A 144,179-nucleotide genomic window follows, 5' to 3' on the forward strand; every position below is an offset into this window, starting at 1 on the left:
AGCGTATTCGGCACACGGTGTGCCAAATACAGTTGGTATTCGGCACACCGTGTGCCGAAATACACTTTTGTCACGTCAAGTCACGTCGTTCTTTTTACTTTTCTTTTTTCTGTTCTTTTTACTTTTGTCCTTTTGTCCCTCACGATTTTTGGCCGGCTGCATGGTGCATGGTGCTCTCCCACGTGATGTTGTCTGCTCGGTGAGGCTTTAAATGGCAGCGCAGCGAGCAACGAAGAGGCATCAGCGAGCAGAGGAGAGCAAGAAGGAGAGCAAGGAGGAGAGCAGGGAGGAGAGGAGAGCAGAGAGGAGAGAAGAGCAGAGCAACAAATTAGTGTGAGCAGTCGAGCCCGAAGAGCTGCGGTGCAGCAGGACATCCTTCCTTAGTAGTAAGTACTTATATTTATTTGAATCATAGATTATGTATGTACTTATATTTAGATTAGAAAATATAGTTATAGCATGTAGATATTAAGTTGCTAAAATAGATTAGGTGTAAGATTTGCATATTCTATGATTTTGTAATAGATGGTACTATAGTGTAATAGTAATCGTAATATTTAGATTAGAAAATGTAATTAGAGCAAGTGGACAGTTCGAATAAATTGGATAAACGATATTAAGTTGGTAAAGTAGAGTAGGTATACTATTTGTATATTCTATTATCTCGCAACAGAAGCAACTATAGTGTAATATTAACTGTAATACTTAGAATAAAAAATGTAAGTAGAGCAAATATAGTATTTATTCTGTTCGAATACATTGGATAAGTAATATTAAGTTGGAAAAACAGAGTAGGTACAATATTTGCATATTTTATGATCGCACAACAAAAGCAACTATAGTGTAATATTAATCGTAATATTTAGATTACAAAATGTAATTAGAGCAAGTAGATCGTTCAAATCATTTAGATAAATGATATTAAGTTGGTAAAATAGAGTAGGTATACTATTTGTATATTCTATTATCTCGCAACATAAGCAACTATAGTGTAACATTAACTGTAATACTTAGAATAAAAAAAGGAATTACAGCAAATATAGTATTTATTCCGTGCTAATGCATTAGCTAAAATAGAGTACGTATGTAACATACATCTAATTAGTTATTTGGTCATTTATGTTTGTTTAGCAGAGACGCTATGATTATCCATATTTATTATGGAGAACGTCCCGCTGTTTTGCATGGGAGACTCGTGTCCATTCAGAACTGCCAGCACGTAGAGAGTACTGTTGAGCTAACAATTGATCTAAAAGGCTTACAAACACATGTTATGAGCCTTTTACGTCTAAACCAGCAGTCCTACAATGTTATCCTAGAGGGTGTTAGGCCACGGCCTGTACCAAACAGCTCACTCATTGTCCATACGTTGTTCGATTTGAGAACGAACAACGCTTGGGCCTTGTACTCACGTAAGGCATTAGAGAAGAACTTTGAAATGGGAGTGTACGTAACCATAGTATCACGACCGGTGCATGGTGAAGAGGTGGCTACTGTGGAAGGATTAGACCATAATGTGATGCATGATGAGGCGGGAGGGAATGTCAGGGAGGGCACTTCGGGTACGGATGGACCCGAAGTGGACCATGATGAGGTAGATGCACAATGCATGGAGGATGAAGCCGGTGGTAGTGGCGACGAAGAAGGTGCTGACAATGATGACCCGGTGCCGGCGATCCAGTACTTTCATGGTGCTGGGCTGCTAAATTGTACCATCAGTGAGTATAACACCCTATCTAATTGGGGATATCAGAATAGCAACATCCAGGTGGGGCAACGGTTTCGGAACAGGGAAGAGGTCATCCACTTTATCAGCAACTATGCTGTAATCACAAGAAGGGACCACAAGTATGCCCGATCTAACCATACAGAGTATGAGGTTAGGTGTACGAAGCATCCGACTTGTCCTTACTTCGTACGAGCCCATAAGCCAAAGCACGAGAACTATTTTGTGCTGAGTAGACACACCCCACATACATGCAGCGAAGAGGCTATTAGGAATGTGAGCCACGCGGTTGATGCGAGGTTCATAGCCCAACTACTCATCACCCTTGTTAGCACAAACATATGTTTGTCGCCAAAATCCATTATGTAGGAGGTGCAGACTAAGACGGGTATGCTGATCAATTACCACACCGCGTGGCGCGCAAAGCAGAAGGCATTGAAGATGTTGTTTGGAAGTTTCGAAGATTCGTACCACTACGCACCGAGGCTGATGCAGAAGATTGCTATGACCAACCCCGGGACCCAGTGGGCCATGTCGGATGAGCCGATCAGGCTGGATGATGGGTCATACAGCAACACTGATCGGTACCTCATTAGGTTTTTCTGGTCCTTTGGCCAATGCATCGAAGCTTTCAGGCATTGCAAACCGGTGGTATGTGTGGATGCCACATTTCTTAGTGGCAAGTACCATGGTAACCTAATGACAGCGATGGCGGCGGATGCAAACAATCAGATAATTCCTCTCGCTTATGCATTGGTTGAGAGTGAGAACAATGATAGTTGGTTGTGGTTCCTTACCTTAGTGAGGACACGTGTGGTCGGTAATAGGGAACGAGTCTGCATCATATCAGACCGCAATAAGGGCCTCTTGCATGCATTGGATGTGCTGCATGCCAGCACAAACCCCTCCATTGCGTGGCCTGATGTGGAGAGAAGGTGGTGCATGCGACAGTTAGGTGCGAACCTTTACTCAAGGTATCACAACAAGGGTCTTGTGAAGAGGTTCAAAGGGTTATATCTTCAGAACCAGCAGGCGAAATTCAACGAGATATGGCGAGAGTTAAATGAGACCACTCGTAAGATGATGGCACAGCAAGAAGCACAGGAGGACCATCTACGGACGTGAATTTCATTTGCTCTAATACCTTGGTATTTACTCTAAAAATGTATTGCATACATTTGCAGTTGCTCCCATTGCGTTCCAGGAGTGTGCGCAAGCTTAAGGAGTTAGACCCTCGATTCCACGAGCCCCTCGCACAGGCCGGACTCCTACCGTTTGCACTTATGATGGCAGGAGCTCCCATGGAGGGTGGTGGCAGGACTCCACTGCCGCCGATCGAGGTCTCACTGCTCACAGGCCTGGTCGACCGCTGGCGTCCTGAGACGCACACATTCCACTTTCCTTGTGGAGAGATGACCGTTACTTTAAGGGATGTTGCCATGCTGACCGGGCTCCCGATAAGGGGCACCCCGTTAGTACTTCCACGACCAGGAAAGGAGCAGTGGACGAGTTATATTTACGGCAGGTAATTATTTGTTACATAAAGCATTTTATACGTTGGAGTGTTGTCCGTGGTTCATTGATTCTCTGTATCTTGTAGGTTTAACATGCATTATGACATGAAGGATGTAGGGCTCTCCATGTCATGGATTCATGGCCTACCACAGTTCAGCCCTTGCCCATCGGATGCGGACGAGGCAACAGTTATGCAGCATTATGAGGTGTACTTGTATATCTTGCTTAGAGGCATAATGTTTTGCAACACGGCAGGTGATTATGTACTTCTGCATATTTTATGGTTAGCGCGTGAGCTCACATCACGTCCGTACGAGCCGACACATTACAGTTGGGGATCTGCTGTGTTGGCTGCTACATACAAAGGATTGTGTGCCGCAACCCAACGGTCAACAAAGATGGGATCTATTTCTGGTTGCCTACACTTTCTACAGCTCTGGAGCTGGGATTATCTCCCGGTGTGTCGACCGTGGGTGAGCAAGACCTACTATCCAGTTCCCATCTCTGACGGCGTCGCCGACGACATGAGGCCAACGATGGGTTATAGGTGGCTTCATGCCAGGCTGCGATGGAGTCACCACCAAGACCATGGAAACTACTCCCGGGTGATCAGTGACCTTCCCCGAAGATCGTGCCCAGCTTCTACATGTGGTGGTAAGTGATGTTGTACTTATAACGATTTTCATTAGTTTGTCATCCGTATTACTGACATAACCCTCAACAACAACAGACCGAAGCGGGGATCGAAATGCATAGGCATGCGGAGCATGACCGTTGGGAAGCGAGTGAGTCAGCCACGCGAAGGGATAGGCACCCTCTCCGAGACTACATGAGGACGAGAGGGTCTCGCCTTTGGTCCGCGATACGTGGACTAGGTGGTTGCGCCCCGCGTTATAGGGCATACGACGTACCCGCCATGGACCCGTCCCGTGCCTCCCACAGCAGGCGCTCATCCAGTGCTCATGAGGCACATTCACGGGAGGCCCCTTCGTCTGCGGCACATCATGGGACACGTTCTTCTGCTGGAGCCGAGGAGGTGATACCTGAAGCTCCCGCTCCTGAGGAGTGCATACTGGGTTCCCAGCCCCCTCCGTTCACACAACCTACTCAAGCTACGCAGACAACTCCACCAGGATTATCAACTCACAACGAGGATGTCATTGACTACACACAGCAGACGCCCACCTGGAGTGGCACTCAAGATTTTGACTGGGCTGGTGCATTGCAATCGAGCAGCTTCACCGAGCTACTGAGCGGCCAATACCCCCAATATCCCGATGCACCAGGGGGTTCACACTGGTACCAGGAAGCTGGGACTTCATCATTTCAGACTCCCACCGAGCACGTACTACCAGCGGTCACACTCCCGCATGACGATCCTACAGCGTGGTATATGCAGAGCCGAGTTAGCGGTTCTGGATACACATTCGGTGGAGTTGGAACACATCATGAAGACGAAGATGAGGACCAAGGGCACACATGGCAGGGGCCAGCTCAGGCGGCTGGGATGAGGGCAACACACCCGCCAGACGCTTACACTCCTGAGGATTTCTTGCGGCGTAGGCATCGTTAAAGAGCCATTTGTACTATGCCATACACTATATTATGTACTCATTTGTACTATGCCATACACTTCAGTGTTCAAGTAATTATATTTAGTTTACATAATCTTTTTTAACTAATTATAACACATAACTTATTTATCAGTAACTTATTAAGTATTTGTATATATCATTTTTGACATTTCATACATGTTTATTGTTTATTAAATAACCAGCGAATCGTGCTTTGGTGCAGACCAAAAAAGTTGCAGGGAAATCTCAATATGGCGAGAAATTCTACTACTGTATTCCCATGGACATATACAATGATCGATATAGCATTAACTGCCTGCTTGCAGGTTGTGCGTGGAGGGAAGGATGATCCCTTCAAAGAGAGCAACCTAATCCAAGCTGTGTCTAAATTAAATACAAGACCACCATGTTCTGCGTTCACCGTTCCACTTCTACATGTAACAACCGACGACCTTAGGACCCTATTACATGAGCACCGCCGAATATACCTCAGGGTTTGCGAACTAGCCAATCATCCTTCTTTACTGGGTTTCTGTATGAGGCAACGAAGGATGGCGATGTTGCCTGACCAGTATGCATCCCACATACAGGTTCGTCATTTTCTATTTCATCACCATAGTTGTCTTATTGTTTTTGATTCGAATACCCCTCTTCTGCTTTAGGCATTCCCAGAAGACGCGGAGTTAATCAACAAAGAAATACCACACCTCTTGGCAATGCAAATGCTCTTCGGCGGGGGTGTGCTGCCTGGTTCGCGTCGAAGACGACGAAGATCAGCGAACCCAAGGGGTACAAGAGCTGATGAAAATTTGATGCCACTAATGCCTCGGCGTTCCACCAGCCACACAGGAGAAGGTTCAACTCTTACTACAAGAGCACATCCTACTACCGCGATACCTGAAGACGACGATGACGATTTCATGCCACCAATGCCTCGGCGTTCCATCAGCCACACAGGAGAAGGTTCAACGAACAATACAAGAGCACGTGCTCGAACCGTGATACCTCCGGGCGACGATGATGACGACGATTTCATGCCATCAATACCTCGACGTTCCACCAGCCACAGCCACACGGTACAAGGTTCAACGAACCATACAAGACCACGTGCTCCAATCGTGATACCTCCAGACGATGACGACGATGATTTCATGCCACCAATGCCTCGGCATTCCACCAGCCACACAGGAGAAGATTCAACGCACAATACAAGAGCACGTGCTCGAACCGTGATACCTCCGGACGACGACGATGACGACGATTTCATGCCATCTATGCCTCGACGTTCCACCAGCCACAGCCACACGGTACAAGGTTCAACGAACCATACAAGAGCACGTGCTCCAATCGTGATACCTCCAGATGACGACGACGACGATTTCATACCACCAATGCCTCGACGATTTCGTTAATCTACATCATCACTTTCTATTGCCATTTTAAGATGATCAGTGATACCTTATTAATCTTGCGCATGTTCGAATATACCCTGTTAAGACTATTGGTCGCCTTAAAGACTGTTTTTTTACTCATGCATTTTAAAATATTTTAGATTAGCAAATTTTTAATTTTGTTACATAAATTACACAGTCAAATCACATAAATGGGAGGAGTACGAAAAAAAACGTATTTCGGCACACGGTGTGCCGAATACCAACTGTATTCGGCACACCTTTTTGGTTGTATTCGGCACACGGTGTGCCGAATACAGTGTTTTCGGCACACCGTGTGCCGAAAATGCCTTTTTCGATACACCGTGTACCGAAAAATCGTTTTCGGTACATCGTGTGCCGAATACATGTGCTAAAATTGTAAATACGAAAAATAGTTGTCCATTTAAATAGTGTACCGAAAAAGGCATTTTCGGCACACGGTGTGCCGAATACATGTGCTAAAATTGTAAATACGAAAAATAGTTATCCATTTAAATAAATACGGTCATATATGTTGTACAAAATCGAATTTTTGCCAAGCCTGCAATCTGTCTTGGACAGGCGAGATTTGAACGAGTAGAGCGTGGTGGTTTGTTGGACGGCCGCTGAGACGAGGGGTGCTTCCGCGTTGCGTACTGATTGTTCTGAGTTCGGACGGCCGACGGCGGCTGAGCGATGTGTAGCGTAGGGATCGGCGCGTCGAGACGTGGGGCTGCGCGCTGGCGCTGCAATCCAGGCGACAGGCGTGCCGCAAACCGCCTGTAAATTCGCCTGTGCCGCCGTGCGCGCCTCAGATCTCAACTCTCGAGTCTAACCAGGTCGCGTTGCGGCTGGATTTGGAGGCCTCGCAGTTGCGGGGCAGGCAAACGTAAGTGGCCCAAGCTCCCAGAAGGTCAGCACGATGGCGTTTGAGATTTCGCTCGAATTTTTCCAGTTTTGTGGCATGACCGCGGCCCGTTGAAATAGCGGTGCACGATTGGGCTGTAGCTTGCGATAATGTGCGGCCGGTCGCCATGCCAGCTGTACGCACAATTCTTCCTCGCATGTTTCTACGATACGGCTCACAAGGCAGTCTCGGCAGTCGCCAGTCGCCCGACTACCATGCAATTGTGTAGGGCCTGCCATCGCTGACATGCAACACGCTCCGTTGCTCTCGGAGCCCTATCTATTTTTTTCAGTAGTCCGTAGAAGTTCCAACTTAAATAATTAATTTTAAGGAACGACGGTAAGAGAGTTATCATGTTTTATTAAAAAAAGTCTAACAACTCACAAACCCTACCAACTTGCAGGGAAAAAAACATAACACAAAAACTTTAATAAATAAAAGAAAAACCCGCCAACTAAAATTGAGTAACAACAAAATCAAGAAACCATCATAACAGTGATAGCAAGATTTACCAAACTACAAATCTATAGCAGATAGCATATTATATAGAAGACCACTTAGACCAAACGCATTTTCTCGGTTCTAAGTTTGTTTTCACCCACATTAGCCAGAAAAACCACCGGCGGTTGAGCTCTAAATGCAAGGGGGATACAAGAGTCCCACAGATCACAGCACCACAATCCTCTCCGAGCAGAGCACTACTTTACCTGATGCCTATCGCCTCAATCCTCTAAAAACATACCACGTCTCATTCGGTTGATGTCTTCTTGGTGAGTGATGCCACAGCACTTTGTTGTTTTTGCCGAGTTTTGGAAGATGCGCCTATTGCTTCCTTCAACACTTTGTATCTCACTCGTTCGTTCTCACGCAACGGCACCGCGGCCAGGAGGGGCGCAACTTGGCCGTTGACCTCAGGCTCAACTTGTGCACGGGTCCAGCCGCCAGCGCGGCAGCGCAGCCAAGGATACGAACACCTGCCGCTGTCCCCTCAATTATACACGCCATTTGCTCCGCTCCCCTTCCTTAGAGGCAGATATGATTAACAAAATCTCAGTGCGCGGGTCAAAATCTCTCGCCGCTCGGTTGAGTTGAGCGGTTGAGAATTGACTTGAGATAATGCTGCAACACTAACTGAGGGAAAAAGAACTGTGTGCGCAGCCTCCTCTCCCGGCGAAGCTTCCGTTCTGATTCATGTGGCCTTTCTACCGTCGACTGCGTTATCAGGATATGCTTTACCCATCCGCGAGGAAGCATCCGACGATATTGGAGCGCCCAAGAAGTTTCAAGAAGATTTCGTTTTTAAATCCCACCAGATAGGCTCTAGGATTTTCTGATATGCATCGATGCATTTTTACATGACGCGATCATCCAAGGTTTGTTGGCAAAGTGCCAAGATCAGTGTGCAAAGCTTGCAAACAATTGGGCTTCAGCCAGCCGCTCAACAACAGCCCCACTATGGTCAGTGCACTGCAATCCACGAAATTGCAGGGGAGAAAACACAAAATTTATTATCTTTTGCACTAAACTAGGCCGCTGATTTCACTTGCCAGCGTACACAGGTGCCGAGTTTTTTATTTATTATCATTATTTATTTATTTAGAGATGGAGATGCCCACTGCCCAGGTATTGGTTGACCCAACTACTACTGGCAACTAGCCGGAGTGTTTGTGTTATTGTGTGGTCCTTTTCGGTTGCTTGCTACACACTTTGTTCTTCCAACTGCAAAACTAGTGACATGTGCACATGTGTGCATTGGGTTTGCATCGTGCATTTGCTTAGGTCGCGGAGCCACTTCAACGGATGGTGGTTCATGGAAGAGAGGCTGCGACTTGCGAGTGTGGTTGACTCCTTTGGACCCGAGAGGTCGCAGTCGGATACAGATTTCGCAGGATTCGGCATCCTTCAGCGAAGATTCTAACTGCAGCAGTCAGCAGCGCACACAAATTTAAGTACAGACAAACGCTTCGTGCAACTCGGGTCAATGCTCCTGACATTTTCCAAGGAGCAAGCAGACAGAGCTTCGTCTATCTCAACCTGCACAAGGGAATGGCATGCAAAGCAACAAGCGGTTTGCCTTCAGTCTTCTGGATTCTGATCATTCTAGAAACTGAGAAATGATGAGATGACCCAATACTTCAAACAACTGTTGCTCTTTGTACAAAAGGTAATACACCTTAGCGATGAGCAGTTGATTTAAAATCTTGCAATACAGATTCCGATTGTTGTCTCTCTCTCCAACGTTGGCCTAATTCAAATTCAAACGAGCACTCCTGATGAACATCTAAATTATACGAAGCACTACCACAGAAACCTTGATCGGCGACCACCTATTTATCAGGATTCTGACATCGGGTTCTTCTATGTCTCTTATATCTGTCTCTAGATTAAATAGTTGATACGTACATAATTTAACAGAATAGTATTAAATATACACTTCGAGTAAAATAATTATTTGAACAAAGTAAACGATAATCTTGTGGACTAGGATCCACGATAGACCAGCCAAGCAGAAGAGCCTACAACAGATCAAAGCGGCACAAAACAGAACAACCCAATGCTATAAGCAACTCAGGTGCGGATGCGATCTTAGACTTTTTCTTTTTAACTTTATCTAGGTCGAGTCGAGGTTGATCTTCATCTCGACAATCTGAAAGCAATAAAATTGAGTATGGAAGATACTCAACAAATCTTATACTGCTTTAAGATGTTGATAGATGCATAAAAGATATCTCAAGAACAAGACTTTACAGTTTAGTTTTAAGCGTAAAACAGTTTTATACAGATATTTAGTTGTATTCTTTATTGTTAACTTTGAAAAAGTTCAAACAAGGTATATCTAGGTGTGTTCAATCTTATGATGTGCTATACTTCACTCTGTAGTCTCTATCATTGTATCTGATGTACCTCTAGTACCACACAGCTCCTAGTGGATTGAGTCAGCAATCTCATCACACGGACATCTAGTCCACACATTGACTCATCAAAGATACACATCTCAAGTCTAACCAAGTGATATCATTGCTTCGCATGTCTATGACTATGGATACGACTATTCGGATAGATTTACACTCTGCATTAGTTGTACACTATATCCATGCGATATGCTTAGCCTCCAACTGCTGCAAGCGGAGGAGCGAATCATACCGAGATATTTTAATCACCTTTCCCTGTCGGACTATACTACGAGATATCCCAAGTGCTTCAGGTCTCGCACTGGGTGACAGACTACCACTGGGACCTTTGTAAAGAGTCTGGTTCAATAACACCCCCACGATGCACCTGCCAGATGCTTGGGTTTTCGTTGCTCACCCGACCGTCCTAGTAAAAGTCCAGCTTGGTTGGGAGATAGAAAACTCAAGTCCTGCTCATACAAGACGCAAGGTTGTACTGGGGTGGCTTAGCATGACAGCGCAATGATTCGGTACTTATACAGTCAGGGCATGCATCTTCAGCTGACAATGAATACCACAAAGGTAACTCAAGCCCCCAAGAGCATCCTTTGCCAGAGGACTACTTTACTTGTCAAACAGTTCTCACCAATTTTTACAGACCACCCATCATATCACACGTCACATCAAGGATTCCATGATCATCAAATATTCATAGCATATGAGTTGAATTGATTAAACAGTGAAGCGCCAGCTCCGAAGAGATGTATTCTATAATGACATCTCCAAAGAGATGTATTCCATCCTAAGCATACTAGATATCAATGCATCGTTCGATGTTAATATAGATAACGACAGGTAAATCTTAGGATGATATATATTCTGGATAAGACATTTAAGACATGACAATTGTTTGATAGGATTTAACTACTGCAAGCAATTAGAATAGCACAATATATAGCGTATGCGATAATAAGTCAAGCTTTAAGTTGATCAATTAGATTATTGAAAACATGGGTTCAAAATGATCAAGGAAATATGATTTGCCTTGATGAAGGTTAAATCTTGATTGGTATTGTCATTTGAGTCCCCCATGTTCTTCATCATCGGGCCTCATCTTCAGTTCCTTTATCATGTCCTTACTTAGATTCTTGGCTTCGAGCCTACGCAGAGTAATGATGAAAAGCACACATCGACTAATCAATGAAACACCAAAACTAAACCAAATGAACAACAAAGCAAAAGAAGAACGACGAGGAAATAATGAAAGCTAATCTAACGGAAAGATGATCGGCAACTCTTAGCTAAGCGAAAATGATGTATGGAGCCTAGCAGGATTATCTAGTGAAGCTAGGTCAAGTTGTTAATCCATTTGTTTTGTTGACTTAAGAGAAAGCTGAAACAAGTCATGATTAACTAGATGAGCGTCTAATAGCTTAACCGCCATAAGTGACAATTAGAGCTTCCACGTGTAGGTGAGCTCGGCCTGACGGTGCATGTTGGCAGCGTGGTGGAGGCTAGACTGGCATTGAAAGAGGAGAAAAGGGAGATGGGTGCAGCGTTCACCAAGGGTGGTCGGTGCTCATGGCGATGGCATGGTGAGGTGGGGAGAGCAGAGCGTGGCGGTGGTGGTCAGGATGGCATGCACATGATGTCGTAGGCTGAGCCAATTGACTTAGGAAGGGTGCGGCAATGGGGCTCGACTGAGCAGGTGCAGCCGAGGTGCAACCAGCAATTCCGAGCAGCCAAGGCACGTTGCTGCATTGCTGCTGCTACAAGGTGTTGCACTTGTGTGTGGCATGGGTGTATGCTTGTGTGTGTGCAGGTGAAGGGAGAGGAGCATAGGAAGGTTGTGGCTCTATGTCCGGTGATGTGCTTGTGTATGGCGTGGGGGAGCCGTTTTGTAGGTGGAGGAAGAGAGAGGAGCATGTGTTGCTGCTGCTACGGTGTGAACGCAGTCGGCGATGGTGGTGGCATGATCAGTTTTTGCTGCTCTGGTGAGAAAGATCAGGGAGAGGAGCATGGCACGAGGAGGAGGAGCACATGGCATGGATGGTGGCTTTTGACTGTGAGGGAGAGAGTTGTGAGAGAGTGGGAGAGAGAACAAAGAGTGAGAGAGAATGAAAGACCTTAGGAAAAAGATTTGAGGAGAGAGAGAGAAATATTTTGGTCATAATTCAAATGAATGTATTTGAATTTGAACCTAATTTATAATTATTCAATATAAATAACTTGAATTTGAATTGAGTTGGGGTAATTTAAATTGAATTCAAATTAGAATTGATATGACTTTGGACGAGGAGTAGAAATATGTTATTTGAACTTGAAACGAGATTTGAATCAAACTGAAATGAATTTGTGAAACGATTAAACTGGAATGTATTTGATTGCATCTTGGATGATTCGAATTTGCATTCGAATACAAAACTGATGATGATTCGAATGAGTCTAGATTTGAGGTAGGATTTGAGATAAAGGAAAAGTTGGGAGATTATTCCCGTGTTTGATATAAATTCAAATAGAAATATTTGAATTTGAAACCGATTTAAAATGATCCAGGATATCGAACTAAGATTTGAGTTTATCAGAGACTGAAATTTGATTTGAATTTGGATTTGGCATCAATTCAAATAAGAGTATGTGAATTAGGATTTGAATTTGAATTTGAAACCCTGACTTTAGGAGAGGATTTGAATTCATTTTTTTCTAATTTGGATTTTAGCTAAAATGTATCTAAGGAATATATTTGAATTTGAGAGACAATCAAATTCAAATCTCCACTCAAAGAACCATAAAAGCAAATAAACCAAAATGCATATGATCATTTTATTGGAATGATTAATTTCGAAATTATTTTGGTGCACTTTGGAATACTTAGCTAAGATAATATATTTGAATGTATACATATAAGTATGTGTGTGTATATATATATATATATTCAAATATATATATTTTGTTAATTTTTTATTGTTTTAAATAATTAGAAATTTTAAAAGTGTGAATTTTGACTATTTTCTAAATGCTAAAACTCGGGATGTTACGCTATTAATGCCGGTCTTGATAGCACCGGCAATGATAAGATATCACTGCCGGTTCATAACCACCAACAGCAAAACAATGATGATTTCCTTGGAACTAGCAGTGATACTGCCAACCATTGTCGTTTCATAACACGACCCTACGGTGTTACATCACTGCCAGTTGATGCCACGAGCCGGCAATGCAAAATAAGACATTACGTTTGGAACTTGCAAAATTCAAACTAAGAAGGTAATTACAAAATAAATTCCTGATTGCTCGAATAAATATATTATTACATCCAAAGCCTATGCCATAACTAGCCTACTCCTATACTAGCTTAGGCTTCTTCTCTGATTGGCCATCATCGTTTGACGACAATGACTGGAGCTCCTTCTCGTCTTCCTCCTCCTCCTCCTTGGCAATTTCGTTATCCTTCTCCTCGATAGGGGAGGAGTCCTCTGAGCTGACCACATCCTCCTCCGAGTTTATCACTGGGCAGCGCTGGGGTGTAGTGCCCTCCATGAAGTGCTTTTAGTCCTCATCGTGCGAGGAGGAGGAGAATGAGAGGTCATCATCGGAGGAGGCAGCCATTACCTCGTCCTTCGAAGATGACGGTGGTGGCAATGGAGGAGAGGCTAACGACAGTGGACTAGGAAGGATGGGCAACTGTGGTGGAGGAGGAGAGGCCATGACGATGATAGTGTAGCTAGCTACAAAATTTGCGAGGTGAAGGAGGGGGAGTGATGGTAGGTGGATGGAACAAGGAGGCTAGGGAGGGCGAGCAGCTGTAATAGCTATTCGCGAAAGATGAAGCTAAGGGCACCGCACAATTTTAATGGCATGAAAAACACAAAGGGACGCATGGGGGACATGAAGGGGGCAGTGAATTTATCATTGCTGGTTGGAGTTACCAACCGACAATGATGCTAGTTGTTAATTACAACTGGCAGTGATATCCTTATGCGGGTGGCGCACGAATCAATACATTGTTTTATCACTGCCGATTAGGAACTACAACTGGCACAACTACAACCTATATTTAATCTTCATGCCTCTATTATTTCTCTATGCCACAAGTGAGAATTCACTATGATACATGTGAGAGTATAGATCTTTGTTCTTCTTGTCTTAAGTTATAGTTCTCTATTTTATGTTTGTGTTATTTTTTACAGATCTTTTCTTCTATGTTGTCTTAATGGATTATTCTGGAAAGAGGGTTAAAGTTAGCCAAATGGTGGCTCATTACTTAGATCTCGTTCTAGGCCCTTAGGAATGATTGCTCCTTGTCTCGAGACACCAACTTCATGCAACCTAAAGCCGATGGATGATTATTATTGCTGCTATCTAGTTCGCCCTTGAACCCAACAACACCTTCTGTATTGCCTTTAACCTTTCAATAACTAGTGCTGCATTCTATGCTCGAGACCCGAAGAGGCAGCATATCTGCATCGTTGTGTGTACACTATTAATGAAGACAAAGACTTCTTCTATCGAGTGATCCACATTGGGTTGCACGATGAGGTTGAGGATCATGGGCATAGTTTTTACATCCAGAGGATTATTCCAGATGCTTAAACTATGTTGTAATAACTTTCTATATATTAATATTATTAATATTAAGTTACATACATTATAGTTACTTATATTCACAATTTTTAATATTAAGTTATTCTTTACACTATGGTTACCAATTTATATTTTTAATTAAATTTTATGTTGGTAGTATTATTGCCGGTTCTAGTTACCAACTAGCAATGACAGACTTTCACTGATGCCTCGGTTACTGCACCTCTGGTAGCAATACTATCACTGCTGGTTGGTTACTTGATCCGACAATGATAGTGTCACTGTCATATATAACTATCCTTCTATTCCCATCTTCAATACTTAGCTTATCCACCCTTCTTTTACTACATCGATATTGCCGCACCCTCCCAGCCTCCTTTGTCCTAAAGGCTTGGTACCTGCCTTGCATTGTTGTGGTCCTCCATGACACCGACGCCACCACGTCCTCCCTGGCCTCTTCCATCCTAAAGCCTTGGCAAACGCCCTGCGGTACTATGGGCCTCCATGACCCTAACGCCACCGTGCCCTCCCTAGACTCCTCTGTTCTGAAGCCTCAACTTCTGCCCCATGCTGCTCTAGGCTTCCGCAACACCGATGCTGCAGTGCCCTCCGACCTCCTCCACCCTGATGCTAGCGTTCTCCTCCACAATGAGGTAATTTTAATCAAATTTTAAAGGATTTTAGGTGCATAGTACATTATTTAGATCAATTCTAGATGATTTTATGCCAATTATATATTAATTTTATGTGCATTCTAGGATTTTCATGGGTTAGTTTTTTTCATAGAAATTTATTTGAATTTTAGCTATGTTTATCCTCTCAATGATGAAATAGGCCAATGATATGAGGCTATATATTGTAAAATTAATGATAGTGTTGGATACCTAGATACAATTTGCTAATGATGATATCGTGTCAAATTAAGTTTGTCGAATATCTAACTATAGGGTATAGACACATAAGAAGTATACCATATAGGAACGGGGTATGTTTTGTGCATACTTGATAACTCCGAATATTACATAATCGAATCTGCGGTACCTGATACTCCCAGAATCTAGAAGGTGAATACTAAGAAGGTCTCAATTGCTTACCCAACTTGAGAAGATAAGTATGCAGAACAAATTATCTAATTAGACGACAAGGACTCTCTATCGACTACAGATGGATAGGAGACGGTGCATCACCCTTATATAAGGCAGGGACCCAGATCCCCTATGAGAGGCTCTTTTTTCCAGCTACTCGAGGCAAGTATCGGGACCTTGACATAAAAGGAACTCGATAACTTTAGCCCTAGTTTAGACTAGATCCGATCTACTCTTTGTAATAGGTTAGACACATTGCATGTACTCGAGTGAATACATATATAGAATCATCCACACAGGATGTAGGGTATTACTCCAACTTGGGGCCCGAACTTGTATACATCATGACTGCCTCACTTCAATTTTGATCTCTGATTCACGAAGGTAACCCTATTATTTTTCGAACACATTGATAGGAACAAATCCTCAACAGTTGGCGCACCAAGTAGGGGTTTTCTGCTTTTTAGGATCGACTATGTCTTGAGTGCACATCTGCACCGGATTCTCCGGCGACGGCTTCTACGACCACTTCAGGCCAACAACGATCACTCTTGAATCACCCTAGCCAGATTGGAGATCACATTTGGAACTATGATCTTCCGCTGGACCATCAAGGTGAACTGATCCACACTGGTATTATCAAGTCCAGACCATTGGATGCATACCACGAGATAGAACATCTCGAGTGGGATCCTAGGGAGCCCAATGTTCTCGAATGCATAGACACCGACAGCGATAAGGGTGGTGACGACGACTCCACCGCTAGCCAGAGCAGCCGAACAGATTGATTCATGTTCATGGCCAGGGAAGATTGTATCCTACCTGACCCAATGAAGGTAGATACAAATGCCATGGTGAACAATGGCATGGAGATTCCCAAGAATTCAGCAGTAGTAGCCGCCTCTCATGGTACCAGTGTTGCTGGTGATATGCTATAAGAGATATCTGCAGCTGGAGCCTTACGTGTCCTTGACACAACTCTTCATTGATGGACCGCAGGAGGTCAGGTACCTCTTGGTCTTCAACGATGACTTCCGGTGGACACGCCTCCACCACCAGTGACTCAAACATCGAGGGACGAGCTCCCTCAGAACAACGACCACAGAGCAGCATCGTCTCAACCACAACCAAGTCTAGGCATCGATGTTTTCAGCACTCCAGATGCTAATTTATGGGGATCTCATCTGATTATGAGATCTCTTCCAGAGTTGGATCCAGTGAATCCTTTAACCCCTATGGTTAACCAGGTCAAGATCCTATTCGATGCAGCTCAGATCCATGGTGCTCGAGGGCAAAATCCTAGCAACTCTAGGCACCCCAGCCAGCAATACGCTGGCTCAAGGAGCCACAGACGTGAGTATCCCCAAGTCGAGAGATCTCAGGCAGAAAGCTCATGTGATCGAGCCGAGGGCCACTTTGAGGGCTCAACTACAATTACCCAATCCATAGACGCAGTAACTAGGGAGACCTAAGGAATCACATTCCCCACAATCGGTATGATCTACGTACAATGATAGAACACCATCGTGAGAAGCGTTGTGAGGACAATCACCGTCATTACGATCATAGATCTCTAGGACGAGATGGTCGACGTGACTCCCATGCTCGAAGGAACAGACGCGATAGTCCTCTCCCACCTCCTCCTGAAGAATTCGATGGAGGTTGCAAACCTTTTGTACACGAGCTTAGATCGATACGATGGCCTAAGAAGTTCAAGGAGAGCCCAATCCATAAGTATGTTGAGAAGATCAACCTCAACGAGTGGTTACAGATCTATACCATGATTATTCGAGCAACGGGCGGTGATAACAAGGTAATGTCTAATTATCTGCTTACCACGCTCGATGGACCTGCCAGGTCCTGGTTGTTGAACCTACCTCCTAACTCAATCTGATCGTGGGCTAAGTTGAAGAGTTAGTCCATAGCCAACTTCTAAGGTACATTCGAGCGACCAAGAATGGAGAACGATCTCCATCAGCTGAACCAAGGTGAGGACAAATCACTTCAAGATTTCATTCATTGTTTCAGTGACAAGGGTAATACGATCCTAGACATCTCCGACGAGTTAGTCATCATCGCCTTCAAGCAAGGCGTCCGGGACACGGATTTGCTCGGGAATATGACTACTCAAAAGATTCACATAGTTAAAGAGCTCTTTGAGTTGGCCGACAAGTTTTTAAGTGAGCAGAAGCCCAGGTACGTACCAAAAATCATCGATCTGGCAAGGACAAGTCTGAGTCCTTGAAGAACGAGGGAAAGAAGAACAAACCCAACAACAAGCAAAAGGGTCCCAATACGACCATAGCTGCGGTCGACAGGAGCAAGTCGCACAACACTGAGGACAACAAAGGCCTGAGTCGAGGTGGTGGGAAGTGGTGTCCTATCCATCAGACCAGCCAACATCACTTCGACGAATGCCATATCATCCAAAACAAGGTCGACAAAAAGTTCAAGACCGTTGTTGCTGAGCATAATAGCAAATAGGCCAAGCCGAATGTTAACGGTGACAAGCCCAAATTCCCCGAGGCCAACCAAAGTCTAGTACACATCTTTGGAGGATCTGCCATATATGAATCTAAAAGGTAGTACAAGGCAGTCGAACGAGAGGTCAATTCAGCTCTGACTGGTCCTATTTGATACCTCAAGTGGTCAGAGGTTCCGATCACCTTGAATCAAGTTGACCACCCAGCTGCGGTTCCACACCCTGGTCGATACCCGGTTGTGGTCCAACCGACTATCCTCAATATCAAAGTCGTCCGAACATTAGTCAACAGGGGTATTTGCTAAACCTCATCTTCTCTAAGACCTTAGACAAGATGGGAGTTCAGAGGTCATAGCTTAAGGCGAGAGTCAAGCCTGTCCATGGCATAACCCCCAACTCATCGACCATGCCCCTAGACCAGATCAAGTTGTCGGTTACGTTTGGCACACCCGACAACTTCCAGATAGAGAAGCTTACCTTCGATGTTGTGGCCTTCGAGACGACGTACAACGAAATCATGGGCCACCCAATGCAGGGCAAGTTCATGGTCGTGGTGCACTATGCATACTAGATACTCAAGATCCCGAGTCCCAAAAGGGTCATAACTGTTAGGGGAGACCAACGTGCGATGATCAAGTGTGACAAGCAAAGTCTGGATGTGGTCGGACTCGCGGGGCTTCTTCGTCCAAGATTGAATTTGTTGGGGAAAAGGTCTCTATAGACTAAGGGACAACGAAATGGATAGGGGTTGGAAACATAAAACCAATGTTTTTTTCCACTCTCTCAGCCAAGAGGAGATCAAGAGGTTAGAGATATAGGAATTTTTCATTCCGTTCCTTAGTTAGAAATCACATCACCCAACACACTTGTTCTCCTTAATCCTTTTCATCCGGTAAAAGTACTAAAACATATTCAAACTCGGCTCAATACCGAGAAAAGCTTCAAAAAGGTGGATAAAAACACTTAGCATGGTGATAGAGTTTGGGTTCAAGTAGTGAAGTTTGATTTGGTACCAATCAATCACATTGAGGAAGAACTTGGAAGGAGGAACCTTGAATCCGCAACAGAAGAATGATTCAAAAACCACAAACTCACGCTCGATTTTGCAGGAGGGGAATTCCTCACCAGATGCAGGCCTCCATTCGATTAAACCACGTGGAGGCACTATTCCTTCAGGTTCAAGCTCTTTTAGCCTTGATTCTTTCATTGACGAGGTTGTCCATGCTTCAATCAGAAACCTTGCTTTGTCCAGCTGTGGCGAGACTCTGACTGTCTTTGGATCAAATTGTTTCTCTGGCGAAGAAGGAGCAGAAGTGTTTAGGGAAGAGCCGGAATCCATGGATGTGAGTTCTTCTAGAGAAGGCGTGTGTTTGGGCGGAGAGAAACGAAGGTTTGTCCAAGAAGATTGGCAGCGATGGCGAGGAATGACTATTACAGTCCGGTTAGTATAGGTAAATAGCCAAACAAAAAAACTTAACTTATAGTCTTTTTGACAACCACTCTCGTCTTTGCGCTCGATTGACGTGAAAAGCGGCATGATGGTGACGTGCGAATCTCTGCACACCCATTTGTATTGTGCGAGCATTAAATACTTCTATACCCGTTGTTTCAAATTTCAAAAGGTTTTTTAACTCTACTTAGAGACGGATGTTGAGAAGTCAATATTACTGGCACTTATCGAGTCTCGAGTGCAGATAACAACAAGACGCTCGACCCAAAAGTGTTTCCACTCGACACTCGGAACAGAGTATCTTCTTCTTCGATTCTTTCGACTGCAAGTTCGATTTGCTTTACTCGACCAGGTTTGGACTTGGCGGTACTCAAGTGGGCACTTGCAGAAATCCTCCCTACTGAGTAGAGTTAGGGAGCTACTATCGAATATCTAACTATAGGTATATACGTATAAGAAGTATACCATATAGGGATAGAGTAGGTCGTGTGCATACTTGACAACTCCGAATATTACAGAATCTAGAAGGTGAATACTTGAAAGTGCCTAGAGGGGGTGAATAGGCTTTTCTGAAAATTAAAACTAAAACAGTGGATTAAATCTGCCGGATACTCCGGTGAAGGGTGGATACTCTAGTCTGGTCCGGAGTATCCGGTCTAGTCCAGAGTCTCTGGTCTATACAGGAAATCAAGAACAACTACGAATTAAAGCAAGTAGCTAGAATCTATAGTTGAAGCTAGGTCTACTAGTTATCACAGAGCTAAAATAACAATTAAAACTAGTAAGATGATCACTAGGGAAATTTATATGAAGAATCACAAAATCACACGATTAAGCAAATTGCATAAATAAGAACGCGAGAGATTATCCCGAAGTTCGGCCACCTCACAAAGAAGTGCCTACATCTCCGTTGAGGAGCTCACAAAGAGCCGGGTCTTTTCAAACCCTATCCTCTTCTAGCGACCACAAAGATCAAGCTAGAATTTCCTTACTCAATTCGAAGTTGATTACAAACTTCCCGTGGTACTCCACAAAGTTTGGGTGCTCTACGGGCGACATCTTGCCGTCTAGAAGTACGAAGCTTCAAGAGTAATGATCACAGCGAGTGCTCGAGGAAGAACTCAATGCTCAAGTGGCTTAAACCCTCTCCAAACACAAACTCACTAAATTTTGCAAACTTTGCACTAGAGGTGGTTGGAGGGACTTTGAATGCTCTTAAAGGGCTCAAAGAGTCTAGAGTTCACCAGTAACAGCAAGCCTTAAATGCCATGAGGTGTGGGAGTATTTATAGCCCTCTCTCAAAAACTAGCCGTTACTGTTTTGTCAGATCTGACCGGAGTATCCGGTAAACACCGGAGTATCCGACCCCAAATCCAAAAACGGCGTCAGAACGGTCACAGAACGTGTCAGAACTAGCCGTTACAATTCTGTTAAGTTACCGGAGTCTCCGGTGAACACCGGAGTCTCCGGTCCTGACAGGGCTTTCAAAAAGACTAAGTCCGGAGACTTGCCGGACCCTCCAGCCTCTCCAGATACCGGAGTATCCGATGAACACCAGAGACTCCGGTCTTTTTATCAAAAATATTAAATACTAACTGAGACACCCCTGCCGGAGTCTCTCTCGGAAACTCCGGTTAAAATTTTTTCTCCTACCGGAGTATCCGGTGAACACCGGAGACTCCGGTCTTTTTCAATAAAAATAAAGACTTAACCGAGACTCTCTGGCGGAGTCTCCCTCGGAGACTCCGGCCTCAAAACCCACCAACTACTGGAGTATCCGGTGAACACCGGAGACTTCGGTCTTTTTCTAATAAAAATAAATCAGAACCGAGACTCTCAGCCGGAATCTACCTCGGAGACTCCGGACTAAACACTGAGTACCGGAGTATCCGGACTCAGTGAACTTTTGCAGAACTAACCCGGTGTCCGTGGGTGAGTGTGTCTCTCAACTTGTTGGTTCTAAAGGATATCTTGAGCATTGAGACACTAATCAAGCAATCAAATGCAACCCTCTTAATAGAGCGGCTATCCTAGACTCAATTTCAAAAATAAAAGAATTTAAATCCTATTGAGTACTCTTAATTGCTTCTCCTTTCGTTTCGACGGGCGTCAAACGTCATATGTCTTCTCAACTAAGACTTAAACATGTTCATAACTTAGATAAACATATTAGTTCCTTAATTGTTTTGTCATCAATAAGCCAAAACCCACTTAGGGGGCCTAGATGCACTTTCAATACTAAGAAGGCATCGATTGCTTACTCAGCTCGAGAAGACTAGTATCCATAACAGATTTATCTACTTAGATGATAAGAAAGACTCCATATTGACTATGGATGGATAGAAAGTGGTACATCATCTCTATATAAGGTAGGGATTCAGATCCCCTAGGTGAGGTCCTTTTTTCTGGCTACTCGAGGCAAGCATCAGGACCTTAACACAGAAGGAACTCGGCAACTTTAGTCCTATGTTAGACTAGATCCGATCTACTTCTTGTAGTAGGTCAGCCACATGTACTCAAGTGAATATATATACATAATCATCCACATAGGATGTAAGGTATTATTCCAACTGAGGGTCTGAACCTATATATATCGTGTGTGCCTTGCTTCATGTTTGATCTCTAATTAATGAAGGTAGCCCCGTTATTTTTCGGACACATTATCAGGAATAAATCCTCGACAAAGTTTGAATATGTTATTGTGTGGTATCAGAGGGTTTAGGTTAGGCAAATTACCTAAACTCTAGTATCTATAATATCACATTCAAATTTTAGGAGACACAACTGAGGTTCAAAAGAATAATTTTTATTGTTATTCCTTGGTGTAATAGCTTGCTCTTATTTTTATGACTCAAGTACATAGTAGCTCGAATGAGCATGTGATGATTATGCACTTATATGGTTAAGAGTCAGTAGCTTGAATACCAGAATTACAGATCTTCTTATTTAATCTCTCTCATATTATATGATATGTAGAATAAGAAGATGTATAATTGTGACAATCCACACATTGCTGCTTTTATGACTTGTGCCTCTGAGTTAAAGATCATTTTTACACATGCTAATGAGGGCAATAGTTCCAATGATGATAGCTAACACTGATGTGATGTATCCTACGTTGCTTTTATTTGATGCATGGTTTCACTAATGATGTTTTGAAGGTAATTTGATAGCCACCATTGAGAGATCATATCAGGATAGGTTACACCTAGGCAGGGGAGGGGAAGGTGCTTTAGGTGATGATTATCTATAAATATTACATATTAATGCCTACTTTTAAATTTTTATATAAATAAATGAAAAAATGTGTGAATGATGAACTGTATGCCATCCATATGTGATAAGTGATGATCACGATAAGTGAACCGTATGTATTTTTTTATAGGTGTGGAATTATCACTGCTGATTCACGGCAAAAACCAACATTGACATGAATAGACAATGATAATGGAGATAGTCACTGCCGATTCATAGCTCAAACTAGCAGCGATAGTGGTGATATCACTTATGCCTCTTGGCTCAAAATAGCAGTATAGAGGCGACATCACTGTTGGCTCATGACTCAAACCAGTCGTGATAGTCTATTATCACTGCTGGTTCAGTTATAATCTCATTCTATCACTGCCGATTGCGTAGTACCGATTCAAAATTTGGTACCGATAGCGGTTCTAAACCGACACTGATGAAGATTTCACTCAAATAAACATGTTCTTCCCTAACAACGACAATTTATCATCATTGAATTCAGACTCTCACAATTGAAACTAACAGCGAGCTTTATATCATTGCACTGTGTACAAATAATATACAAGGACAGGTTTTATCCATCAATTAGGTAGACACATCTTGATGCTTGTCCCCAATGCTCCCAGTTCCCAGGTCCCAGCTAGCCACTACTCACTAATCACACCTAAAAAACAATGAAACCTACATGGCTAAACAAGAAAATAAAATAACATGGTTAACCAATGAGGTTGCACATTGGTCAGTTCCTGTCTATAGTGCGCACGGCACTAGGTCGACTACGCTACGAACGCCGGCCCCTCGGCGTTGCAGGGCGCCTTCCAGAGTGAGCCGATGCCGCCGGGGCGCGCGCCGCAGCGATGGCACCTCTCGCCTGGCGGCAGCTGCTCCACGGCCAGCACCCTCCGGCACGACGGGCACGAGGAGTGCGCGTGCAGCCACGTGTCGACGCAGGCGGCGTGAAACCCGTGGCCGCACTGCGGCAGCACGCGCATGGCCTGACCGTCCTCGAACTCCGCGAGGCAGATGGCGCACTCGTCCGCCTCAGCGCCCTCCGGCGCCGCCTTGCTGCCGTCAGAGACGTACGTGACCGTCGGGAGCGAGCGCAGCACCTCTTTCTTGACCCCTTTGTTAGCGCCTGCCCGCCCTGTGGTCCAGCGCCGCGAGCACGCGCACCGTGCGACGAGGCCGAGGCCGAGGACGCAGACGAGCGCGCAGAGCAGACCAGCGAGGATGAGGATCATGTCCGAGTTGAGGGAGTCCACTGGCGAGCCAGCGGGCGCTTCAACAAGAGTTCTAGCCATGGCTATCTGTCACTGAGAGAGATGGCGCGAGTCACGAGCTGCGCTGCTGACCTGCTGTTGTTGGCTGAGATAGAGGCGCGGGCAGCGTGAGAAGTGTGTATGAGGGGTTGGTTTGCTTGTGCTTATATAGAGCTCCTGCGTGCAGTTGATCGGTGATTTTTGGTCTTTTTGGAAAATCAGAAGAAAAAAAAAGAACAGAGGTCAGTGGAATCGTTTGTTGCGTGGTTGAAACTTGAAAGTGGGCCCTCCTTTGGGGCTCCTATAGCACCTTCACCGTTTCACGGCTCAAAATGGCACTCATAATGCTCTCTTTCACTGCTTGTTTGAGTGAAGTGAAGTGTATAAAATGTAGGAAAAAGCTTTGAGCAAGGTGACTTCAATTTTCACTCGCACCGGTCTAAATATAAGAAGTTTTTTCCGCTTCAATTTTGTTTCATGTAAGTCGTTCTATGATTTCCAGTTATTTTTCCTTCTTCTTTGTCATACCTTTGCTTAAATGCTGCTATTGTCCATGCATGTTTCCTGTGACCAACAAATGGAATGTTTGCCTGTAGTAATGGACTAGTGATTAAGGCAGCAATGAGGCCACTGAGTGAGCGTGAGTGGTAGTGTGGCGTGACATATGCTTCTCCTTGCGGCGAATAGAAAAAGGAACATCAAAAGGAGAAAAATGGAATAAAATCTTAATGTGTGTGTGTTGTAACCTCTGCCCTCACAGCCAATCCAACGAAACACTTTCGCCAGCACAGGGTTAGCGAGGGACAGGTGTCCTTCCCTGGAACCACAGGATCTGAGGATCAGCACTTCGCCGCGGTACAGGGACTTTCGGTTTCCTTTCGCCACCTGTCACTCGGCCATAGCCTGCATGTGCCGCTGCCTAGGCCTTTCTGTGCCTGGGTGCTCCGTGCTCGGTGGTCACGTCCGTTCCGCGCCCACCTCCTCACCGCCGTTCTTTAGATTCGTAGGTCGCGCGCGGGTCCTAAGCCCCCAAAACGCTCGCCCGGCACGCATGGAACCTCAGAAAGCGCGGCGCTGCGCGCCTTGGCCAAAAATTGCCGTTTCCGTGGGCATGGGAAAACATATGCGCGCGACGTGCGAACTGGTACCAGAACGCTAGCTACCACGCCCGCGTCGTTTAACCGCCGGGGCCGTGTGCAAAGCGAAGCGATGCGCGGTGAGCTCCTCCCGTCCCTCGGGCGGTCCTCCTGCTGCTTTGGTCGATCGGTAGTGGTGAGCCACAGCGCACCCACTGCGCATATGGAACCCGCGGCTTTTCGCATACGCCGGCACATGCGTATCACATGGCCGCCGGGGTGCTCACTGACGCACGGCTGCTGGACGTGCCCAGGGGCGGAGGGGGCTCCGGGTTCCTATAGCAACTTCACCGTTGCACGGCTCAAAATGGCACTCATAATTTTTCCTCATGTGTTACACTTCTAAGCCCATGTGTTGCACTCGTAATTAATTGTCCCTAATTAATTTACACGCTAATTAATTGCTTGGTTAAGTACTTAATAAAGTATATCCTCATGTGTTGTACTTCTAAGCCCAATAAGAAAATTAGCATATAAGGCTTTTGTCCATTATTAACAATTTATGTGTTCGTTTTGTACCGTATGCTCGGCTTCCTCTATTTTTTCATATCGCTGCCGCCCGTAGATCGCTCATGCATGTGCTCTGCTCGCTACTTGTCGTTGCTTTAGTATTAGAGCTGTAAAGCCACAAACTCTAGAAAGGTACGCATCGTGCTCCCTCTTAACTATTCTAATCTTCAATTGTTGTATGAAACTTTGCCTTAGGGTTATATTAATTGGATATGGATAGGATTAATTTCATCTTTGTTATCAGATGATTGTTGTTAATATTTGCAACTTAGGCCTCTATCATTCAATCTTAGCTCCGCCCCTAAACGTGCCGCCACACTATTGAATCGACGTACGTGTAGATCTCGCGGGGTACGTGTGATGCATTGAGGTGGAGCGGTTGGGTGGTTTGGGAATGTCGCTTTTGAGCCATGAAACCGCACACTCCGTAGCCTTTTTTGGGCTACTTTTGAGACCGCGGCGAGCTTTCAGTTGCGAGCCAAAATGATGCTGTGGCCACAAAAGTGGAGGAATAGAGGCACGGGACTGTACGTCTGAAACGCAAAGACAAAGTTTGCATCGCACCTAACCGAACAAATTATGGTCTTTTGGAACGCAGAGATCCATTTCCTTGAAACGAGGAAGTGCGAACCTTTTTTTTCTAACCAAGATAAAGATATCGCAAGCAGTGTTGAACTTCCAAGAAGTTGAATCCATCTCGAAGGAATAAAAAGGGAGGTCTGAAAAAAACCGTCCCAAGGACTTGAGTCTAAGTGACAATCACTTCAGCTCTATTACAAAAAGATGAACACCTTGCCTCGAACAATCCGTTTCAAGAGATAAAGGACTGATTAAAACGTGAGACACGCAGCCATTTAATTGCCTTCGGAATCCACCTGAAACAATCTTGTCACTTCACCTTAGCAGTGCCTTTTCTTTCTCTTGGATTACGATTATACCGTACTACATATGATGCCCTGGTATAATATCCACAAATATCTATCCGATGGGACGGGTCAGTATGCATGCACATTGCATATTTGCATGGTACACTGGTTTCGACCGGATCGCGCTTTCATTAGCACGTCGCAGCAGTGCATACCAGACTACCAGAAAAGGACTCTGCAGTCGCGCGGGCTTAAAGCGAAACCTGGATACGTGGCTTCTCTGCAGACACCAACACGCTGGCCGGCTTCAGTGCGCCTGCAAGCATGAAGAACCAAGATTTTTTTTTCTAATTGGCCAGGAGCTTTGTTATTAGAAAAGATAATACTGCATCCGAACCAGTCTTAGAACTTGAACTCCTGTGGGCAGGAAGGTCAAAGGACCAGTCCACCAGTGTTGAAGAATTGCTGGCATGGTTCCAGCCTTCCAGGTCAAGTATGGGAGAAATTTTCTTGTGTAACCATTGTCATCCTTTTGAGGGCGCAGATCGAATCGAAACATGTGCAAATTAACCAAACTTTGAGAAAAAAGGTAATTGGGTGCAACTTAAAATGCATGGTGATTAGGACTGGCAAAGCGTGAGCTTGAAACATGACAGGGCATTTTGGATAACACACAGGTTTTCTGATAAGATAAGATTCGCCTAAGTGGGTGCCTGGGTGGTATGGGGGGCAATTTTATCTTTTCTATCTATCGGCGTCTGACATTATAGCAACATCCAGGGGATCCCCGTGAAGAAAGGTGATGATAAGATGTTCCGCGCGATCAATCAGATCGAGTCAGGTATTAACAATTTAGCTGGAGCTGACCCGGTTGTCGATAAGCTTATTTCATCTAACAGCCTGTCAAAACAAGAAGAAAAAAGAAGAAGACTTCAGCTGTTCACCTGCTCACCTCTATTCCCAGAGTTACCATCTCATTCTAATTCCATCATACAAAAGACAGCAGCATCCACAAATCGAGGTGAACCTGCCTGGCGCAATCAGAAGAGATTTAGAAACACTGATATTTTCTTCCCCTATTTTTTTGGGAAGAGAACATTTGAAAACGGGCTAAACTGGGCCAAGCCAGAGTATGAGGCCGCTCGCACCGTAGCAGAGCTGTCAACGCCGACCCGGGCCTTCCAGGCGAGTGGCAACGGGCGATAAATCCGATTTTTTATTTTTATATTTTTATTTCGAAATTTGCAAATATGTGCGTTCATTTGCAATTTTTGAAAATAAAAATATATAAATAAAAAATCTGATAAATCCCGCTGATGCCATCGTTTTCACCACATCTCTTCTCTGCGTGCACTCAGCGTGACTGGTGTCCATTTCTTTGTTTACGCCTGCAAGGTCTTTTGTTTATTCGGCAGAAGTAATATACGGCGCTAGTACTAATGGCAAGGGAAATTTTATGTTTGCCACTAGGAATGGATTTTCTATACTTCGTCGTTGATTTGCTAATTTCATTTTTGCCATAAGATCGAAAGAGTATACTGAAAATTACACCTATGATCTTATCAGAATTCTTCATATCGATGCCGGATGAGGATCCCCTAACTTCACCACTCGACGTATGGGTCTGGACCCATACGTTAGTGATGAAGTTACAGTGACGTTGAAGTTAGAGGATACTGATCCATCGATGCCATGGCCAAAACAAAAGCAATTGCACAGTTGCTGCCGAAGGGTGATTCCTCCTCACCTGAAACATGGGGGTCAGAGTGCTACACCAGGCTTCTGCATGCCTGCAACAACTGGACCTTTAAGGAGATGAAGCTTCCACCGCTTGATGCAATTTCACATATACGGCTGCAGTTCGAGATTAACAAGCACCTTAGAACCAAAAGGCAAAAAGATGACAACTGCAAGTAATAAGATGAGGTAGAGCAGGAAACAGCATGCACCTTCCCCATGGTTGATTTTCCAACGATGAGATGAACACCGCTAGCCAAGAGAACCAAATTGGAGGAGTTGATATTGATCATGAACCAGCTTTTCCTGAAAAGGCAACAGACAACAGATTTGTATGTTACCTAGTGGACAGTGCGTCATGGCAACTTAAACTATTTCTATTGTAGAATCAAGATCCTAAGTTCTTTTGTACAAAGGAAAAAAGAATGGCAGGAGTTCTGCCACTGCAAAGAGTAGGAAAGTCAAATATTTACAGAATAGCCCCATTAGGGCAGAGTACTAGACAATTTCATATCCTATTACACTGTTCCAAGATCCGACAAATAACATCCAGTGGCATGATATCATTCTAATTCTTCCTCCACGACCACTCTGAATGGCAACGTGAGATCATTCTTTATTCTGTGCACCACTTGTAGTAAACTTAACGAGGTTTTATCGAAAAATCTTACGACCGCTCTTTTCCAATGTTTCGAGCAGTGTAGATTAGTGTGTGGCATAGATTCTTCTCTTTCGGTGTCCCTCATGATTTAGCCTTGTACAAGCTCCTAAGGTTTAGTTCATACTTACACTATCGACTGTTGATTGATAGTGTAAGTATACTAAGTAAATAAAACAGAAGGAATAGGATAGTAAGAAAGAAAACCAACCTTTCAAGTATTTCTCAAAAACATATGCTCAAAAGTTGACATGTTTTGCAGTATTGAACCTTTTCCATTCCACAAGCATGCCTCACGGGCTTAGTAATGAAAGACTGCAACAACAAATCAAATATGATCAGAGACACCATCAGCAGAAAGAAAATTGTCCTCGTATACAGAAGACCAGCTGCACTTCATAGAATCACAAAACATTTTGTGTAAAAGACTCTTCAAACTCAAATCCAAGGAGGCATCACACCTGCAATTTTGTGGTACCCTCCATGACAATGCTCCAAATCTTTTTAAGCTTGGTGGCATAGACATATAATTCCTCCAGTCTTCCATCATGATTCTTAGATCATGAATTTTGTTCCGCAGTCCAATACAACAGTTAGCATGCATGGTGCAAACCTTGTTTAAATCTCTGCTTGGCTCACAAATGCCACCAAAGTATGTAGTACTTAAGAACTTAATTGTCAGACCAATATTTGTGATGTAAGGATCATGCTTTATGAAATTAAGTACATCCTGATCATGGTATCCAGGATATCTCAATCGGGAAGAATACCAAAACTTGTAAAACTCTATGCTTTGATTGTTTGACTTCACATAGTTGAATCCTCCATTGGCTATGTTCCTCAAGTCAGTTGCATTGCCTACGTAGTGATCACATGCAATCTGAAAGTCCCCATCAGGATAAAAGTATGGAAATGGATTACGGAACCACATGATGTCGGCATCCTGAAATGCAGGGGAAAATCAATGGTTATAACAAGTGAAACTACCAATAGGAAACTCACAGTGAACAGTTGGAAAGCTGAATATTTATGCATTAGAACAGGATGTAACGTAAAGGCACAAATTTACCGAGAAAACGAAGCTGTAACCTTTTTCAAGCACTAGCCGCAAGAAATCCAGCCTTTTCCACATCATCTCCAGATACCCAGTAGTCAGAAACCTCTTCTCTTGAGAAAAATCCACATCCTCAGTCACAAGAGCAAAGCAATAGGGGTGGATCTTAACACATCGTCTGTATGCCTTCCAGTCAAATGTTACTATCACAAGATGTCTCAAAAGTGAACTAGTCCTAACACCACGATGGAAACTTTCAATGAAAAGATCTATCACTGAGCCTGGAGAAGCCCATGCAGCATTGAGTGTTGTCAATATTATGGTCTTGTTGGCCATGGAAGCCTCCTGCAGAACTAGCTCAAGTCTGAGATCTTCACTGTCCTACAAGGATAAATGTATTAATTCATACACAAAGTTACAAGCTCTGCCTCATGAATCAACTTTTGAAGGCATATTACTCAGGAGGCAAAATTTGGAAGTAACTGCATTCCTGGAGCATACTAGTAACAAGCACGTCAGATTTATTGTTGACATTTAGAAAAAAATCACATTCCAGGTGAAAGTATATTGAAACGCTGAGGGAGATGATAAAAATTTGTTAGCAAAATTTTTACAACGACAACACGAATAACGTTTGCCTGTTCGCACGAGAAATGCACTCATGTATTTTTAATTCAGCTAAATAGCACAAGGACAAGAATTTGATACTTGTTTATTCCACTCAGCATAAGGAATCTCCGAGTGAGAAATAGGCATAAGAAAATCAACTATCATAAAAAATGACCAGTCTGTCCAACAAGGCAACAACGTTGACATATATTAGCATATCAGAAAGTTGCATGATCTCAAAGGGAACCCACCCAAACACCACTATATCACGGTCAGGGATGCAGGAATTGTTAGGTCTCGGATGCGAAATAAACAACATCAAGCAGGTTGAGCGCGCAATTCGGGGCTCCAATAAATACTAACAAACACGAAAGAAGCCTAAAAAAGTACTAAGACAAGGAACAACCCAGATCACTACGTCGCTCGGTCGCTGTCAGACGCAGCACGAAGAATTAACAACTTTAGCGAGGGAGAGGAGGAGGCAAACCCACCAGATCGCCGGGGGGCATGGGATCGACGTCGCCGTTCTCATCGGGGACCAAAACCGGAGAATGCGGGGGATCCCACTCCCGCAAGGGCCGGCGCGTCCATGCTACATTCGCCGGCACCGTAGCCCATACAGCGGCGCGATACAGCACGGCGCAGGGCAGCGCCACCGCGGCTGCGAGGAGGAGCACCGCCGCTGCTTTCCGGAACGCCGAGGCGCGCGGCGGCGGCGGCGAGTGCCTGCGTCCGAAGTGGCGGAGGGAAGTGACCGAGGGATGGTTCAGGGTTTGACGCGACGGCCTCCCCATTGCAGGCGGGGGAAGACGGCGGCCCGGCGGGCGGCCACCGACGCAGAGGAGAGGGCTACGCCGAGTCACCGAGCGATTCAGTGCAACGGCTGTGGAAGGCGTAAACCAATGTAAGTTCGTAAACGGACTTAATAGGCGAAGAGTGGTAACCGCGAAGGCGGATACGGCTTTGCCTACGAGGAGAGAGAGAGAGTCCGATAGTGCGAACCGCACAGGCCTGTAGCGGCGAGTGGCGCACGTGAGAGTGGACACTGCCAGATGTGCCGCCGCGTGCGAGGTCATCGGCTGCTATTTTTTAATTTGTATTTAGTTAGAGAGCGATGTAATATAAAATAATTTTATCTATATATTTTAAAATAAGATGATTAGATGCTTATTTAGTAGATGGGATAAAATAAACTTATTTAAGGATATCGGGTTCACTGTCAGTGTCACGTCTCGAGTAGGATGACTACGTCTATACGTTTTTTTGGAAGACTTCATCTGAAATATTAAAAGAATTTTCTCTGATTCCGAACCATTCAAAATTATCTAAAGATTTTGTTCACAATTCTCAAAATATTCTGTTCACAATTTCTCATACCTCACGATGCTTAGAATTATCTTTTATTTTCTCTCATTTAAAAACTAGCTCTCCAACATTTTCCTACACATAAGTAAGATTTTCCTCCACGTTAGCTTCATCCTACCCCTATCCACTTCTCTTCTCTACGTACCATAGTAATAAGAGCTGTCTGCTATCTATAATCATTGGAGTTGCCCTGAGGCAATCCATCGCCGCTCACGCTCGTCCCGAGCGAACACACATGTACCACCTCTACAACTATGCAAGCCATGCAACGTTTGACTCTTATGGGACCTACATGTCATTTGTAAAACATTCTCCAGAATGTATTTGGTTTTGGAGAAGGTTTCGTAGAGATGTATCATATAAGCAGATTAAGTGGAGTGATATTTGGTGAAAACAGAGTGTTTAGTTGTATATATTTTGACAGATTAAGCTGGATTTTTTATTAGATAGCCAAATCTAAGATCACGTGAACAGACACAAGAATTAACACTGAGAAGTGATCTTTATTTATAGATTATAATAAAACTATATATTCACACTCACTGAATTAAATTGTAACAATAAATATATACAATCAAATAGACTTATTTTTACGATTCTAGTCAGGAAACCAAACACAACCCAAGTTATTCGTCCAAGTCATACAGTCACAGCCGCACAGGGACCGTACAGCCAAGCCGTTGGTCACATCTAACAACCGCGGGTGCCAACGAACTTTGCTTTCTCCTCTCCGCATGTTCTCCTCCTCCCCTCCTCTCGTAGTCCATCCCTTGAGCCTCCTTTCTGCAGCTCCGGATCTGAAGGGCTGCGGAGTCGCAGGCGGACGAGAAAAGCGGCTGCTTCTTGGTGCGCCTGTGGGAGTCCGGGACCGAGACGTGAGACGTCGCGTCGCTCGTTTCGGAGACGCTAGGGGAAGCTCGATCGAGGGGGTATGGATGAGTTGCCGGGGGAGCTGTGCCTCAAGATCTTCCACCTCCTGGATCACCAGTCCCTCGCCGCCGCTCCCCAAGGTCTGATGCTTCATGCTTCCGCCCAATTCTTGCGTCGCAGCACGGCAGCATGGCACGACCGCTTGCAATTCTTGTGCAATTCTGAATTTCCCCGTGGCCTGAAAGCTGAGACCGAGTCACAGTTTGTTCAGTTACGTTTAACCTTAACATCGACTGTGCTGCTCCAAATCTCAGTTTGCAGGAAGTGGAGGACGTTGACCTGCGACGACGAGCTGTGGCGCAAGCTGTTCGACGACAGATGGGGAGCGGACACCGCAGCGTTCTACGCGCCGGAGGGTTCCAGGTCCTGGAAGGACGCCTTCGTCGTGCAGGACCGATGCGACCGATACGGACTGTAAGCTACTGCACAACATTACTCACCGATCTGCCACTACTTCGCTTCTGGTGGCAGCATTTGTCCAAGCATCCTCCAGTTCAGGCATTACATACATCACCATTGCAAATACGCGACTTGGAGTGTGACCACAACGTATATTTTCAGGGGCGTCAGGATTATCAGGGAAGGAAGCGACTACTACCTCATCTACCAAGGCGAGATCCAGAGATACTTGGGCTCGCGGCAGGACACGGACTGTGACGGCAAGAACGCTCCGCGGCAGAACACCGAAGACGAGCAGCGGCAGGTATTTGACCGGATCCTGTTCTTCCTGGGGGATATGGAGGCAGCCTGTGCAGATGCCAAACGCGTGAAAGCGTGAATGTGTTGCCCTGTCCAGAAGCACATTGTTCTACGCCTGTGTGAGTCTTGTTAATTTGCATAGCTCGTCTGTATGATTCTTGTTAATTTGCATGGCTCGTGCATAGTACAAGCACACTGTCATTTTATGCTGAAAAACAAGTTAACATTCACCGGACATTTTGATTCAACTACAGATTCATCTGAAGGGTAAATTAGTTTGTTCGCTTTTTAGCATAACCGCATATTTTGCTTTGTCCGGCGTTTTCCTCTGCCAATGCGCGCACAACACCAGAGTGACTGTACCAAAATGTTGGGCAAGGGCGACAAATGAATAAATTGTCACATTCTCGTCTGGAAACAGATTCATCTAAAGGGTAATTTGACATGTTCGCCTTTTAGCATCATCTCATTTGCTTCATATGGCATTTTCCTCTTTCAATGCAGACTGTACCAAAATGTTGAGCAAGGGCGACAAATGAAAAATGAGTTCCACCATTTTCTAACAAATTGTCACATTCTAATCATTTTCAGATTGAAAAATATATTAATCGGCCTCTTCTGATAGATGAGGATAAGACTATCCCCAACCATTTTTACTTCATTTTGTTCCCTTCTCGATTCCCTTCCCTGTTCCTATTTCCTTTATTTTTATACATGTCCAACAGCTTTCTTTCGAAAGGAATCATTAAAGGAAAGAAGAGACAATACCATCCTGAAAAAAATGACATTAAGAATCCCTTCGTGATAGAAACCGTAAAGAGAAACCGTTAGAACATTGAAGGGAATATAAATCCCATCGTGAAAGAATTTTAACCTCTGAAGAGAAACCGTTGAAGATAGTCTAATAGAAGATGAGTTCAATGTCAGCTACAACTACCGAGTCAATGATAACATGGGTGACAGCGCAATTGCACACTGTGTTGCTGAAACTCAGATGTGGCATGCCTAGGATGTTACTGTACCAATGGTAACATGGGTAAAACTGTGTTACTGATAGATGCTTCTGTTGAATCAGCATTTGAGAGCAGCTCTTGCCATTTCTAAAGCTCCCTCGTAGGTCTTGTTGCCCCCAATGAAGCCACTCATATGGACAAATACACATCCGGGAATGCCGGTTTTTGTCGACAGTTCCTCGTCTCTCGTGCCCCTCCACTTTTCTGGGAGAGCCTTTCGGCTCTCAAACCTATCAGGAGGAACAGCAACAGCTTGCACTCGCCAACTTTTGCTCCGCTCATCCTGCAATTATGTTGCCAAAATAAAATAAATGCGCAGGATTGGTTTTGGAGCACAAGTAACCATGTTAGGAAGAGAAATTAACAAACATGTTCAAAGGATTTATCACAAACACTCTAACTCTATTAGTTAGGACATGACAAAGTTGCTCGAAAAAATAAATGACATGACAAAAGAGTTGTTCACTTGTTCAGATTGAATATGAAGCTATTAGACAAATAAGACAGAACATGGGAGAAAGTGGAAACACTAATTACTACTCTCAACAATCAGTAAAGAATAAGGGCTCCTTTGGAAAGCATGATTGGAAAAACACAGGAATAGGAAAAACAAAGGAATATGATAGGGTGGCAAGTGAAAAACAGAGGATTGAGAAACATTAGGAATAGTAGGAGATTCATTGTTTGGAATGCAGGAATGGCATAACACAGGAAACCAGCTAATAAGAAATGCAAATATAAGATTATATTTATGTAAGCATAATAGAGTACTTACATTAATGGACTTCTGCCAGTATTATATATTGTTATGGTATAACATTTTTCTTTGAGGAAAACGGTATGGATAAAAAAAAAGAAAAAAGAATTCACTGTGCTGATCTGTTGGCCTACATCATTCTTATCCCTTCCTCCTGTGTACATCATTCTTATCTCTCTCTCTCTCTCCACCACAGCTGGAGCTGGCAGGCTCTCGGCGAGCGGCGGCCCAAGGTGAGGGCACAGAGCGCTCGATCTGTTGCGGTGTGTGCGACTCGAGCAACTGCAGCACTGGCCTATGGTGCTCCTTCGGCAAATCGACACCACCAATATGTTCCACTTGTAGATGGGATTACATTTTCGTGCTTCATTGAGACTCTCCGGTCCTCCCTCGCCGAGTCGCTGGTGACTGCCTATATAGCTCCTGTTGTTACTGCTTCTTCATCAGTGTCTAATGACGAGCAATTTGCCTCGATCCTACGAGAGCCAACCAAAAAAAGAGATCCGAGTGGATTGTTCGTTTCCTGTGGTTTTCCTGTGAAAGTTGAAAGATAGAAAAGTTCCCTGTGTTTCCTACGAACCAAAGGGCTCTAAAATACCCATTCCAGAGGATTGTGAATTCCTACGTTTTTCCTTTGAAAATCCTGTGAACCAAAGGGGGCCTAAGTGTACAGAAAATTGGTTGTACACCAAACTAAGCTGCGTCAAGAAATACTGAACAAATTATAGTCAGCATAGGGCAAGCAACTCCTTACCTGATACAGCACATAATTGGTCAGGGGATCAATCTTCAGCTCCTCTTCAAGCTCAAATAGATGAAGTTTCCACTGTCATTATAGGATAAATGTTCAGGTTACATGTTTCAAAGTCCTAGCAATACAATTCAATATGGCAGAAAATTATGAATGAAGACAAAGTACTTCCTGAAGCAAGTCTGAAGACATAATATGACTAAATTAAAGGTCTAATTGCAATAAGCAAAAAAGTCAGCGGAGATTTGAAGCTGGTACATATAGCACAAAGCCCACAAGTAATTTTCTTGGTGCAAGATTTTTCGAATGTCGTAAAATGCCATGATTTCAGGAAGATGCCACATAACATTATGGACATGAAAGACGATAACACGAGCAGGAAGGCATAACATTAATGGCTCTGATAGTATCAGAATCCAACATACCAAAAAATCAGATGTGGATGCCGATAACCAGTTTGATGTAGTTAAAAAACAGGTCAAGATCTTACCGGGCAGAATCTATCCAAAACCATGATCTCTCCACTTGGATCAACATTTCCTCTTGATAACAAACACTCCAGAACAATAGATCTTGCAGGTAACCATGATTTAACATGAAAGCGAACAGCCTGGCAGTGAAGGTGGATAATATTGTCATATTTAAAGAGGAGATAGCAAACACACAATGTGACAACAAAGGTCTTATGCAGTGAATGAACAGTACATGGGCATAGGTCAAATACCTCCATAAATTCACCTCCAGTGAGCATCATTGCCTGTTGAAATGCCACATTCTCCTTCTCAGGTGACTGGTCTGGATCAGTCCAATCCGGATTAAGACGTCCAACGCGAGAAGACAAGTGTGTATTGTTCACATACTTTGGTGGCTGGTCGGTGTCATATTGATTTATTCCATTATCAATTGCATCAAGTGCCTGTTAAATGAAAGAGGCATTACTTCTTTGTCACATCAAACATAAATGGCAAAACACATAAAGACATGGATGAGCAACAAAGCACAACTAGATATGTGTCCCAGGAAGTTAATGTCAGATGATAGTTTAGCAATTGAAGCTAATTATTGATACAAATGCAGCAAAGAACCATGGTGTTTGGCTCATTAACACTTCTTTTGTTTTTTTTAAAGAAGGTAACAAATCTTGTCACCTACATAAATCAAAATAGTTTATACTAAGATGATAGGCACTGAGGCAGAGCAAAGTAAGACTGGCAACAACCCTAATTCCAGAATGAACCCCTGAAAACCTTATTAAGCCCATAACTTCCCATCCAATAAGAAAAAGCTCATTAGATGCTGGTATTTCATAAGTTCACAAAATACAACAAGAATAATCACTGTAGGAAAAAAGAACTTAAGCCCTCAATAATCGACTGGTGGATCCCAATAAAATTTCTCAGAAGCTATATCAGACTTACAAGCCCTAGAAACGGTTAGACAAAAACTCACCAGTTTTGTTTTGCTTGTTCTTTGAGAAAAGACGAGGGTCAGCCTATTCGTTACTTATAATATACCGAAAGCACTATACTTAGCTTTTATGCCTGGTTATGTTATAAGATTCACACCTCAACAAAGCTTTTATATATTGCAAGATACAAGCGGTGAACATCTTCATGATCCTCATTAAGCCCAAGCTCCTTTGCGATTATCTCTTTACCAAAATGCTGCAACAACAGGACAAGTTTAGATGATAGATCAATCTATTTCTGCCAATAATGAAAGATAAAAAAAAACTACTAGACTAGCAGTCACAATCTCCAATTTGCAACTTGTAGAGAGAATTGCCTATTTGCCACTGGAAGATACCGTGGTGTCCTATTTGCCACTAGAAGATACCGTGGTGCCCTATTTGCCACTACACAAAATGAACTTCCTTATTTGCCACTACTTCTAATTTATATTCCTTCCTCGCCATTTTATCGAGAAAAAAGACATTTGCCCTTGGAGAGCCACCGACAGTTAATCAAAGTTTTGGGCTATTTAGAGACCGAATCATACAATATGATGTACTAGAGAGTTGTACAAAAAAAATTATCTCCTGATTTATTCAATACCGTGGTCAGCAAACAACACGACTTTAGAAATTCATATCTCCTGATTTATTCAACACGACTTCAGAAATTCATATCTAAAGAAATTTTTTACAACTCTCTAGTACATCACATTCTATGATTCGGTCTCTAAATAGCCCTAAACTTCGATTAACTGTCGGTGGCTCACCAAGGGCAAATATGTCTTTTTTTTCTGGGTAACATGGCAAGGAAGGAATGGAAATTAGAAGCAGTGGCAGATAAGGAAGTTCATTTTGTACAATCGCAAATAGGGCACCACGGTATCATATAGTGGCAAATAAGCAATTCTCTCCAACTTGTAAGCTTCAATAACCTATAGTACATTAAGGCAAGGTTGTGCGTACAAAATAAAAGGTTTGCTATGAAATATTGTAACATCTGTCACTATATGGCCCCAAGAATCCACCTGATGCTGTGGTGCAGTTTAGAACCCTTTAGCATATGTTACCAAATTTCATAACAACGATTCCATCTTAGAGGCCTTCATTCATCATTATATATTTATATCTAAGTGTATGCTCAGGAGCTATCCATAAAAGAATTCAGAATCGGCATTGTCCATGAGGAGTACCTTGTAGACAAGCCCAGCACTGCTAAGTTTCGTGTTAAATCCATGTTCAAAGACCTCGTTGAAGCCCTTCTGGTGATGATCATAGCGATGGCAGCTGGGATCATAGACACCACCAACATCAAGCACGGCATCCAGTGTATCAAGGATCTACAGCAAAGTATAATAAGAGAGGGAGGCATAAACTTGAGTGCAATTACAGGATACGCCAAATGCAAAGTATATGTCTCTTGCAGTATCATACACAGCTACATGTCAAGTTTTCTTATGAGAAAACACTTGAGCAATGACACACGGGTGCCCCTTTTTACAGAATGTAGTGATTCATAACCTCACTCAACACTATTTATCGCACTTATATACTGACAACAGACTTAATGGCAATGAACTGAAGCATCATACCGCTATGTATGCGAGGGCAATTCAACAGCGTGTTAAACCAAGCTACACATCTAACATATGCAGTAATGCAAATAGGCCAAATTCATGTCCCAGATAGCAGGAGGTAACATGCATACTCAACAAATTTATAAGGTGTTGGGGAGAAAAACACCCTTATCCATTACTCTGATAATATTAGTGCACACGAGCACACGAAATTTGGAAATAAACACACTATTCAGCTACCTAAATTCGAGTCTAGCAATTTGGTACGCGCAGGCCTATACAACCCAACAAGTCCGTCAAATTTATTAATTCTCGCATACAAACCGGAAGCCAGGGCTCCAGACACAGGCAAACTTCACCGGCTCAAATCATTTGAGAGAGATAAAAGCCAACGATATTCGAAAAAAACAAAAAAAAAATTGGGGGTGAACCCAGGAATGCTTGGCTAATCGAGCCGGTAGCGAAGGGAGAGAGAAAGACCTGGGAGTCGCGGGTGCGGACGACGTCGGCGCCGGCGAACTGGGAAGTGAGGCGGATGAGGAAGCAGCCAAGCGCCTCGTCGCAGTGGAAGCTGCCGTTGTGGGTCCCCACGCGCTTGCCGCTCCCCGCGCCGTTCAAGGAGTCGCCAGCGGCGGCGGCGGACGAGTAGACCCTCAGCCTGTTCGGCGAGGCAGCGGCGGCCGGTGCGAGAGACGCTATGGTGGAGAAAGGGTTCCGGATTTGGGATCGCCCGAGGCCGAGGAGGGGAGACGTGACGGCTCGTTGCGACAGCCTCCAGGCGGCGAGCATACTAGTCTTCCCGTGCGGACGGGAGGGTGGCTGAGGTAGGGTTTTGAGGGGGTGTTGCTGTTTCTATGTTTTTCTTCACTCATGGCTTTTCCCATTTTTTACGTGAATTTATAGGTACATACCGAAATTAGGTGCTCCTTATCACAAAATGGAGAGTAGAACATGAATATGGCATTCCTTATCACAAAATGGAGATGGAGATATTGGGGCGTCTAAATGTTTCGTCAACCGAAAAATCATTAGGCAGAAGAAAGGGATTTTGAGGATATGAACACCTTCGATTCAAGTCTCAACATTGTTTTTTTAATATTTATAAAATATTGCATATTTAAACTATCGTCGATCGTTGAAAGGATGATATCAAGATATCGTTCATCTAACAAGCGATATCTTATAGGATATATGATATAACAGTCAAAAATTAAATATTTTAACCGAGGTAGCATCCACTCAATATGCCGCCTGCCTAACCAATCGGATCGCCCCTTTTCTATCACCTATTGGAAGCAACAAAGGCTCTACTAGCGTTCACCAGAAAAAAGAAAGTGTTGCCTGTTTGATGGGCAATACTTTGCCCACACACAGGAGGTCAGCGCGCATGCAGCAAGAGCTGGCGTAGGGGTGCCACGCAGGGCTCAATTGTAGGCACCAAGCTCGGTTGGTCTTGTTGTATGGGTTGCATGCAGCGGCGTGCGTGAGTTTGCATGTGGAGGGGCTGGGTATCTTCTCAGGTGCATGAGGTGCCGGGGGGGGGGGGGGGGGGCACTCACGTGAGCCCATGACTTGTGCATGCATAAAGTGTCTGGATTAAAAATTAACAATTATGTTGGGTCGGACAGGAAATAAGCATGCAACAACAATGTGCGTAAGAAAGGTATCGTCTATCGAACTCGTGACATATTTTTCAATGAGTCCAGAAGCTCTATCGCTCAACCGATGATAGTAAATATATCACTTATTAGTTAAGTGATATATTGATGTGTACGTCATATTGATTAGTGTATTTAATTTCTAACTATTCTGTCATACGCCTCCCAAATTATCACGTGTTGAATGAGCGACATCATAGTATCGCCCTTTGAAGAGACGATGGTCCTTACTGTCGCCCTTACAGCATGCGACGGTAATTTAAATTTGTAATATTTTAAAATTAACATATTTTTGTAAATATTAAAAATAAAAATATATAAATAAAAAAAGCTCGTGAACGGCGTGCCCAAAAATTATGATACTAGGAATCTGACTAAACTTGGGCTTTCTGGCCCGTCAAATGAGCAAACAGATCAACCAATGTAGGCCAGAACTCTAATGGGCCCAACTAATCCCATCAACTACCTTCACGGAAATGGACCCGGGTGGACTTTATATCAACTAACCCAATGCGCACATCATGTACCCACATTTTTATTTCAGTGGACGGATACACGCACAAATCAGGGTCACTCACGTTTTTTAAAATCCTAGCGCAACATGTAGATACATACACTCACACATTACATGTATATATCCATGTAACATCTACTAAAGATCAAAAATATAGAATTTGAAGATTAATGAAGTCATCACATATGTCTAGCTGTCGATGTGTAGGTCGAAAAGAAAATTTTCGTATTATTGAGACATATAAGAAACAAATTTATTTTTTAATTTTTAATAAATGTTAAAGACAACTAACTCCACTAACCATTCAAACTAAGGATTAGCTCCCGGCATCACTCTCAGCCACCCGGGTCCAAAAGCCCAACATTATATAGGACCTACGAAGTGTGCACACTGACTGGATACAAGTCGTGAACCATTTCAATTTGGACGCAGGTATGCATGATTTGCCATTCCGCTTGTGTATGTGATTGTCCATTTGTCATGCAGTGTCCCTTTTCTTTCCCAGATAACGCGCTGAAGGACGATCGGTTGTTACCGTCCGAGATCCGTGCGTACCAGGCAACAACACGTCCCGTTTCCCTTCCCGACGTGAGCGTCGCGGAGAGGCTACAGTCCTCTGTATTAGGTGAACGTGCACCGTCCGATAAAAAATGAAGAGTCTAGATCTGTCGCTACAGTAACATGTGAATAGTAATGCCTGTCGCTACAGTATTTACTACAGTAGTATTAATTAATGCAGGTTGTTGTAGCTGCTGACTCATTACACTGTTTATACAGTAATTCTCTGCATTAATCACAATTAAAACAGAGGATCCGGGTCCGTCGCGGAGGCTTCTCCAGTTGCTCCGACTTGTACCGCCTCTGCAAGGGCAAGTGAAACTGATGATGACGGGTGACGCAGCATGGCCGGCCACTCTGATTTTGCCTGCTACTGGTACTGCTAAGCTTTTCTTTAGTGGAGCAGCTAGGACTAGTGCACCACCACCAGGCACCAGCACGGACCGGCCGGGGTATTGTGAGACGATCAACCAAGGGCATGGCTTGGCAGGTCGCACGTCTAAGCGGCATCCTTTTCTCCGATTAATCGCGCGTGCCGCGCCAAGAGCATAGAGTATGAGCATGTCGGCATCCACGGCCGCCGGCCGGGCGCCTGGGGTGTGGCGGTCCCCATGTCAATGAACTGTCCCCAGATGCGACACTGGAGTGCTAGAGAAGATGTAACAATGTCACGTCATGCTACAGCCTGCTGCTATGCTCCGCTTTCCAGGTGTCTCTGTAATCTCTGTGCCTCTCTATGCGTACGTCTGCGATGCGGTGCTGTGCAGCTTGCATTGCAAAACATTCACACGCCAAAGAAAGAAACCCTTCCATTGTTTTTTAATTCATGTGTATCCAGATCGAGCCACGTTGTTTGCGGTAAGGGTTGCACGAGATGAAATAGCTTGGAAACGAGCACCGAGTCAGAATTGAACTGCACCGTCCAATTTTACAGTACTAGCATCACACTGGTCATTTTCTTTGAGGTGTCTCCAGGCTCCAGCTAGCTACTGCCTGGATATAGGGTCAGACTAGTTGTCCGCACGACAGCAATATGGGCAGATAGATGCGTATGATTTTATAAAAAATCATATTTAGTTATTCATATGTATTATTCTAATTTAATCTAGTTAATAGAAATATACGTCAAGTCTAGTTTAATAGATACACTCGTCAGTATCGTAACTCCGTTCAGTTTTCCTATACGGTCGTACAGACGAGACTTCACCCCAAACATCATTGGACACCGTTCGTCACAGGTAGCACCGCCACCAGGTAAGAGCTGGAAAGTTTCGTACACGTGATAACAACAAGATGCTCCTAATACGTGTACGTCGTACAGACAGAGACATATCAACATTTCTTAGTGCAGTACGTACAGCGTTCTCACAATGTTGCAATCCTTTTATTTTAACTAATACAAGGTACGTGCAAATATACACCACCAGGTACCAGCAACACACCACCGAGTGATCCAAGGGTTTAAACAAAAAACGCAAATCCGTACGTGTAAACGGAAGCGATGATCTACGTGGTGCGTTTCGTAAGGGAGGGGGATTTGCGAGCGGAATGGTGGAAAAGAAAAAGGAAAGGCCATAAGAAGACTTCTTCAGAACTTGCGCTACATGGCAAGGACCGACCCGGCCCGGACCTTATTGCCGCACTCCTGTGGGCCCTCCACTTCTCTGGCGGGCGGGGCCCCATGTGTCAGCCTCCTAGCGCAGGCCTTCCCCGTCTTCTCCGCCGCCTCGTCCGCCTCCATCTGCGCCATCCGGCACTCCTCGCTGCAGAACGGCGTGTTCCCCCTGTTCGCCGGAGAAGATCGCGTGCATGGCTCGTGAGGGCGCCGTTCTCGAATGGAGGGGGGGGGGGGCATAAATAATAGGGGGAGAAAGAAAGGAACAAATGGTCGCCACCGCACCTGTACATGAAGATGTCACGGTTGCCGGCGAGCGGCTTCCGGCAGAGGAAGCACGAGTGCAGGAAATGATGCCCCACTCCTCCCATTGATCCCCCTCTCTCTCCTCGTCGCAGAGCGCCACCTAGCAAGCCGGCTCCAGGCGGCCGTAGAAAGCGTGCAGCCGACTCGGAAGAGATCCGGGGTCTTCCTCCTCGCCTGCAGCTACGAATCGGCTGTGCTTTTTCTGCGATTCCTTCGTGCCCACGTGCTTCCTTGCGTGTCTGTGTCATGCGTGATGCTCAGTGGGGAGGCAATGCAATGAGGTGCGGGTGGTGTTTAATAATGGAGGGTTTGTCTGGTCGTCTTGCGCATGAAATCCTTTTTAAAAAATCATGTGAATGTTGGACCGGCCGATCTCGATCTAACGTCACATATCAACCCCAACCTCATATAACGAAACTTGAACCTATCCTCTCGACTCTCGTCATTCCCCATCCCGATCCGGGGCTTGTTTAGTTCTCGTCTAGATTTATCATATCTATAAAATTAGTTATGTTATAAGTTTTTAAGTAATTATTTGATTAATGGTTGTAACCGTGATCATTCACATTTTGTTAGCATCATTATTCACACATCATATACTCAGCTTTTTAACCAATTTTGCAACACTTATGATTAAAAATGTGTTAATCATATTTTTTTTTCAAGACATATTTAGCTAATCTTAGACGTGATAAGCTTAGATACAGACTAAACATGCCTCAAACCCACTGTCACCCTGGTTCTACGCCGTGCTTTGACACCTCGCCGCTTTGCTGTCACCTTCCCCAATGCTGGCGTGACCCACCAAAGGTCACCTTTGCCGCCCTTAATCCCTCCACCTCTACGCTCTTCTTCCACAATGTCGGGTGAGATCATGTGAGCCTCACCTATCGGTGGATGTTACCCTGAGGAAAATTTGATTATGTATCTCAAAGTTGATCATTCTTTAATAATATATCGGAAGTTGATCATCTTTTCATAATAGGTCTTACATGGATTAGTTTGTAATAAAGTTTATCATTCACCTCTCGTACCTAATACTCTATTTGGTCAAAAATCCATCACAATTTTGACCTTTCACGATCTTGACTTTTCACGATCTTCAACATGCAACTTTGATCATTATTTTTAAGACAAATCTACATATATGATTTTTACGTTTCTAAACTAAATATTTTGGAAGTTTTTGATGGTCAAAGTTTTAAAAATTTGACTGGATCTTAGTCAAAGCAATAATTATTTATGATCGGAGGAAGTACGCAATTTTATTACTCCCTCTGGTAAAAAAATGCATGACATTTTTGACTTTTCACGATATTCGGTGTGCAAAATTAACAATTATTTTTTATTAGAATATATTTATAATATCTAATAAATATAAAATATTATAAAATTATTTTTAGATAAATCTACACATGTGATTTTTATATTTACAAATTAAAATTTAAAAATGTAATTGAATTTTAATCAAAACAACAAATATTTATGGTCGAAGAAAATACAAACTAATCTCTAGAAAATATATGATCAAATAATAATCTATTTTAGTTATATTGTCGAAGGTCGATCCATTTTGATACCTATAATCAATTTTCCCTTACCCCAACACCGCGTGGAGGCCGGCGCACGGATCTGCGGGTCCCATGCACCCGCTTCGTCCACTTGCTGCGTTCCAGCTTTCCTGGCGGACTGTTACCATGTCGCGTGGGGCCCGTTGAGTCTGTTGCCCCACTTGTTAGTGAGATCTGGGCGGAATATTGGCGGTTGGGGCAGGTGACGACTCGTGCGACCGAATAAATCTTCACGTCATGTCTCGTGTCCGTGGGATCAGAACAGCCTTGCAATGCTTGCATACAAAACGGGAAAGAGCTCGTGCAACTCTGACGAGAATGTATTCTCGGTCTCAGTTTGGGCCCTTTTCACTTTTGAATTTTGATGCTTTTTCAGAGGACATCTGGCACGTTGAACGAGAAGATAGGCACAGATACGTCGTTTTTTTTAAATCCATAATCTGTTATTAAATTATAACACATATTTACTCTTCATTAGCATTACAAATATAACGTTTCGTTGATTTCTTCTCTCTCTCGAGCTTCATTTCCTCTCTTTTTTCCCGTCTTTGCCCCCTCTGCCTCCACGGATTCCTCTGCATTGCCATGGACAACCTTGAGCTCACTCCTCTCTCTGCAATGCTCTCTTTGCTCCTCCTCTCCCAAGCCAAGTACCACCAGAGCACAGCAGCACAGCAGCCACCGTCCGCAGGGAGATAGGCCGCAAGCTGCGATGCAATGGTACCAATGCCATCCTCCGGCAGCGCATTGTCACCGAGGGCGAGGCGCTTGAACATGAGTTCGAAGAGGCGGGACGACGTGTAGAGCGTCGGGTCAAACAATATCCCGGCAAGGAACAGCCACATGAACCGCTCCACGATGGATGGCCAGAACCCAAGCCCCTGCAAATGCCTCGCCGGCGCTGATGAACACGAACGTGTCAGGGTAGAACGATCGAAGCGAAACTGAAGGCAGGAGGTGGGAGAGAAGAGAGATTATAATAATTTGATATAGTTTGTTTTATATTACATAATTTATATTCTAACAATTTAGATTCTTAGATCATAAGAATTAAAATCTAAATGGTTACAATCATAATAAAAACAAACAAGCCCTCAGTCAATGGAGGCATTTTCCTGAGCAGTTGAGCTAGCCCCATCAACGACCTGCACTGCAGTGGCTGCTCCGTGGCTTGAATTCCAGAAATGCTGAGGAGACCTTGACACCAAGGGGCTGTTTGGTTCGTGACTCCCAAATCAATATATCATCATGTCTAGAAAAATTGGCTCCTATTTGGTTAAGGCCAAAATTTGGCCTGTTCGATCAACTACATTAATCAGCAGCTCCAAGGCTATTCACGAGCTGAGCAAAATTCTAGCCCCGATTTTGACTTTGCATGGCTATAATCCAAACATCTATTTTGTCCATATTTTGGTATTACTGGGTTTTGACATAGCCAAAGTTTGGCTTAGCATACTGATGCCATGATCCAAACAGCTCCCGAGTACCCCAGTACTGCACTGGACCACGGAATGGGTATTTCTGTATCACTTCTCCAAGGATCTCTCGGTGGCAGATGTGCTTGTCATACAGTGAGATCGACTTAAAAAATGTCTTTGTTTTCGCTTTTGCTAGTTGTGCATGCCAGCCCATTTGATGCTTGTGAGGTCTGCCCAATTTATTTTGATGGGCTGGATTAATTGACTAGTACGAAGTACGAGTGGTAGTATTAGTTTCAGTGGTTCGACGTTGTAGACAGCTAAGACAGTTAGTGCTGAAACCAACTGCCACAGCCGCATCAGTCACTCAACTTCAGCGCAAACGAAACCATGGAAGGGTGGTGAAAAATGCTGAAAGTCTGCAACTGGCAGGTGTAAATCGCACCAGAGTGCGATGAAAGCAAGGACTGCTTCAAACTGTCTTCTCCTGGATTCCTCAACCCGCGGCTCACGCCAGGAGAATGCACCGGGCAGAAAATGCCCGGTTGGGTTCCACATGCAAAGACACAGTCGTTTGCGCTTCGTTATCGCTTGCTTCAACTCAGACCTGGGACTGGGAGGCTAAGCACCCGATTATTGGAGTCGTCTCACCTCAATATAGAAAAGAGCTCATGCATTGGCTCCAGTGGCCCTGATATTAATCAGGAATCAAACAAAAACGAGCAACAAACTCGCGTGCTCAGTGTAGTACACAAAAAACCTTCGCTGCCTTCGTCACTCCCCCTTTACAAGAATCCTTGTCTAGTAGTACCACCAACGTGCAAGAATTCATTCTTCCTCCGTCAGTACGTGGGATCGAGTCGCAACGGGAGTGAATCCTTGGTGAGCTCGATCTAGTGCTGTGCCTGAAGCTGCCGCTGGGGACGCTCCCTATGCGCCACCGCCTGCGCCGTGGGGGAGTGCTGCTTCTTCCTCCGGTGCTTCACGCGGTCCATCTCGATCTGCTCCCTCCTGCACTCGTCGCTGCAGAACGGCGTGTCCCCTCTGCTCCCGAGACATACGCACGCAGTGTTAATTACTTGCCGCGATCAATATGAACGCCGGTTCGAGTACGTGTACGACGGGTAGTACGCTACGCGTAGGCACCCAGAACAAACCTGTACATGAAGATGTCGCCGCAGAGGGCCTTGCAGCAGAGGGAGCACTCGTCCAGGAAGTGGTGCGCATCCTCCGCCTCCGTGTCGGGGACGTAGAACACGGAGGGCGCGCGCCTCGCTGCTGGGCTCCCGCTCTCCGCGGCTGCCTTCGCGCCGGGGGCGTCGACGTCCGCGGAGGGGCGCGGCCGGAGAGCGTGCGCGCTGCCGCCGGAGAACGCCGCCGCGAAGTCGGGGTTGCCGAACGCGTGGAAGTAGGACGACGTGAACTCCATCGGCCGGCGTCTCTGGCACGTAGCGCGGCCCGCGGAGCGGTTCAGGAGTTGACACGAAGGCACAGGAGGCAGCTGGGCTTGAACATAGGAGAGCAGAGGGGCCGGGTTTAAAACAAGGCGAGAGGTTAACGACTTGGCGGTTAATTAACTAACTCGTCTCTGGTTTTCTTCGTTTCCAGGGGAGGATTAGAGAGAGCCACCCGAAGAAGGCATGTGGTTTATTTTGGGAGAGTTTACAGAACATACCAGAGAGGTGACTTTGTGTTCTGGCATATAACTATTACCTCGAACATGTTTTAAGTTAGCTGCATGCATCCACCTAAAGATAGATACTAGTACTAGCTAGCATCTGTTACATTGCATTCGAAAAGCTCTGGAACAATGAAGAGTTTCCGGGATATTTGAGTCTATTTGTTTCAGTTGTGGAATGTAAAAAGTAGTTTGTAGATTATAAATTGTAAAAATCTGAATTGTTATATTCTAAATATAAGATTGTAAAATACAGTTTTTATAATCTAGCAATTTTGCTTCAACTTGCAGGTTAAATTATATAATACAACTTTTAGTTTCAATTTATAGATTATAGTATGCAATCTGCAAATTGAAACAATCAAGCACTGTGAGTCGTTTCCTCGTGCTATGCCATTTGAGACGAGCATTTTCAGTTTTATGATTTCGTTGTATGAGCTAGAAGCAATATCAAAATCTGGTGAGCCAGTAATACTTGCAATGGAAGTTCAGACATTCAAAATTACAGATAGTAGAATCGGTCGCTGTTCAAGTCGCGGTCATGAGTTTTCTTGACAACTGACAAGACAGAAAAAAACGTTGATATTTTCTCCCCTCTGAGAAGGAAAAAACACATAGCCGTAACGTCGACATGCGCGTCAGTAAGACAAACAAAACTGTACATTGTTTTCTCGAAACAGACTAACAGAGTACCCAGCATCCCCTTTCACCAATCGTTTTGATCATCAACATATACTAAGGTTCTGGAAAATGTGAGTGCCAGACTGCCAGTCCATGTGTCGACATACTAATGAATCCCTCTAGCCAATGGTGACTGATGTGTCGACATAATTGACGTTCTTTTGTATGTTCTGATGCTCAACTTCACAGCTGATGCATCTGTGTTTACCAAGTGAGTGAGTGACGAAACTATATCAGCGTCGCTGTTTGGTTGGTCACTAGACAAGACCCTCACATGGCTACAGCGGCCAGAGGGCACACAGCTAGCAGCCGGTGCGGCGCGCGGCAAGCGTCGCACAGAGCGGCCCGGCGGCCGGCGCGCATCGGTGCGATGCGCGACACGTCCGAGAGCGTGCGCCGGGCGCTCACGTGTGCCCCCCGAATGGCCAGCAGCCCGCCTCTGCATGCAAAGCGTTCTCGCCGGCACGAGGCGAATAGTCTTTCGGTGTGCTGCGATGTCGTAACGTGTCAAGAATCTTGCACGGGGAGAAGCTCCCCAAGTGTGCTTTTCTTTAAGGTACCGTTTCAATGGAAGATCGTGAAAAATTGTGTATATATTTTAAATTATAAGAACTTAGATTATAAAATAGTTTACCTATAAATGATTCTCTCTTTCTCCATTGGAGCGTGCGAGGTGGGTTACATCTATATAGTTGTAATCAGTGGAAGATAAGTCATTACGTCAGAACATTCGCTGCTTCCTCTCCTCTTTCTGCTCCTCTTCTATGCCAAAAAATTAATGGAAAAAAGAGGCTCGAGGGACTCTCAGTATCTCCCGGGTAGGAGCTTGAGCCCTCTCCGCCCTATGTGGAAGCCCTCTCTGCCCTATGTGGATCCGTTCCTTGCTGCAACTTGCGAACAACAACGATGGGATGGGCGCCGAGAAGGGTTCATCATTCATCAGTGGGCCTTTGATTTGTTAACTCCAAAGAACACTTCACTGTTTATAAAGTCAGAAGTGATCGTGCAGTGTTGGGGATTGATTTCTATGGCACGTCCTCCGTACAAACAGTACGGCTTGTAACCCCTTCATGCTTCTGAACCGCTCGATTAACCTAGAAATTGCTACTACATTTTAGCTCAACACTAGAAGTCTGAAGAAATCGATGTTTGTTATTTTATTGAGAAAAGTATTTGTATCACACTCCCCTTCGTATAGGGTGAAATATTTTCTATTAAGCTCGTGAAATGCATGAAGTGGCGCAAATATATGCCAGTTGCTAAACTACATGACAAACGATATGAATGATAAGTTTAGGTGCTCCGGACCTACTAATACTGTATTCGACGACATGATTTCAATCTGGACATGAATGTGACAGGTATATAAGGGGACGATGATTCTCTTTTGTTAATGTTCAACAGCTGTTGAATCACTGTTCATTCGGGTAGCTGAAACAATGTTATTACCAAGTCACCACTCGTTGATACCCAAGGCTATCCGTTGCAAAATTTCACTGTGAGGAGAGGCCTGACGAAGGGAGTAAAATCTTATAGCAGCAACACACTTGACACTTGCGAATGAGTCCATGAGAAAAGGCCACAGCAGTTGTCTTGCCATTTCTTTCATCCAGCATACAGGAATATCGGATCACATGCCAATCGCACGCAAAAACACACACAAATACCAGTTGCACGTACGAGCTTGACAAAAGCCCTGTACTGAGGCTGTAATCCAGAACTGCAACCGGTCGACCCGACCGGTTTTTTTCAAGACAATAGGGACGAACCGATTCCGGTCAGGCTGCCTCTCGCGCTTGTTCGTTGGCAACCAACAAAGTAACTGGAGGCCACATGCATGCCACAAACTTGAGGCGCCATGCATGCACGAATCAATTCATGTGCACTTTTGAAGTTCATGTATCGTCGTTGACTCGTAGCAGTGTTTAGGATGCCGTTCGAACGATCGAGGCATTTACCGAGCCCAGACGGGGATGCTCTGCGGGCTGCTGCTCCGCCGCTGTTCCTTCCTCGCGGCGGGCTGCTTGGACCTCTTCTCCCTCGCCTCGTCGGTCTCGATCTGCTGCTGCCTGCACTCCTCGCTGCAGAACGGGGTGTCGCCCCTGCACGACGCGCGGAGAACCATCAATCACAACCAACCAGAGTGGCGGATTCTTTTCCGTAAACTTTTACGGGCCATGGCATGCTGGCGTCTGTGTGTGACGTTTACCTGTACATGAAGATGTCCCTGTTCCCGCCAAGCAGCCACCTGCACCGGAAGCAGGCGTCGAGGTAGTGCTGGCGGAGCTCGCCGGCGTCGTCTCCATCGCGGGGCGCGCGACGAGGCCTCGGAGATGGCGAGCTCGGGTTGCGCGTCTCCAAGGAGGCGGGGAAGTAGTAGTAGTCCTCCATTTCTTGCCTCGGTCTCGGTGGGTTTCCTTTTCACTAGCTGCTTCTTGGCCGGGACACGGGAGGAGGTGGAGTTTGCGGGGAGAGGCGGGCGCGGTTTATAAAAGAGGAAGGCAGGGAAGAAAATTATATGAGACTCTCTGCGTAGGGGAGGGTGCTGCGCGTTTTTCGTTTTGGACCCTTTGGTTTTTGTGGGACTGCACAATACTCCTACGTCATATGGCAAGTTTACAAATCAGTTTTATAGTCGAAAACCACAGCCTATCGAATTTCTGAAATTCGTGAATATAAAAAATCTCTTAAAATTTGGTGAGAGTTAGGCAAAATTTACTCAGTCAAATTTATAAAATTCGGTGAGAATTCGACTGAATAAATCGTTTGGTAACCACTCGAATTAAACTAAAAACCGACTGTATTTTTTGAATTTTTCCACATTGAACGTATTTCGAACAAATTCCTTGAAAATCGTTTAGTTTTCCCGATTTACCGAGTGTATTTCCCGAATTATAGTGAAGTTCAAAAAAAAAGTTTAACCTTGTAAAATCAATAACTAATTCATCTGAGCTTCAAATAAAATAAAATAATTTTTTTGGTTTTCTTGTAACATAATCTACACGATAAAAGTATTTATACTCATTAAAAAGTTGAATATTTTCTGTGAGAAAATGTATTTGCTAAACCTAGTTAAATGCTAGTTAATTCTTTGCTAATCCAAAAATCATGAAACCAATTTTTTTAATCCTGTTACATGATCCTATGTCTTTTAAAAATACATGAACACATTAAATAGTTATTGCAATATGCATGATTGTGTAAATATGTTGTAACTAGATAAGCCATAGTCTAAGTGCCCCCTTCAAGTTTGGCTGGGTCTAAAAAATCTATTGTTTGTACCGTAAAATCTAATGAAAATTTGAATCTAAACTTCAAGCTGTCATTGGGCCAGTTCTGCCCCTCCCTACATCCTCCAGTGAGAGGTCCTCCAAAGAGAATGAGAGGAAGGTGGTCAGGCAACTGGGCAAGTGGCAACAAAATCTAAAGCTGGCTCCTTTGAGTGCTATGTGGCCAAACCAGTGGCCGAGTAAAACCAGGGCCGCAAAGTGGCATGGTGCCATGGTATTATAACGAACATCAGCACCTTGTGGCACACGCGCATCGTATTCTATGCTCTTCTCCCCTTGCTCAACCCCACTGGTGTTTTAGTATTACATGAGCCGTCCATTTTGATGGCTAGAATAACCTAGGCTCCAGAGATGACTTGGCTCCTGGTTTCTGTGTGGCCCTAAACAAGTATGCACTGGGCAATTAGCATGCTTGCTTGATCTCACACCAATGCTGTTGAACTTGTGTGCAAAATTGAAAGATGAACTTTCGCCTTAAACTAAGAGGGATTTGGTCAAACAGATAGTGTCAACCCTCGTCCTAGAGGATTTGAGGTCCAAAAATAAACCGTATTTATAAATTTCTAAATATTAGTATATGTAATGCGAGTAAAGTAAAGTATATGTCAATCTTTTGCTTTCTCTGTTTATAAGTGAATGTCATTATGGACGAGGCACTCCAACCCCTCCGGGCAGTTATGAATTTTTTTTAAAAAGTCAAGTGTGCATATGTATCTAGAAGTGTGTAGCTTTGTAGGCCTTGTTTGGAAAATAGAATTTTTTTAAGTAAATTTCAAAAACTTACAACTATTTTGACACACGTTAAAAAAAAACTATAACTTTTAAAAATTTACAACTATTTTAACACATATTGTAAAAAAACTACAATTTTCTCACCGTGAATCCACCTATCATCCTCTAGCAACAGGTAGACCCACGGTTGCTAGGAGATGATAGGTAGATTCACAGTGAGAAAGTTGTAGTTTTATGTAACATGTGTCGAAATAGTTGTAGGTGTTTAAAATAAGAATTAGACGTTATACTTTTCTGCAATATATATCAAAATAGTTATAGATTTTTAAATTTTAAATTTTCTTCTTCTAAAACTTATGACTGAGTACAGTGATTATGCACCATAAATATGGAATGCCCTTGTCAATTGTCACTTTCATGACACCCAATACATTGAGTGCATGACTTCCTCACACTTTTTTTTTAATAAAATAAACATTGCTCTCTCGCTACAAATTAAAAATATGCTTATGAACAGCATGAAGTAAGATCATTATTCAAAGGACGAAGCCGGTGCAATTCCGCATACCTGCATCACCTTGCAAACTTTACCAAATAGTCGGCTCTCACTCGCGTGCAAACCTTAATTACGACGATACGAGCCACAACCAGGTGGACGCGTGCTTGTAGTGGCGCCGTCGATGAGATTGATTAGAACAAATAGGCTTTTTTTTTTAAAAAAAACTAGGTGACTTTATTCGATAATTACCGGTATAATAAAAAATCTAAAGATTACATAATAATACGCACATAAATACTAGTTCGCAACACCCCGATTACCGCTACCGAGTTAGATCAGAGGAGCTAATCAAGTTTTTGAGCCACAATCAACGTGAAATGCTATTAGACCGTTAAATGAATCAGACGAACCTGTCAAACGGGTAGATTACAACTTCCTCTTTTTTTTAAAAAAAACAGAGACAACGACACCATCAAAACCAACGTAGAAAATCGACAAGTCAAAGAATAAAAGAATCTTTTCGAATCCTTCAGATAAGAAATCACATAGAAACAAAAGCACCAATAAATCTATAACAAAATTCACTGAAAAAAACTACAAACTAACTAAATAAGAAAATAAGCTAACTAACTATACTAGTACCCTCCTCCGCCGAGGCCGACAGACCGTCAGGGCCAGAGGCTGGCCGATCGCCGTTAGCCTCGGAGTTGCCTCGGTCGTCTCCGGTTTGCCTCCGCTCCGGAAAGGCTAGCTCTGATAGAACAAATAGGCATAGACGCGCCTGCTCGCATGGACCTTCGTTTTCGCTGGGAACGGGACGGGGACGTTTGGTCTCGTCGGGCCTCCATGTGTTGTGGACGTCCCCTTGGTTGGGCCGTTTTTTTTTAAAGTTTGGTTAGGCCGTTTTGATAGTCGTGATTGCGGTTTACCTGGACGTGTTGAAAGGTGGGACATCGGACATGGCTCATTGTCGAATTTTTTATTTCTGAAATTTGTAAATATGTGTTTGTTTTAAAAAATTATAAATATATAAGTATATCGTCCGGCAATATGTCCATATACCACGAGGTGAGCCCACTGGGAAAGCTTTTAAAAGGTAGACGGATAGGTGTCATGTGGATCTATCTATCCGTTGGATAGATGACATGTCATTAGCGTTCGTCCAACAAGTGACAAAGGTATAAATCTGTAATTTTTCAAAATAAACACATATATTTATAAATTTCGAAAATAAAAATATATAAATAAAAAAGTCCTCAATTATCGGCCGGTGCGAGCCAGCTGGGACGAAGCAGCAACACTAGCCCTATTGGTGAAGCAAGGTAGACAGTACAATCTGCTACTGATAGGTTGTGTCAGACAATAATTAAGGCGGCACACGGAGATTCAGGAGCAAACCCGGATCAACTGCAGTTGCGGTAGCTACTGATCCAGCCATCCAACCAGCAAGAGTGGCTAGGATTGACCTTTTTGCAGCGTTACACAGCTACTAGTATTGGATGACAGAGGTAAAGCTAACAAGAGAAAATGTATGCAATTAACAAAAGAAAAAGCTAAATCATTCAGCTGAGTACTTATCAGCCAACCGTAGGTAATTCTTAAACTGTAACACAAAAGGGCATGCACTAATGATTTTGAGGCCTTTCATCCTGCAAATTTCAGTCCATATGCACTTCAAAGGAGTGATGATAATTGAGAATCTTCAAGGCCATCTGAACTCTGAAAAAAGAGAGACATAATAAGATAATAGGATATTTGAATGAAGTGCCAACAGATGTGTTTTAGTATTTAGCGTACCATAAGAAGCTGAGTATAAGTTCTAAGTGATTCATATTCTTGACATGCATATGTATTGGTTGCAGTGTTTCTCTCATGTGCTTGTGATGCTGAAAATGCTTGCTGCATAGGCTTATATGCTTTGTTCTTCTTTGCCTTCTCGAATTTATCAACTCAACTAGGCTTACGCTTCGATCCTCCTTTTTCCCTTTCCTTTTTCTTGAGACCAGTCACACGTGCATACTTCTCAGGTAAAGATGAATGGTGCCTGAACACTAGACTTTTCAGCATCATCATTTGAAATTTCTCTGATTTTTTTTTCCAACATGTTTACTGATTCTATGAAGTCCTTCGACAAGCATGTAACACTCTTCAAAATCTGTAGCTCGAGAAGCCAATGGAAAGAACTGTTGATAGAGATATTTCTACCGAAGTGCGGCATCTAATTTAGGATCTTCCACTATATCACTCAGATGCATGTCTCAGGATAATTCCCGATCTTTCACCTTGAGTCCATCGCTTAAAAATGTATCTTACAGGTAACAACTTAATGTGGACTAAATTGAGAGCTTTGAGGGCATGCATACACAACAAACCAATTCTCTCAAATAGTCGACAACTACATGAGACAATCTAATTGACACGGTTGAAAATGACATTTCTCTCTTCTTTAAGTGCAAATGTCTCATCAAGGACTCCAATTGCAATGACAAATTCATTTGCTCCGTATGAACCTTTTGTGTAAACTGACATGAATTTTTCATATTCACCTTGGAAGACTTCAAATATATGAGGTGTGTAAGTATTGTTTGCTTGAATCAGAATAGGTGTCATCATCTTGACCATTGGCAATATCTTTATAGATTCAAATTCAGCTTGTGACTCCTTCCTTCTCTTGTCTTTGACAATGCGCTCCACACGCTTTAGGATCCTAATGATATCAAGATCTGATTTTAGATAGCATTTCAATGAATTATTCAAGCTGTCACTCAATTGAGTACTTCACATTCCTATTGTAAAAACATCCAGCATATAGCATTCAGTCCACTTCTCTTTCAACTTATAGAGCTATCCAACCAAGTAACTTTGCTGACTTTTGTCCCCATGGCATCAAATGCTTCCTCAAATTCTCCCCTTTCTTCGTACTCGTACATGCAAGAGCTGAAATTTGATAGAATACTTGAATCATCTATCTCCTGAGAATTCAAGTGCTTATGTGAATCATCTATCTTGACCCTTGGCAGTTTCTTTGTAGAATTCGAGTGTTTTATTGCATTATGTGATATGTGTCAAGTACATAAACCATGTCATGCACTACTAAAGACCTCAGCCACAACCTTTCCCATTGCAATATCATGATCTGTAAAAATTGTTTGAGGTTGCTTTTGATTATGTGTCGCTAAAAATGCATTAAACAACCACTTGAATGACACAAAAATTTCATCACACATCAAAGTTGCACCAAAAACCACGATTTCTCTAAAGTGATTGAAACCAACAAACATACCACTTGGTGTTCCTTCTTTGTTTGTCCCAAAGGTAGTGTCAAAAGTCACAACATCACCGAAATGAGCATAGTCGACAATCATCTTTGTATCAGCCCAAAATATATTTGCAATCTGTTCTTTACAATCCATTTGCAATGTATACCTAAAGGAGGGGGTTCTCGACGAACTTTATCTTGAAAATACTTGAGTAAACTTCCAGCCTCACCATAAAGCATGCCCCTTTGGCGCTTAGTTCGGAAATAGTTCTTGTGATCACGAATGGTGTACACAAGGTTAGCTAATCCACCAATATGTCGATCAAAAAACTCATGCGCAGGTTTAGGTCCAATGCTCGGATCATCAGCCACATCAATCTCAATAGCTTGGTGCTTAGAAATTTTCCTCTGTGATGGCATCATACGACTTGTTTGTGCAGTTTAAATAATGTAGTTGTGTTCAACAAATATGTCATGTACCATGTCAGTCCCATTCTCCCTAAGTAATGCCCATGCGAGCTCATACAAGAACATGTTGCGATGTGTAACTCTTTCGAACATCGAAACCCACCTGACCACCATATGTGAACCAAAAGTCTCAGCTTCCTACAAATTGCTAAATGTCATGCCAATTTTAGAATCCAAAAAGGAGTTGTACTAGCCATTCTGTTATGAATAGATGACACAACAATATCAAGAATGGCATTAAAGAAAAATGGTACTGAAAGAAAAGCAAAGGAATAATGGAAGCAAAAGTTTTGCAGAGATTAGTGGTACCTGCTCGGTTTTTCTCCATCGTCATCTCCCTTTGTCTTAGCTATGTTGTGGTTGAGAGGGAGAAGAGTTAGAAGATTGGGAGGGAGAGAGCTGAAGGACAGAGCAAATGGCGCCAACTCTGTCGACTCTGTGCGTTTTCCCTCCAACAAGGGTTGGTAGATGTAAGAGAAAAGGAGGAAAAAAGATGGCCTATTGATCCTAGCCGTTGCTTGCTGGTTGGATGGTTGGATCAGTAGCTACCGCTTAAATTGCAGTAACTACTGCAACTACAGTTGATCCGTGTCCGGGGTTCAGTGAGGCAACAAGGTGAGAATGGAACGCTAGATGGATCAACTGGACACCTACGAATGCCCCACAGGCACATGCAAGGGCAAGGTTGGTGGCACACCGCCGCACATGTGACAGTCCGAGCAGAGTCTATCACAAAGTTTCCGATTTTCCTTCAACTAGCACGCCCATTTTCTCCCCTAGCTAGGAAGCGCCCTTTGCTCCTCTCGCTGCCAGCAAACCAGACGTGCAAAATACCCGCTAGTACAATTGACTACCAGGTACTGTACCAACCAGCTCCTGGTTTAGTTCGTGTAATGATTCTGCCTCTCACTAGAACCATGTGTCAGCCTCAAGCCATCGAGCTGCCCTAGACCATTAGGCCACACCTAAGCCTTGCTCTAAACTAAGGCAACCTTCTAGGAAGTCCTGAGACGAACCATATTCCTCCACCCATGTAGTGTAGATATAGCCGCAGAAATAATGTCGAGGGAGATCGACCCATCTCACCAGCTCACCATTGCGCGCCAACAACGACATGATCTCTTTCCCTTTGTGGCTATGTGTGTTGCTGGAAGTTGCATTATTACTTGATTCTGGTGGTCGTCGGCGCGCACATGCTGGATTGATACAGAACCCTGCACTGATTTGTACCGACAGGAGAAAATGCAGCAGCGCGCCACCCTTACACGTACGCCAATGCATGAGCGGGTTGTCAGTACTCCAGCATGCGATTCCGTGTCTCTAGAAGCTTAATTTTGCCGAGGTACGCACTACACATACCTTGATCGATGAGCTTTTGGGACGATCGACCGATTGGAGCGTGACAAGTTGCGTCCTGATGAGCAATGAACAGTGGATGCTTTGACACTTACTAGTAGGGAAGAATAACCATGCACTGCCTGGAGAATCTGTGGAGCCCAAGTGGAGGCAACGGATTGGTCGTTGAGTAATTTGTTTGTCGCCCCGTCTCGTGATTCGGGCCAATGGGCCGGCATCTATACTTTCCCGTTAGGCCGTACACTTTCTTCGCCCAACTTTATACTCACAGAAGCAACCAAACCATCTTTCTCAGATTAGTACTAATTTTCACTATTGAAAATTTCTGACACAGTTTTAGTTGTGGTTAGAACATCTTCAGTAGTTCATCTAACACATCTCTATAGTTAAATGCATATGATTCGGCAAAAAAAAAAAAAAACCGCTCTCCAGCAACTCTCCAACCCATCATCTATTTTTGAGTATCCACTAAAGCACCCTCCACATCCGCTAATATAAATAACATCTTTCATCCCCTATCCAGTCACACCCCTACTGATGTGAGATATAAAAGGTGAGATTTAAGGGATTTGCTGGAGTGTAAAGAGATATAGGAGTTTAGAGATATGGGGATGAATTTAAGGAAATTTTTTGGACATACTCTTAATATTGCTGCTAATTTAGATCTCAGACACACATTTAGCCAAAGATGTATGTGGTTAGTCATCTTTCTGTCAGGTTCGAGGTGCTACAGGGCGTGAGGAACTGATTGCAAGGAGACAACTAAAATGCATATACATATATATAGGGGAATGCCGCCATATATTACACTTCAAACAGCCGTTGCTAGCTCTTACACTTGCTCACGTATACACATCACGTGCCAAAAGACGATCGGATGCTTCTTTCTGCCTGCTGATTAGGTCACAACGGGCACATTCGCCGCGAGTTTGACGTGGCTGGACTCGGCGGCAGGCGTCTCATGCGTATGGCGTCATTGCTCTTTCCTCACTGCATGCTCCGTCTTCAAGAGCTTGTTATTCCTCACAACCACCTTGTCCCTTACCATGTGGTGGTACTTGCACTCCACACTACATAATGGCGTGTCCCCTCTGTTGTTCGCAACGGATCAAAGAAGAAGAAAAGGACCAGAATAGCACTCAGAAATAAGAAATTAACAGACTGTCACTGTATATTGGTTGTAGCAGCTTGCTTATCGAGAGCATCAGAAGAAGCAAACAGGTGCGTGATACAAACCTGTACATGAAGATGTCGTGGTACTCGGTTAGTCGCTTCCCGCAGAGGGAGCAGGCATCCATGGAGTGGTGGCAGGTCTCGGCGCTGTTGAGTGGCTCAATATCGAAGAATGAAGAGGAGGAAGAAGCCATCTTCGTTCAGTATTGGAGCTCAGCCTGAGGCCTTAGGCTACACTACTAGACTGAACTGAACGAGTCTTACCAGCAGAGAAAGTCCTTATAAAAGAGAAGGGAGAGAAAAAGGTAGCTGTTGAGTTAGGTGCTGATGCGCGAGACACAGCTAGATTTCCAGGAACCTCTTCTCCTTCCTCCCTTTCTCCTTCCTCTCTTGGCCGCAGCAGTACCGCTAGGGGCACATTTGTTTGCTTACCCGCGTGCCAGCCCCCCTTGGCCCTTGCCCGCCTTGGTGGCACCGGGCGTTGTTAACTACGATGCCGCAGAATCCACAACAACAACGGAGATCCAATTCTTTATGCCCCTACTCGAATCCATGGGGGCCCTTGTTGCGTTGCTGGCTCATAGTTTAGTGCGCTGGTGTCGCCACGTTGCAGTTGCAAGATCGGTATACCTTAAATTAGAGCCCTAATCAATCTTTTTTTAAAAAAAAACAGCACTAAACAATCTTTGTACGGCCGATTTGCTCCGTAGTTAAGTGCAATGGAACCGTGAAAGATTCAGGCTGTTAGCCTATTGCCACTAGCATTTCTAGTCGACGTGCGACAGGTGATGACAGGGCATGTTGGTGGCTCTATGAACTATGATTTGGGAGAAAAAGGCTTTGGACTGATGTTTTCTCGTTCTTTTGGGTTTTCAGGTGGAGAATTTCACGGAGAAGAAAGGGAAGAAAGCGCGAGGAAGAAAGGGCTTTGTGCTCACCTTTACCACGCCCCTCGCTGTGTCTCTCGTCCTCAGTTGCTTTTACTGAACTTTATTTACGGCGGATCCAGGCACATGCTGCAACAACGTGTTGTCCCAGGAACAAAGGGTCTATTTGGTTTTGACCCACCCTTACCTTGTTAATGCTCAACACGTCAAAATATTAGTGGAGGAATCAGCCTCCAGTGTTTTTACGGTAAAAATCCAAAATTATATGAGTGTATTTATCGAAATAGACAACATGTTATTGTATTTACAAATTTAGCATCCGTATTCGACGCATCATTTACCGAAAATAGATTTTCGGTACACTGTACGCCGAAAAAATCTATATTCGGCACACCATGTGCCGAATACGGCACTGTAGCCCATATTCGGCACACCGTGTGCCAAATATCACCGTATTCGGCACATGGTGTGTTGAATATGGGCTACAGTGCTGTATTCGGCACACGATGTACCGCATATGAGTTTTGCCTGTCGTGCGATCTCCGATGGCGTGCAAAGCCCATATTCTACACACTGTGTACCGAATACGGCGCTGTAGCTTATATTCAGCACACGATGTGCCGAATACAGTTGATATTCGACATACCGTATGCTGAATATGACGGGACTCGTGATTTTTTGGTGTACCGAAATTCCATTTTCGGTAAATGATGTGTCAAATACAAATGCTAAAATTATAAATACGATAATATATTATCTATTTCGGTAAATACACTTATATATATTATCTAATTTTATATTTCTGCCGTGTTTTCACCGCGTGGTGCGGAAAATAAACTGACGGCCGGCATGGGGCGTGAGCTAGCCAACCGCCAGCACCAAACCGAATGGTAGCGCTCCGCGAGATGAATGACAAAAAATTGGCGGGGCCGACGCCGGCTCCAAACAAATAAGATCCAAAATCTCCTTAGACCTTGACCCGCGGCGACCGAGGGGAATCTCACTCACAGACGATGGTAGAAGATTTCTGCCCGACGAACGTACGGTGCGGGAAGTTTCTGTGTGACGCACGGACGCTGGCAGAAGATTTCCGTGTGAGATGATGACCCTGTGAGGGCAAAGTTTGCAGTCCAAGATTGTCCTGAACCTCTAAAAGATTGCAGTTGGGATTCTTTTGCTATGGTTCAGTACAATTTTTATTTCCTCGACGTTGTAGGACGTCAAATAGAAAGAAAAGTTGTATTAAGTAGTATTAAGCCCAACGCGGAGTCTAGAAAAAATATGGCCCACAAATGTAATAGTCTCCGAAAGGTCATTAACTTAGCCCAAAATGAATTTCATGGGCCAACAAGAAAAAGGCACTGTGGGTAAAGAACGAAAACAATCAAGGTCCACCAAGGAAGGCAGCCGCTGGCAGTTCAGCAGGCCATAGTCCTACCTTAAAAAAAGGGGGCCCATAATCTATAGTTCGGCCACTGCTTATGTAGGCTCGGGCTTCGTACTCTCCGATGTTCTTTTGGTTCGAGGAGTGGGGCGGTGATGTATCATAGTTTTTTTTTTGTTTGGTTTGAGAATTAGATGGTTGATCTATTACCATCTTATCTTTCACAAGCACATATTTAGTGTAAACATGAGGAATAAAATCATCTCACCAAAATTCATGAGACGATCTGATGATGGATCATTTCATCTATGAATAATTGACTCCACAAACCAAACACAACGTAAGTCTCAACTATGCTTCCTTCGGCGTTTTTGTGGTGTTAACCTTAACCAAATATCCATTATCAACTTGACTCCATCGGCTTTCAACTCAAAAGAATTGCACGTTTCAACTCTAATATGTATAATTTAAAACCAAAAAAAAAAAATCACATTCCAGTTTTGGAAAAAAAGAAGATTCGATTGAAACTCTGAAATCGAGTCCTTTTGTTGATTGAATGAAAGGTTTCAACTGAAAAAAGAATGAAACTTTCAAATGAAAATATGTACTTTCATTTGAATATTTCGCAACTTAGGAATGGTAAATCTCAGCGTGTGGGTGCCACTACTCATATCATATCATGGTGGCGTTGGGGTAAAGGTGAGTTGGGGTTGAAGCCTCCACGCGAGGTGTGAAAGGAGAATCACAACATCCATGAGGGCAATACCACTAGCATGTGTTTAGTTGGTTGAATAAATTGATACACGTACAAGTTGATGTGGAATCTAAGAATATCTTGATGTTTGGTTCGTTGAGTCATATCATTTCGTTCGGAATGAGATGTTTCAGATTCTTAAAAATACTGAGAAAATATTGTACCGAGCCGTGCAACAAAATCGGCCGAACGATTCCGTACACGTTTTGTCAACTCCGCTAATCACTTATGGTTAGTGATGATTAGTGATCATCAATGGTTATTAAGGATTTTTAGTTAAACATTAGTTATAGCTAAATATTATTAACTATAACTAATTATTATTATGGATATTTAGTGATGATTATTAACAATTTAAGTTATGATTAACTAAAATTAGTAATGATGAGTACTAATTAGCATAGTTTGTTGATAATAATAAATATAAAAATTATTATTTATATACAATAATTAAGTTGTATATGAATATAATACATGAGTTTTAAGCAACTAAACATATCCTTGTATCGTCCAATATATCCAACTAAATATATTTTCGTAACATCGTATATATCTAACCAAATAATCTACTTATACCACATTATCAAGACCTACTTATCCTAGAGCGATCCCATCCTATTTAACTTCATCCAATCAACTAAACACACTCTAAGATCGAGCTTGACACCGGAGTTAGAAAGAGCTTTTGAATAGAGCAGACAGGGAGAAAAGAAATTGACGAGAAACACGAGAAAGGATGTGCGAAGAAGTCACTAGCAGGCACACTCAAGATCGATATGATGGAACATGGATAGTTGAGACCATTGAGGGGGGATTGGACGACAAACAAGTATGTTAGATGAGTCAGTCATTGTAGCGAAAATGATCATATTAGATTATGATTATAATTTTGATGATTAATGATAATATAGTAATTGAAACTAACATGTTTATCAAGAATATATGTTAGTAGGTTTTATAGATGTAATATATCAAAAAGTCATCGCAGCCAGAATAAAGTTCGATTGAATTGGATAAGTCCCAGGAGAATTGACCTCACCAGAAGGTCCGGTGCAGAGGAGTTTGCACTTATCGGAGTATTGTGCACAGAGGCTGATAACCTCACTGGATAGTCCAATGCCCTATATGTTGAACTCACCGGAGTATTTCTGACAAATGGGGAGAAGACTGAGAACCTAACTAGATAGTCTGGTGATCTGCACAGGGTAACACCGATGCATTTCTTGCAGAGAAGAATGTGAGTGTAGAAGACTAAAGATCAACCAATCGAAAGGTCTAGTGCTTGGTTTGTGCACACCGGAGTATAGCACCGGAGTATTTCTTTGCAGATGCGATAACAAGTGCTGAATAATGAAGATCAACTTACCGGATAGTCCGGTGTCCTCAGAGATAGTTGCACTGGAGCATTTTTAGGGAAAAGAAAAAAAGATTTAACTTACCGGATGATCCGGTGTGAATGGAATGAACACATAATGAATGCATCAGAGTATTTTATACAGAGAGGTTGCAAAGACTAAGATGACTCGAGATAACTCCCCAGAAGGTTTGGTGTTAAATTTGAAGGCACATCAGAGTGTTCGGTATTCACAGAGGTTGTGAGTGGAGTTCCAATGGCTATTTTCTTAGTTTTTATGCACCAAATGGTCCGGTGTTAGTACTACTGTTCTCACCGGATCATCCGGTGTTAATAACTTTTCTGAGCCGTTCGAAAAAATGGCTAGTTGGCAGGTTTGAGGCTATAAATACCCCTTCACTCAGTCATCTGAACAACCATGGCCAAAAAAGTGGTAAAAAAGCGTGTGGCATACTGCTGGGGTCTAGAGGAAATTCATGTACACTTAAGAAAACATCTAAGCCACCAAAGTGTTTAAAGTGATCATCCAAGACGCTTAAGCACAAGATTAGAGAGTGTTTAGTGCTTATAGGCCTAGAGTGAGTTGTAGTTAGGTGTTGTATCTTGAAGAAGGGATCAAAGAGTGATCCTAGCTTGTACCGAGTAATACGTTTGGCACCTTAGAGTCTTGGTGACTCATCGCATCTTGGACTTTGGTGACTCGAGATTGTTGATCCTCCGACTTGGTGTGAAGCGGCGGTAAAACACGTGTACGGGAACGTAGAGCCCTTGCCTTAGAGACTCTAGCTCCGAAGTGATCACGACGACAAGCAACCGGAAGAGAAGCTAGTGGTGAGACCTTACTTTAGTGGCTTGATGACTCATCGTGCTTAAGACATCGTCTTAGTGACTTGGTAGCTCAAGAGTCGTGACCGGAAGAGACTTGGCGACCGAGAGTATATCCTTTGTAAAGCTTCAACATAGACTAAATATGGCATTCATGCTATTGATATCACAAGATAAAAATCCCTTGTGCTGAGTTTGTCTCTCTACCTTATTACGTTTTTACATTACATACTTTCAATTTACTTTGTTAGAGTAGACTGCGATCCTCTTGAGCAGTAAAGTAGACACACTAGATAAATTTAGAGGATATTTAGATAAAAATTGATATATATTTTTAAGTGTTCTAATTTATCTCATCTTAACATATCACCGTTTCTCGTAGCTAGCCATATCATATAGAACAAAATGAAAAGAAACGGCAAACATAGACACAAAGTTGCACATTCAAATTTTCTAACTACAAGTGCAGGATATACATATACCAGTACTTAACTTCAGGGTCAACGAGCTAGGTAGCTATTCCGGCCTTGATAATATACACTTCGGTTGGTCTGATGATGCGCAATGGGGTTGACAAACGCACTAGTTTCTAAACAATATCGCGAGTCCATCAGGCGTAAGCTTATTTTGGACGGATTTCCACTCCATTCGCGCAACCGTAACCTTACTGTGGTAGCGTTCCTATCTTGTCCCGAATCAGCCGGTAGGACATGCCTGTGGCATTGGAATACAACGCATCAAACCATCACAGGATCAGATAGGATGCGACTACGATGTGATTCGCAGTAATCCTGTGCAGCATCAGATCAGATCTGTGGTACTAACCCCGTGAATGAAGAATCGGATCAGATATGGGGCAGCAGCCACACGGCGGATTCCCATCAATCCTGTGATGAAAACGATCGCCTTTCCCGGCGGCCGACGCCCTCCGGCTCTCATACGTGTATGCACCACCCAAGGGAGAAGGGACATCGGGATGTGTAAAGCGCATGCGACCAGACGGGTTGGGCTGATAATGGAACCATTGCACAACTCACAAGCAAGTCGAGTTGGTCATCTCCGGTACTGCTACTCTGCCGGTACTCCTGAATTTTCGCATCTCCCGGTAACATCACTGCGACGGGTTCGTGGCACCGGATGATCTATTGGTTAATGCGTACAGGACAGCCATTATGACGCGTACTGCCGGGGTATCAGTACACTTTGGACGGACTAATTTACTCGTTAGACCCTAAGGCTCGAATTCATGTGCTCTCTACGGCCAGCTAGCCCGGCATGGTCTCCTTCAATCGCTGGTGAAGTTTTGTGCCGGTACAGCTTTGGAGATTCGTCAAGACGGCGAAGGCGGCAAGTTGGAGGACGAACCATGCTACTACGGTTAGCGAAGAAAATGAGAGCGCATGTGGTACGTGGTGCGGTGTTGCCGCCTGCCGATGCGAGATGCGACGAGGAGTCGTGGGCGTGGCCACGGGAGAAGGCGCCGCTCCCGCTCACACCACGGTGACAGTCTGACACATCCATCCACCAACCCCACCCGTTCCTCGTGGCAGACTGAGTGATCGATCACGCGACCGCTCCCCCGTGCCACCTCAGATCTGCTTTCCAACGTGAAGACTGCCACCGACGGGTGGGGCACACGTATTCTCCAGGGCTCCACCGGGCCGCGCCGTGCGCCCCGCAATAACTGACCAGTCACGCGCCGCTCCGTCGCGCGTGCCGCGCCGTGCCTGCACTTCAGTACTGCACCCTGCCGCTCTCTCCTTCCGCGCGCGCGCGCGCGCTCGTTCGTCAGTTCATCCTCCCACTCCGGGCTCGGCAAAGCATTACAGAGATCTCGAGATTTTGGGCGGGATTTGAGCAATGCAGTACAGGCCTCGCGTCGCATCAAATGGACGACGTCACGAGTAGCACGGCGGTTGCGATCACTTGTTAATACTGCCATACTGGCACCGCCTGCTATGATGCCATCGCCATATCCGGTGGCCACGACGTCAAGACAATCAGAAGAAGCAAATCAGGAGCAAACATGGAAAACCTGCTCTCCCTGATTAGTAGTGTTTAGGAAGAAACAAGACAGAGATAGATAGAGAGAGAAATTAAGATGCATCACCGTGCACCTGCTGCACTTGCTGCGTATTAACAATGAACTTATCAATTGAATTCTCCTAAACCCCAAGTATAAAAGGAGATTTGAGGAAGTTAATACTCCGTGGTATAGGAGTTGAAATATGAACAAGAACCTGAAACAAAAATCTAGCTTTCCTACAACCTTGTTTTTTTCATTTTTGGAAAGGCTTTGAAGGATGCCTCCACATCATGCACTCGGCGACTCACGGAGATGGATGGCCGGATGAGAGGACGACAGCTCAACAGAGGATGGCCTCCACGCTCCCCGTCCGCACGCAAAAGCAGACCGGGCACGCCATGGCGGCGTCCGAGTCGCCGGCGGCGAAGCACTCGCCGCAGAGGGAGAGGTGCCTGCAGGGGAGGAGCACCACGCTGGCCGGCCTGAGGCGGCAGTTGAGGCAAGCGCGGTCCGACGATCCGGTGCGGTGAGGGTCCACGTACGCCGACGACGAGGATTCCGCCGGGCCCGCATCGCCGTCTGCGAGCTCCTCGACAGATGCCCGCGCCGCGGCGGCGGTTTGCTGGAGCTGGGCGTGCAGGGTGACCGCGGCGGCCTGCTCGGAGAGGGCCTTCGCCTGCCACGCCGCCGCCTCGCCGCGGAGGCGCGCGAGCCGCTCCTCCAGCTCCGCGCCGCGCCTCGCCTCGCGCTCCGCCTCCTCCGCCTTCTCCCGGAGCCGGCGCGCGGCGGACTGGTCGGCCTGGACCAGAATCGCGCGGTTGTGGCGCCGCAGCCGATCGGCCATTGCCCGCCTGAGCTGCTCGCCCTGACCAAGAACGTACGGGCACATCAGGCGTGAAGCCAAGAAACGAACTAGACGATGAGAGCCAATGGATTGCGGGGGCAAAAAAAAAACCTGTTCACGGATGAATCGGTCGATCTCCTCATCATGCTGCTTCACCTGCTCGGCAAGCTCGTCGGAGACGGAGGCGAACAGCGACGGTGACGACGAGTAGCACAAGGCATTCATCTGTTTGCTCTCCTGTTGCTGCTGCTCGTTGAATGCCAGGCGGAGGCCAGTAGACACGAGTGCAGCCGCGGACGGGGACGGGGACGGGGACGACGAGACCCTGTTCTGGTTCTGGAAGCGCGCCATGTTGGCAAACGACGTCGACTGCCGTGGCTGGAGCGTGAAGAGGTTGACGTACTCCTCCTTGGCCGGCGGCGGCGCCATGACCTCCCTCGGTCGCTTCCTCCGATTCCCACTCGCTGCAAGAAACCGAAACCGTCACAATCCAAGAACCGTAGGGCCGCGGCACGGCGCGCCACGTCCTCCTAACATCAGGCACAGTGGTACGCACCTCCAACGCTGGAGAAGTAGAGAGCCGCCGGCGATACTCCGGCGAGCTGCGGCGGCCTGGGCATGTCCATCTCCTTCCTCTCCGGCTCACCTCTGCGACAAACACCACGGCGCAGAGGAACCCGTGAGACCACTCCACACCAACCAAAGATGCCGCTTCCTAGGGCGGAAGGAGGGGCGAGAGGACGGGCCGTGAGGAGGAGGAGGAGGCGCACCTGTCGTGGAGGAGGAGATTGGATGGGTACTGCGCCTGTACTGCCATTGTTAAGGAGGGGGCAGGGGAACGAGAAACGGATGGGGGATGGGTTGGCGAAGCGGGCGGGAGGTCACGGAGAAGAAAACTTCCACTCGTGGTTTTAATAGAGCGGTAGCCGAGTCCAATTCTGCGCACCCACTTCGCACGCTCGCTTTTAAAAACCTCTCTCACACACATGAAGCGGAACGGGACACACGATGGGATCACGCGCTCCCTCTGTGGCGGACGCGAGAACGGGAAAGAGGGCAGGCTAAAACTGAGATCATCACTAACAAATTTCTTTGCAAGTTATATTCTTTTTTAAAATGATTTTTTTTACTTTTATCGCTCTAACGATTTTACTTTACAATTCTTTTCACCAATAAATTTTCAAGTTTATTCTACTTGTCTCGAGATTCTCTTATTTTTCTTTCACAAATCCTTTTGAAAAAATGTTGTTAGAGATAAAGAAAAATAAAGTAAATACGAAGAGAATTAGAAAGAGAATAAAATAAAAAAATAGTTGGAGGTAGCATCACAAACGGATGGTTAAAATTAGGGGAGGGCATGGGGATTTACAACTCGATTTCCTGGCGTTAATGCGGGAGATTAACATGGGTGGTGGGTTCGGTTTGGCCTCTCGCTCGCTCCATCGATCGGCCGGGTTTCGCTACGCAACAATGATGGCGGATGCGTTTGGAAAAGTCAGGAGGCGTTGGAGGAATGCAGGGGGAGAAGAAGCCTTCCTCGATAGCTTAGCCGTTAATCTTTCAAAAATTAGTAGGAATGCCCAAAAAAAGGAGCACGGTAGAAATGCTCTGTCAAGCGACGTATTGTAATTAACCAGCTAAGGATATCAGCCATGAATGTTTGCGTCACCTAATTTAAGCCAATGCCATTTAGTAGCATCTTATTTGCGTGGGTCAGAATTTGGAGCAATCATTTAAATTGGTGAAACTATAGCATATGCAATCCCCTACTCGGTTTAAATATACACTTTATGCTGTTTTCCAAATTTATGCTTTGAGATGGATCAAAGAAACATCAAAGTCAAGTGACAAAATTCAAGTTTGCACTCTGGGTTAGAAGTTTCCAAACACTTGATTTTCCATGCGCCTTCATCCCATCTGTCAGATGTTCAATCAAATGGTGGTGGGTAAGCGAACCACAAGCAACACGTCGCGTCGCTTCTCTTTGGCAGATAATTCGTCCAGGTTCTGATTGAGTCTAGTTTCATATCCTAACACTACAGGATTTTATAACTTGGTGAAGAGATTAATTTGTAAGGTCGTCAGTGGCACGTCGTACTTGAATTGGAGATTAGTAACAAGCACGCATATATATACGCTAGCTCCACGTTTACTACTATATATATATTCCATGGGAAGTATTGTTGCTTTCCAGTTCGTTCTTCCTAGCTAGAAACAACAACACATACATGCATAGCTTAACTGCCACGTACTAGCAAAGCACTGCCGTGCGTAGCACCCAAAGTTAGATGCAAGGTAGAGTTTATTGATCAGTACCAGTTGTAAGTTGATTGAGATTTGGTAAACATAATTAGGGCAACTAGAAAAAACCTCCTTTTTTTTAAGCAAGGAAGCCTCTCTCCATTTAGCGAGACATCTTTATATTAGAAGTATGGCGGTTGAAGCAAAGAGCATGGTATTGATAACTAGAGGGAAAAGGAAATATCCTTGCTCCGGAATATTTTCTTGGGATCGAAAGATGCAAAAGAGAGCGTGCTGGCTGGCTAGAAAGAATCAAATGCTGCCATCTTTGTTCCCAAGGTGGCTGTCAGCCGTGTCAAAAAAGAGAGGTGGCTGTCAGCTGATGCATCGCTGCATCTACCTTACTTGCAAACAACCTCCATGTTAAGTTTTTTTTTTTGGCTCCGTTTATTTGGTAAGCTTTGATTTTTCTTCTCCTCGATAATGCGTTTGCATGTGATTGTGATTGATTCGAAGTTTTACTTCGACGCCCATCTGGAGGTGGAAATATAAACTAATTATTGGTGACAAAAGGAGATTAATTTTGGTGGCACTGGAGTGGTACCTCTTTACCATCTCTGTACGTACTCTCTGGAGAATACATGACATTTGGCAAATCAAAGAGGCACTTCAGACTAAAACTAGTCCATTTTGCAATGCTAATCCATGACATATTAGGATAGCACGTCCCTGGCCTGTGGGCACGCGAACTTGACCTGAAGCGCATGCCTTGGTCAAATCCATTGTCTCTTTGGAATGTCAATCACACCAAACCAAAACACTAACCCAAAGATCAGGACAGGGCTGCAGCGTTGTGTTGTGTGTACTCAGCTGGTAGCCAATTAGCCATCGCGTACACACAGAGATGCATGCATGTCTCTGCTTCCTGCAGGTCTCGTTAATTACACCGGCTCCACTCGGTCAAATTAGTCCGGCACGCACGCATGGCTAAAACGCGATGGCACACGGGAGGCAGGCGGGCAGTTTCGCATCCAGTCAGTGACGGGCGGCCGGGGTTGGTGCCTTCCTGGTGGTGACAATCGAGAGGCGCGGCGAGGAGGGACAGGTGAGGCGCGCACGGCATGATGCAAGGCACAAGGCAGCTTCAACGTCCGTCCGTCTCCAACCCCAACACACATTAAGTGCGGGCAAAGGAAAGGCGGAACAACCTAGAGGAGGGAGACGGACGCTACGACAAAAACCAAAAACAGGAAAAGCAGAGGGAGTGATATAGATGGTTTTTCAGACTCATAATTACTATAGGAATAATAAAAATAGATGAAAGTATTTACGATTTTTTTGAACCCGTTTGTAATAAAATATCTAAAGATGGTTTCTAAGCAGACATGTCATAATCAGATCGGATACGTATATATATAGTTAATCATATATTTTATCTCATATTTTTTCATCAGAATCGGAGTCAGAACACACATGGTGTTGACAGGGCCAACCCTGGAGGAGGGAAAGCGGGTTGACCGCCCCGGACCCCTAAAACCCAGTGGGCTCTCCTATATAGGTATACATATATACTATCTTCATTCTTTTTAAGATGTCGTTTTAGTATTCAGCACACAGAACAAAATTACAATAAATTCTTTTATATATAGCATGTTTACCCTTCGATTTCTCCAACATTCAATCATTGACACATAAATCATCAATCCACCACACTCATTGAATTAAAACTTCACTTTCTAATAGCCTTTAATATTGATACTGTAGTAAAATATCACCTTAAAAACCTAAAACGACAGCTATTGAAGAACAAAATCAAATTCCTAAAACAACATCTATTTGAGAATATAGGTAGTACTATTTGTGACCCAACAAAGTATAGCAGTCTAAATTCTAATCGACTGGCGGCCGTAGTTACATGATCGTGCATGAGCTTTGGCCTTTAGCCGGCCTAAAAAATTTGATAAAACTGATTACAATAAAGAAATTCTACAAACTGATAAAACTTTTGAAGTTAATTACTTTTTAGTTATGGTTGATATGACAAACACTTCAATCAAAAATAAATTTGAAGAACTCTAAACATTCAAAAGTATATTTAGGTTTTTATGTAGCTCGACAACCTTAAAATCATTGGATGATATTGAATTGAAAGATTATAGTGTTAAATTTGTAAATACTTTATCTCTAAATGGTTCATATGATGTTGATTTAAATGATCTAATGTCTAAATTAAGGATTATGTAATTTACTTTGCTAAATAATATTTGAGAAAAATAAAAAATTGTGAATATCGTACGTTCAACTTTGTCTTATTTTCATCTCATTTATTCCATCTCTTTCACCCCATTTTTCATAGTACTTTTCTGCTTTGTTTTGTTAGATATTAGCCTTGGTTTTTTATGGCTCCTGTTCTGTAAGTATGTACATGAGTATGCTTTTTTGGGGTATGTAGATTTGTGTGTTCTAGTGTAGTTGTTAGCAAGTAATATATATACAGAGGCTAACCCCTATGCCAAGAATGCATACATGAACAAAATATATTTTTATGAAACAATTGCTCTCATATGTCATAGGCGACGAATGAAGAGTACCACCCGTCATCTATAATATCATATGTGATGGGTGAATAGTATCACCCGTCACCTATTTTCAGCACGAGCGTCGATTTTCAAAAGAGATCGTCGGAAGGTCCAGTGACAAGCTGACAAACACGCCAGACCAATTTAAGCAGAACTAACCGGACTATCTTCAAGAGACTAGAGAGTGCTGACAGAGTTGAGTCATCACTTATGGGTCATAACAGCATCTGTCACTTTCGACTAGCCCAAGGAGACCCGTTACTAATGATTGGACTAGGATGATCGGTCATTGATGAGTCATCATTAGTGATGGGTCACAAGTTGACCCACCACTATTATAATCAGTGATAGATCATCTTACGATCTGTCACTAATTTTATATCTCATTTATCTATTTTCACGTAGTGTAGGGTTGACAACGGGCCGGGCCGGGTCAGGTCCCTAAGGGTTTTACAGCCGATCGTTGCCTCGATTGCAGGTCAGGTTGGGGGACGGGGCTGATTTTCACCCGCGAGCCCCCGATGGGTGTCGACTCTTGGCTGCTGTTGCCATTAGGCCGCCTACCTCTCGGCTGACGCCGCCTCCCAGACGTCACCGCCCGCCAGTGTCCACCCGAGCCCACCAGCCTCTCGCCCGTCTGCATCCGCTGCCTCCCGCAGTTGCTCACCCGTAGCCGGCCTCCTGCCACTCGTCCGCCCCACGTCCACTGCCTCCCGCGCCGGAGCACCCACCTTGGGCTCCCAGTCACCGCCACGCCCGCGGGCCCTCATGCGGGTTTCAGATCCTCACTGGGTTTGGGGCCAGGGCATATTTCCACCCATTAGGCCAATCAGGTCTGGGTTGGGTTTTTCGATTTGGGTTTCGGGCTTGATGCGTTTTTATTGCACCTGGCCTCGATCTGCCCCGTTGCAAAGCCTAGTTACGAGTGCCCAATATGCTGCCTGAAGCTTTTATTAATTATTTTAACATATTAATCACTTCAAATAAAAAGTATCAACTATAAATTTTTAAATCTCGTCGAGAGCTACAATTTTTGTATAAAGATCGTCTCCATCTGATTCTGTATGAAAAAGTTAGAAGCTTGGAAGATAGGCGTAGATAGTATTCAGATATATTTGATTATATTGTCAGATATCTAATATCCGATGGATACCTAGCTCCCTACATCCAAATCTAATATCCGATATAATTATCCAAGATCCGATTAGCATCTAAAATGGATCGTGGGGGGGGGGGGGGATCCAGCCTGTTTTCACCCCTAGTGTCTGTAGTATGACCGACCGTCTGGGTGTGCCAAAAGTTACAGACGATTTCTTACAATTCAATCTATTTCTATTATATAGACACATACAAATTTTAGAAAAATCCATTTGTGATATTATCACAGACAAATTCTTGTAAGATCTGTTTATGTCTGTATAATAGACACAGATGGATTACTATAATAAATTACCTATAGTTAAAGACATGTGTACTGTTTTAAATTTGACTTCTTGGTCTCCGCTTTCCATTACCCCTTTTTACAAACCGTTTGCCTCCTTCACTAAAGCGACATGAAGTTCATTATCTCTATCTCTCCTCGTGGTCATCCGATCACCTTCCGCAATGATTTTGTAGGGTTTGTTTTTGTGAGGGATGTTCGAGATCTATGCTCCGAATCCCCTTTCATGCATAGGTGAGTTTGAATTGTATCACAGTTTTGTTAGGGTTTGTTAGGGTTAGATTCGATATATGTACTGATTGTTGTTGTTGTGCATCCCAGATCTGCATAGATATGCATTTTTCACTGCTATCACGCGCTGGGAGGATAGGGTTGTTCCTATGGGTGCTTCCATGGTCAAGATACTTGACGTCGATTTTGGTCATGCAGAAGAAATGTTCTTTGCTGCTGTGAAGGGCACAACTGTGAATCACATTCTATTGTCTTTTTATTCATGATACAAATTTTTCTATTGGTGTTTATCACGAGACATTTTCGTGAACTTCAAGACTTATTTGAACCGCCATTTCTTATTTAACAAGAGCAAGAGATGGAAGCAATGTTGTTTGGTTCTGATGCATGAAGGATAGAGCTTGATTCAGATGACAGCGAGATGATGGATGGAGATAATACTTTTGCTGAGATTATGGTAAAATATAGGCGTGATGTTGAAGCTCAATCTTCGAAGACAAGATATTATGGATTCATGTCGTTGTGTATAGGTTTATGTTCTGAACCATGTTTATTATTTCTGAACATGTGCTCTTCTGTGGTAATTAATTTAAATGTGATGCATATGCCTGTGTGATGTTCTTATGTATATCCTGTAACGCTCTTATTTGTGTGATGTATATTATTGTGTAATATATGCCATATCATGAGGGCAGTCAGTAAGCAAAATAGTTTCTTAGGAGAAAAGGTCAGACATATGGTTTAAAAAAAAATCCGTCTATGATACTTTATACAGATGGGTTTAAAAAAATGTTTGTGACCCTTAATACACATATACTTTTTTTCAGAAAAATCTATTCGTATGTATTGCGAAACTGACATGGGTTTAGCTATATTTCTGACATATGTCTTATTTAGACCTGTCTATATGTAGCTCTGTTACAAAAAAAATTGTAACTGTCTATAGCAAACTTGATATTATGTATACTTTTGCAAAGATAAAACTAATACCTATATATAATAGGGTTTAAAATACATCAGTGACAGCAATAACCACTGACACTTCTGAGGCAGTGGTAGGTGCTGAGAATCGGAGTGGATGACATCCATGCCGTTCCTCTCCCCTGATGGCTTCACGAGTACATCGGGTGGATGGGCGTGGCATGGGCTAAAATACAAAATTAGACAACATACATAACTATATTTACTGAAATAGATAACATATTATCGTATTTACAATTTTAGCATTCGTATTCGGCATCTCATTTACTGAAAATTGACTTTCGGTACATCATACCCCAAAAATACGTGTGCCCAGCCATATTCGACATACGGGGTGCCGAAAATGGGCTACAGTGCCATATTCTGGACACCATATGTGGAATATGCCCCGAATAGTGTCGCGCATAAACAGTAACAGCGGTGCGTTGAATTTTGCTTTCCCTCTTCTTCAAAACGGTGGTCTTCTGTTACTCCAAAAATTTTAAAACTTTTTTTACATGTTCTATAATCTATGTGCAACCCATTTTAATTAGATTCACCAAAATATCCTTTGTATATTTTAAACTAAAATTCTCCAAATAAGGCTACTTTTATAACTTGTAACAATTGTTAGTGTCTCAAATAAATTCCCAAAAATCTAAGAAAATTCACTAATATTCTTTTTATGTGATGGACTAATTTCTAAAATTATTCCCAGCCTTAGGTTATATGATGAAGAAGTGAGTTCCTTTGTAATGCTCCATTTATATGCATTTTTATCATTTCATGTGATATTCTCTTTTTAAATCAATTTGAATTCGAACAAAATAGAAGGGGTATGAGTCGAAGGCTACGAAATCCAGCTCCTCTGATGCCTCTGCAGCTTCCTCAGCATCCTCCTCCTTAACTCAGGCCATTACATCCGCAATGTTGTCCGATGGCACCAGTCCATCGGAACCACGAGATAGAACAAAATGTCAGGAGTCCCGCGAGCCAGTAGCCTCAAAGGCTGTCCATCACTCGTCCACCCTTACAAAGCCCAAGCCGACCTTCAAAGAAGAAGTGGAGGGATCCCCCAGTGCCGCCTTCACCAAAACATTGGCGTCCATCCCAGGGTCCACCCGTCCTCACGAATCACAAGGAAGAACAAAGTGCTCCTGTTGCAAGGCTGGGGGTATATACCCGGAGGGTTCAGATGCTCGGGGCCCCTCCTCGAAGGCAACAGTCTGAGTGCCTATGATGCTTCCAGCTGTCTAAGGTCGTCCATCCTGCACATGTAAGTGAAGGGTTGCGGGTAGGCTACGCTAGCACAAAATAAATTTTCTCTACCGCATTCAACCAGGAAGCCATGCGAGTAGGGGATCATGAATCGTTACCACTTGACGAGCAGTGCAGCGGAAGAAGAGTTGGAGCAGACCAATCCAACGTCGTGCGCGTCAAGTAGTCGATCGTCAACCTTGTCCCGAGCACGTCCCGAGCACCTTCCGAGTACTCGCGGGTACGTCCCGAGTACTCCCGAGCAGATCAGCACCGCAATAGTAGCAGCGCCTCCACGGTATCCACACGTACAAGGATGGAATCGCCGTGCGCCAGTGTGCTAGCACCGCGCGCCCGGCTAGGGTTTCGAAGGGAGTTCAGTAATAGGAGGCGGCTAGGGTTTCTAAAGAACACCATGCGCCTTGGCCCCTGCATATTCTTATATAGAGCACGCTAATGAGCCTTTAATCAACATTAAAGCCTATTATGACTCTAAACCCTAATGGTCCTTTAATCAACATTAAAGCCCATTAGCAGATCCAATCCGCAAACTCGATCGCCTCTAGGGCATATTACCAACAATCTCCCACTTGCACTAGAGTCAGCACAAGTTTTATATTCCATCCCCTTAAGTGTGTGACCCGTTAGGTTCATGTGTAAACGGCCGCTATCCGGAAACCCTTTTCCGAATTGCAAGTCAATAGCGGTACCTAGCAGGACATGTTGACTCCCGAATGCACACAAAGATCATATCGGCTGAACCTTGATATACTCATGCACCAATCCCTTTACCACACGATACCAGTCAAGCTCAAGGCGAGATTCGTGCCACCCTTGTGATAGCTCGACCATTCACTCGATCAAGTAGTGGATTCACCATGATTAACTCTTTAATCACATTGGCATGGCCATGCACTTTCCAATCCAACTACCTCGAGGGGCCCAGAGATATCTCTCCCGTTATTTAGGAGGGGTAAATTCCATCTTGATCACTCACATCCCACGACATGTTTCATAACATACCCGAAAGCAACCTTTATAACTACCGAGTTACGGAATAGCGTTTGGAAGCTCCTAAGTGTGTTACTACACATTCTGGAATCAATGATGATCTCAGGTCAAAGGATTCTGTAGGTACACCATTTGAGATAACAACTGATGGCACATTAAAAATAACAATCCCAGCAGTATCTCAGGGTGGGTCTATCCAACATCATGTTCTCTAACATGTGTCCACATTACTGATTTGATATCTACATATCTATGATCCGTGAAACATGATCATCATTCAGTCAAATGTGCTAATCTATAAATCATTATTGTCCCACACAACGATATGAGATTATGGACTATTTAGAATAACATCATAAAAACAAAGAGTTTCACAAACAAGTCACATACTTGCTGATCAATGTAAATGATAATTATTCATGGAACCAGATAACAATTATCCAAAAGTACATTAGCATAGACAGAACACATTCTCTCACATGCACTAGAGTCTATCCCGCAAGTATCTAATACCCATAGAGCTCAAGTGTGCCTCATGCTTGGGCTGTGAGAGAGGCTTCGTCAACGGATCAGCAATATTCAAATCCGTGTGCACCTTGCATATTTTTACATCACCTCTATCAATAATCTCTCGAATGAGGTGATAGCGCCGAAGTATGTGCTTGGACTTCTGGTGCGACCTAGGCTCCTTGGCTTGTGCAATGGCACCACTATTGTCACAATAGAGGTCCATTGGACTGGACGCACTAGGGACCACACCCAACTCAGAAACAAATTTTCTGATCCAAACAACCTCTTTTGCAGCTTCCGAAGCTGCGATATACTCGGCCTCCGTCGTGGAATCAGCAACCGTTTCTTGCTTGGAACTCTTCCAACTCACCGCACCTCCATTAAGGCAAAACACAAAACCAGACTGCGATCTCGAGTCGTCCTTGTCGGTTTGGAAGCTAGCATCGGTGTAACCATTTACAACGAGCTCCTCCTCACCTCCATAGACTAGGAACATATCCTTAGTTCTTCTCATGTACTTGAGGATACTCTTTACTATAGCCCAGTGACATTCACTTGGGTTCGATTGATATCTGCTCGTAACACTTAGAGCATAGGAGACATCTGGGCGTGTACAAAACATAGCATACATGATGGACCCGATAGCAGAAGCATACGGGATCGCACTCATCCTCTCGAGCTCATCAGATGTCTTAGGACATTGATTCTTGCTGAGAGTGATGCCATGTGACATTGGCAAGAAACCTTTCTTGGAATCCTGCATATTGAACCGATTCAATACCTTGTCAATGTACGTGCTCTGGCTTAATCCGATTAGTCTTTTCGACCTATCTCTATAGATCTTTATGCCCAATATGTATGCTGCCTCTCCTAAATCTTTCATTGAAAAACTCTTTTGCAATGAAGATTTGACAGCATCGAGCATTGGAATATTATTTCCGATCAATAATATGTCATCCACATATAAGACCAGAAACACAAGTGCGCTCCCACTAGTCCTTTTGTAAACACAAGGCTCTTCTTCATTCTTGATGAAACCAAACCCTTTGATCACTTCATCAAAACGAAGATTCCAACTCCGAGAAGCTTGCTTTAGTCCATAGATGGACTTTTGCAGCTTGCAAATCTTCCCAGCATTTTTCGGATTGACAAAACCTTCAGGCTGTGTCATGTACACATCCTCACTTAGGTTTCCATTAAGGAAAGCCGTTTTGACATCCATTTGCCATATCTCGTAGTCGAAATATGCAGCAATTGCTAGGAGAATCCGAATAGACTTTAGCATTACGATGGGCGAAAACGTTTCATCATAATCAACACCTTGAATTTGCCTGAAACCTTTCGCCACCAATCGTGCCTTATAGATGTGAACATTTCCATCAACGTCTATCTTTTTCTTAAAAACCCATTTACACTCGATAGTTTTCACACCATCAGGTGGATCGACCAAGTTCCAAACTTGGTTTTCTCGCATGGATTCTAACTCGGATCTCATGGCTCCAAGCCATTTTTCGGAGTCTGGTCCCACCATTGCTTCCGAGTAAGTCTTAGGTTCATCATTGTCCAACAATAATATGTCGCGCTGCCCCGTGGTTAGGAACATAAACCGCTCGGGTGCACGACTGAACCTTTCCGACCGACGTGGGGCTGGTGTCTCGACAACAGGTTCTGCAACATCTTGCATACCGAGTTGTGGTTCAATAGGAGCTGAAACACTTTCAAGTGGTTCCCGAATTTCTTCGAGTTGCACCGTGCTCCCACTAACTCTCTTCGCGAGAAACTCTTTCTCAAGAAAGACACCATTCCGGGCGACAAACACTTTGCCTTCTTCCCGGTTATAGAAATAATATCCTTTGGTTTCCCTAGGATACCCCACAAAGAAGCATTTATCAGATTTGGGAGTGAGCTTATCAGACGACAAACGTTTTACATAAGCCTCACAACCCCATATCTTAAGGAAAGACAATCCGGGACGCTTCCCGGTCCATATCTCATATGGTGTCCTCTCTACAGCCTTAGATGGAACCCTGTTTAACGTGAAAGCAGCAGTTTCTAGAGCGTATCCCCAGAAGGACAATGGAAGATCAGATTGGCTCATCATCGACCGGACCATGTCTAACAAAGTTCGGTTCCTCCGCTCGGACACCCCATTCCATTGTGGCGTACCCGGTGGAGTCAATTGTGGAACGATTCCACATTGCCTTAGATGATCACCAAATTCATGGCTCAAATATTCACCTCCACGATCTGATCGCAGAAATTTAATTGTCTTGCCTATATGATTTTGTACTTCATTCTGGAACTCCTTGAACTTTTCAAAGGATTCAGACTTGTGCCTCATTAGGTAGATGTAACCATACCTACTAAAGTCATCGGTGAAAGTAATGAAATACTGAAAACCACCTCTAGCTGTAGAACTCATCGGTCCACATACATCTGTATGTACTAGGGCCAATAATTCATTTGTCCTCTCACTTCGACCAGTGAAAGGCGTCTTAGTCATCTTGCCAAGTAAACAAGACTCGCATGTATCAAATGATTCGAAATCAAATGAATGTAGAAGACCATCTTTATGGAGCTTCTGCATACGCTTCTCATTTATATGACCTAATCGACAATGCCAAACAAAAGTGGGATTCAAATCATTAAGCCGAGGCTTCTTTGTATCAATGTTATAGATAGTTATATCCTCAAGATCCAATATATATAATCCATTTACTAATGGACAATTACCATAGAGCATACCATTCAAAAATATCGAACAACACTTGTTCTTTATTATGAATTCATAACCATCTTCTTCCAAACATGAAGAAGAGATAATGTTTTTGCCCAAGGCAGGAATATAATAACAATTATTTAATTCCAAAACTAATCCTGAGGGTAGCGATAAGGAGTAAACGCCAACGGCCAACGCAGCAACTTTTGCACCATTACCGACGCGAGCATCCAATTCGCCTCTTGCACACTTCCTAGTCCTTTTCAGTCCCTGCAACGATTTGCAAGTATGAATCATTGATCCGGTATCAAATACCCATGAATCATCAGGACGAGTAGCAAGATTAATTTCAATAACATTTATACCTGAAGAGGAAGTCTTACTTCCCTTCTTCTTTTTGAGTTCTTCCAAGTACAATTTGCAGTTCCTCCGCCAATGACCAGTCTTATGGCAGTGGTGGCAAGTGTCAGAAGCGGCAGGGCTAGCCTTGGGCTTTCCAACAGGTTTAGGCTTAGAACTCGAGATCTCATCCGAAGTTTTAGCCTTACCCTTGCGCTTTCTCTTCTTGCTATCCTTTTGAACCATCATCACATGACTAGAGCTCTTCTTAATACTTTCCTCAGCAGTTTTTAGCATCCCATGCAATTCAGCCATGCTTTTCTCCATGCTGTTCATATGAAAGTTCAAAATGAACGGCTCGAAGCTCGCAGGGAGCGACTGGAGAATTACATCCGTAGCCAACTCAGGGCTAAGGGGAAAACCAAGTTTTTCCAGGCTCTCAATGTAACCAATCATTTTGATCACATGAGGACTGACTGGACTGCCTTCTGTTAACCTACACGCAAACAAGGACTTTGAGGTGTTGTACCTCTCGGCCCGAGCTTGGTTCTCAAACATGCCTCGGAGTCCCACAATCATATCATGGGCATCCCTGTTCTCATATTGCTTCTGAAGCTCAGAGGACATACAGGCAAGCATGAGGCAGCTAACATCCAGTGAATCGTTGGTGTGCTTCTCATAAGCCCTCCGATCCGTGGCAGCAGCATTATCAGCTGGTTCATCAGGATAGGGGACCTCTAGAACATATTCCTTTTTCTCTTGTTTGAGAACAATTCTCAGATTTCTATACCAATCAATAAAGTTTGTTCCAGAAAGCTTCTCTTTTTCAAGAATCGATCGCAAATTAAAACTGGAAGTGTTACTAGCGGCCGGTGCCATAATCTACAACAGAAAATGCAGGTTCAGCACTATGCCTATGTGAATCTTCTATTAAACAATTTAACAAAAGATACTCCACTATATGTGTTTTCCCTCTAACAACATATAGAGGATCAAGATCCATATTCAACTAAGTTCTAGTGAGCTTTGGCATCACTGCTAGAAACTTAGTGACATAGGTAAGCAACGCCTTGCTAATCACATCCCTATGTGACTCTTGTTTGCTGGGTGGCATCGAATGCCTCGGCGCCCAACACCATGCCCCAAAGCCCAAAACCGTTTTGATAGCTTTATCAAGCAAACCAATACTATGCGTATGGATGTCCGACATCCACTCTAACTGGTTAAGATAAATGATGGCACCCTGCTTTGGCAGACCTACCACACAATGATCAAAACCTTTGTAGGTGCAGCTATTGGAAGGGCATCAATTACTCTTGATTTTTCTGAGGGAAACTACTCTATCATGAAAATCATATCCACCACATATAAAACATGAAAGAATAGTATGACAGGAACATAAAAACATCACAGGCAATCATATTAACTGTGACATAGTATGGCCCCTTCACATGGTGATCTTCATCGCCACGGTTCCTGTCCTCCGGGTCATCATGCTTCAAATCTCCATGATCTTGTTCTAGTCTATTACACCTAACAGCACTAGATAAATTACATGAGAAGAAGCATCACAAGTCGACACGCAGGCCGTTATACAATAACATGACAGCCTTGGGCTGCAATTAACCATGACACGCAGGCCATGAAAAATTACACACATGCATCACATATCACAAGGCCATACCAGTCACAACATTCTCTGCAAAAACGAGTTAAGCGTAGAATCGAATTCTAATGCCGTGATGGGATCATGTTATTACAACAATCTATGCGTGTACGCGACGGCATAGATCGCATCTATGAAATCGCTATGAAAATCTCATCGGATCGATCGTATCGAGCCAATTCCGAGTCATTCATAATGCCTCAATTTCCATTAGATCAATCCCATTGATCATCGCGTGAGGTTTTTCCAGAAACGATGACAGCACACATGACCTCGATCTGCTGTTCTCCCGACCATGTCGCGATGCATGCAGTTAGCCCCGATGGTGATTCCAGCCGGTAGGGGCAAGTCGCACGCAAAAACAGGTGGGAGATCGAGCTAATCTTTTTGGCTATGTGGTTTCATCGACTAGCATCTCATCCGATCTCTAATTCACCTAACCAACCGTGCATTGATCAATCCATCATATGAACTGATCAAAAACAATAGATCTAATCTATTTCTATCACATATCTTCTATATGTGACTGATCCAGATCGAAAACTACGCAGGATGGCTCTGATACCACTGAAGGGTTGCGGGTAGGCTACGCTAGCACAAAATAAATTTTCTCTACCGCATTCAACCAGGAAGCCATGCGAGTAGGGGATCATGAATCGTTACCACTTGACGAGCAGTGCAGCGGAAGAAGAGTTGGAGCAGACCAATCCAACGTCGTGCGTGTCAAGTAGTCGATCGTTAACCTCGTCCCGAGCACGTCCCGAGCACCTTCCGAGTACTCGCGGGTACGTCCCGAGTACTCCCGAGCAGATCAGCACCGCAATAGTAGCAGCGCCTCCACGGTATCCACACGTACAAGGATGGAATCGCCGTGCGCCAGTGTGCTAGCACCGGGCGCCCGGCTAGGGTTTCGAAGGGAGTTCGGGAATAGGAGGCGGCTAGGGTTTCTAAAGAACACCATGCGCCTTGGCCCCTGCCTATTCTTATATAGAGCACGCTAATGAGCCTTTAATCAACATTAAAGGCCATTATGACTCTAAACCCTAATGGTCCTTTAATCAACATTAAAGCCCATTAGCAGATCCAATCCGCAAACTCGATCGCCTCTAGGGCATATTACCAACAGTAAGCCCTACTCAAAGATTAACATCATGACATACGCACCTTGACATATCAGTAGAATAAATAGACAAGACGAAAGGGATGCGTAGCAACACTAAAAGATTAACTAGCAAAGAGTCAGAGTACCTCAAAGCACAAGTGCCGAACCAACATGATACGCCCGTGAACCCCCACGAATATACGAAAAGCAAAACATAACACACGTGAACCCTGCTCAGAGTTACATCTCTGGCGGTGGGTCCCGTGGGGTGTCACCCGTGCACGGGGGCAGCTACTACGAAGTGGCGTATGACTGTGGAGGTGACCTAGAGATGTCTTGCCGAGGCATCAGCCCGCTTAAAGAGGCGTCAAGACATAGAATGTGAGACCCATTGGAAAATCCAGGAGAGGGGCTCTGCGGGCGCTTGACCCTAGGAGATCTGCTATGAACTGCAGTGTTGCAGGCCAGCCATGCTTCGTCCATATCCTCTGATGGAAGCCGACCATCGCTGCACAGACCTCCCTGCGGGCACCTCGGATAGGATGGCCTCCATCGTGGAGTCAGGGGTCGGTTGCTATAGCACCCCAAGATGGCTACAACCCATGCGGTGCTGCAGTGCCAGCTGCGCCATCGAGGCCATGTAGACGCTGGAGCTGGCAAAGGCCTCAACAGCATTGGTCATCACCCCTGTGGCAGACTGGAGCTAACGGAGCATCGGGCGTAGGTTGTTCGCCACCTAGAGAAAGGGGGGGGGGGCTAGGCCCCGACACCCTCCAACGCCTTCCTGAGGACCTGGACTGCCTCTGTCGCGTCCTTGGTGCTTAGAACGCAGTGTGTCCTACACGACCCAAACAACCCTCTCCTCACATTGAGCCTCGGGCACAGAATCAGAAGATCCTAGACCTCGCCTTCCACGGAGACATGGGCTGTGTTGGTCGTGCTGGCAGGTTCCTCCGTAGCATGGCGGGCCTTGACAGTCGCCCGGTCCACCTCCTCCGCTTGCTCGAGGTGTGTCACCTCCTCCTGCAAGCGATCCTCTGCGGTCACCGCTCACTTCTTGGCCTTCGCCAATGCGTGATAGAGTTTTTAAGCAGTTTGGTGGCTTGGATGTCTTCTCAAGTGTGTATAAGCTTCCTCTAGACTCCAGCATCATTTACTCAAATCCATTGTGAATACCGGACTATCTGGCGTACCTTCAAATCCAACACCGGACCTTTGCAGCCACCGAGCCTTTGCAGCCACTCTATTTAAAATGCTCCGGTGTATTCATCCGGTGTTTATTCCATTCACACCGAACCATCTGGTGAGTTGAACCTTCTCTTCTTTTCCCTGGAAATAATTCGGTGCAACTATCTCTGTGATCACCTGATTATCTGGTGAGTTGATCTTCATTCTTCAACTAGCTATACTCTGGTGCAATACTCTATTGAGTACAACTCGTGCACTGGACCATCCGGTGAGGTCATCTTCCTCCTCCTTCATCTGGAAATGCTCTGATGCTTCTTCCCATTTGAACACCAGGCCATCCAGTGAGGCAAAACTGCCTCTGGACAAAATGCTCTGGCGCGTATAGTTCTTCTAGCACCGGACCATCCGATGAGTATATTTTTCCTAACACTTCTCTAATTCAACCAAATTTTGTCCCGATTGCAGTGGCTTCTTTATGTATTGCATCGATGAGACCTACCAAAATATATACTTAACAAACATGTTAGTCCCATTGACTATGTTGTCGTTAATCACCAAAATCACAATCATGACCTAATAGAGACATTTTCACTACAATCTCCCCCCTTCTGGTGATAACAACACAACAAAAGCAAGTGGTAAATAATAAATGATACCAATTGTAAAGAGTACAAAACCTTACCATATTGCTTGGATGCATGTTCGTACCACTTAGTCCGCTTTTGTTGCGGCTGCCCCTTTCTCTATTGTCATTATCTCCCTTGATCGACCCATGCAAGAGCTTCTTCATTGTATGCTTTTGATACCAATTGTAGATGAGTTCCCCATTGTCAACCTTGACATCTTGCTTGTTCTCCACTAGGTATGCATCTTGCTTTGGTCATTAAACTTCCTCCCTTTGTCAATAATCTAAAAAGGGCTACAAACATATGTTGAACTCGAGAAAGAGTGTTAGAACACACAGGAGAAAGTCTTATAAATTATGATCCATAAAAATAATACTAATTGAAGAGATACCACTTGTGAGGATACAATTACAATAATATGGTACCAATTGAAATGAAAGCACACTGATCACAATTTATAAAACTCACATAATACGATTTAAACTCTCTATATGTGTGCATACATATGATGAGATCCACTTGTGAATACTAATTGGAAGAATGTAGCAATATATGTACATTTAGACAATAGAGGCAGGAAGTTTAAGTCATATCATGCATGGAGGTAGCTTAAATGTAGAAATGAATTGACAATGATACCAATTGAATTCTTTAAGTATTTCATACATCCGGGGACATGTTGATTGCTTCATGAGACTACAAAAGATATATCTAGCAACACATGTTAGTCTCAAAATCATAACCCATAAATATACTCCCCCTAAATGTGTGCATGCAAGTATTGAATACTTGCGAGATATATGGACTTGTTATTAATAACGATGGGGAGAATACCCTATATATTGGATCATGACACATGAAAGATACCAATTGTAGTTCCATAAAAGGAATCTACAACTAATAAACCATATAGGTTGCTAATAAGAAGGAGAGAAACATAAGTAACCTACCATATGAAAAACCAATACTAGGCATTGCAATAAATTAAAATATGCATATACAATCCTAGGCAAGGCAAAGTAACTAGATACAACACAAAATACATGAACAAGAATCTAGCTACTAATACCTCTTTTACCTTTAGATGAGGGATGTTGAGTATATGATGATCATGATTTTCATCAATACGTCCAAACTTGTACATTTGGCTTCTTTCTTTGAATTTTCACCTCATTTTGTGTGCCAAGTCTCCAACTCCCCTGAGCCTACCCTTTGGCTTTAAGTCTTCTTTGGAACCCAAACCGATTGGATCCCTTTATGTTAGTGATTACTTCTTAAAGCACCCAAATGGGTTGGTTCCACTCTCGGTCCTTTCTCCTAACCATATGCGCAATCATCTTGCCATTTTTCTTCTTTTTGAGCTTGTAGTGATTGTTCTTGGTCTTGTTCTTGTAGTTGGGTCTGATGTAGAGGTTGGAGGTCTTGTTGGAGATGTTCATCGCATTCTTCTTCTACTTGGTCTCCTTCTTGACTTGGTTGTATTGGAAGGACTTGTGACCTTCTTGATCACATTTGAAGCATGTTATGGTGGATCCATTACCTATCATTGTTGGTGATGCGAGGTCTCATTCCTTCCTTGGTGACTCCCCAAACATCTAAACCCTTGACATGTAAATAACAATACATTACAAATTTCCAACCGGGAAAATTTGTCACAACTCACTAGGCGGTGAAGCCTAACCGATCAAAATGAGACGGGGTCTCAAATGCTACTTGAATAGCGTGTCCTTGTAAAAGGTGTGAGCCCTGACTCTAATACCACTTATAGAGGGGGATCGGTGATGTCCTAAGAGCGGGAAGGTGAATTGGGACACTTAAAACCTAAGTGACTCCAAAAGATTCACAAGATAAACCTATATCAAATTCTATCCAAATGTGTTCTAGGTTTGTCTTCTCTACCGCTCGAAAGAGTTTTGTAATCTATAGCCAATCCTAGCAAACTACTCTAGGAAGATAAATGCATAAAGGTAGATTGCAAGTATGTAAATGCAGAAATGTAAATATGATAGAGAGATAAACCTCAGCACAAGAGATTTTTATCTCATGGTATCAATAGTATAAACACCATCCCTAGTCCACGTTGGAGCTACACCAAGGATATGCTCCAGGTCAGCACCTGGTTATGATTCTTGAGCCACCAAACCACCAAGGCAAGGCCTCAAGCCGGATAAGCCACCAAGCCACTAAGGCAAGGTCTCACCACTAGCATATCTTCTAGTAACTTGTCGCCATGACCATTTTGGAGCTTGAGCCACAAAGGCAAGAATCCCCGCGTCCCCGCACATTCAACTTGCCCCGCTCCACACGAATTCGGTGAGTTAACAAGTTTGTCGGTGAGTCACCAAGACTCTAAAGTGCCGGTGTACCTCTTGGTACAAGTTAGGATCACTCCTTGATCCTTTCTTCAAGTTACATTACTTTGCTACAACTCACTCTAGGCTTATAAGCACTAAACACTCTAATTTTGTGCTTAATCGGTTTGGATGATCACTTTAAGCACTTTGGTGGTTTGGATGTCTTCTCAAGTATATATAAGCTACCTCTAGACTCCACCAGCATGCCACACCTTCAAATAACTGAGTGGAGAGGTGTTTATAGCCTCAAACTTACACACTAGATGTTAACCCAATAGCTCAGAAAAGCTGTTAACACCGGATGATCCGGTGACAACAGAAGTACTAACACCGGATCATGTGGTGAGTACATCCTCAGAAACTAGCCGTTGGAACCCACTCAAATTCATTGTGAACACCAGACTATCTGGCGTACCTTCAAATCCAACACCGGAACTTCTAGCGAGTTATCTTGAGCCATCTGAGCTTTTGTAACCTCTCTGTGTAAAATACTCTGATGCATTCATCCAGTCTTCATTCCATTCACACAGGACCATTCGGTGAGTTGAATCTTCTCTTCTTTTTCCAAAAAATTCTCCGGTGCAATTATCTCTGTGATCACCGGACTATCCGGTGAGTTGATATTCATTCTTCAACTAGTTGCAAACTTCTCTGTAGAAAATACTTTGGTGCAATACTCCGGTGAGTACAACTAGTGCACCGGAGCATCCAGTGAGGTCATCTTCCTCTGCCTTCGTCTAGAAATGCTCCGGTGCTTCTTCCCATTTGAACATTGGACTATCCGATGAGGCAAAACTGCCTTTGGACAAAATGCTTTGGTGCGTATAATTCTTTCAACATCGGACCATCCCGTGAGTACATTTTTCAATTCAACCAAACTTTGTTCTGGCTGTGGTGACTTCTTTATGTATTGCATTCATGAGACCTACTTAAATATATACTTGACAAACATGTTAGTCTCATTGATTATATTATCATTAATCACTAAAATCACAATCATAGTCTAATAGGGTCATTTTTGCTACACCTGAGGCTCCGAGGAGGTCTCGGAGCTCGTGCCTCCGGAGACCCAGATCCTTCCAAGCCTTCAAAAAGATCAACCAGGAGGGGGCCTGCAGGACGCCCGCATGTTCAGTGAGGTGACCAACATTTAATGTTGATGCAGCGATGGTCGCCTGACACTATGATGCAAGTGGTGGCCGCCTGACACACTAGTACAATGCGGCGCCGAAATAGACGATCTGTCGCTAGGAAAATCGCCTTACTAGTCGTATGGATAATTACTAAGCTAGCATGTTCTCTGGTTGTACATTATAAGATATATACCTCTGCCTGCCTCATGGGGGCAAGTTTGTATATTCACACTATGAATATCATTATAAATATAGACCCTTGGACATCAAGCTAAAGGAGAAAAAAGATTGCGCAAACAACTTTGGTGTTTCTTTATTCTCCGTCTCTTCTTCAAACTTGAGCTATTCATATGACTTGGCTCTTGTTGCACTTTGTTTGTGGAAGACAGTTCCACTATTACAGAATCTATTTAGTGGGACGCCCATGTACATATAGTTCAAAAACCGTCTGTATAAATGGAACATTATAGACGATTTCAAATTTAGAACCGTTTGTACTAATAGTGTCCTACTTGTTTGGAGTGTATATATTATATAGATTATTTTCATATAATGATTAGTAATCAATGATAGATGAGATGGTAAGAAAGCTTCACGTTAGGTTAGAGGTTGCAGGTTCGACTCTCAAAAAACGCACGTGTGGTATTTTGCATGAAAAATCACATGATTTGCGACCGTACCTACAAAATAATATATGTACGAAATATTTATACAGACGACTCAAAAACCGTTTGCAAACCTGATTTGTATATATGGTTTAAAAAAGTGTCATACGCAGGATTTTCAAATCGTCTATACAAATCATTTCTCTAGTAATATTTCTTTCACAACATTATAGTTTTGTGAAATTTACTCTCTATATATGTACCACCTTGCTCGGCTGTCACATATTACATGCTATAAAATGACAGTGAAAACAACAACGGGCCAGTGGTGCATATGAACATTTCAGCGCAAAATTATATCACACATCTCGAATCATATTCTGTGGATGGAGGCATGTGGCGAGCCATTCCCATCCGGGCAATGCAAAATATATGGTGGCGACCTGTTCCGATTCACAACCGCGTGGTCACGTCAAATGTGACGATGATTTCCCCGTCTTGACATATGAAGCTGAGAATACATATGTGAATTGAACCCGTTGCTCTCTCCATATGCTTGGACCATGCATACCCAGACTCCCAGAGGGGAAACGCAAGTCGACATGGACTTGTGATGCCCAGGGTTATGTGCGCGCACACATGGTTATGCTTGGACCATGCATATTGGTGTGATCTACAAACCAACAGTATTAGCTCTGTACGTTCCTCTGTACAACATGTCATCTTTATTTTTGGTTTCATTTCATGAGTCCATGCATGCATGAATGATTCAGTCTTTATCATGCCACACATAACATACTGTCTCCAACACAGACACGCTGTCTTAGCTGTATTTGGAACAGTCCCAACTCCCCCAACGCACACGGTGGCTATATATCCGGCCTTATCGTCAACATGTATACAGGACGACGAATGGTCACGCATGCACTTGTGATTTCCTTTCGTTTTCTGAACGGAAGCATGCACCTCTGATTTCTGAAACTGTTCTTCTTCTACCGCCTCCCGACGTACGTATTATTGCGTGTGAACTGCTCCTCCCGGTGTCCTTCAATTTTCTTGTGGCTCCTGGCGCGGTTTCCTGCCGACCCCATTGCGTTCGCGATGGGCACACGTCACGTCGAGCGACTTCAAACGAGCGAAATGGGAGAGGGAGAATCAAAGGGCGTCTTTGCATGCGTTGTTAGTGCGCACTTCGCGCTAATCTTTGTTGTTTGTATCCTTTTCCTTTTTCTCCTATGCGTTCATCTACGTACGTCTTCTCCCTCACACATCTACTGCTAGGTGATGAAATGCGAACGGAATCGTGTGTTTTCGTGCGTCGGCACCATCTGCCAGTGCCAAGTGATGCGATGCATGTGCCACCAACTTGTCTGGAGTTAAAATTTTGACAGCAACGAGAGGAAGGCGTGAACCGCAGCCGTCCAGGTCCAAGGATGCACACATGCTCGGCCGATCTCGACGCCGCCCAATTTAGCTAGATTTTCTGCGCCATTCATGACTCTGTTTAGATTTGTTCTCTCACCGAAATTTCATGACACGGCACAGGCGCCTGGATGCATGCTTGAGCATCACAGACAACCAGAAATATGTGTGAGACAGCTCGTCATGTTACCAAATCTTGCACGACACAAATATTTTCTGATCCATATATGCGTCCATCTGATCCATTTCGATCGGATGCCATGGGTATCCACAATAGAAAGCTCTAAAAATAGGCGGCAATTAGCCTCCTAGTTACCGGTCCTATCGACCGGTACCGGCATACACGACCAAGGAGCTGTTTTCATAACATGTCGGCAATAATCCACGCCACTACAGGAAATTTAAAACTATGTCAGACTTGTCAGACTTGCAAGCACCCTTCATTTGACGATTGGCGATGCACTCTTTGCTTTGACATTGGGAGGTCTGAACACGGTTAATATATACACCTGCTGTCAATACATGACACCAGCTAGCTCATGCATATGTGTGCTGCAATGGAGAATATGGTTACAACTTCTTTGAGCTGACGTGAAGAGATGTAACCATTCTAAATGGCGCGGTGTGGACCTCCCCGTGATAGAACTGTTTGGGAATCTGACCAAAGTTATCGGGTCGATTGCCGAGAAAACAACGCATGTATATATATAATGATGATAGCTAGCTTGGAATTGTGTATTTGTTTGTCGGGTTCAAAGCATGGCCGTGTGAATGTGTGATGAATGGTATTAGCGAGTGGTTTTTCTGGCTACTTCTCTATCCGGGAAGAAGATGCGTACAATGCAACGCAATCATGCGTGATATTTGCCTGGAGATTTCTGGTCCCTGCGGCCTAAATACGACCGGCTTTGTGGGTGACAATAACGTACAATCGTGTCATTTTCTTGCATAAATTTGCCCTTTTAAAATTCGGAAACAAATCTTTCAGGAGTGGCTGTACGCCTTAACTCTTACCCTGCTTTTTTTTTTTGCGAGGTCAACCTCATTAACTTATCATGCACTTATCCATTAACAAGTATACAAAAGCAAACGGGAGTAGTACATAACTAAAACAGAAAAAAAAATCTCAATGCAAAAATAAAATAAAAGAGAGACACACAATCTATCTATTATATTATTATTTGAGTGTTAAAAAAAGCTACCATATTTGTTCTCATGATCATAAAATTACCACGTTAATCGAAAAAAAAGAAAAAGATTTAGACTACTTATTGTTATGAACATTTAATAGTTTAGATTAGACTAACAAGTTCATATGAAATATGATTAATAAATAGATAAATTCAGAATTAAAAATTATGGAAAATTAGCAGTTCGATTTCCATATGTTTTGGGAAGCAAATATCTAATTAAAGAGTCCAAACAAAATAAAATAAATAATAAGTAAAATTGGGGTTAGAATAAAAAAATAAGGATCCATATCAAATATAATCTTAGAAAAAATCAAATTATTATAAAAATCAAATATCTAAATAAAGAGTCCATGTAAAATACAATTAATTATTAGCTAAAATTCATAATAAAAAATAAAAAAATTAATTTCTTACTAATATAATAGATTAAGAAGCACAATAGCTCAAGATCATCGTATCAAACATGCAACAGACAAGGCATAACACGCAAGTAAGGTAAACCTATTCTGATTTTGGTTAGACTGCCTACATATAATATACGATTTTGGCAATTGATTAAAACATATACGAATTAAACTAATACATAATACGATTTGGGAATAAATTTGGAGCATAAATAATTTTTTTCCACTAACATAATTTTTATTTCTTCTTCTAATTTTATGCATTTTGTAACTAAATAACACACTAATCTCATAAAACAGTTAAAGAGAATAACTTTTAATTAAAAGTTATTATGATAAAATATTACAGTAAGACAAATCATGTTATTAACATGAGTCACCTGCTAGTTATTATGACTTTGAACGGGTGCTTAAGAATCACGTTGCTGGAGGAAATCCATGCACGCCTGGTGCCATATGCTTTGTGATTTTGCCAGTGTGCTTCCATTGTCGCGCTCACACATGACAAACGAGACAAGTCAGCAGATCGTCAATGACATGATGATCTTAGTGGTGGCCTGGTGGATGCGTGCAGCCATACCTGATGATCTCCGATCGATCCCGATCTCTGTCAGGGGATACAAATCACATCTCCTTTGCTTCACCGGCGCAGCAACAATCAGTCAAAAGCATTGCTACGGATGTGGCCTCCCTCTCATGGCCTGTTAATCCAGTTCAGATAGGCTTCGCTTATGATTTTTCTTTTTTCCGATCACAAGATCGGAGGGTCCAGAACACGTGCAGTCCTCAGGCCATGTGCCGTGAGGCGCGGCCTTGTGCTAGTTAGAATTAGATTACAGTTAGTGATTATATAATAAGTAAATAGGTATTTTAACCGAAAAGATATGTCATTTGGTGAAGAGACTTCAGACCATTTCATTATGTCAATTGAAGAGAGACATATCTCTCTAATGGTACCCCTTCATTATATATATATATGTAAAAAAATTATTAAATCAATGCAACAAATCATTCTCTATCTCTTGAGTGTCTCCATTCTACTGTCTTTACATTTATTCTCAATACATTATCAGCACACTCTCCGTTGAGAGTTCAAAAAGAACACCAGAGAGGCATGATGGCCTCTGCATAGAGAATAGCCACACAACCGAGGACGAACAGAGAAGAACCAAGTGACGAACAGCAAGCCTTCATGGCGGCATCCTATTAGGCACGCTTTCTTGGGCGTACTGGCCAGCAAGATCGCTTCTAGTCGGCTCATCTCCCTCGCACGGTACTCCGTGAGACATGCTAGCCACCCTCACCAGCCATGACTCAACCTACGACGATGGCTCCACCTTCACCAATCGGTCCTCTGACCATGCGAATGATGGATCTTTGGCACCTTCCGCCATGAACCCCCTCTCCATCCAGGCATAGGCGTCATCCATCACCGTCGAGCACAACGAGGACAATCTTCAACAGAACCCTCGATTGAACGAACACCGCACGATAAGCATAATTATGGAGTTCTTCAATTTGGCAGGCAACCATCATGCAATTGGGGAAGTGATTACCACAATCATGGATCTAGTAACCGTCGTCTTCCATCTCCTTCCTCACCGGCTTTCCAACAAATGGCTAACTCCTTCATAAAGCCAATCCCCACGCATCTTTGTGCGAGCCTTCAACGACTCACCTCCCAATCATGGTGACCGCTAGCCCTCAAGGCGGCAGCGACTGTGTGACGCACGACACACTATTTAGTGACAGCTGGTAGCCCCCCTCCTAGGACCACATTCGGCATAGCAGCCGGCGACGCATCATCTCCTGGTGATGCCCTTTGCGGCGCACTACGAGATGTCTGATGACGTCATTCACCCCGTGTGACCAGCCTAAATAGGAGTGCACGGGGCCACTGCGCATCAGCCCCATGGCGGTGGCGCCCGCCCTCATGCCTCCTAGCCACCCTATGACGCGAACACCACCTCTCCAAAGCGGTGGCAATGGTGGCTGGTCAAAGCCATCGACGGCCAGCCAGAGGGCGGGCCATCGACTGGAAGTGACGCTCGTCCTCCGATGTCACAGAAGGCCAACATTGCACCAGCCACAAGATGGCGGTGTGGCCCGACCAGTGCTTGCCCCCAGGCGGAAAACCACACACAAATATGACAGCATAGGCTTCCAACCCAGTCGATGGCGCTTCTTCAGCTAGATCCGGTGGCTTCACATCGCCTGATCCCTAAGCCGACCACATGGCCATAGGCTGGGGACATCTCCTTCCTCTCCACGACCGGCAACACACCAGCCCAATGGCGGTGGCCGGCCGCATCTGGCATATGCGGGAACAAGTCCCGCACATGAGCACGCTCTGGTGGCACCTCCTCCTGACCGGAGTTGCTAGCCGCATCAAGCTGGCAACAACATGACTCCTAAGGTCGCCTTGCGCCCCCCTCCCCAAAGGCAATCGGTGATGGCCGACACAGCCCGTGGTTGCGACAGCCAGCCAGTCGATGGTGCCGCTAAGACTGAGGTAGCCCTAACCGGCGCCTCCTTCCTGTTATATGGGGCCAGGCCAGGGGGGGAGCCCAAATGGGCCATGGGCCAAAAGGCCAATTGGGCTTAGGCCCAAGTTGTTTGGCCTGCATGAATGAAAAAAAACTCAATGGCTGGCTATTTCCATTTAGGCCCTCAGGTCCCAATAAATAGCTCATATAAGTAGTATAATGTGTATTATTTCAGTTATAGCTCTTGTAATTATTTATAATTGTATCAGTTTATGTACTTTTATGAATAAGGATTTTTATACCAAATAAGTATTAGATTTGAAGTATGTTTAATGTGTTTGCATCCCCGCATTCCCAAAAATATGTGTTTACCTTTCCATACTTTTAAATTCTTGCAATTTACTTTTATATTGCAATTGAATACTCTCTGCACTCATATTTTGATTTAAGCCCAAAATTGCTTCATAAAAGCACAAAACGCTTAATTAAAAACGGACTTTAATGCAGAATTTTAAATGATTACCTCCATTTAATATTTGTGAAACGCAAAGTAATAAAACAATGACATCTACTGCATATTTACAGATTATTCACCATTACTGTGAGGTCTACATTTTATCACCTTAACTTAATGATTACCTTCAATGTATTCTTCTAAATATTTTACTTAGCATAATACAAGGTAATAGGAACATATGTATCTACTGACAAATATCAGATTATACCTCCTACTACTGTGAGATTTACACCATGTTTAATGATTATCTTTAACGTATTAACTATATAATTTGATGTCTATACTATGTAATTCAAGTCTCAACTTAACTTTACAAAATTTTGCATCAATATTACAACATTATCATCATTATTTTAAATTTACCAACAATAAATTCATCAAATCTATGGTTAAATTCATGTAGGATATAATGTCTGGCAAAGAGTTCGATGAACTCGCACTTGATAGTCACAATAATCCAACATGGACAATAGACGTTAAGGTCAGTCTTGCGTCCCGTGAAATAGTAGCGATACTAACACCTCACCAAGAGGTAGAACCACCGCTACCAGATCAAGCTAAATATGGTATTTTATACATAATAAGGCACCATATGGGATCTCAAATATAAGTATTTGATGGAAGAGAATCCAAACACTCTATGGCTACCTTTCAAACAAGATACGAACAGCAAAAGACAGTCATTCTACCCAATGTAAGTTATAAATAGACACATCTTCAACTTCAAGACTTTATGTCCATCAGAGATTATAATCATGTTGTTCATAAAATCTGCTCAAAATTGCGCTTTTACGAAAAAGAATCTACAGATGTGAAAAAGATAGAGAAAACTTTATTTTCTATACTTCCTACTGATAGGATCAAATATCAACAATACCATACAAGAGAATACTAAGTTTATTCTGATTTAATACATGTATTAGAGAATACCAAGTTTATTTTAACTTAATACATGTATTACTTCAGGTCGAAAAGCACAATGAACTCCTTCTAAGGAATCATCATTAGCGTCCAATCGACATTGCTCCTTTACCTGAAGTACAAGCTAATGTCCAGAATAACAATAAGTTCGATGGCTATCTTAGACACCATCCAAAAAACTTCAATAGTAGATGCAAACACAACAAGAAGTAAAAGCTCTATGCATCAGATTAGGGTCAAGGCATTTACAAGCTTGAAAAATCTTATGTTTGTCACAAAGTGTGAATGTTACAAACACTCCACTAAAAAATATCACGCCCCAAGATATTTAGTTGACCTGTATTTATAATCCGTGGGACATATCCGACCTATTCAAGGACAAAGATTTGAAGCACACTTTAATCTTCAAACTGACTCCACCAAAGAGGCTAGTTGTTCACAATATGTTCCACAAGAACTAGGTAACAACTAGACTCTTCAACAGCCAAAAAATCCCATGAGCACGAAAATTATAATTGTCGATTTTTCTTTGCACGACATGTTTGGAGACCTTATCTAGTCTTCTAATTCTAAAAATATCATATTATACGTCCCATTAAAAGTTGTAATATAATATTGTATCAACACTTATGATACTAAATAAAGTTTATATATATTCTATATAGCTGATAAGAATTTCATATTAAATTCTTCATTTATATATATATATATATATCTATTATGTGCCTAGGCGCTTGTAGTTCACTGTGCGTCATCCCACAGTTACGATTAAAGCAATATAGTTATGACTCATAAGATAGGTCAGTTACTACAAACATATATGATCATAACTTGGTACATTATCTAGTCATAATTATGCACTTTTTTGTCATGTGATCGCAACTGAGTCACCTCTACGCACACCCCCAGTTACGATCCAAAAGGCAGTATAGTTACTATCGCAAGTGTCATGTGATTGTAATTCAACTATATGTGCTGTCATAACTGACTATTTTTTTAGTCGTAACTGTGATCGCAACTGGGTCACCTCTGTGCACACCCCAGTTACGATCCAAAAAGCAATATAGTTGCTATCGTAACTGACTTTTTTGTCATGTGATCGTAACTCAACTACCTGTGTTGTCGTAACTAACTATTTTCTTAGTCGTAACTGAGGGTGGCGTAGCAATAAACTACAATGCTTCTCGTAATTATACACTTTTTATCATGTGATTATAACTCACCTATATGTGCGGTCGTAATTGACTAGTTTCTTAGTTGTAACTGGGATGGTGTGAAGGTGGCTGCAGCAACTGAGGGTGGCGCAACATAGTTCACTGTTGCGCCTAGGTGCAGAATAGACTCGCTGTATGTGTGCGTGTGTCTATATATATATATATATATATATATATATATATATATTCTATGGGAGTCAATCCGATAGAAGAGGAAATATGCCTTGTGGATAGTTATACCATAAACTCTACACTACAGGGAACCAAAATATTTCTAAACTCTTACTAAAAGATAAATAAATATTTTGACAATCGTTGGACGCGATGCAATAATTGTTGGCTCTGATCAGGCCATAATTACTCTCCCTATGGGTACTCAAGTCAAAATCAATGATGCTCTATTGTATCCTGATTCAACTTATACCTTAGTAAGTTATAGAGACATCCGTCAAAATAGTTTCCATATCAAAAGACATAAGGAATTTCTCCTCTTAATCGACGGATATGGCAAGCTTCCATATACACCATCTAGATTGTACTATACATATATCAAACTCGTAAAATATATTGAGTACCAAATAATTTTTCTATCTTGATCAAATCAAGACTTGACATGATTCCCTAGGTCACTCTACCTTATTAATAATTCTATCGGTCATAGTATTTCCAAAATCTTTAGATTTGTGTACATCACATGTGTCACAAATAATTTAATTTTAAGGCCCTTTAACTTTAAAATTCAAAATGCACCACCCAATTTCTTGAACGTATTTGGGAACATACATGTGGCTCTATTCAACAATTTTGTAAACCATCTAGGTACCCTACACTGTTGATTGATGCATTTATAAAATAGTCTCATATGTGTCCCTTATACATAAGACACCATATTTATACCAAACTTATTCCTCAAATAATAAAAAAGTAGAGCAAATTATCCTGGATGTAGGATCACATCAATTCATATGGATGATGTCATTCCTTAACGTGCATTCAATTATTATTTGATTTGGGCATTACTGCATTAAATACCCTATGTGCACATTCATAATGGTCTAGGTGAATTTCTAATCAAAAGAATCAAATCATTTGCATGACCAATTAAGGAATTGCAATTTGCTAACATCAAGTTGGTGATATGCGACCTTACACACCGCATCATTAAACTAAATTTATCTAACTGCAATCATACGGCTCTCTCCGTTGCAGTTAATACATGAAAATTTGACCTCAGCCAAGTATTTCCCATATGCGAATTGGTTGCATTCTGCACGTATCGATATCACCACCGTATAACATATATCAAAGGGCATTGGGAATTCATATAAGGTATAATTATACATCAATCATATAATACCTTGAGTTCCTCACATGACTTATTCATTGCCAGTATGCTCAAAATATTATGAGGACAATTCCAGGCATCAGGGGGAGATTAATACCACAAAGATTGCTAAAAATCATAAGAGAATATCACACACATTCATATTCAATCCTCATAAACATGTACCAGAAAATCTGAACTACAAGTTCAGATAATCATAAATTTACAACATATTGCAAATAACCTACCAGATGCCTTTACTAACAACAAATATATCACTAAATCCAACATTCCTACTAAGAATGTGCCAGAAAGAGTGGAGGTACCTAACAAAACCACTTAACTCCTAAATTAAAATAAGAGGGGGAGAAGTATAGTCACAAAGGATAAAACTTCTTGCAAGCTACCACGGAAACAGAGAAATCCCTCCTCCAAGATAGTAAATGCAAATTAATTATCAACTTGATAGATACCTTATGAACATTCACTATTCAAACGCCTATGAATGTTTAGCATCTAAATACCTAGCACAAATGTGTACACTAATTCAGACGTCTGTTCATGGGAACACCCTAACTCCATTGTTTTGGGAATTACATGAAGTTAAATAGGATAATATTTTCATAAACTATATTGATTCCATAGAATCAATCAATACTAAAGACTATAGATTGTCGATATATATTTCTCCTCAAAATGTCGTATACCTTTAATTGAATTCAGACCAAAAGTCCTAGGCAGACTGCTTCAGCACTCAACTTGGTCAAACCAAATGTGCTAATTAAGGATAATTGTTTTCGCTCAATAACACAATATCTTCCATACAGAAGGAAAATAGATTTTCATTCCATAAGGTGGTGATATAGCGAGGCTTGTAGCACAAGATGTCACGCAAAGACCCGGTATCAATTACGAAACCACATACCACATAGTATGTGTGAAAATTATATTCTCATATTCAATATCATTGGCAGATCAAATAAATTGGATAGATTCAGACATATAAGTCCCTAATGGACTTCGCATTCTGAATTTAAATACAGATCACAATATACATTGTGTACAACTTTAGTCACTACATGACTTCAAGCAGTTAAGTTAATTATGGTACAACTGACTACATGAGTTCCTTCCACTGAAGGGTTACCCCAACCATGATGATTGCATATATGTGTGTTCATAACAAAATCCTAATTGGATTTTGTATCATCTTTAAACCACACACGACAAAGTATGTAATCATCTTATGAAGGAATTTGAGATGAATGATTTGGTTAAAACCAAATTTCACTTAAGTCAACAACTTGAGCATATTCTTTCAGGAATATTTATCCATCAGTCCACCAATATTCAAATGATATTAGATAATCATATTCATCAAAACACTTATAGTTATTCAATCCCTAAATATGAATCAAGATCCATTCATACGTTGGGTTGATGATGAAAAGATATTGAACCTAAAGTTTATATCTTAGTACCATCAGAACACTCATGTATCTTGCAAATCACAATAGACCTAATATTGCATTTACAGATAACTTGCTAGGTTAATTAGAGTAACTCTAACAACACCATTAGATGAGACTCAAAGAGGATATCCGTAGATATCTTTATGGCACAAAAGATCTAGATTTTTCTATCAGAAAAATCAAGATATGACCATATTGGGATATCTAGATTCTGGCTATATAACTGATCCCCATAACACCAAATCACAAAATGATTTTATGATGATAAAGCCTTCTTATAGGAGTCATCAAAATAGATTCCAGTGGTTGCTTCCACATATCATTCTAAAACATCACATATATGTGTATGGCTTCATAGAATAATAAACCACATAAAACAATCATGTGGTGTTAGTTCCATTGAATCATCAATCATTATCTATAAAGATAATTTTACATGTATTCCTCAAATGCAAACATGTTACATAAAGAGCAATATAGTCAAACATATTGCCCATAAATTATTCTATCCTCGTAATGGGGAGATAGAAATCTTGCAAAGTAAATCATGTGATAACCTCGCCGATTTATTTACTAAGTCTTTATCAACTTCCACATTTCAAAATATATTCATGGAATTGGTATGCAACAACTACGACATTTGTAAGGTTTAAGGGGAGTTGATCCCTGAATGATAACATGTTCATATTATATTGCACTCTTTTATTTTATGAGTTTTTTTTCATATGGTTTCTCATATAAGGTTTTTAATGAGATAATATCTACCTTATTTCTCCTATTTTTCAAGAGGTTTTCGGAGGTTTTAATATGATCCATAGATCATAATTATTGTTCTCTAAACTCACCAATGAGTTTCTACTTTTGAGATTTTCTTATATGAGTTTACAATGAGACAATAATCAATATATACTATACCATTTTCTCTTGATTTTCTCATAAGGTTTTTACAGGAGTTTTAACGGCATATCAATATATTTTTCTCCTCACATTTTTCCTACCCAGTTTTGGAGTTAATAATGTATGTCCTATCTCCTTTTTTTCCCCAAAGGGGTTTTTAAAGGAGGTATCAAAGACACTGATTTACAAATCACACCTATTGTTCTTTAAACTTGCTTATGAGTTTTTTACTTTCAAAGGTTTTCTCATATGAGTTTAAATTGAACCATAATCTTTATATGTCATATCATTTTCTCTTTATTTTTCCTACTGGATTTTAAAGGAGTTATAATTGCATATCAATACTTCAGTTTCTTCTCAGATTTTTCACACAAAGTTTTTAGAGGAGTTTTTCATACAATGATCACATGATGATTACAAAAGATAATTGATCAAGAGGGAGTGTTAGGATTAGATTATAGTTAGTGATCAATTAGTAAATAGGTGTCTTCACCGAAGGACATATCTTTGGTGAAAAAATTTCAGACTCTTTCATTGTATCCAATAACACTCCTTCGTCACACACACACACACACACACACACAGATATATATATATATATATATATATATCTTTTGAGTGACTCCATTCTACTGTCTTTACAATTATTCTCAATAGTGCTACCGGCCGTTCGCCTCGTCCGCCTGCAGCGGAGGCGTTGCTGTTGTTTTTCTCGCAGTCTCGTGGCTCCATGCTTTGTTATCGTAACTCGGATTCCAGAATCCAGCCTTGCCATTGTAAATGGAGTCGCTGCTATCCTGCATGGAGCTTTGAGCTCACGAAAGATAGTTTAGCGTGCTGCTGATGAGGACTTTTTGAGATGCCGGCTTCTCATGTAGTATTTGTAAACAAAAGGGAAAGACAGTCTGGTGTCAGGCTGCTAAGTTGCTTGTTGTCATTGCTCTCCCACTTAATCAAAGATGGTCATTGGGTTGGGAACTCAGAAATGAGTTGGATGCCTCAACCAGAGGTTGTTGTCAGCCTCAATAAGACACGGCACTAGCAAATATTGCACCAACAACGAGCACGCTGATAAGTGATGGCAAACTACTCAACAAAACGCAAACAGCATCGTGTGATGGCGCAATAGCTGAGAGACTTACAAAATGGCAAAAAATCGGCAATCATGACCGATGCATCCACGACCATGCGAATCAAAGCATGCAGCTATCAGACGGGACAAAAACAGTCCCCCATTTGCTCATATAGTTATCTTCACGGAGCCGTTTCAGAAGCTTAATAATCCAATTGCTGTTACTATTACCATTTCACCACTGCCAGCAATTCACAAAGGACATGAGAATGCCCCATCACCATCAGAAAGATCCAAAGGCCATTAACACGGTTTTCCATGGGGGACCCTAACAAGAATTGGCAAGCTTCATGTGACATCCTTAAATACTAAAAAGATCAAATGAGGCCAACCAAAACCAAATCAGAGAAAGAGACGCTAGTCTATGGTAAGATTGGTCAGAGGACAAACAAAGGCAGGAGGAAGTGGCGGGGGGGGGGGGGGGGGGGTTGAAGAGAACCGAATTCCCATGGCTCTCCAGCCCCACCACCTCATGCTCTCAGTAGTGTGTATTTATTTTCCCCATGCTTTAAGGAAAGAAGACACCAAAGAGATCTGAACAAAGTGGGGGAGCAACCTCCTTGCAGGAAAGAGGACCTGAGAGCTGATGGTGCAACAGCAACTGAATTATATATGCAGTCCTGCTTTCAGAGACCACTCCACTCCACCCAACCAAACAAGCAAAGCATTGTTGCTGTTGCTCTGAGAATTTTACAAGAAAAAAAATGTGAATTGAGGAATCAGATACATTCACATCTACATTAGTTGATAATTGCAGAAATATACTCCTACAACTGTCAAGATATGCAAGCGCCGTGATGCATCTACCTGAACAGTCTACATGACACTTTTAGTAGTAGCTCAGTAGTCAGTACCACAGAAGCTTTCGGTTTTCACCACAGACTCAAAGCAATTAGATAGGGGACTGACACAAGGCTGGCAAACTGTACAAACAAAGCTCATGTTTAGTTCTAATGCAATTTCACAGGTTCTCATGAATCGTGGCCATGACCACTATGTCTTTCTCCGCTTAATGGAGTGCTAAAACCGAAGCATATGGGTTCTGTCAGAGCGCCCCTTTCCTTTGGCCCCAAGTTCACACTTCTCCATGCTCCTGCCATTCTTTAGCCACCTACTCTCCTGTTGCTCCCCATTAGCATCCTTGCCTCCATTCTTTTTCATCCTTTTCCAGTCTTCCATTCTTTTTTTCTTTCTTTCATATCCTGCTTCTTGGTTGGATAAACGCCACAGGCTCATGTACAGCTAGGTCTTTCAGCCTTTAATTATAGTAAGTGATGCTAAGGGAGACTGATGAGTGTTTCCTGAAGGAGCACCAAGTGCTCCAATCACCATCACATGCACTGCCTTTATATTATTACACTCTTCTGATCTTTATCATGTGACCAAGCCCAAGGTCACCACCTCTCTGGTCTCAACATTTCGTCCTGTCCCTCCAACCTTGCTTCCTCTTTCCTCTATCACTACAGGCCACAGTACCTGAGTCCTCTTGGATGTTTGCGATCCTCACGAAAAGGCGGTGCCTGTGTTCCTGCGTGAAACATTATAAGACTGCACACTGAAACAAAGCTGAGGCATCACAGCTATCCTCCTGCGGGATCCAGGGTCATATTGCCATTGCCAAACTACAATCCTCCGATCGGTGGACTTGCAAACTGTATGAGTATAACTGTATGTGAGTATGTGACCCTCGAACGGTTCCAACTTCAAACTTCCAAACAAGATGGTTATCCTATCATCCTATGATGCATGCATGTATTGATTACGTTATACTTTGGTTGAAAAATCCAGAAAAAATCCTGAGAATTGAAGCAGTCTCTCTCTCTCTCTCTTATCAGTGGAAACTGTTCCTGTTATCAGTTTACTTTAGCTACTAAGCAAAGCAATCGACAAACACTAGACGTAAAAGCATTAAGCAAAGATTCAAGATTGGTAGCTGATCGGCAATGGCATGTGCATTGGTCCTTCCATATGCAGTTCCATATCACAAGGAGCCCCCTTCCCCATCATGCGGTGCATGCATGGTCTCTGGGCCTGACCTCAGATTTGTTTCTACTGCCCACCGCAGCATGCAGCAGCTCCACAATTACTCCATTCTGGTGAAGAGAGCCGAGTCAGATACCTAAATTGTGATGGCCCGATATTATTGACAACTAACGTGTGCCCCCTGGCATGCCCTTCCAAAGGGTCGGCCCTGTGCTCGCCCAGCTAGTCCACAGCACCATTGCACTGTCTTTTGATGCCATCCTAATGGGAGCCAGGATCAAGGCCAGCCCAGCACTCACTCACCGACTCATTCTGATTCAAAAACATGAATAGGGACACTAGGCTACTGGAGAAGAAAAGAGGAGAGAGGAAGAAAAATAGAAAGGGTCACCATTGTAGGCAGGAATTCAATTGGACTTAGCGAACCACATGCAGGCAAGCCAACAAGGGAGTCTTCATCACCCCTCTCGATGGCAATCACATGAAGCGAGCAACGCTGCTTATTGTTTACTATGTTTTCAGATCTTTTTTCATCAGGTGTATAAAAATATGTTACTGTTTATATGGTTTTCAATAAGGTGCCGACCAAACTAGATTTGAAATGCTAGCGGCATGTTGCTGTCAACAAAAAATTGATCGACAACTATGTTGTCAACTTGTCATATAGGCACACTGCTCAAGTGCTCATTCATCACAGTTATACATAGCTTTTTTCATAATAGAAACATAAATGAGCACCTTTATAAGTCCCGGCTCATTTTTCCTTTGCTAGAGAAATAAAATCAAAGCATTTTTTTCTCTAACAATGTTGTGAAAATTCCAAGTTGGTCATCCTATTCAGATTTTCTACACATGCAAAAAAGTAAAATAAAATTAGTGCGTTTGTGTGTTTCCCGTCAGTGTTGTCCACCCATGCTGGTTCACGGAAGAGTAACCCACCTATGAACAAGGCTCCAGAAGGTGCCAGCTTTCAAGCTAACTAATCATACTGAGTAGGCCTTCCATGTATTTGGCCCCTTCAGCACAAGATGCAATCTAATCCAATCAACATATTGCGATGAGGAAATAAGGATCACGTCAATTGCTTCCTGCATAATCTAGATACTAAGAGGCGGAACCTAACACGTTTGATGGCTGAGCAGGCACATCTTGAACAGGTTCTGATGTAACCATGGGTCCATGGCTCATGCATGCCAAGAACAGTAGAGTAGAAGGCTAGAAGTCCTGAACAGATAGATGTGTCTATGGGATGCTCTGCTTGATCATTGACGAGGATATATAATTATTATTATATATTATATAAATACAATATATCTGTAAGGGGTACATGATGATCGTGTGTATCTTACTCGACGTGGTATATATCGTAACCACCACGGAGAAATGTATGAAAATTAAATACAAGAAAGTTAATTGTAACAAATACAAGAAAGTTAATTGTAACAAATGGTGAAGCTATCCCTTATTCGGGAAAGGACTCCCAAGTGTTCGGGAGTTCAACAGTCCAGGTAGATTACACCCGAGTTTCCCCAACTATAAAAAGAGGGAAGGGGGTACGTCCAAGACACGCAAGGGAGAGAAGCCTTTCAACAAGCACAAGCACCATAGCAATTCACACCTTCAAATCTACGAAGTCGTGAGCCCCCAATGCAAGTATAGTTGGGTAGAACACCAACACTCATCGAAGATCTACGACAAAAGCAACCCTCATCCAACTTAGGCTTTAGTAGCAGGAACATGGAGAAATCCGTCTAGTTTCTTAGGATTAGATCCATATACACATCACTTTGTACTTTGTGATCCTGAGATTAATTAAGGCAAGACATAACGTAGGACTATTATCCACTCGGAGGCCTAAACCTGTATAAATTTGTCCCCCTTTTTGCTATATTATTCAACAACCACCAAGTATCCCTATATTCACATTATAAATAATAGGCAGTCGTGTACAAATCCTCAACAATCATAAGGTACAAAGGACTTTATTAGAGTTCACAGATAAGTATGGGGAAAAATATTGTATGCTATCAATGAATCTAATGTTGCATTATAGCATTACGATTAAAGTTGATTGATCAAACATTAAAAGTATGCCATGTACTAGAAAAGAATCATGGCACAGGTCCACCAACACACATATATGCTTAGAGTACAATATTCACAATCTATGATAAATTGTTCATTGAAAAGTTAATTCACAACCACTTAAAGGATCACTTAATGCTATGGATTTAACATCTTCTATTATTCCTACTTTTCTTTGCACTCCTCATATTATTTATTTGTTTGTGTGTTTACGCAACTCAAAGAAATGAATCAAAAAGTTCAGAGACTTCAATACAAATTAAGTTCATCCATCAGCTGGAAACTTCATGTTAATATATAGTAAGGTAAGAAACATAACTGCTCTGATTATCGTAAGACAGAAGCATAGGCTGCATACAGACACCATCTGATCCATCAGCATTGCTAGATGGCAACCAAGAGACAGAGAAAGGAAGAAGAGCAAAGGATAGCAGAAGAGGAATAAAGCTGGAAGTATAAGGCAGATGAAGAAAGCCGCAAGCAAAGCCCATTGGTTTCAGGGGTTACACAAACCCATCCAGAAAACAGGATTAGTATCTTCTCCATTATAGTTAGCCCACCCTACAAATACTCTCAAGTATCCTTAAAATACTAATGGAAAACGGCCAACTACTTATAGAGTAGCACCGAATGGATGCTAAGTTCAATCCTTTGATGAGCATGACTCCACTCCACCAAGAGAAGCTATATGAAAAGGAAACTTAAGAAAAGGAAGCACCGAGGGGATAAATCTTTGGCAGGTAAAAAGAAGGGACGGAATTGCTTTGGAGGCAGCCATGGTGGGTTCGTTACATGCTTATGTTGGGTGAGTAGAAAGGTGCTAAAAGCAAAGTGGATAGAGATGGATGGTCCTCAGTACCGGCTGACAGATAGCAACTGAGGTTGATCTTCTCTAAAGATACTAAGTTCAGCTGTAACCATTTTCCAAACCACCTTCTATACTTCCATTAGAAATTTAGAGTTGGATGCTCCAAGGACAAAGAATTTTAATTTATTCTCTAAGATGATAACACACATCAGAAAAGCAATGATAGAGTTGTGCATAATAAGTCACACCTCACACTCTCTACCGGTCAATTACAAGACAACGGGTTAATGGCCAAGTTTGGACAGGTTATCCCCAAAGGCAACACAACAAACATGACTCATTGTCCATCTACACATTCTCATGTCTGTAGACATTCAGAACTATATTAGTATATCCTTATTAAACGCAGGTTAGTGTTTTTGACATTTGTGCTACGCGTGCCCACACTACATGCACCGGCTAGCTAACTTTTGAATTAACTTCTAAAATTGATGAAAGCATTTGAATAGACAATGCTTTGACAGATAGCTTTCACCCCTGCCAGTCCACCCCATTAGCATATTCTACACTAAAGATTTTATGTATCCCCTGGTGTTGCAGCATGTCACTCCATGAACTTAAAATAACTTGAGAATTACTAGAAGTGAGTTTCTACATTTACATCATTGTTCTAGATCAGTCATCTGAGTAATTTTTCTGGTTCAGTCACTCTGGTACAAGTAATAGCAATCTAAATTACCCCATGGCACAACTGAAAGAATTAAACACTTCAATGCAGAATCCTTGCAGATATATATGAGGCTGAGAAAAAAATCATATCGCCATCACCACTTGGCACTTGCTCCGATATGTCAATTTGCCTGGCCACCACCAGAAAATTTTTCTCAATCTAAAAGTTTGGCAAAGGAGAGGGATGGCCAGATGGAGGAGGACCGTGGCCAACAAATTCCAAACAAACTTGCCGATGGAACAAGTATGGGGGTAGACTACCTACCAACAATTAGAAAAAAAAAACAATGCGCATAATATCCCCAATTATATGCATACCTAGATCAAGAGGCAGGTTTGCACAAAAGATGCGTGGTCAAACGAATACTACCCTGGTTGCGACGAAGGCTCCAATTAGAGTGAGCCAGAATTGGATAAGCGCAAAATGAGAACAAGGTGCCAAAATGTAACATGGAGTAAATTGGAGAAACACGAAAGGACAAGGTGCTAAAACCTAGTGGCAACAGAATTGCACAACTCAATTCAGTTCAAAATCAACACCCCGATTGCAAATGGTGCTTAAAGTTTCAACCTAGCTTTGCACAATTTCCGCATACGAGATTAAAATTGAGAAAGATCAAAGACTTTTCTGGGATAAGATCAATCGCCCATAACTTCAGCAATTTAGCCATTCAAGAAATAGACAGGGGATGTATCGAGCATTTTTCATACCAAACTCTGTGTACGGATTGCGGAGGGCGGGCAGGGCAGAGACGCACGCCACGACCACAAATTCGCCCACGACTACGAGACGGTATCAAGCATCAGCGGATCGACCCGGAGACACGGCCAGCCTCAAATGGCACGGCGAGACGGGAGAAGGCGGTGGCGATCAACACCGTCAAGTCCCTGCGAAATCTCCGGCCTGGCGTTCGAGTCAGGCACGAGCACACGGCGGCTCGCTGCGGCGTAGACCGCCGCCGATGCGAGAAAGCGGAGAGAGATACCGCTGCACGGTGGGAGATGTGCCCGTGGGCTGGGAAACCGCAACAAGGCTAGTGACGGGTGAATGGGCCGGAATATGGGCTCTTAGGGGAAACAGAAGCCCAAGGAATCGGCGCTGCCCACTGACTGAGAATTGGGCTAAGGGATTAGTTTCGCGATTTTTTTATGTATATATCTTTTTTTCGGATTTAGTGCTCCCATTTTAAAAATTTACAAATCTATGAGTCTGTTGGGTAGAGTTTTAGCTTTAAAAAATTTTGGGCTAAGTTAGTTATCTTTAGCTTTAAAAATTCTTGCAGCTAAAGTTGTAAGTAGATTGAGAGATTTTAATTTAGTCATCTTGTTCTTATTTTAAACTAAAAATAAATAGTTAAATCACTTTATTTTATCTTACAAACCCTATATCCTATATGTATCTTAGAGCTCAGAGCTATAGCTCTGCTAAATAGGTTATATACGTCTGTCGCCTGTCCAACGGGTGATAAGAACATGCTATCTGTTGAATGGACGATAGGTTGGCGTGGCAGGCCAGATCATTGTACAAGGTGATTCAGCTGCTCTCCTCGTTGTTCTCCTGATAACCATCGATTTCATGTTTTCTCCTGATAACAATGTTGCGAATGAGGTGCCTAGGGGGAGCGATCCATCAACGGAATATAATAGTGAAAATGCTCGACTATTCGTTGTGTAAAAAGATGTATAATATTAAGGTTCTGTTTGTTTTCTGGTTCTGGTTCTATTTCTGCTGTTGTTAGAAGCCAGAAGTCAGAATAAACGGGGCTCTGTAGAAGTGACTTCTAGTTTCTCCAGAAGCCTGCTTCTGAGAAGAATAAACTAAAGCTGAGAAGCTCGCTGAGAGACGTTTTTCTGAGAAGCTATGCGCTGAGAAGCTAAAAAATTATTGTAGAAGTCAACAGCCTATTTGCAAAAACAGTTTTTTAGACAAATCAAAAGCACAGCTTTTCAAAAAAACTTAAAAGCAGAAGCTCAAACAAACAGACCCTAAGTAGAGGGGAATACATGGAGATGCGGGGGCGTATCGCGGGGGCTTCAGCCTTGGTGAGGAACCATCTAAATAACATTTTAATTAATCATTAAGTCAATCATTAAACAATTATGACTATAATGATTAACTAGAATATTATTCCGGTAGTTCTAGCATGTGTTTTGTGTCTAAGATCGAAACACATGCATTTTTAACATGTAACATCACAATAAAGGTTAAGAAAGAGCGAGTAATTAAATTATATTATAAATCTTTCAAACATTATTATTTACAATAATTTACAGAGATATTACGCAGCAGAAAAGTAATATATATGAACAACAACAACTAGGTGAATCCATATACCCTTAGACTCCACTTAAAAGCACGTTACTCGAGTAGACAGCACTACTCTTGCCCATCGCTAGCATCGGTGGACATGAAGTAGCCGGCAACAAACCTTTTCTCACTTGCAAACCTTAAAGAGTAGTGTGAGTACGAATGTACTTGCAAAACTTAATCCATATTGGGTGCATATAATAATCCGACTCCAAGGATTATACAGTTGAGCCATTAGCAAAGAGTAGGCTACAAGGTTAAGTAAATTCATATGTGTAAATAATCTTAACACATAGGTGTGCGCACCTATACTAAACCACATCTACCTTTCTACCATGTAACTAACCACTTGTAAGTGGAACCATCTCATATAAACAACTAAAATCACCCATCATAACCAATATGTCATGCCAAAACCCCAAAGTCGAAGCTTTACGACCAATACAGATAGACAGAAGCTTGCTCGATAACTAAGAGCTCGATAATTCGAATTGATTTTACACCCTGCAGGAGGGTATTCCTGGAACCACACGACATGAGACCACTACCCACACAGCCCGTTAGCTACGAGTGACGATTCACTTACCAACCATTCACGTACTCACCCTGAACCTTTGTCCCCATACCTGATGTATGTAGAGGCCACCGAGACCCCAAATGTAGTACGATTTATTGGTGCTTCTTGATACCTCTACAAGCCATTGCTCACACCCAGGGCATATAGGTCAAATGAACGCGGAGACTTACAGTACTTGGCTTATCTGTCCCATATCCGAGTATGCGGCAAATACGAAAAAGTGCTAGTGCCCACAACACCAATGATCAGTGCTTAATCGATGCAAGCGGTCTATGGTATCCGAGCTCCTCTCCAGACCTACCCCTAGCATCGCCCACATCTCGGCTCATCCTCACATCTCGTACCACCCAACATCATAACTATACCCATTAAGCAAGTCCTGTGCTCGCGAACAACGACCGCACCATCGCTCAACTTCTACTGAGGTTCTAAGCATTGCTAAGAATTTTGATTAACCTTTGAAGTTAGACATTAACAAAACCATACCTAGGTTACAAGGATAAGGAATCATCAATAATTCAAAGTAGAGACAAATGCATCAACATAGGTTCTACCCATCTCACCCGACATCGACTCACTAATCATGCAAACATACTAAGTAGTAACTCATCAATTTAGAATCCACTTGATTAGAATCAAAAGGGTGCAATATGCTTATATGCTTATCTTGCTGCTCTAGGTGCTTCACTCATGTTCAGTACCAGTTCGGCATTGATCTCAACCACAAAGAACGGTGGTGCATCACTCCCTAAACAAAATATTAATGCATCGAATAAATAATCAAATGATGAAAATATGTGCATATGATGCATGCTTGAACAATAATAGAGTGTCATGTTTCGAAAACATTTACAAATGACAGCTAAAAGTTTAGAGTTTCAAAGTTTAAAACCCCGGACAAGGTAACCTAAATACATACAACCTTGAATGGCTGGTGGTTAGATTGACGCGGAAGTGGCGGTCTGACCGGTAGTCAACAAAGAGCTTTGGCCCTTGACGGCCTAACAGAAGGCATGGTAATGGTCAGACCACCGACCAACGGTCAAACCGACCCTAATGACAGTCTAACTCCTGTATAGGGTTTGGACTTGGATGTTCCACTACTAATTGGCGGTTAGACCGGCCCTAGCGGCAGTGAGACCACCAGACTTTGCTTATAGTGCCTTTGCGGGATCGCTAGCTAGGACTCCAGTGAAACTTTCGACGGCGAAGGGCACCAAAGTACTCCATAAGACTAGGGGAGCATTTTCTATAATTGTTCGGACGACATGCACAGTCCGAACATGTAAAACCCCGGGAATGAGATCTAGATCTAGGGTATACTCGGGTCTCTTGGTTCAAATCCAAATGGCAGACGACTAGATTTAGAAAAATGATGGAAAGATGGTATGGGAAGATTCACCTCAGCGTAGAGCCTCAGCGTAGAGGAACTTTCTCTTGGATTGGAATCCTTTGGGGGAGCTCTGATCCACTGATTAGATTCCCAAGAGATTCATAGAGCTTGGGGAGGAAGAACGCCCCTCTGGCGAGCGAGAAAATGGGGAAAGACCTTGGGGAAGTCTTCGGGAAGGTTCCTCCGTCGATCTCCGGTCATCGAAGCCATCGAGGTGATCTCTTCTTCTCTCTCTAGGGCTTGAGTGAGGGAGAGAGTGAGATAGCAAAAGAAAGAGAGAGAGCGAGAGAGAGTGTGATTGATCCCTTAACGGACGCTCTGTGTACTGGTGGTCAGACCGTGGGGAGCACCGGTTAGACCACAGGAGCGGTTTGGTGCTAAAAGTCTCATTATGTTTCCTTTTTATTTTTATTTTTCTTTCCAAGATCTATGGGTTTTTTCCTAATTAGCTTCTAAGTCATTTTCACTCTCAAATACTCATTTGTATGTGGGGGAAATATGTGAAGATTCAAAACACATAACTTTTGAAACGCGCTTAAACTCAAATTGATAATAAATAGAACAAAACATAATGCAATTATGATTAGGCATGCCTAATTACGTAATTAACGTTTGGGACGTGACAACCCCGTACTATCTGGCACACATGGGAGCGCTCCCCCACCCACACCCACCAAAGCTCGTCTTCAATTGCTTTGGCATGGAGATGAGGAAGATTACCTAGGACCTACTAAGGAAGAAGAAGTAGTTTGCTTGGGCCAACTAGGCTAAAAGGGGAGGAAGATGTCCCGATAGGCTGCTAACCAACCATCCAACCCACGGCTCAACATCTATTCTTTCCTAAATCCTAACCAACCATCCCAACCCATTTCACTTCATGACTGAATTCTCATCCTTAATTGCCCAATGCTCCAATCCCTAATTCCAAAATTCACCTAAGCGAGGGTAGGTGGGCAGATTTCAATATTTCTCATAAATCTCTAGGTTTCCAAGTGTTAACATGAATAAAGGAACACTACTTACATATTTTTTTTCAAGCAATGCCAATACTAGTAGCACTCCACAGACTGGTCAAAGCACAAATCAACCAAAGAAGCCCGTGGTGGAATTTAGTTTCTCAGATACATTGAGAATCCAAGTAATCACAAACCAGTTAATGAGTATCTATTTGAAATTAGAGATCACAATAAAGAGGGCATATGTTTTAAATGGTCCAACTCATCCAAGGGGTCATACATTTCCTCGCAAATGGCAAAGGTGAATGAAGATCCTTCCATCAATATTGGTTCAAGAAATATGATTGGTTGAAGTATAGTGTTTCAAAGTATGCAATGTTTTACTTGTATTATTTTATTTTCTTTGAGGCCAGAAAGCTTAAATTTTTTGAGAATGATGTCTTTGCAAAGGTTGGCTAAATGGAAGAAAGATTTGGACAAAATTGATAAACATGGTCCTTCCCGTGCCCACAATATTGCAAGGTTGAAGTGCAAGGACTTTATGAATCAAAGGATAAGTGTGTCTCAAAAACTTGCTAATCACAATAAAGAATATAAAATTTTATACAACATTCACTTGGCTACTTCTTTAGATGTTGCAGGAATTCTTATTGAGCAAGATGATCCTTTCCTTCGACATGATGAGTCTTCTACTTCCCTCAGCAGGGGTAATTTTAGAGAGATGGTTGACTAGTACAAAGGCAGGAAAAAGGTGAAGAATGCATATGAGAAAGGTTCTACATAGTGTCAAATGATATCTCATACTATTTAGAAGGACCTCACAAAATCTTATGCAAAAGAAGTCACGACAGTGATTATGGATGAGATTGGAGATAGGAAGTTCTCAGTGTTTCGTGGGTAGGGTTTTCAAATACGAGAGGTGCATTTAATGGAGTGCAAAAACTAGTTCAGGATGAAAATTCTTACGCTTTTCTATGTGCATTGTTTTGCCCATCAATTCAAGTTAGTGGTTGTTAATGTTGTAACAAATATGCATTTCTACAATGTTGAGATCTTTATTGCTTCAATTAAGATAGTTCAAGGTTATTAGTATGCATGACTTCTCTTAATTCATGGTACTCCTCTATTGCTTAGGAGGAGTGAAGAATTTTGTGGATACTGTAATTTTGGAAAGGTTGTTGAAAAGATGGTTCAAACTACAGGAATAGAACTTTTCCACTAATTTATCACCTCATTGAGCCAACATTGATTATTCATGTGGTAATGACATTAGTTGAGAGGATGTTTTCAGCGATGACTATTATAAAGACAGGTTTGCGCAACAAATGGATGATGATTGGCTTAATGATTTGATAGTATGCCACACTAAGGTGATATTTAGAGGCATTAGCAATAAAAAAAATTATAAAATGGTTTGAAGACATGAAAAAACATCATATATTAGTGTCTCAAATAAGTTAGTGGTGTGCTCCATTCTCTTATAATGTTCATAAATATTTGAAACTAGAAAGAAATTATTATATCACTAATTTATCATGTTTTATGATTTGTGTACAAATCGCTTCTCAAGAGTAATAATGGGCTACCGTCACGTGTTATGATGTTATCCATTGGTTTGGTATGCCATATTGCCTATCTGTCTTTTATTCTTTATTTTTAATGCGTTTTGTATTCCCCCCTTATATTTGTTGATGAAATAACTTTGAACTACCCTATTATATGTATAGTACATGATTTATTTCATGACAGCTTAGTTTGATGAGCCCCCTAATATTTTGGTTTTGCGTCCGCACTTGTGGAGACGCTATGTCATATATTCAAATGTATCTAAATCTTGACGAACAGAGGTTGCAAATAGATACAGGTGACCGAGTTCAGGTGTGTGCTAAATGGCTTAGGCTGGGTGTAGGAGCTCTCAAGATAAATATTGATGGGGCTTTTGCTTCAGATACCAATTCATGAGGATGGAGTGTTATACTTCACGTTGAGCATGGTGAGCCAATTCTGGTGGGCGCGAGAAGATTGAAAAATCTTCATAATGCCACTGTTGCACAGCCTCCTTCAATCAGAAGGTGTTGCACTGGTTCAGGCTTTCAGTTTAACATTGGTTTGGGAGGAGGACACGGGCTTGATCGAACACGACCCAACGATAGGATGTCAAATTTTTTATTTTTATATTTTCTAGCATAAATATTAACAAAAATATACCCTGGCTAAAAATATTTGCAGGAATAGACGCATACCACCTTTTTAAAGGGTTGCAACCTTTTCAGAGGGTGGTAATAGTGCCACGGTGGCACGACCAGTGCCACCTGGCCCTTATTGCCCTCTCATGGGACGGTTAGACCCTACCATCCCCTGAGAGGGCGGTTAGGGCCCACCCTCGGCATATCGCCCCTTACCACCCTCTCAGAGGGCGGTTAACACCCTGCCTGAGTAGCCCCCGGGTTAGCCCCTATAAAAGGGCTAAAATTCAGCCAAAATTACCATTTTATTCCAGAAAAAAAAAGAATGAGAGGGGAGGGAAGGAGAGGAGAGGGTGGTAGCGTGGCGGAGCTCTACTATTTTTGATCTGTAGACATTTTGGGTTTCGGTAAAATTTTCTACACTTTTGTTTTTATTAGTAATTAAAATACCACTAGATCTAGGGTTTAGCGACAAAATTGTAGTTACATTAGGTGAGACCTAGGGTTTAGCATGGTAATCAGAAAATGAGGCTTTTCTGTCTTTTGTAGTTTATTGTAAAGACCTATTTGAATATGGTAGGATAGTCATAAGATATATAGTTGTATTTAGAGTACGGTAGTTTCGATTATGTAGACTTTACAAAATAGTGATGTAGCTAATAATTATAGATAATTAGGGATTTTCTTAAGTATACGGGGGTTTAATTTGTTTAAATTGGTTAGTTTGCTTAGAAGCAATATTGATTGTAGTGAACTAAATGTATTGTTAAATGATCATCGATTCCAGTAATTTTTTTAAGAGTTTTGATAATCAGAAGTATAGGGTTCTCGTATTAATGTTGGATATATTTTCAGATGTTTCCAGATATGTTAGATAAGTCATATTTTTAGAGATATTATGGTGAATGTTAGATTGGTTATGGTCGTAGTAGTGTAGATCTCCCTGTATTTCAGCATGTCGTGAAGGGACTTAATAGAGCCAATGAGAGGACAATAGTGTACGTGTGCAAGTGGCTGATGCACCATTTTCAATTGGATCCCCAACACCATGAGCTTAAGCTGAAAGTTGTGCTTAGTCGTGCTACTGAAGGGGTACATCAGGGAGCTCATTCTGATTAATGCGATAGCTACTTGGTTGCAGTACGTAGATATAGCATGTGAACGTGATCTCCCACTTGTGCTGGCCTACCAGAAGGAACCAACAGAGATAACCGTCGGGGAAGAATTAGTAGGAACAAGTCAGGCAATGGTGGATGAAACAAACAAGACAACTATGAGAGAGGAGAAGGATGTTGGGGATGTGTTGGCGATGCAACCGAGAGGTGTGGCCGATGAGGGGGAGCACATCTCTAGCATAATTGAAGAGATGGAAAGGGAGGATCAGGAGCTCGAGGAAGCTATTGCTGATGAGGGTTCATCCAACAAGGGGGAAAGTGCTCATGTTCCTGCAGAGTGGAAGAATCAGAATTTTTCACAGCTAGTGATTAATGAGGGTCATCGGACACTGTGAGAATATCATGAGAACGAGGTGTCCTATAGTGCTATGTACCCTAGTAAGGAGGATGTTATTGATGCAGTGAAATACTAGCCGTTGTCTCTTTAGAGACAGTTTAAGTTTGTGAAGTCAAGCAAAAGGGAGTACGATATCAAGTATTTGGTGCCTGGTTGTTCGTGGCGGGTGCACGCATTCAGGGTGAAGTCGGTTGACCACTAAGAGTGCTCAATAATAGAGAGCACAACTATCATATTGAGGAAATAGAGTTCTCCCATCAGAACCTATCATATGCTTTTGTTGCCAATGTGATGTATGGAGAGATTGTGAACAACCTAAAGTATGAGCCACAATAGTGTGTGACATCAAAGTGATCTGACTTGAAGAGCAAGTGCTGCGTGAGGCATATAGGTGCAAACTTTTACATACAATTGAAAAACAATCAGTTGATGAATTTTTTCAAGAAATTGTGCAGCCAAAACCAGCAAAGAAAGTTTAACACAATATGGGCAAGATTAGATGAACTAACCATGAAACAATCAGCTGAGATAGCAGACACTGGAGATGAGTCAGTTGCTCTTGGACCCATCCCAACAAATACTCCCTAGATAGTAAGGAGGTCAGGGTCATCTGTTAGGAACTTCTCACGGTTGATACGAAATGAGCCAAGAGAGAAGTGAGCCTTGATATACAACACTGGAGGGGCAAGATATGGGATAATGATAATTAATCTTGCTGGGGTCTAGAACTAGGTTATGCGGGGTATGAGATCCCTCCCTCTTGTTGAAATTGTTGAAGGTATTATGCATAGAACTTGCAGATATTCTATTGATCGCTACGCAGCTGTTTCGAAGGCAATGGCAGATAATAGTATGATGTATGGATCGATGCTATGTCACGACATGGAGAAAGCCACAAAGAAAGCACATATGCTCTGCGTAAATCAAGAGGAAACTATGGAGCATAAGTTCGTTGCCTTGTGTCAGGATAAGGGGTGTAGGGGTGGCAGACGTGAGCGTTATGTGCAAGAGTGCGTGCTTAGGAATGGAACATGTAGCTGTTCATGCCAGAAGTCAAAATTTCTACACAGGCTGTGCACACACATCATAACTGCATGTGGGGAGTCCAATATACTACCGTGACAATATGTTTCCCGTTACTTTATAAAGGATCAGATACTGAACCTATGAAACCATGAGCTTTGTGGCTACGATATTGTTGATACATTTACAAGTGAGTCAGGTCCCTCATGAATGTACGGGCCAGACTTTGAGAAGATGAAGTACACATCGGGACTTCAACAAACTCGACGGATTTAGAATGATATGGATGAAACCGAGACAGGTCCAAGGGTGCAACGATGCAACAAGTGTAATGAAACTGGTCACACGTACAAGAAATGTCTGAAAAATGCACCTGGTATGTAGATGGGGTCGCGACGGCCGTCAAGTGTGAATGTGTTTATCGTATCTGGATGTTTTATTTGTGAGGTTTTCGTCTAACCAATGTTTGGGGTAGTTGGGCCTTATATTTATATTTGATTTGGGGTCCCTATAAGTTATAATATGTTCATGTAACTGTGTGTACCTGTATGGCATACATTGTTCATGTAATATTATGTATATGTATAGTACAAACTGCTTAATTTTGTTTTGAATGCAGATAAGACGCACCCACCGACCCCCGAGTTTCTTGACCCTATAATGGATAAGAAGCACCGTAGCTTCTTATCTGCCGTTCACCAGACTGAGTTAGGAGTTTTACGACCTTGTGGCCTCAGGGAGCTTCTTATAATCAGCGTATGTAAACTCAGTGATAGGTTATATGATAATTGTGCTTCACAACTACTATTGTTCAATAAATTAGATTTTGTATCATCTCAACGTTATTTCATTAAAAAAATAACTCACAAACTTTTACATCAACTAATTAAAAAAAAATATCGAGAAAATTACATCGAACCAAAATTAAAGATAAAATAAAACACTCACTGAAGAGGTTTGGACAACTATTTGCACAACCAACACTTTTCACCGTAATAATGTGCAATATTTTTCAAATTGCCGTATACAAAAGTTATATTAAAAAAATCTACATATACCTATTCTACCGTAAATTAAATTAATTTAAACATGTCACCTGTTCTCCACGGGAAATAAAGATCTCGCCTGTTCGAACGAGATTTCACATTAGATCTCAGGTTCTCTATTGCACTCCCCGATTGGGGTTCTTTTCACCTTTCCCTCACGATATTTATACGCTACCGGTCATTGAGGAATACTTAGGCTTAGAGGGTGGCCCCCCTTTCTCACGTAAAAGCGATTACCATTCGAACATGCTGCGTTTTAGAAGTTCTCACTAGTGAATAGACGAGACGTTGCTGCAATCGGTTATTAAATACATTGATCGTCGAGATCCACAAGGTCTCGCCCATTGAACAGACTACGGTAGCTTATACTATCATTTTTTAAAATGGGTATGTATTCTTAAAAATATTAAAGAAAAAATATATTAAAAAATTCAAAATTTTGTACCACTAGGCTCTGCGTGGAGGCCCAACAAGGCCTTAACGCGCGACAGCCCACCCCTACCGTGCACCTCGCCTCGGCCGTGTTCCGCATTGCCACGTTCTCGGGGTCCATCTTCCACGCCATTCTCGGACCTCAGATGGCAGCGTACCGCCACCGAGCCGGGGCAACACGCGGCTGGCGACTGCCCCCACACTCGTCGGCGGCAGCGTCGTGGCGTCCCGCTCCGTGCGGCCGACCTAAATCCGCTGAACTCAGAAACGAGACCACCGGAACGAAAAAACGAACGGCTTGGGACCAACGGCCCGACCGACCCGTCGTCTGTCGCGGCCCACCAAACCCCGCGGCCCGAAGGACCGACCCCCGTTCCATCCCCAGATCTCCAACCCGAACCACCCGCCCGCGCCGCCCGATGGCCGCTACCACCTCGCCGTCGACGGCGGCGGCGGCAGCCTGGGCCTTCGCCGCCGCCACCTGCGTCAAGATCCTGCTCGTCCCCACATACCGCTCCACCGACTTCGACGTCCACCGCTACTGGCTCGCCCTCACGCACGCCCTCCCCGCGCGGCAGTGGTACACCGACGCCTCCTCCGAGTGGACGCTCGACTACCCGCCCTTCTTCGCCTCCTTCTCCCGCCTCCTCTCCGTCCCTGCGCCGCTCGTCGACGCATCTCTCGTCTCCCTCCCCGTGCCCGCCGCGCCACCCTTCGCCCACCTCCTGTACCTACGCCTCACCGTCGCATTCTCCGACCTCCTACTCCTCGCATCCGCTCTTCTGCTGGCGCGGGACGCGCGGCGGAGGCGGCGGCCGTTCCTCGCCCTCGCGCTCGTCCTGTGGTCACCTGCGCTGCTCGCCGTGGATCACGTCCACTTCCAGTATAACGGGTTCCTGATGGGGCTTCTGCTGCTCTCGCTGCACTTCCTTGAGCAGGGGAGGGATCTTGCCGGGGGAATCGTGTTTGCTGCGTTGCTGTGCTCGAAGCATCTGTTCCTCGTGGCTGCTCCGGTGTACTTTGTGTATTTGTTCCGGCATTATTGCTGCGGCCGGGGTGTCGTGAGGGGGCTGGGGAGGCTCTTGCTGATGGGTGCTGGAGTGGCTGCTGTTTTCGCCGCGGCATTTGCGCCCTTCGTGTACTATGGGCAGGTGAGTGAGTTCGGTCGCCTGATCCTTCTTTTGGTTGGGACAAATTGCTTTCATCTTTGTTCTTTCCATACAGTAATTCATGTGCAAACATCAGTTTCTAATGAAAAGTAAGAAAACAAGCTTGAAGAGTTGAGAGTTAGTGAGAGTGATGACTGCTCTGGAGTTAATTCGAGCAATTTGACATTGAGTCCTGTAGAAAAGATTTGTAACTGAGAACGCACAGTGTCAAATTTCTTATGATAGGAGTTGGAGCTGTTTCAGCTTGCGTCAAATCCCCTAACATTGGTTTCTGTTGTGATAATGCTGTAGAGTTTATCTTAGTAGAATCATTTTGGTAACCTTGGTTCTGCTTCGCTGTTTGAAACCTCTGGGTTAAATGATGTTTCCAATTTCCATACAAGACCCACGATGCAAAGTTTGCGTTTTTGTGCTATAAATGCACTGTGTGAAATGAAATCTCGGAGTCTTGTAAATGTATGGCTGTTCTCTTAAACATTAGGTTGGTAAAATTCAACTTTGTAGGAAGTTTAGTGCTATTCTCTGGCAATATATATTCATCTGTCTACCATGTTTTATTCTACATTTGGCCTCATGAGATTCATTGTAGTAACATCATTGTCTGTAACATCTGTCTTTGCCATGTGGACAGTCCTCTTAATATGTTCACAACTTCACATGTATAAAGGTGGTAATGTTTTTTAAGATGACCACAATTCTTACTGCACCAATAATGTTGCAGATGCAACAACTCTTTAACCGATTGTTTCCCTTTGGGCGAGGCCTGTGCCATGCATACTGGGCCCCAAACTTTTGGGTATTCTATATAATACTCGACAAGATCCTTGCATTTCTTCTTAGAAGACTAGGCTTCAATATCCTGATACCTGAAGCTTCATTTACCGGGGGGATCGTTGGTGATTCGTCTCCTTTCGCTGTTCTTCCCAAGGTTCTCTCCTCCACCATCCATTATATCCATTCTTTGTTTTATTCCAAGGAAACACAATAGCTTTATGATTTGATATCTGTGAACTTGATGGATTGCAGGTCACCCCAATTGCTACATTCTTATTGGTCATACTTGCCATGACTCCTTGTCTTATCAAATCATTCTCTAACCCTCAACCAAAGCATATAGTTAGATGGGTGTCATATGCTTGTACATGTGGATTTATGTTTGGATGGCATGTGCATGAGAAGGCATCACTTCATTTCATTATCCCGCTTGCCCTACTTGCCATGGATAGTTTGGACAATGCCAGGCATTACTTTTTGTTGTCCATAGGTATGTTTTACTCTTGGTCACACACTCACACCTCAATGTTTACCCAGTTACACTTGCAACATTTCTTGAAACAATGTTTTTAGGTGCTATGTTCTGTCCATGAAACAAGATTCTTTTGCCATATTGCCTACCTCAGTATCTACTATATTCCCTACATTATGTTTTTTTTTTTGTAATACTGTGAAAACATGATGTCAGAAATAATAAACCTGCTATCAGGCAAGTGGTTGATATGATGATTGTTCTGATGTCAAGACCTGGTATCGTTTATTTGTATAATCAACCATAAAAAAATAACTAGTAACTTCCAATGAAATGATCAGGAATTAGCACTTTCTTTTGTACACTTGCAAATGAGAGAGAAGGGAAGCTTAAGTAATACAAAGAATCTAGGGAAAACATTGGAACTCAGCATTGCTTTTGTTATTTTTAGTGTTATAGCCCTAGTGTTCAACTGCTACAAATTATGATGCTTCTGGAGTTAATAAGTGGATGAAGGTTCATTCTTTGCACTTCACATAACTGGCACTGGTATTGCCGCATAGGATGGATTGAATTCACAGTTCTCGTATCATACTTTTTGTGAGAGTTATGCATTATCGAAACATGTGCTACTTAACCTGTACAAGATAATTTGTAATATGGTGTGTTTGCTTAGTTCATTGAATTGGGGAACAGCCTAACAACATTATTATGGTCTATTTTGATGGTTCCACTCTTTCATGCTATGCCAACAACTTCGCAAAGTGTTGCTTGGTTACTTGAGCTCTCTGAAAAAACTGGTGCATGTTTTGTTTCAACACCGTCTTTGGTGATATTCATTTGCTTAAACAAATTGTATTTGCAGTTTCATGCTACTCTCTGTTTCCATTGCTGTTTGAGAACCAAGAGTACCCGATAAAGGTGCTGCTGCTGTTGACCTATGCTACCCTCATGTGGGTGGGTTTTTCGTCCCACTTTGCTGTAAAGTCTGTTCATGAAGGAAAGAAAGCAAATCAATCCAGCAGCACGGTGAAGAAAGATGGCTTCATTGGGTGGATTGGTTTGAGCTATCTTTTGGGAATTGCAGCTATAGAGTTATGGTCTCGAGTATTTCACCGCCATGTATTCGGTGATAGACTTCCCTTCCTACCTCTCATCATGGTGTCATTCAGCTGTGGCATCGGGATGATATACTCATGGATGTGGCAACTCGTATGGATAGTCAGATACACTTGATACGATTTCCGGTGATAAATACAAGTATTCTCTTGCCTCTCTATGGAGTTGGGTGACTTGCCGCCTTGACTGATGCATGGACAACATTGTCATGACTGGGACAACATTTCTTATAGTTACTAAAGTCATTGCTTGTGTGGTAAATTTTGGAGATGTAATCTTGTCACGATGTGATATTATTTTTTTAACAGCTGCTTGTTGTTAGGAATATAGAGTTATTATCCCTTACATATAGATTACTAGAGTTCTTATCCTGTATTCTTATATATTTTTTATATATTGCCTTTAAAAACTATTATTAAATTTATGTTGTTATTTTTAATATGATATATAGAGTTAAAATTAGGATTAAGTTTTTCTTTCATGTGTGTTGCAACTTCTACTCATCCTAACCCCGATCTAGTCCATCCGCCGCCGTTTAGATCTCTCTTTGTCGGCTCTCCTCTCTCTTCCAATTAGGATTCCTCCCTTCGGCTTTTTCTACATCTCTGTCTTCCTATCTCTATGGGGCATTTGTTTTTTTTTTTCACTTTAAGAAGTGGTAATTGCTCATTTATTACCTGTTTTATATGTATAGACTCATGATGATTCACATATTATCCTAGTAGCAATTATCACTTTCTTAGAGTAGTCACTGAGCAATTATCCCTATCTCTACAGACGTGCTGTCTCCAAGTGCTCCAAGCCGGCGACCTACCAGGGCTGACACACGCCCGCTCGCCTGCGGGTTTCGATCTCCGTTGGTGTGCTGTCTTCACGTGCTCCGAGCTAGTGGCTTCTCGGAGACGGCGGCCTGCCCGGGGCTGACACACGCCGCTCCATCCACTCGATTCAGCGGCTCCCCGCTGGATCTCGTGCGCCGGGCGCCCGGTCGACTTGGCGCCTCCACGTTGGCCGATTCGGCCGCTAGCCCGACTCCAAGATCCGGCTGCTCCTCTCCATCGTCGCTCGTGCGGCGCTCATCGTTGCGTCTCTGCTCGAGTTCCTTCGTCGACTCCTCCAACTGCTAGTTCAGCCCACCGTCGATATGAAGAAAAAAAATAAATAGAATGTATGGTCTTTGTTGGGATAATTATTATAGTAAAAGGGTTCATTTCGGTCAAAGATAAAAGAGTAGAGATGGGGAAATTCAGCCTACTGCTCTTAACCTCTTGGGTCATTTATATATTTGGGGGGAAAGAGGTAAATCTTTCTCTCTAGCCATTGGTGGGGTACCAGTATTACAATGAGACATATGTGCTGCTCTATTACATGGGCTTTATTACATGAGCTTTTTTTAAGCCTGAGTCTTTCCCTCAACAGTAGTCCTCTAGTTGTAAGTACTGATGGGACAGCTGGGCGAACAGCTTCAACTAAGAAAGGGTCTAGGATTATTGGTGACATGTGCGTCTCGTTAAAAACTCTATCCTAAGAACCCAGTGGGAAATAAGAACATTGAGAAAAGAGCACGTATATCGCACATGTTCTTCTTTACATGATTGCTAGAGCTAGATACACTCTAATAACTATGTTTCATCCTACTCGACGAAGGGGTCTTTGATGAAGGCTGAGGACTTTGGTGCTTTGCGAATGTACTTCTTCCTTCATAGCGAAAGTCGAAGGTACTTCTTCGTCCTACTCGGCGAAGGGGGTTTCAGCAAAGGCTGTTGTCGAGGCTTCGGCAGGCGCGGCTTCAACGTATTCAACATAGTAGAGGTTGAAGGCTGCTATCATGGCTCACCGAAGTCAATGATGTCTTCGCGTCTTCGCTCACGTATGCCAGCCAAACTCTTGGGACCCAGGACGGGATTTTAACCTGAGTACCCTCCATAGCCCATCTTGATCGGTGTTTGTGAGTGGTGAAGCACGCTACGTGGTTGTCATAGTCAAAATCGGCGTGGGTGAAATTGTCACAGATGGAGCAGTGGTCAATGTCTACTTCCGAGTGGTAGAGGTAGATGAAGGATAGGTCATTGTGGTCGAAGTCTCTTTGGATGACATAGTCAAAGTCGACGAAGGCGAAGTCATCGCGATTGAAGCCCCTCTGTCGATGTCAAAGTCAACAAAGGCGTAGGTGTTACTACCGAAGCCCCTCTGGTCGATGTGGTCATAGTCGATGAAGGCGAAGATGTCGTGTCCAAAGCCCCTCTACCAATGTCAAAGTCGACGAAGGCGAAGGTGTTGCGGCCGAAACCCCTCTGGTCGACATGGTCGTAGTCAACGAAGGCGAAGTCATCACGACCGAAGCCCCTCTTTCGACGTCAAAGTCAACAAAGGCGAAGATGTAGATGAAGCCGAAGGCAAAGACGACTCTTTGAATCGATGCCAAAGTCAAAGATGACGAAGACTCCAATCAAAGCTTCATCAACACAACTGAAGTTGAAGGCGAGGATGACTCTCTTTGAGTCGATGCCGAAGTCAAAGGCTACAAAGACTCGGACTAGAGCTTCGACGACGTAGCCGAAACCGAAGGTGAGGACAACTCTCTTTGAGTCATGCCGAAGTCGAAGGCGATGAAGACTTTTACTAGAGATTTATCGATTTAGCCGAAGCCAAAGGCAAGGAAGACCCTTTGAGTCAATGCCAAAGTTGAGGGCAACGAAGACTCTGACTAGAGCTTTGTTGATATAGCCGAAGTCGAAGGCGAGGATGATTCTCTTTGAGTCAATGCCGAAGTCAAAAGTGACGAAGACTCTTACTAGAGCTTTGTTGACTTCGCTAAAGCCGAAGGCGAGGATGACTCTTTGAGTTAAAGCCAAAGTTGAGGGCGACGAAGACTCTGACTAGAGCTTTGTCAACGTAGCCAAAGCTGAAGGCAAGGACGACTCTTTTAGTCGATGCCGAAGTCGAGGGCGATCAAGACTCTGACTAGAGCTTTGTCGATGTAGCCGAAGCGACTAGAGCTTTGTCGATGTAGCCGAAGCCGAAGGTGAGGATGACTCTTTGAGTCGATGCCGAAGACGAGGGTGACGAAGACTTCGACTAGAGCTTTGTCGACGTCTATGCAAGCGAAGCAAGAAGCGAACGCGACTCCCGTAGAGTCGATGTTGAAGTCAAATTTGAAGAGGCCAAAGTCATGGCCATTGCCGATAATGGCGGTCGGCGATGTACCATACACGAATGAATCTTCAGCTTTGCGGGGCTCAAAGGGTTGTGTTTCCTTAAGACTTACCGTCTGAGACTTGAGTGATGCGTTGCCTTTAACTCAGGCCATGCGACACCTCGATTTTGCATATTGCAGGCCACGGCACGCTCTTTAAGTCGATTGGTGCGCTGCCTTTGCTCACGGACCAGCGGCACTTTGACTTCTTGTCCTACAGGACTAGGGTGCTTCACATATTTTTCTGAAACAGATAGCGTAATAATCGACGCATGCTTTGGCGTATGTACATGAAGAATGAACACTTCGATGCATTTGTATAATGCATGTGTGCATAAAGTAAAAGACTTCGACACATGCATATTGGAGAAGAGTTATTTTGATGTATTCATGTAATGCAATGCATGGTAAGTGCAAGTATTTGACACTTCGACTTGTTCTTTCTATGTGTGTGCATTGCCTCTGGCAAGAACAAGCAACACCTCGACTTTTTCCTGCGAAGGTACAGTGCCTATGTAAGGTTGAGCAACACTTTGACTTTTTTCTTTTGAATGTCTATTTTGACTTCGGTGTGGGGGCAGGCACACTTAGCTCCTGTCTTTCGTAATCTGAAGGCATGAATTGGTTTCGGTGTGAGGGCAAGCACTCTTAGCCCATCTCTTCTGTAATCTGAAGCCATGAATTGACTTCGATATGGGGGCAGACACACTTAGCCACCATTTTCTGTAATATGAAGGCGTGAATTGTCTTCGGTGCGGGAGCATACACTCTTACCCCTCGTCTTCTGTAATCCAAAGGCGTGAATTGCCTTCAGTGTGGGGGCATACACTCTTAGCCACCGTCTTCTGTGCGTGTGTGAAATAGATGCACTTAGGGTGCAATCGAAGAGCAAATACTTAAGCATAAGAATAAATGCGGTAGCGAAGGATAAAACCTTCCGTATATGAGGGATACGCCCCATCCAGCAAATATTATAAATTCCTACATATGGGCAATAAGAGATTTCTTGTGCGAAGGCCAAAACCTGTGTATGAGGAATAAATACTCCCTTGCGCAGAGGGTAATATTCCTGCATATGTAAAGAATATGTGCTCCGATGCATATAAGTAATGCAAGTGCAAAGAGTATTTTGACAATTATGCGAAGAATAAGTGCTTTGATGCATATGTCATGCGAACGTATGAACAATAAATATACGCATAGAATAATTATCTTGATGCACTTATGCAATGCAAAACGTGCGGAGCGTATTTATTCCTGAGTGATAATGCTATGCACATATAATTAAGAAGAGTATGCACTTCGTCGCAAATGAGTAATGATGATATTCACACATGCAAAGTGTATATATTTGCAAAGTATGCATTTATGCAAGTGTGCAAAATAAACACTTTGGCACATAAATGCGATGTATGAGGCATAAATGCTTCGGTGTAATGATGCAGTTTATGTATGCAGAGGTGAGACTCTTCAGTATTCATGTGAGGAACAAGTACTTCGGTACTAGTGGAGGTATTCTTCGCCAAATGAAATATAGGACACTAGAAATGAAGAGTGAATACTTTGTCACACCGAAGAGTGAATACTCCCTTATGTAAGGGATAAAGACATGCGTACAAGGATGAATTCTCTCAAGCGAAGGGTGAGAACTTTATATGAAGCACAAAAACCTGCAGTTGAGGAATGAAGTCCCTCAAGCAAAGGGTTAGTCAATGTGTGTGATGAATTAGAATCCCTTAAACGAAGGCTTAGAAACTACCTAGGAGTAAGAAATAGATTCATTAGGGATAAAGACCTACATATAAGTAATAAATACTCTGTAGAAAGCTTCATATACGTATTCAGAAGAGTAATTGATTTGGCATGCATGCAATGAAAGCACAAAAAATAGCCACTCTGGTGACCAGCAAGAATAAATAGCACAACACATATGTAATTCAAGTATGCAAAGAGTAAATTCATTGGTATGTAATAGTGAACTATCTTATGCGAAGGGTAAAAACCTAGAAGAGCGTGAAGCGAAGGCCTACTGTGGAGGTCTCGCCTCTACAGTGTGTCTTCACGAAGGCCCACGAAGGCACAACCCTTCGCATGACGGGGCCGCAGCGAAGGCCCGAGGACAGTGGCCTGACACGCAAATCTTCGAGGTGAAGTTTGGCCCGTCACGCAAAGAGGCTATCGAGGAGGCCCAACGAGCGAAGGCCCGAGGCGAAGCTTGACCCGTCGCTTGAAGAGGTTGCCACGGGGCCCGATGCATGAAGAACTGTTGTCCAGTTCGACATAGGAAGGTACTTCAACAAAGTTGATGCCATCTTCAGACAAGGGTGTGCCACCCTCATCCTTGGAGCCAAGGTTGATCATGTGTGCTGAAATCGGAGCTGGCAAAGCTAGCATTTTCTTTTCGTGGCTCCTGTAGCCATAGTAGCGAGGTGGCCAGCGAAACTGCGGTCGCCGAACCAACACGAAGGACTTCGGTGCGGTGAAGGCAAGGGCGACGCCGAAGCTCCTATTGCTGCATCCGCATACGGGGTGGCCAATGGGGCCGTGACCACTAGGCTAGGATTGAGGCTCTCGGTGATGTGAATGCAAAGGTGACACCAAAGCCCCTAGAACCATGTTCGCGAAGTGGTCGAGGTCCGTGAATGTCTGTCTTGCTACACGAGACTGCTTGGATGTTATCGGTGCTAGAGAGCTTGCAGACTCTCGATGCATAGACCCCTCTTCCCTTGGATGTTAGTGCCAAAAAAAAACTTCAAAGGAAACTTAGGAGCACATATGCGAAGTTAATGCTCCCTGCGAGAGAAAACACTCCCTAGCTCTTTTGCAGCGCTTATGCTCAACTATGAAAATGAGTTGATCACGATATGAAGGCATGAAAACCGGCACTGCGAAAACCATGCCTACGTAGCCAAAGAGACGATGCTGCACTCTCGTTCTGGGACAGCTCGTTAGCTAGCCATAGCCACGAAAGCATACCCGATACCCGCTCGCGGTGTTGAATCATGCTCAGTGGGGTGAGTTTGGATCGAAGCCAGTCGTGCTTGCTCCAGGTCACTCATCCCTGATTAGCACAAAGATATCAGAGCAGATAGCTATATGTAAGCAAATAATACCCCCTCATTAAATACAAAAAACGCTAGCAAGAATCACAAAATCTGATCGGCTAGTGCGCTGGTTTTTGCTAAATGAGAGGAAGTCAATAAAGAGATCTCAACATGCTAGACCATGTGCCCTCCGAATGATATGAGCAGCACAATCATATGAGTGCAATTCAAAACTCGTGATGAGTTGAAATCTAAACCAACCGTCGATGCTCGTGGAGCTCCGTGTCAAAGTTGTGATTAAAGCATTTTTTAATTAGCCATAAATGACATTAGCAAGGGAGCTCAACACCATAAGGATCTTTATTCTATAGGGTATCCGCATTCTCTAGCTAAAGTAGTGAGATAGGAGCTGTGAACCGATCAGTTGGTGATAACTTTAAAAGAGCCTACTACCGGAATCTAGTAAGAAAGAAGCTGCAGGATCGCTAGTTAATTGCAGTGCGCTAAGTATAGCAACCCGGTGGGTCAAGGGTTCTACTTCGGCTAGAACCTAATGTTTTGCTGAAAATAACATGCGGTTTTACCTTGCCCGCGCGTGTGAAAGTCCAGGTTTGCGATGTTGTTTGATCCAAAGATGTCCGATGAGGAATCCTCAAGGCGTGTGGAGGTGTGCATATCTCGTGAAGGCCCACGTGCGCGGACGAAGCTCACCTGTCTGAAGGCCCAAGTGTGCGGGACGAAGCCCGCCTGGTCTGAACGCCCATGCACGTGGACAAAGCCCATCTGGTTTGAAGGCCCACGCGCGTGGTGTGAAGCATGTATGGTCCAAAGGCCCATGCGCATAGTGTGAAGCACGCCTGGTCCAAAGGCCTAGTGTGAAGCCTAGCCAAAGCCCATGTGCGGGGGCCTTGGCTCGGCGAAGGCCCACACATGGAGACAAGGCCTACCTGTCCAAAGGTCCAGGTGCGGGGGTGAAGCATGTGTCCAAAGGCCCACGCGTGGGGGCAAAGCACGGTGAAGGCCCATGCGTGGGGGCAAAGAACGGCGAAGGCCCATGCGTGGAGATGAGGCCTGCCTATTCAAAGGCTTAGGTGTGGGGGTGAGGCTTGCGTGTCTGAAAGCCCACGCACGGGGGCGAAGCTCGACGAAGGCCCACGCGTGGAGACGAAGCTTGCCTATCCAAAGGCCCATGCGTGGGGACAAAGCCCACGTGTCTGAAGGCCCACTCACTCTCTTCGGAACTGGATCCCCACGAACAACCATTTGCTTGGACAATTATCATCAACAGTAATCGAAGGGGTTCATTCCAGGCAAAGATAGAAGAGTGGATATGGGGGAATTCAGCCCTACTCTTGACCTCTTTGATCTTTTATATAAGTGGGGAAGGAGAGGTAAATCTTTCTCTCCAACTCTTGGTGGGATACCAAAATTACAAGGAGGCCCTTGATCCTTTATATGAGCTGCTCTATTACACATGCTTCTTTCTAAACCTAGACCTTCCCCCCAACAGTCTCTTTGTCGTGAAGCTGCTTACATATGCCTCTTGCGCTCACAACATGGATATGCAATTCTGTATACTGCATTCTGACTTGCACTTGCTAAATTGAGGGTTGAGTTTGCAAAGCGCAAGCATACTCTTTTTTGGGTAAAACTTTATCAGTATTTTAGGGGATTGGATGCGCACTTGTAATTGACTTATGTTTTTTTATATGCTAGTACCAACCTGTTGATCTCGTATTCTTGTTTTAAGCCTCAACATGGGGTACAAGCTGTAGTATCTGAATGTACGCCCAAATGCACACGAACACCCTACACATCCACATACATATACGCATACACATACACCCTAAAGCACATGCTAGACCTACAACATCTACACACAAGCGCTCGAGGTTGTCTAGAAAAATAAGTGATACGAGACCAGGAGTCAACCTTCGGCCGATCGTTTTCTCACCAACAAACAAACCATCGTGCTAATATCATATTCTTGCTCAGCCAACAACTTCCATTTGTTAGTTTACCAGTGCCACCCAATGCACAGGTATGGAAATGGCGAGCCAAATGGGTGCACTGGGCTCGAAACTGTTGCTTACTGATTAATCGAGATCACCAGTCCTAGATTGAAGAGAGCGTTAGTTGATTAGTCGAATATGTTGGCAAATCGCCTTAAGGTGATTCTACCAGAAATCATTGGGGAGACACAAAGTGCCTTTGTTCCGGGATGACTAATAACTGATAATGTGTTGATTGCGTATGAATGCATACATGCAATTAAGAAACGGACAGGAAAGCAAGATCTCTGTGTGGTGAAACTAGATATGCACAAGGCCTATGATCGTATCGAGTGGGGTTTTCTGAGGAGAATTATGCTGGCACTCGGTTTTGCAGAACAATGGGTTGATTTGGTAATTGTGCGTGTCACATCTGTCAACTATTCCGTAAGATTTAACTCTGTTGAGACGGATGTTTTCTTGCCAACTAGGGGCCTACGACATGGAGATCTACTATCTCCCTACCTATTTCTTTTATGTGCAGAAGGACTCTCGAGTTTATTAAACTATGAGGAGGAGGTGAGCAACTTGGTGGGTGTAAAAGTTTGTAGAGATGCCCCACCGGTCTCTCATCTGTTATTTCATGATGATTCTTTGATTTTGATGAAAGCAAACTTGGATAATGCCAGGAGCTTGAAGCGTATCCTTATTAGTATTGTGCAAGCTCGGGATAGTGGATGAGTGTTGCTAAATCTGGTATATACTTCAGTCCTAATACTATGGTGGATACTAGGATGGAAGTGTGTACTAAACTTAATATTATGACGGAGTCCCTAGATGATAAATATTTCGGATGATAAATATTTGGGCCTCCCATCTATGATTGGAGCCGACAGAAGTGATTGCTTCCAGTTTTTAGTGGACAGAGTTGTGAAACGAGTTGAGGGATGGAAGGAGAAATTGTTATCTCTAGGAGGAAAGGAGGTTTTATTGAAGGTGGTTGCTCAAGCAACACCGACTTATGCGATGTCGGTATTCAAGATTCCAAAAAAAAAATAGCAAAGGAATTTCTGACGCCATCTCGAGTTTCTTGTGGGTTGATGATGAGGACCACCAAAAAATGCATTGGATGGCTTGGTAGAGATTGTGTATACCGAAGAGAAAAGGTGGCTTGGGGTTTCAAGACCTCCACTGTTTCAACTTGGCTATGCTTGCCAAGCAGTATTGGAGATTGATGCAGAGCTCGGACTCCTTGTACGCGCAAGTGCTTCGCTCCAAGTATTACCCGAACGGTAGAATTCTAAAAGCCACAATGAAAAATGGTTCGAGTTTTACTTAGCAAAGCATCTTAGCAGGAATGAAATGTTTAAAAAAGGGAACATATGGCGGGTCGGCGATAGAACCCAAATAAGTATCTAGTCTGATCCGTTGATACCTATGAGCAACACAAGGAAAGTTCTAACACCGCGAGGGGGAGTTCTTCTGAGCACAGTGAATGAACTAGTTGACCCCATCTCTAGAGAATGGGACGAACAACTAATCATAGATGTTTTTCACCGTTGGATGTGGAATGAATATTATATATCCCAATAGCAAGACATGGTATGGAGGATTTTGTTGCTCAGCAACATATGAAATCTGGTCTTTTTTCTGTTCGATCAGCGTACCATGTAGCCTAGGATCACAAGTTCAGAACAAGCGTGATGCAGGATCAACCAGGAGGTTCAGGCTCTACACCGGTATGGGAGAAGCTTTGGAAAATGTTGGTGCCAGCAAGATCAAGATCTTTGGCTGGAGAGTACTACTCGGTACTATGTCGTGCATGAGAGTGCTAGCTAATCGTCACGTCCCGTGTTCTGGTCGATGCCCCTTGTGCCATGACGGATGTGAGGACATTAAGCACCTGCTATTTATGTGCAAACACACTACTGTAATTTGGAAGGAGTTGGGAGTGCTGGACCTCATTGAGCAGGCCCGAGCTACGGACCGGGCGGGATCCATAGCACTGGAATTTATAATCTGTGATGCCCGGCGTGCAGCGCCACTACTTGGCAAGGTTGGAATTTAGGAGCTGATTCTTGTGGCCATGTGGTATATCTGGTGGGAGCGGAGACAGGTGATCCATGGGGAGCAGATTTAGTCACCACAGCGGACTACGATGGCAATCTGTATCCTGGTAACAAGCTACTGGCAAGCTGCGCAAAAATCGGCAACGAAGAAAGAAAATGCATGGTCTAAACCATCGGTTGGATGGGTCGAACTAAACATTGATGTCGCTTTTGATGCAGATACTTTCTCAGGGGAACTGGCGCTATAATAAGAGATCATCATGGAAACTTCGTTGCAACATCAAACCAAAAGATCAGTCATGTTTATGATGCGACAACTGCAGAGGCACTGGCATTACGGGATGGGTTGGACTGGCCATCAGAAGAGGATGTAACAATTTGATTGTTCAGTCAGATTGATTGGAGGTAATCAATACTATGCATGTGGGTGGCCTCTCGGCAACTGTTGTTGCGCCAATTTATAATGATTGTAATACAAGTAAATTTTATAAAACTACAATTATTTATGTCATTATATCATAGAACTACAATTTTTTAGATCTATTTCACAAAACTACAACTACTTCGAGCATTGATAACATGAAACTATAACTTTTTGATACATGTGTAGTTGACGGATGAGATCAGACCATGTGGCACATGTATAGCTGACGGGTGGGATCAGACAAAAAATTATAGTTTTTTGTCACCTAGATGAAGTAGTTGTAGTTTTGTGAAATATATTTAAAAGTTATAGTTTTTTATAATAATATACTCCCTCCGTTCCTATATACCAGGCGTATAACTTTTGTTTGCTAATTTCTTATTAGTTGGCGCCTAAGCCTTTTGGTGACAAAACTTCCAAAGATACCCTCTACGTTAACTTCTGTGCTCCCTCGAATAGTGTACTCATTACTGCTCTCCTAAATTTTCATGCCGCTGGGCGCGGAGCTGGGCGCAGAGAATTTGCATGGCGCGGAGCTGGGCGCGGAGTATTTGTATGGCGCGGAGTATTTGCATGGAGCTGGGCGCGGAGTATTTGAATGGGACTGCACGCGGCGACGGTCTGCATGCAGCAAGGAAGAAGCTACGCGTGAGTATTTGCATGCATGCAGGCGACGGTTCGGCTGCGATGGCATTTAAGCAACCAAGGAAATACTGCACGGGGAGGGTACTTTCGTCCAAAATACGATCGAGCCGGGCGTCATTGGTCTTAGCAAAAACTCTTATACGCCAGGTATATAGGAACGGAGGGAGTAAATAGTTATAGCTTTATGAAATTTACTTTTATAATATAATAACAGAGGATTTGATAGGATCTCATTTTAATTCTGCCCTAGAGAAGTGGAAAAAACAGATGGAAGCCCAACCGAAATTATCAGAGCCAGGTTTCGATCCTGGGACCTGTGGGTTATGGGCCCACCACGCTTCCGCTGCGCCACTCTGATTTGTTGATGCATTTCAGATAAAATTTTCAATTATCTATTACATAAAATACGAGTTGGTTAATAAACCCTACTAAAATTTGAATAATTTACTCATTTTTCCATCTTAGTCCTCTAACATCCCGTCCCGTTACTAACTATGGATATAAAACTAATTTTACTAATAAAAATAAATAAATAAAAAACAGATAATCATCCCATTCTTTTTCGGATCTCATATGAAATCAAGCTACTATCTGACGTATTTGTGCTAAATGTTATCGTATTTAATATTTATATTTTTATTGTAATACATAAGTACAAAGCTAGTATTTATAAATATCAATCTACTGGCCACGCCTGGCAGAAACATGGTTTATTTTTACGGAACCAGAAGCATGAATTTCAAGTTACGGTGAGCTAATTACGCAATCAAAAGGATGCAAATGCGAGATCTAGAATCCCATAGTAAAATTGCACTTGATAACTTCGCTTCATGTCACAGGTGACCGTCTTCATCTAGAAACTGCGATTCTACTTCTAGCCAACAACATTCTCATATAAGAAAGGTCGGAAAGAAAAAAGAGATAGACAAAGAAAAGCCAAAGTGAAACGCTGTCTCCTTTTTCCCTAATCCCAAGCTGCGCAACGTCGATCACCTACGAACTTACTGCAAATCTCTGCCTTTTCCAGTTGTCCAAAAACTGAAAAAAAGAACACACACACGCCTGCTTTCCTCTTTCCACCGTTCCGGATTAGGATGTGCACGTTCTTGATGAACAACGATCTGCAGACATGCTTGACTTGACTGACTCTTTCACTTTCACAAAGCTCACACATGTGACTTTCATGGACCATCTACTTACAGCAAAACAATCGATTGAGCTGCAGTCTTTAGTCAACCAGGGTTCCTGGGTTTTCCGTATGGGTCCAAACGCATGAAAGCTCTGTGGTTCTGTGGCAGCATCTGGGCAATGGTGATGCCATGGAGAATTAGGCCACATGAGACGCATCAGTTTGCCTGGATTTGTAACTGCCCTTCCAAGCAACCAGTAGTAGTATTGTAGTAAAATCCGATTCAGAATCGCGATCACGACTGTATTTTTGTTTAATTTCCCAGAAAGCGACATCGCGTGTTCTTGTTTTACACCAGGTGTTACTTCGGACATGCATCAAGCAATTGACGGCTAACTGAGAGTCGTTGGCCGGCTGCATTGCACGTCAGCAAATCACCTTCCGTGAAGCTGTTACAATGCCAGCTTAGGATGAGATTTGCCTGCATCATTAGTCGAGAACTTTATTCGATCGAACACCTTTGGTTTATGTATAATCAGGGTGCCATGTAAACATGCGTTGTCAATGTTTCAGTTGATGGTTTAATTGGCAGGTGAACTGAGTAAACTGCAAGGAAACAGGGTGCGTTGTGAAATAAAGGGTGTATCCAGGATTCAGTTTCAGACCCTATTTCTGTTCCACTAGCTATGTCTCTATACGTTGCAACAAAAATATAAATATTAAACGTGGTAATATCAAGCACAAACTCTAGGTATGAAAATGTGTATGTTATGAGAGTGTCGCTGAACGAATACGTCGGAAGCGATGTCGTAGTTTGATTTCAAATGTGATTAAAAATGAGAAGAAGATTATCCGCTAATTTCCCTTCTAATTTTTTAATTTATTTTTATTAGTAAAATAGGTCATATGTCCGTAGCCGGTAACGAGACAGTGAGGCTGGAGTACGAGGGTAGATAGCAAAGTGGATAAATTATTTGAATTTTAGTAGTTTTTATTAGATGGAAGGAAAGTGGGGGAAAATAATATGAAAATCAACTCGTGTTTTATACTGTAGAGATTGGATGGAGGAAAAAAAATAAAAAGGCATGCAGGATCTAGCAGTCATGTTCTTTTGTGAGATTTTTTTTAACAATTTTTATTTAATATTTTAATATTAATCTCTGTGACTATATTTTTAACGACTATAGCGTGACAAGACAATGTTATCACCCAGAGGAAAAAGGCAATGTGGCACACTTCCCTGTTATGTGTTGAATAAGTAGCGTTATAATAGTTATTTGTCATGCCATGATGACTAGTGCAACTAAATGAGCTAGTTGCTAGAAGTATATAGTGGTAAGAGTTAATATTAAAATATTAGAATAAAATATTAAAGTAACAAAAAAATATCAGTATCATATCGACTGTTTGATCGTTCTTGGCAACTTCCATCATGACATCACAGCCCTGGAGATTGAAAGATCAAAAGGTAACAGAGCAAAGTGCAACTTGCTCCTCAGGTTCATCATGCCGTGGCATCAGTGATGAGCGAATGAGCAGAGAGAGAGAGAGAGAGAGACAAGAGGATCTCACGAATCATGAAGCATGGAAGGAACAAGAACTCAACTTGAGCACCAAACATTTTCCTCCCTGGCTTCTCAAGAGCATGTCTTCAAACTGCAGCCTTAAAAAAATTCACATGCCATCCATTGCAAGGCAGAATTCACATGCCATCCATTGCAAGGCAGCGCTTTCTTTCGTTCCATAATAACAAAATAGAATAAGGAATCATCTTTTGCACTTTTGCTACTTATAAAAGCGTAAACGTGTAGAACTGGAGGACAGTAGTTCAGCAGGTTCCCGTTTAATAGTACTGTGTAAAGGTTCACTTTTGCTACAAGGTAGAAGTACTAGTAACGGCATTTCACATCTCAAGAACAGATTCCAAATGAAACCATAGAACCAGTACGAACCATCGGTATTAGCAACAATTTTGTCCGTTAATGACATCATAAACAAAAATTTGTCAATCTCGATCATGTAGAAGAAAATGTAGCTGTTTCACGCACCTCAGTCCTAGTCCTCCTGGATCGCTAGGACCCCTGCAGTGCATCCAACAAGAGAGAAATCAAAGAAACGGCAAGCCTTCTGTTAGCCCATATTTTAAGCCTCTCGAAGAACCTAGCATGCTTGCAGATACAATATTCCCGAGCTCCTCCCGATTCCATTGCCCAATGGATTAAACTAGGCCAACATGCATTAATCTAGTTTTGTTTGCTCTTATGCTTCAGGCAGCGGTGATGTGATGGGTGCGTTACTGCATGCTTTGGATTTGGAAGGCCTCTGCCCTGCCCTCCAGGGGCCGGGATGGAAGGACAAAGAACAAGGCTGTCGTGTGTCTCAAGGCATCTCTAGCACCCAAAGTTATGCAAGTAGCTCTAGCTTAGCTTATCCACCCTCAGCACCAGCCACCAGGTTATGCGTCATAGTGTGTTGAGTTTTCTGCACAAAGGACAAGGAACAAACCTACAAATCTTGTGGCACATCTAATGCAATATATTTTTCCATAGACCTAGGTTTGTTGGAACTGAAGGATCTATCTAGGGTAGACCCGAGAGAGTTCTAGCTTATCAATTGAATCAAAGACCTACTGAGAGACAGAGAGACAGAAAGGAGAGGTAGAGGGACGAACCTGACACCTCCGGAGTAGATGACCCAGATGCCTCCATCACGTTCGTTGATGGAGTCTGCGCACGGGCAACGACGGTCGGGGACGGTGTCGGTGTAGCCGTCGACGTGGTGGAGCAGGGCGGCGCGGCTGGTGGCTTCCCGTCACTGGCTACGCCCCTCTTAGATCGGATTAGGGTTAGGGTTTCGGTGGGGTGTACGGCTCAGTCGAACCTCGTGAAAAGAGCCGCCGGCCCCCACCTCTTTATATAGCGCAGGGTGACAGGGGCCCTACAGCCATAGTGGGCTGGGCGCCCCCGATCAGGGCGCTGATCAAGGGCCCAACTGGGCCGTTGGGTCCAGTTAAGGTTAGAGATCAATCTAACAAGGTTGACTCAAGATATGCCTAGAGATATAGGAAGCACTTACATGCGCATGTAACATTGGATTTTGTACAGATTTATTTGACATATGCTTTGGAAGTTTTTGTTTTAAAAAATCTTGGCCATTCGATCTTTATAAATCAGCATGGAGCAGATGGCAGGATATTCCAGTTTTAAACCTTTTTCAAAAAAATATTTATAATAAACCCCTAGAACTCTATATTTAAAAATTAACATATCGGTCACACAAAATATTTAATAAACACCTTTGATAATTTTAAATCGCCTGAAAATTCCTCATCTCTTAGCCATCTAAAAGCGCACAGTGTTTGCATAGTATTAGATTAAAATATGTGTGGTCTCTCATGCAAATATGCATGCTCCATTCACCACTAAGATATGTGTGATCTCTCATGCAAATATGCAATGCTACTATTCTGCATGACTAGTTACTCTTGAATCTAATTCCAACAGATGAGATCCCAACACTTGAATTATCTTTATGGCGCGCTACTACGGATTCGTTGGACATATACCAGCTGCATCGGCCGTGATAGTTACATAGAGAAACTTATGAGCTGGTGTACGATGGAATGTCTATTGATCCGTCCACGTACGTTGGAGGTTAGCTCGTCAATCACCGTGGTCCGTCGCGAACCGAGCTATGAGCCTAGCTCGGTTGATGGGGGAGTTGTAGTGAGAAATAAATTTTATAGAAATTTTTTTAGAAAATTTTTTGTGAGATTTTATCTACGTTATTCATCTTCTAATCTAATGGCTAGACTAAAAAGAAGAGAAAAAAATAAATATATGTTATTACAAAGAAAATAATTTTTTATAAGATAAAATATTATAGAATTTGCTTCCGTTAGGGTGAGCCCTCCCACCACCGCTCGCGTTCGAGGATTTTAGCGAACAAGGTGCCGCTGGTGCGTGCGTATAGGTAGCGTGCGTGAGTTTGTACTAAAAAATCACCATGGCCCGTCGCCAGTACAGCTCCACCAACTTCTGCTGTTATGCTTTACAATGGAAGCCAATGCATGGACAAAAGTTGGGTCTTGCACTATATTTTTTCCATGTAGGAATCCTTGTAACTTCTCTCGTTCGAAAAACCACTCTAGAGCTCGAATTCTTGTGACACTCTTTAACCTCCCGAGTCCCGACTCACCTTGCTTTGAGCACTAGGTTCGGCCGGTGTCCATCTTTTTTTAGTGAACGCTAGATCCACTGGTCATTTCTTTAGAAAAAAGACCCCTCAAAATTAACATAGCCGGCCACTACTACATAATAGACCTTTCTTGCTGGTTACAAACTGGTTTTCGCTGGCAGTTTTAAATCGGCGGTACGCAATAGATAGTAATAGTCGAATTATTATCATTGTTAGCTGTTGTCCACCGATATTATTAGTATTTTCAGGGAAAAATAAATAAATAAGCCAGCTCGACTGCCGCCACTGCGTGCCGGCATGCTCCGTCGTCACTGCGGCGCCAGCTCGGGCTTGCTCCGCCCTACATAAGAAACACGGTGGCACGAGGTCGCACTTGCCCGCTGGCATCTAGACACCGCATTCGCCGTCATCACCCACTGCACCACCATCTCCCTTGCCCCACTGTCCTCCATGCCATCCACCTCGCTCCCTAAGCTCGCTCGCTCTACTCGCCGCCCCGAGTTGCGCTCATGAGGTGCTAGAGGAAGTGGGCGCGGTAGGTGGGGGCCAGGGTGTTCTCGCATTTCGCTCGCGGTGCGGGCCTTGTTGCCTCCGCTTCTTCTCCTTGAGGTTGCTGCCGTCACCCTGGCACGAAGACCGCCGCTCGAAGGAGCCTGCTCGGAGACCGCGCCACACCCATAGCGCTCGGAGGCCGAGGCTTGTCCCTGCCGGGCTCTGGCTCCGCCGCACGCTGCTGGAGAGAGAGAGGGGGGCGCAAAAGTGATAGGAGAGAGAGAGAGAAAGGCTTGTGGAGGAAAAAGATAAGATAGAGAGATAGAGTGCCTGTAATGAAAGAGATAAGGGGGAGAGAGCGCACCTATGAGCTGGACGTGAGGATCGAGAGCCAAAATTGCACTAGAAATAAAATTCAGGTCCGGTCACACTTCAATGCAAGTATTACAAACCGATAGTGAAAAGAATCGGCAGTAATACTGTTTTTCTTACGAGCTGGTTGTGAAAATCGTCTACCGGTTTTAATTGATCCGGTAGTGATAAGATGACAAATAAAACTATTTCTGTAGTAGTGGGCATTAATTAATGGGAATGAAATATGGCGTGTTGAACAATTTCAACTATATTATTACAGATCAACAATAAATTCTGCCGACGCGCTTTGTTGATACTTCATTACAGTACTCGCTGATCTCAATAATTACATTAGTTAGCATTGCATGCTATATATTAAACTACTGTGCACCGATGAGTTTCGCTCTAAAGTCTAAGCTGATGAGAAAATATATATAATTACTTACACTTTAACACACCTCCCCTCACGTTAAGATTCTCTCAGACGTGAGTACTAAATGTAGCATACGTACCAAAAATATGACCACGTTGTTAGAACTTCTCCTTCAATGGAAAGTAATTTCCTTTATCCTCGATGTATCTTGTGAAATCCATGTACATGATAGTGAATAGTTAGCTATACTCATATGCAAGAACCAACCGCTAGGTGGATGTGGTGTCTGGATGCACCGGTAACATTGTCATCAACCCCGGTGCCGGGAAAAGTGCTACGGGGGCGTTGAATAGGAAATGAGCTTACCTTTTTAGTAGGTTTGTCAATTCTTTGTAACGATATTCAGAGCAGTCAAGGGGGTCGAATACAGTTGTCTTTCTGAGTAGTGCATCAACAGAAAAGAGAATCCAATGCAAAATATATACATAATGTATTGGCATTAGTCCTAAGATCGTGTTGCTTGTAATCAACAAGTAGTCTAAGCATGAAGTGAAGTACTTACTCAAAGTTGTACGGTAAAAATATGCGATCCTTGACATTTGAACATAGCCTTATATATGTAATCCTCAACCTTTTTTGGAGGCTCTATGATTTGTCTCTGGTTGACCATTGCCGGGTCGAGGAATCCAACATTTTATTTGTTTTTTCTACCTTCTTGTATCATGTACCCAGACAAGAGTGAAAAAGTTACACATGACATTTAACGATATTACATGAATGTAGATCTTTAATGTACAAATCACACTCAAAGTATCCAGCATTACGAGATAGGAATGCCTTTGACAAAATAGTAATCTAACTGTTATTAGTTTCGGTAGTACGTCCTTGTTGTGTACCTCTCCATGTACCAATTATGCAACTGTTGCAGCTGCAATGACAGAATTTTATCTAATATTATCGGAAGAAAGCGATTCCAATGGCGCACTATCATAGTCGGTTCTAGTTCTTATTTATATACTTTAGAATCGGTTTCTAATTAATCAAATTGAGCGAGTTCTTAATATGAGCCGATTCTGATATTCGAACTATCAGACACTTATGTAAGGAACTGATTATGATATATTAGAATTTTTTCTAACTTAGAACCGATTCCAACAATAATTATCAGAATCGGTTCATAGTTGACCATCTAGTCCGAATCGGTTCCAGATTGGTGCCAATTCTGTTAAGAGTATCAGAAATGGCTCCCTAAGAAGCCATACTGATGGGCCGATTCTTTTTGTGGTTTGTGTACTTAGTTCATGCTCGTTAACAGGCATGTTAAATCATTAATCAATTAGGCAACACGCATATCTCGTTGTGCTAGACGCTAAGACAATTATTCATGATTAATCTGTCATGACATTACCCGTACTTGATGCTTATATATATATATATATATATATATATATATATATATATATATATATATATATATATATAGGAAAACTAGTATGTACTCCTGGGTGTATGTACTCCCACCTCTCATATACCACTTTTACACGTGTGTTATACTTCTTTATCACTTTAAATATACTTCATTAGTAATTATAAGATACTACAATACAAATCCCACGAAATTTTTTATGAAATTCCATGATTTTTATCTTAATTTGCGTATATACTTCTTTTATGTATAAAAAAGAGTATAAAGAAAAAATGAAAGGCTAACATTGAATTTTTTTTCATACAACTCATATTGGAGTATCTTAGAATTAGTATTAGAGTATACTAAAAATGATAAAAGAGTATAAAGTGTTTGTTTAGGTGGTATATTGCATGTGGGAGTACATACTCCTAGGAGTATAGAATATGTGTCCTATATATATATATATATATATATATGCTACTAATTTAATGGCCAGTGCACATAGGCAGTACATGTTTTTATTAGCACATTATAATTCCACGCCTCCTAGTTTTCAGCGACTGAGAACACTAGCAAGTTCAGTCACCGCCGCCGCCGCCAATATGATTAACGAAGGGTGATTCTGAGGTTTTAGGGTTTTGGACGCTGTCAGGCTTAACGGGATAGCCTTGAGAAGTGGTCGGCCCGATGGTGGCGATGGACGGTCAGCGGGATAGTTGAAGGTGTATCTAGGAATTCACTTTGAGAGAAACAAAAAACCTGTCATCTGAGTGTTCTGAGTGCCTGGCAACCTGATCGCCAGGGGTCAGTGGTCTAACCGCTGTTTGCGCAAAGGCAAGGTTCAAAGTGATGTGGAGGTTAAGTCACTTTTGGAGATTAAGTGACTAAAGATATAAGATTATCAATTGAGTTGTTATGGACTAATCCATGTGCTATGAGTTTGAGAGTGAATAGGTTTATATGAAGGTAAATATTGAATTAAGATATTCGATATGTTGAGTTGGAAGAGCAAGATCCAGACAAGTTTAATAGATAATTTGTACGTTTGATGCTTGTGGTTCATTTCTTAGTGGTGAATTGGATGAAGATGGTGTGAAAAGAGAAGTCTTCCATATTTGGTGTATGAAAAGCAATCAAATGAATTTCATCAAGATTCTAGAAGATCAAGGGAGGATCGAGATAGGAAGTGAGGATGAACATCGTCATCGAGTTCAAAGTGAAGAATTTATGACAAGTCTAGAAGAAGCA

At 43.1% G+C, this 144,179-nt stretch overlaps 9 protein-coding genes and 1 non-coding gene across 11 annotated transcripts; 2 read left to right on the plus strand and 8 right to left on the minus strand.

Moving 5' to 3' along the window:
- Positions 1-23,371: 23,371 nt before the first annotated feature.
- Positions 23,372-24,252, minus strand: LOC133917666 (RING-H2 finger protein ATL80-like). Its single transcript, XM_062361543.1, has one exon. It carries the CDS (start codon positions 24,171-24,173, stop codon positions 23,649-23,651), a length of 525 nt encoding a protein of 174 aa, XP_062217527.1. The 5' UTR covers positions 24,174-24,252; the 3' UTR covers positions 23,372-23,648.
- A 3,743-nt stretch (positions 24,253-27,995) lies between these two features.
- On the minus strand, positions 27,996-31,582 carry LOC133917667 (uncharacterized protein At4g15970-like). Its single transcript, XM_062361544.1, has 6 exons — positions 31,193-31,582; positions 30,108-30,473; positions 29,500-29,981; positions 29,250-29,353; positions 28,593-28,686; positions 27,996-28,497 (listed from the first exon to the last, which is right to left on the minus strand). Exons 1-4 carry the CDS (start codon positions 31,493-31,495, stop codon positions 29,332-29,334), a joined length of 1,173 nt encoding a protein of 390 aa, XP_062217528.1. The 5' UTR covers positions 31,496-31,582; the 3' UTR covers positions 27,996-28,497; positions 28,593-28,686; positions 29,250-29,331.
- A 1,144-nt stretch (positions 31,583-32,726) lies between these two features.
- On the plus strand, positions 32,727-33,986 carry LOC133919534 (uncharacterized). The gene is made up of 3 exons (XM_062363952.1): positions 32,727-33,076; positions 33,251-33,410; positions 33,558-33,986. The coding sequence occupies exons 1-3, from the start codon at positions 32,998-33,000 to the stop codon at positions 33,772-33,774; spliced, it is 456 nt and encodes a 151-aa protein (XP_062219936.1). The 5' UTR covers positions 32,727-32,997; the 3' UTR covers positions 33,775-33,986.
- A 474-nt stretch (positions 33,987-34,460) lies between these two features.
- On the minus strand, positions 34,461-40,100 carry LOC133919533 (MYG1 protein C694.04c-like). 2 transcript variants are annotated; one of them, XR_009909928.1, is made up of 8 exons: positions 39,724-40,100; positions 38,860-39,006; positions 37,782-37,880; positions 36,941-37,132; positions 36,707-36,826; positions 36,220-36,291; positions 35,484-36,108; positions 34,852-34,991 (listed from the first exon to the last, which is right to left on the minus strand). XR_009909928.1 is itself a non-coding variant. In XM_062363950.1 (7 exons), exons 1-7 carry the CDS (start codon positions 40,030-40,032, stop codon positions 34,767-34,769), a joined length of 1,164 nt encoding a protein of 387 aa, XP_062219934.1. In that variant the 5' UTR covers positions 40,033-40,100; the 3' UTR covers positions 34,461-34,766. The 2 variants fall into 2 exon arrangements, 1 of the variants encoding a protein (XP_062219934.1); XM_062363950.1 differs by lacking the exon at positions 35,484-36,108 and having other exon boundaries at positions 34,461-34,991.
- Positions 40,101-43,311: 3,211 nt separating this feature from the next.
- Positions 43,312-44,178, minus strand: LOC133917669 (FCS-Like Zinc finger 3-like). The gene is made up of 2 exons (XM_062361545.1): positions 43,874-44,178; positions 43,312-43,757 (listed from the first exon to the last, which is right to left on the minus strand). Exons 1-2 carry the CDS (start codon positions 44,140-44,142, stop codon positions 43,574-43,576), a joined length of 453 nt encoding a protein of 150 aa, XP_062217529.1. The 5' UTR covers positions 44,143-44,178; the 3' UTR covers positions 43,312-43,573.
- A 3,363-nt stretch (positions 44,179-47,541) lies between these two features.
- Positions 47,542-48,610, minus strand: LOC133919535 (uncharacterized). Its single transcript, XM_062363953.1, has 2 exons — positions 48,041-48,610; positions 47,542-47,927 (listed from the first exon to the last, which is right to left on the minus strand). Exons 1-2 carry the CDS (start codon positions 48,310-48,312, stop codon positions 47,777-47,779), a joined length of 423 nt encoding a protein of 140 aa, XP_062219937.1. The 5' UTR covers positions 48,313-48,610; the 3' UTR covers positions 47,542-47,776.
- A 2,201-nt stretch (positions 48,611-50,811) lies between these two features.
- LOC133919536 (FCS-Like Zinc finger 2-like) lies at positions 50,812-51,716 on the minus strand. The gene is made up of 2 exons (XM_062363954.1): positions 51,452-51,716; positions 50,812-51,344 (listed from the first exon to the last, which is right to left on the minus strand). Exons 1-2 carry the CDS (start codon positions 51,631-51,633, stop codon positions 51,197-51,199), a joined length of 330 nt encoding a protein of 109 aa, XP_062219938.1. The 5' UTR covers positions 51,634-51,716; the 3' UTR covers positions 50,812-51,196.
- Positions 51,717-67,250: 15,534 nt separating this feature from the next.
- On the minus strand, positions 67,251-69,043 carry LOC133919537 (BOI-related E3 ubiquitin-protein ligase 1-like). The gene is made up of 4 exons (XM_062363955.1): positions 68,864-69,043; positions 68,650-68,741; positions 68,205-68,557; positions 67,251-68,114 (listed from the first exon to the last, which is right to left on the minus strand). The coding sequence occupies exons 1-4, from the start codon at positions 68,908-68,910 to the stop codon at positions 67,590-67,592; spliced, it is 1,017 nt and encodes a 338-aa protein (XP_062219939.1). The 5' UTR covers positions 68,911-69,043; the 3' UTR covers positions 67,251-67,589.
- A 51,199-nt stretch (positions 69,044-120,242) lies between these two features.
- On the plus strand, positions 120,243-123,954 carry LOC133919538 (probable dolichyl pyrophosphate Glc1Man9GlcNAc2 alpha-1,3-glucosyltransferase). The gene is made up of 4 exons (XM_062363956.1): positions 120,243-121,226; positions 121,966-122,172; positions 122,271-122,508; positions 123,356-123,954. The coding sequence occupies exons 1-4, from the start codon at positions 120,495-120,497 to the stop codon at positions 123,724-123,726; spliced, it is 1,548 nt and encodes a 515-aa protein (XP_062219940.1). The 5' UTR covers positions 120,243-120,494; the 3' UTR covers positions 123,727-123,954.
- An 11,310-nt stretch (positions 123,955-135,264) lies between these two features.
- TRNAM-CAU (transfer RNA methionine (anticodon CAU)) lies at positions 135,265-135,336 on the minus strand. The gene has a single exon. It is a non-coding gene; the product is annotated as a tRNA-Met (tRNA).
- Positions 135,337-144,179: the final 8,843 nt, after the last annotated feature.

This window comes from Phragmites australis, chromosome 5 (assembly GCF_958298935.1).
Source record: "Phragmites australis chromosome 5, lpPhrAust1.1, whole genome shotgun sequence".
Taxonomy (NCBI): domain Eukaryota; kingdom Viridiplantae; phylum Streptophyta; class Magnoliopsida; order Poales; family Poaceae; genus Phragmites; species Phragmites australis.

Bases quoted from the DNA above. Each gene is read 5' to 3' on its own strand.
- LOC133917666 (XM_062361543.1), bottom strand. From the start codon at position 24,173: ATGGCTAGAACTCTTGTTGAAGCGCCCGCTGGCTCGCCAGTGGACTCC.
- LOC133917667 (XM_062361544.1), bottom strand. From the start codon at position 31,495: ATGGGGAGGCCGTCGCGTCAAACCCTGAACCATCCCTCGGTCACTTCC. The intron at 29,982-30,107 runs GTAAATTTGTGC...CCTGCATTTCAG, and splicing joins GTTACAGCTTCGTTTTCTCG to GATGCCGACATCATGTGGTT. The intron at 29,354-29,499 runs GTGTGATGCCTC...TTGTTGTTGCAG, and splicing joins AGGGTACCACAAAATTGCAG to TCTTTCATTACTAAGCCCGT.
- LOC133919534 (XM_062363952.1), top strand. From the start codon at position 32,998: ATGGATGAGTTGCCGGGGGAGCTGTGCCTCAAGATCTTCCACCTCCTG. The intron at 33,077-33,250 runs GTCTGATGCTTC...TCCAAATCTCAG, and splicing joins CCTCGCCGCCGCTCCCCAAG to TTTGCAGGAAGTGGAGGACG. The intron at 33,411-33,557 runs GTAAGCTACTGC...GTATATTTTCAG, and splicing joins CGATGCGACCGATACGGACT to GGGCGTCAGGATTATCAGGG.
- LOC133919533 (XM_062363950.1), bottom strand. From the start codon at position 40,032: ATGCTCGCCGCCTGGAGGCTGTCGCAACGAGCCGTCACGTCTCCCCTC. The intron at 37,881-38,859 runs GTACTCCTCATG...CTGTTGTTGCAG, and splicing joins GTGCTGGGCTTGTCTACAAG to CATTTTGGTAAAGAGATAAT. The intron at 34,992-36,219 runs GTAAGGAGTTGC...ACATAATTGCAG, and splicing joins CCAATTATGTGCTGTATCAG to GATGAGCGGAGCAAAAGTTG.
- LOC133917669 (XM_062361545.1), bottom strand. From the start codon at position 44,142: ATGACACAGACACGCAAGGAAGCACGTGGGCACGAAGGAATCGCAGAA. The intron at 43,758-43,873 runs GTGCGGTGGCGA...TCCGGCGAACAG, and splicing joins CGTGACATCTTCATGTACAG to GGGGAACACGCCGTTCTGCA.
- LOC133919535 (XM_062363953.1), bottom strand. From the start codon at position 48,312: ATGGAGTTCACGTCGTCCTACTTCCACGCGTTCGGCAACCCCGACTTC. The intron at 47,928-48,040 runs GTTTGTTCTGGG...TCTCGGGAGCAG, and splicing joins GGCGACATCTTCATGTACAG to AGGGGACACGCCGTTCTGCA.
- LOC133919536 (XM_062363954.1), bottom strand. From the start codon at position 51,633: ATGGAGGACTACTACTACTTCCCCGCCTCCTTGGAGACGCGCAACCCG. The intron at 51,345-51,451 runs GTAAACGTCACA...CGCGTCGTGCAG, and splicing joins AGGGACATCTTCATGTACAG to GGGCGACACCCCGTTCTGCA.
- LOC133919537 (XM_062363955.1), bottom strand. From the start codon at position 68,910: ATGGCAGTACAGGCGCAGTACCCATCCAATCTCCTCCTCCACGACAG. The intron at 68,558-68,649 runs GTGCGTACCACT...GGTTTCTTGCAG, and splicing joins CTACTTCTCCAGCGTTGGAG to CGAGTGGGAATCGGAGGAAG. The intron at 68,115-68,204 runs GTTTTTTTTTTG...GTTCTTGGTCAG, and splicing joins ACCGATTCATCCGTGAACAG to GGCGAGCAGCTCAGGCGGGC.
- LOC133919538 (XM_062363956.1), top strand. From the start codon at position 120,495: ATGGCCGCTACCACCTCGCCGTCGACGGCGGCGGCGGCAGCCTGGGCC. The intron at 121,227-121,965 runs GTGAGTGAGTTC...ATAATGTTGCAG, and splicing joins CCTTCGTGTACTATGGGCAG to ATGCAACAACTCTTTAACCG. The intron at 122,173-122,270 runs GTTCTCTCCTCC...GATGGATTGCAG, and splicing joins CTTTCGCTGTTCTTCCCAAG to GTCACCCCAATTGCTACATT.